The 144,179-nt window shown below is 38.5% G+C and overlaps 2 protein-coding genes across 10 annotated transcripts; one reads left to right on the top strand and one right to left on the bottom strand.

Moving 5' to 3' along the window:
* The first annotated feature begins 38,594 nt into the window (after positions 1–38,594).
* On the top strand, positions 38,595–50,906 carry LOC131956485 (uncharacterized). Its single transcript, XM_059320956.1, has 12 exons — positions 38,595–38,888; positions 40,316–40,434; positions 41,957–42,076; positions 42,477–42,563; positions 45,457–45,520; positions 46,902–46,964; positions 47,092–47,132; positions 47,258–47,344; positions 49,316–49,398; positions 50,023–50,092; positions 50,189–50,228; positions 50,581–50,906. The coding sequence occupies exons 1-12, from the start codon at positions 38,714–38,716 to the stop codon at positions 50,619–50,621; spliced, it is 990 nt and encodes a 329-aa protein (XP_059176939.1). The 5' UTR covers positions 38,595–38,713; the 3' UTR covers positions 50,622–50,906.
* On the bottom strand, positions 50,759–141,651 carry LOC131956484 (protein pangolin, isoforms A/H/I/S). 9 transcript variants are annotated; one of them, XM_059320954.1, is made up of 11 exons: positions 140,838–141,650; positions 140,615–140,684; positions 102,454–102,548; positions 74,456–74,573; positions 68,745–68,838; positions 61,535–61,735; positions 58,644–58,851; positions 57,393–57,675; positions 57,019–57,109; positions 55,456–55,522; positions 53,811–53,952 (listed from the first exon to the last, which is right to left on the bottom strand). In XM_059320954.1, exons 1-11 carry the CDS (start codon positions 140,991–140,993, stop codon positions 53,926–53,928), a joined length of 1,410 nt encoding a protein of 469 aa, XP_059176937.1. In that variant the 5' UTR covers positions 140,994–141,650; the 3' UTR covers positions 53,811–53,925. The 9 variants fall into 9 exon arrangements, with proteins under 9 accessions (XP_059176929.1, XP_059176932.1, XP_059176930.1 ...); XM_059320955.1 differs by having other exon boundaries at positions 57,019–57,094; XM_059320946.1 differs by lacking the exon at positions 55,456–55,522 and having other exon boundaries at positions 50,759–53,952; positions 140,838–141,651.
* Between the last annotated feature and the right edge of the window lie 2,528 nt (positions 141,652–144,179).

The raw sequence follows: 144,179 nt of genomic DNA, 5'->3' as shown, positions 1-144,179 counted from the left end.
TCTATTTTTAAACTATACTTTGAGTCTCCTTATGCAACTTGATTTACGCGCATAGATCTAGATCTAAGTCTAGGAGTAGGAACTTTCAAATTAAATTTTATCTTAAATTAGCCAAACAAAGATTTTTATATAAAATAAAGAAGGTCTGAAATTATCTAGATCTAGATAGAATTATCTAGATCTAGATTCTACGACTCGTTTGCTTAAGTCTTAAGTTTAGTTTTTCTTGCTAGATCTAGAATCTAGATTTTCTAGATCTAATCATTAGCTAATAGCTACGCTAATAGGCCCGGGAGCGAGCATTTCAAAATTACCATATTCCAAACAAAGATTTATATAAAATAATAAAGGTCTAAAATAGTTGAGTATATAGAAAATCATTATTAACTAAATCTAGATAGAATTATCTATATTTTAGATCTACGACTGCGCTATATTTAGAATTTACGTTTATAATTTAGCAAAATTAGCGGTATCGAAGCCGCGTATGAATCTTAAGCTACGCAAATAGGCCCGGATCCAGCATTTCAAAATTTGCATAGTCTAAACAAAGATTTATACAAAATAATAAAGGTCTAAAATATTTTAGTATATAGAAACTCATTATTATCTAAATCTAGATAGAATTATCTATATTCTAGATCTACGACTGATTTGCTTAAGTCTCGTTTTTTTGGATTGTATTTATAACTAATAAATCTTTGATTTGACCTAGATTCTAGATCTAGATCTATAGAGTCCTTTCATATGACGTCACGTCCGTTCGTGATACCTACGCCCGCCGCCACAGTGGTGTACACAAGACGTAAACACAATCAGCTGTTCGCCAGCGCTGGACGTGTTCACCAGCGCTGGACGCGTTCACTGTATGTAAAGAACCGCACCCGCGGAAAAGGAAAAATACGTTAAAAAACTTGAACTCTTAGGAATTGAAGATCCTTATACTGTTATTGACAGTTTCGTATAAATAAATATGTGGACAAAATTTCTAAATAAAAATACTGTTAGTAATACTGTTTGCGTTTAGAGTTAAAGTAGCCGAATATGATAAAATGCAGTTCTCGATACTTTGTTTCATGTAAGGACAGTAAAATAATAAACTTCATTTTAGTTATAAAAGATAACTATTAATAAAACAAATATGCTCGACCTTCACAAATACTAATAGTAAAAGACAAAGTCAAAAGTAATAGGCTAATAAGAATAATAAGATCTAATAGTAGGCCTAATACCTGGCTCCGCTGGGTAGACATAGAATCTAGAATCTACTTCTTTACTTAAATTTAATTACTTTAGATCTACATTCGATTCAAAATACACCCATAATAAATCAAAAGTAGTCATAATTGGCCTAATAAAGCATTTAATTGTCTCTAAGATCTAAAATCTCGCTCTATTATCTAATCATTTTTTTTTAGCAAACGAAATTTTCTGAAATTGAAATAGATTATATAACTAGACTTAGATCTAGAATCTGCTACTTAAATTAAATTGTAAAACTTTATACAAGCATGTAGTTGATATTATTGTAGTAGAAGGCTTTAATAAATTACTAAGGCCTACCTACTTTGTTGTCTTTTTACAGCAATATGGATTGTATCTGATACTGGACTGAGTTTAATTAAATTCAAATTCATATCTAGTAATTGGTCTACTAAGTTTTTGTAGCCTAGTAGTACAATCTAGATCATACCAGCCAACAACAAATAACCACATTATTATTATTTGGTTAATGATTAGGCTAATTTTTTTTTAAATCCACTGTTTATAAAAGAAACAAATCAAGCTAGAAACATTATAAGTGAGATGGTTTAGAATAATAACAATGGACCCAGTCTACAATTGATACAATTGCAGGTCTACATAGGGCCTACAGTCTAGTAGTTTACAGTAGGCACCTAGTGTGTAGCTAGTATACTAGTGTGTAGCTGTCCAGAGTTAAGATTCTTAATGCCTTAATGCTTTCCCCTGATAAGCCGTGTGCTATAAATGACATGACATGACACCGAGGTGAGAAGTGTTGAGGGGAGAGCAGTGGGACTTTCCCCTTTGTTCTCCCTGCTGGGCCCTGAGGGTCAAAATTATATAAGAAATACTATCTCTGTGGGGCTGGGTATCACGGAGGTGAGACATTTTCAGGGGAGGGCAGGGCAGACTCCTCTTTGGTTTTATTGTGGGCTAGATACAGGTGGGGGCAGCCATTATGAGGGTTGAACGTCAGTATTAATGTGGATTTTAAGGGTCTTAAATTGTATAACATGCTACCCAGATTGGTTATTACCCATGGATTATATTAGCCGTTGTAGTGTGGGTTTTGTAGGAGTTAAGTGGTCTCACGTTTGCTACAGTAGATAACCTCTAATATATTACTGCATTTGATCAGCTTCGTCTACTTAAACTCTAAACGCAAACGGTATTACTAACAGTATTTTTATTTAGAAATTTCGGCCACATATTTATATTATCCACGAAACTGTCAATAACTGTATAAGGATCTTCAATTCCTAAGAGTTCAAGTTTTTAAACATATTTTTCCTTTTCCGCGGGCGCGATTCTTTACCTACGGTGAACACGTCCAGCGCTGGCGAACAGCTGATTGTGTTTACGTCTGATGTACACCACTGTGGCGGCGGGCGTAGGTATCACGTGATTTAGGTCACGTGTTTGCAAGGACTCTATAAATAACTTTCTTTGACAGATTGTAGATCTAGAGAAATTTATTGTAAAACTAAATGAAAAAGACAGTTGAAAATTGATATAAGTGTTGGAACGTAATAAATACAGCAAACGGAAGTATTGTTAAAGTTAAAGCCGACAGAAAATTAGCTTTAGAACGCGTTAAACATTGGAATGTGAACACAATCTTCTTCGATATGCCGCCATTATGGATGTAAAAAAATAAACACATCATGTGACGTCACTGTTTCCGTCGAGTCTAGTGGTTTTTGTAATATTTTTTTTAAAAACGTGGTTAATCTACCTATGAATAAATCAATAAATTAATTAACGTCTTTAAATAAATGTGTGATTAACAGTCTGTCTTCAAACAAAATTTTTTCTCTACCTACATACTATTTTACAGCTGTCCACGATGAATAGAAGTATTCACAATACTCGATCAGCCAAACAAAAAAACAAACAAACAAAAAAATAAATATTCAAACATGTAAACAAACTTGAGTTTTAGTATATATATATATATATATATATATATATATATATATATATATATATATATATATATATATATATATATATATATATATATATGTATATATATATATATATATATATATATATATATATATATTCATTGTAAATTTTAGTTATGTCTTGCTATTAAATTTATTTACTCGACTGATCTAAACTCACTTTATTTAAACATAATATAGTGGATAAGTATAGTGATTTTATTATTCAGCAATAAATAGCAGGCCCAAAAAAATTTAAATAGTAACGTTTGCGAATGAACACATTAAATTCTATGTATTTCCATTTCTATGTCTTGATGCATATTACTAACCAAGCACTAAACTGTAGTCCTAAACCTGACTCAAATTACCATTTATTGGACAACCTGAACCTTTGCGATACCATGTTATAATATATTATTTTAAAAAAAGACTTTACCACTAATTACTAAAATCAATTGTTTTTAGTATTAACTGAGCCACATACTATCTGCTGCTATTGTCATCACCAGAAATACCGTATGTTGGCAAAGATTAGTCTTTAAGTTCCCTTCAACCTCTTTCCTCTCGAGTGCGGAAAACACTGAAATCATTAATCATTATGTCTAATAGTTTAAAGGTTGTATTAAAGTAGTACTAAATAGTACGAGTCTTAGTTACTATAGGTCTAATGATAATTATTATTATAGTATATATTATAGTATATAGCCTAAGCTATAGAGTATGTAGGCCTATAAGCCTAAATATAACAGCAGATTGAATAATGCTCATTAGCATGCATTCACTATAAACTATAAAGATAAACAAATATTTCAATTTAATTTAATTACAACTAATAATAGTAAATAGGCTTTTTTCTTGTGGTAACAAATTTAAAGTATAGGGCAGTACAATTATAGTATAGGCCTACTAGATTCTATATTTAAGTATGTGGGCTTTTCATTCCAATGCACCACAATAGATACCACACATGATCAAGCTGGACCTCTGATCTAAAGATTTAATAATTGGGCCTAACAAACCGTGAAACTGCAATAAAAATCATGTAAATTACTAATTTAACCTTCTTACCTCCGCTTCTCTAGATTCCTATTCTATTTCCTTCAAATTTTCTTTTTATGCAGTAGTATGATTAGATTCTAGACTATATTCTAATAAACATGAAATAACTACTAACCAGAACACTAGATCTAAATTTCTATATTCTATGCAATATGTATTAAACCAATAGGCCTATTATTTATTTTAAATTCCTATGCGATGTGTCGTGAACTGTAGGTTTCATGTTATTTTTTAATGGCGGGAATCAGTTTAAAATTTCGTTTCCTTCCTTTTGTTATTCTATTTATAGATTCAAAATGCTTAGAGTCGGAACAATTATCATTGAATCAGTCGGGTGATCCACACAGGAAGTGCTGGTATATCTATTAGTTACTCAGTGATCAGATCATTGACAGAAACAGAGATAGCCATTCGCATGGGTTGCAGCGAGTGAGAGAGAGAGAGAGAGAGAGAGTGAGAGAGAGAGAGAGAGAGAAGTGCGCACATATATTAATGATGCAATAAAAAGAGGAAAAATTATTTATAAATATATAGGGATATATATATATATATATATATATATATATATATATATATATATATATATATATATATATATATATATATATATACGCTAATATTTAAAAACTGTAAAGAAAAGCTTGGGCTACGATATTATGTATTAGGTACCTTATAATATTTAGGTAGCTACCCACGCTTTTCTTTACAGTTATTTAAATAGCAGTGTATTATTATATATTTAAATAAATCATTCTATCTTCCCTTATCAGTGCAACATTACATAAAAGCTTGTCTTTAAAACGTTTTAATGCAATGTTTTTTCTTTAAGTTTGACACATTTTTCAATCATCATTTGAATTTAGACATGGCTATAAATGGCTGGTTAAAATCCTAGCAGATAAAGGCTAGTTATAATATAATAATGCACTACTTTTATGAAAATAATAAAGAAAAGCGTGGGTCAACATCTTTTGCATTGATTAACTTTAATAAAATTTAAGAGGCGACCTTTTCTTTATAGTTATTTAAATAGTGGTGCCTTATTATATATTTAATAAAAATCATTTTTTTTTCTTCTTTTTATTTTTTTTAAAACGATTTAAGAAAAAAATTAACTCTGCAATGCCAACAACATTTTTAATTAAAATTACTATTCTCACTATATTTTTAGTATTTTTTCTTAATGAAATAATAAAACTTTTGTCACTAGGGAATTGTAATGGCTTTCTTAAAGTGAGAGTTATCTCCCCTAAATTTTCTCAAATATCCTTGTGGGGGGATGGTACTTCCATGTGGTGACAGAAAAGATGCACAACGAAAAAATGCGTAACGGAAAACTGCGTACCACAAAAGTGGGCAAGGGTATTTTTGTATTCATATAGCGAGCATTTATAGACATTAACACAGAGTTAGCAAATGTATAGTTATCGAATTTATAGTTTTCTTTTAAGCGATTTCTGGTAATTATGATTAGAATAAGTTATCGCGTTTACAGACACAATAATACACACATACAAACACACACATACACCTAGAAACACAAACGTACTTGATTTTAACACCAAGTATCTCTGGCACAAGAAGGTTATGAATTGTCAAAATTTGTGAAAAAACTCGATTTAGATTATTTTACTACTGCAATAACATGCTTTATATTTTGTATGCGATAAAGTACGGGATGTAAAACGTCAAAACGTGAAACACCTTGTATATATATATATATATATATATATATATATATATATATATATATATATATATATATATATATATATATATATATATATATATATATATATATATATATATATATATATATATATATATATATATATATATATATATATATATATATATATATTTAATATATATATATATATATATATATATATATATATATATATATATATATATATATATATATATATATATATATATATCTTTTGATCTTGAGTCTAGTCATATTTCAGCCATTAACAATGCTGCTGTGTTTATTCTCTAAATACGTTATTTTTTTTTCACAAACGCAAGTGCAGACCTATATACAAGAAAGTAAAAAGTAAAAATAACAACCAAATTTTAATAGACACTGCTCTAATGACCAGATTTCAATGTAATTAATTATCATATTAAGGATATTGACATTTAGAATATCACAAAAGCATAAAATCACATTAAAAAAGTTATATTTAAATGAAAACAACCGATTTTAATTGTTTATCTGTAGTATGTCAAAGACAGTAATTTCATTTCGTATTTTAAGCTGGAAATATATCCAAATAGTGATATTATTTGCCATCCAGCTGGAATAGTTTTAAGTAAAATATGATAAATATTATACTGCCCTGTAAGATGAGTTATGGGCAAGTTAAGTTTGCATTAATAGCATACAAGTATACTTTGTAGATCATCATGCTCCGATAACTAAGTGTTAATCGAATGCACCTTGGTCTAATGAAAGGCATTTAATGGGTTAATATTTTAGATGTCAAAGCTATCTGCAAGACCTAACATTGGAATTTATTATTCTTACTTAGCTGTTTATTCTGTTATACTTGAGCTAAAATGGTGAGAGTTAAAATGGTGAGAGAAAGTAGAAAATAAAATACTTAAAAAAACTTTTTAAAAAACCACGTTTTTCTTGTGGACTAAAAAGTAGAAAATAAATTTTTCTTCCGACCCTAGGGGATCTACCAATGACTGCTCGTAGATTTTGTGCTTCCTCGAGCTGTGCAGGTTCTTGTGATGACTGTTCATACATTTGATGACAAAAAACGTGGGTACGTTCACCATCAAATTTCCAAAATTCGTGTGTTGTGTGCTTTTCGCTTTAATCATAAATCTGCCCGACCCACGTTTTTTGTCATCAAATGTATGAACAGTCATCACAAGAACCTGCACAGCTCGAGGAAGCACAAAATCTACGAGCAGTCATTGGTAGATCCCCTAGGGTCGGAAGAAAAAATTATTTTCTACTTTTTAGTCCACAAGAAAAACGTGTTTTTTTTAAAAGTTTTTTTTTTACGTATTTTATTTTCTCCTTTTTAGTCCGTTGCTACACATGAAACACGTGGTTTGTAAAAAGATTTTTTATATAGTTTATTTTCTACTTTATCTAATGACTTGATTAAGTATGACTTGACTTAGTGTTTTTAAATACATAAAAATCTAGAGGATTTTTTATCAAAATAAAAAGGATCAAAAGGTTTTTGAATGCTTTTAGGTAGTTGGCCCACCGTCCATCCCTCCTCGAACAGATTAACTGTCGATTCTCCACTGTAAAACATTTTTAAAAAACGTGGTAATAAAAAAAATAATTGCACACCAAGTGAAAAGTTTCTCTTTCAAACCTGACGGTCTATGGGGGAAGTGAAGTAGAGTTCACTTTTTTCTGTGACCTCGGCATATGAAGAGATAGTGTGGTCAGCACTATGCCCAGCCGCCTTTACTTTCCCTAACAGGAGTTAGGTACCCATCACAGTTGGGTGGACTCAGGGACGGTCTACTGACTTGAACTCGGATTCGAACTCGAGACTAACGGGTTAACAGTCCAGCTCTCTACCGCTAAACCACTCCGTCCCACACCAAATGAACGCCTAATAAAATGTGTATAAAAGTGCGGGATATTATTAGTACTTTATAAATTTACATGCGTTTTTGAGAAATCATGTCCTCAATTTTAGGGTCCTAGGGGTGTAATTTAATTAAGCTAATGTAGGTCTCTAATTGCTAGTTTTTATGATTGCATCTGAAATTGTTAGGCGAAAATAGCCTGCATGCCGAATTTCAGATCTCTAGAGCAATCAGAAGTGGGCTAATTTTTGTTGTCAATTTTAACAACAAACAAACGCGAAGCTGAGTTAATAAAAACGTGTTAATAATAAAATACTTAAAAAAAACTTTTTAAAAAACCACGTTTTTCTTGTGGACTAAAAAGTAGAAAATAAATTTTTCTTTTGTGCTTCCTCGAGCTGTGCAGATTCTTGTGATGACTGACAAAAAACGTGGGTACGTTCACCATCAAATTTCCCGACCCATCTGCCCGACCCACGTTTTTTGTCAGTCATCACAAGAATCTGCACAGCTCGAGGAAGCACAAAAGAAAAATTTATTTTCTACTTTTTAGTCCACAAGAAAAACGTGGTTTTTTAAAAAGTTTTTTTTAAGTATTTTATTTTCTCCTTTTTAGTCCGTTGCTACACATGAAAAACGTGGTTTTTAAAAAGTTTTTTATATAGTTTATTTTCTACTTTATCTAATCACTTGATTAAGTATGACTTGACTAAGTGTTTTTAAATACACGGACTAAAAAAATCTTGAGCGACCGATACGCTTTAAACAGAGAAAGGGTGTAATTTACGTTGCTGGCGTGGAGATCTACTCACGAATCACGTGATCAAATCTCCCATAAACAAACAAATAAACGCGAAGCTGAGTTAAGGAAAAACGTGTTTATGTGTATTTTAGCATGCCCAGCGTACCAACCGTGTCACCGTTAACAATGTGTTACCGTGTCCGTTCTCCTTTTTAGTCCGTTGCTACACATAAAAAACGTGGTTTTTTAAAAAGTTTTTTTTAAGTATTTTATTTTCTCCTTTTTAGTCCGTTGCTACACATGAAAAACGTGGTTTTTAAAAAAGTGTTTATAAATACACGGACTAAAAATCTTGAGCGACCAGGATTCGAACCTGGGTTGTCGCGGCCACAACGCGAAGTACCAACCACTATATGATCACGGCCAGCGCGCTCACATCGATTGGGGCCGAAGTAACTGTGTCAATAGGCCTCAAGTCTTGTCGGTATCTTTAGAAATCATGTCCTCAATTTTATGGTCCTTGGGGCGTAATTAAATTAAGCTAATTACGGTCACTAATTGCTAGTTTTTATGATTGCATCTGAAATTGTTAGGCGAAAGTAGCATGCATGCCAAATTTCAGGTCTCTAGAGCAATCAGAAGTGGGCTAATTTTCGATGTCAATTTTAACAACAAACAAACAAACAAACGCGAAGCTGAGTTAAGAAAAACGTGTTAAAAAAATACACTAGTTAGAAATAACTCAAGCAGAGAACGTTCGAGTTGGGGACTCAGACAGCAAAGAAGCGGTAGGTAAGGGGTGAGAGGTGAGAGGTGAGAGGTAAGGAACGAGAGATAATGGGTGAGAGGTTAGAGGTTCCCTAAATTAAGGTATCATTAAAAATAATAGGGTTAAATTTTTTATTAAACAATACATTTACTTTTCAAAATTATACAAGATTACATTTACAAAAAATTATACCTGTAACAAAAATTTTCTAGCCTTAGATGGGGAGTATCCATTGAGTACGTCATTCTTCTAATGAAAAAGGGTTTGGAATTCTGATGTGTGACGACGGAACAAGGGATGTCTAAGATAGTGTGATGATACAATTATTTTTTTTAGCGCAATTTCCATTCTGGAGAATTGCGTTTATTAACCCGTCATTTCTGGATGTATGAATGTATGAATGAATGGATGGATGGATGGATGGATGGATGGATGGATGGATGGATGTGTGTCCGCAGCTTTAAGTCGTATCTCCTCCTCAACGAAGCAATATCGATGACTAGTTCCAAAAGCAATTATGTTAAGCAAGTTACGAGGATGAACATAGGCCATAAAAATTACGGATTTCTTTCATGGATTTCCCGGAAAAGCCAAAAAACCTCGGAAAAATGCAGTTTTTGGCCCATATCTCGGCAACCAGACCACTTAGCGACTTGAAACATGTACCAATCGATTTCTGTCATAATTTAGAACAATATTGCCGAAGACAGTTTTCAAAAATATCCTTTGTTCGGTCACAAAAATTTTTTTTAAATTAATTAAAATTTGGACCGAATTAGTAAGCATATTTATCCAACTACACCACACGCGTCATCACGTTCAATAGCTGCGCCATCACGTTCAATGGCTGCGTCATCACATTCAGTAGGCGCGCAATGGTTTTTAGTCATGTGACTCTATTATAAATAAAACATGTAAAATACTGAAAAAATTTAATAAAAAGCGTTTTAATAACTAACCAATGGTTTTACTAACCCTGCTCTTGATTTACGCTACGACAGAGCTATTTTTAGATAACATAAGGACATTGCGCTTAAATGTCACTAGACTTTTTAACTAACTTGTTTTAAATGTTAGCAACTGAATTTTTGCCGTTAATTCGTGTTTTAAAGGGATGTTTATAAATATTTTAATAAAAATTAATAAAAGTCCTTAATGTTGATCGGGCCCAGAAAATATTTTCAAAAGGACTTGAGGTTTATATAAAAAAGCAACTTTCAGGGGGATTATAGGCTGAGATGTAATGTTACTGTTTGGTTGGATTTTTGTGATGAAGTGTGACGCAAATTAAGAGGTGTGTATAATATTATGTATGGTCATTTATTGGTGACCATAATTCATTCTCTGTCTGGATGTCTAGAGTCTTGTTAAAATTATTCTGTCGCAATACCATCTCGTTTTCTGAAATCAGTCCACCTCTGTCGTAGAGCAGGTAGCGTGTATAGAATGGGGTTGAGGGCTGAGTTGAGGGGGATGACAAGAACGACCAGCCAGCCCAAAGTGTCCGGACTAAACATGTGTCCGGCCGCGGACATCAGACCCATGACACACACAGGGAACCAGCAGAGGACACTGGACATGACAATCAAGGACAAATTTTGGGCCACTGTAATCTCACGTTTACGCTGTAGTGAAGAGTTGATGATGGAGATTGTCGGGAAGGAAATAGATCTAAAGATCATGACCTGTCCAGCTGTGATGAACAAAACCAGAATAAAACTCAGCACAACAAAAACAGAAAACGAAAAGACCCAAGCGTTGTCTTGTTTCATGTTGATTGGCAGGCCTAAACACATTCCATTTGACGAGTAAATCTGCCAGTCGTGTTTTATGACTGGAGTCAAGGCTAACACAAGACCAACCACCCAGACTACAACAACCAGTGCCATTAAACCTTTAAATGGTATTTTCACAGGATGAAGCGGCTTTCTGAAGAGAAGGTACCGATCTAATGTGATGAGCAAAACAAACAAGGTGGAGGTCTCGTACGAGAGTGTAGCGAGAAACCCCGAGAACATACACAGGGGACTAGCCCGCCATTGCTCCTCATGTAATACGTAGTTGTCACGGTAGTATACGTCACTTCCGGCAAGGATCGCCAGATAAACACTCATCAGAAAATCTGAGATACTCAGATTTGTTATAAATAAAATGTTACTTTGTTTTAACTTATCCTTTTCAAATATAAATCTAAATATTATGGCGACAATATTTCCCAGAAAGCCACATAAAGCAACGCTGGACAACAACCCTCGTTTGACAATGTCACCCAGCAGGTCGCTACAAGAAGCAACAGCGTCGTTCGGAGCATGACAATTATCGGATGGAATACCAGGCCCGCTGAACAAATCGCAACACAGTTTAAAGTTATCAGCGAAAATTGCTATGTCGATGGTTAAATGTCTTAGAGCTAGAAATGTTTTGTAATCAAAATTTATTTGTGTGTGTCGTATGTCTAGAGTACCAATGGTCAGTTTGTTGTCCAGCCATGCCATAGTGTCGATGTCAGTTGAACTTAAGTTTACGTGGATAAAGGGGGCGTAACGTGAACCTGACATTCGGAGAGATTTAAGTTTAGTGGACGAGAGATCAAGAGAAACTACATTAGGAAATAACTTCTTCGGGATGTGGAAGAAATAAATGTCAGTGAACGACATGTTTAGAAAGTGTAAATTTTTTAACATCTGAAAAAACGCAGGGCTATTAAGAATGCTAATGGGATTAAAACTAAGATCAAGAAAATAAACAGTGTTAAGACTGATACCCAGACTTAAAATCATTTTGTGTAATATTTCATTACTTAGACTACACTGAGACAAATGAAGCTCTAACAGCTGACTAAAAGTCATGTGATGGGGTAGGTACACCTGTGATATGTTTATACCTGAAAGGTGCAAAACTTTGGTGTTATGGTCGAGTGTTTGAAACAGGTTAGTCAAATTAACGTATCGGTGGTCGGTAGCTGCTGAAACTCCATGTTTACATGTAAAACCAGATGGGCAAGATTCAAAACAACTCCTTTCATCATCGTCATTAGGGCACTGCGCATGGCCATCACAGATGTTCGACAGATGGATGAAGATTGTAATTAAACAGTCACATTTCCTCAGTTGTTCTACATTTAGTAGAGTCTTCGATGCTGAGTGTTTCTCGTCCTCTCCATAGAGACAGTCAGAGTATCCATCATCTACCAAAACAATCGGTATACAATAAGACGACGGACATTTGTACAGTCCTTCCATGCAAACAAAATCCAAACAACCCTCTAAATGAGATAAATCTGTGCATCCCAAAGTTATAATAAGGTAACGACTTTTTAAATAAATGCATCGAGGGGCCCATTTGTTTGATAGTATATCAGAGCCTACACCATTGTCGTTATTGTTCAATTTTTTTCTTTCTTGACATTTTTGAATCGCCTTCCTCCTGTCATTCACTGAAAAACAAACATCGTCCTTACAGTCTGTGAACTCTTGTTCCAACAGTAGATGAATATTACACTGGAACATTTTCTCCTGTCTCGAATATAAATTTGTGTAGTTCGTGTGGTTGTAGAACCACAAGTTAGGCAGACAAGTTCCATCAGTGCAAGTTGTCTCCAAACAGCCGCTACAGTTCTCCTCGTCGCTGTTGTCTGGACAATCCGAGATACCGTCACACCTTTTGCTCTTTAGAACACACTTTCCGCTATTCCCGCAAGGAAACCCAGTTTTACAAATGTCTTTCATTGTTGGTGAGCACGTGCGCTCATCTCTGTTGTTCGGACACTGGGCGATGTTATCACACACATACGAGTAGGGTATCAGATAGCTTATTTCGTTTTCAGCTTGACTACATCTAAACAAACCAAAAGTATCTTCAATTTGTGAGGACAAACTGATAGGATTAAAACGAAGCACTTTGCTTGTATCCACATGGTCAGTGATAGTTACATCGTGATTGTTTTCTAGCTCACAAAGATAAACATTAGTTACTTTTGAAATTTTCTTTACGAGAACCCAAGAAACGGCTTGATTTTGTTGTTCAACTGCAGATGATTTATTTAGTTCAAACTTCCATGCAGCACATAAACTGTGTATAGCGTCAACTTCAGCTATTAAAATTTGTTTAAGTAGATTTTTGTAGTTTTCTTGTTTTCTATACACTTCTTCACATAGCCCGATGTGAATCAGAACAGATGTTAGATTCCACACTTCTGGGTATTCTAAAATAAGTTTAGGTACATTTTCTTGAAGAAATTCCAACTCTTCTGTTGTTTCAGAAGCAACGAGTTTAGTCTTTATATATTCACATGCAAAGTTAGCTTCGTCATAGTTCAAAAGCGACTGGGATACGTGTAACCTATAGCAGGAATGGATGCCTGAATACGCTTTACTTTTAAAGTGAGACCATCCTGGACTGCACTGACCACAAATGGACATAGATATTATATTATAATTTACAATTGCATCATCCTCTGAAATAAAAATGTTCCTGTCTATCCAGTGCATATAAAGAAAGTTGCATAAATGAAAATAAAAGTACAAGATTTCTTTATTTTCTGTAAAACTGTTTGCACTCACTAGTGACCAATCAAATGAGAATGAGATAATTGCTCTATTGTTTGTCTTGTGTTCTGATTGATGTTTGTCTAAATATTCAATCAAAGACGTGTGAACCAAGTGTAAATTAGACCCATCCGTTTCACTAAAGCCCTGGACCTGGATATTGTCAATCTTACTCACTAGGTCTGATGGGTTCTTATAGCTGTGAAAGCCAACAAGTTCTACAGGAGACTTGTCGTCTGGCTGGTGTGTAAATACAGCGACTCTTGTGTTCATTTTGCCATCTGGTGAAGCAGGAAAAAAATTGGACACAACCCATTTAGTTCTTATCTTGAACATTTGGTCCATGTATGGAACATAAATAATGAGGTCGATGTGACTTGTGCGGCAGTCTTGCAGAATATAGTTGTCAACAGCTACAATAAAAAGGAAATTAATAAAAACAAAACAAAACAAAAGTTGAGGTGGTAATTTAGTTTTGGTTTCTGCTTAGAAAAAAATTCAACATGATCAACCTAGTGCTACATTTATCTCGTAATCTTTCTTCTTCTTCTTCTTCGTTCTTAATTTTTAGTGTTGAAGGGGATCGAGATTTATCTGCCAGTAGGTTTGAACTCGAGACTTTGTTCGAATTTATCAAATGACCTTTTTTGCCGACTCGACCACGCCTCCAACACAATTAAGCGTTACGTGTCAACTGGTTATGCGCCATTGAGGCCATTGACTCCGATTTCAGCCTGCTTTTCTTTTTGGATTTGCTTCCATAGCCTTTGTCCAACCAAGAACAGACTACAAGGCAGCAGTTGTTTAGTTTTGGAGTTGTCTCTCCTAGAAGAGTGGCTGTCCCCAGCTAACGAGCCTCATCTGCCCGAGGGTTCGAACTCTAGACTTTTCGGTTTAGCAACTAACGTACCTTCTACAACGGCTGCTAGTAGCGAAACGTACATGATAAACATATTGCACATTGTCCACATTTCGTTCATCCTAGTCCAAGATATGGAAGATTCATTCAAATAAAATCACTTGGAAAAGTAAAGTATTGCCATTCAACTTTGTTTTAGTATGAGGTAAATTTAACAGTTACTGTTCAACACTATTTAAAGCTAAGCTCACTAAACGATAGCTACCAAGACATCAATAATTACACTTTTGGTAAGTGAAGGCGACCTAGTTAACTATTATTACTCGTATACTAGAGCGGTTCTAAAAAAATGAAAAAAAATCTTTCTGCGCATTCTTATCTCATTCAAAGAAACTGAAAATATTTTATTCTAAGCAAAATTATAACCCACGAAAATATTCATGTCAATGTATTATAGAATAGCGTTTACTTTGAACATTTACAATCCGTTTTACTTTCTCGCTTTACAAAGTATAGAGAAAGTATTGTAATTGTGTAAAAAAAATCTTTTTTTTTTTTTTTTTTTGCAAATCTCGACGTTTTACACTTCCTTGAGTCGGAAAAACATAATTGTGCAATCTTGTCCGTATGTCTGTGTGTGTGTATGTGTGTGTTTCTGTATGTGTTTTTCTGTAAACACTAACTTAAGTACTTTACAGGTTGATGAAATTTCATATATAAGTATAATATCAAATGTGTAGATCCGTATCAACTAGTCAGAGATTTCCGATAACAGGAAGAGGAACTTTTTCTACTTTCAATTTTTCAAACGCCTATAACTTGAGTTCTGTTTAAGATAGATAAATGAAATAATTTCACATATAAGTAAACAATATAATTATCTACATTCTATCAATTATAATATCACGCACTATTATGCACATTTTGTTTGGCGTTCACTTGGTGTGCAAGTCTTTTTTCTACGAGATTATATTCTATTATAAAATGTTTAAGTAATTAAAATGGATTTAAAATATTGTCTATATCCCGAGTTGCCATCCCCCGAAGTGTTATATAAGAATATTCGAGAAATTTAAGGGGAGAATACTCAAAGTTTAATTCATTTAGTTTTACAACAAAAAATTCTAAAGGCAAATATGTTATTCCACTGTTCAGTAACGTTTACATGGGACACATAATAAAATGTTTACAACATAATCAATACGCGCTACAACTGTAGCTCTCGGACTAGATTCATTTTTATTTTCTCGTATAGAGAAAGTCTTGTAATCGTGCAAAAAAATGGAGATTTTTACAAATCTCGACGTTTTACACCTCACTGATACGGAAAAACACAATTTTGCAATCTTGTCCGTATGTCTGTGTGTCTGTGTGTAAACACGATAACTTGAGTACCGTTACAGCTAGGTTGATGAAATTTCATATATAAGTATTTTATCAAAATCGTAGATCCTGATCAACTTTAGAGCAATTTCCGATAACCGGAAGTGGTACTTTTTCTACTTTGAATTTTTCAAAAGCCTATAACTTGAGTACTATTTCAGATAGATAAATGAAATTTCACATGTAAGTAAAAGATCTAATTCTCTATCTTCTGTCAAATTTTGAGTAATTTCTGTAGACCTGAAGTACTAAATTACGTTATTTTCGATTTCTCAAAAAACGCATGTAAATTTATAAAGTACTAATAATATTGAGCACTATTATGCACATTTTGTTTTGGCGTTCGCTTGGTGCGCAATTCTTTTTTCTATAAGATTCTATTCTTCTTCTTCTTCGTTCTTAATTGAGAATATGGTGGAGGATTCAGACAACAAGTCCAACTTCGTGAACAAACCGGACTGTGGTCTCCAGTTTGGCAGGTGCCCCATATAATTTTTCCCTGAGTGGGGTGGGTAGGGGCCAGTGTCTGACTCGTGCCTGGCTATACAAAGAACATTCCTGAAGGACATACTCCGTATTTTCCGGGGCCTTGCCACAAGGGCACATTTCGCCACACCCAACCTTTAGTTTTTTATGCATGTGTTATTTAGTCTGTTATGGCCTGTTCTAAGTCGAAAGATTATGTATTGTTGTTTTCGTGTCAAATTAAGAATCTATTCTATATTTAAAAGTTTAAGTAATTAAAAATCATGTCTATATTTCAAGTTATATATGAATATTCGAGAAAGTTTAGGGGAGATCACTCCCGGTTTATTGGTAATGTTATACACAGTCGATTCTCTCTTTGTTTGGAGTGGACAATGTGTCTCTACCCGTGAGCGGAGGACTGAAGGAATGATACCCCATCAAGGGATTTACATTGCAGATTGGTATCTATTTTGAGCCATATTAGTGTTTGATTTTGGGTTGTTCTGGAACATACTATATTTTCATTTCCTTCATTGCTCTGCAGTAGCGTAGCGAGGGGAGGGGGCGGGCGGGGGGGGGGGACATATGTCCCCGGGCGCCGACCTTAGGGGGGCGCCAAATTGAAAGTTTGAGGGGGGGGTGCAAATGAAAAGTTCGAGGGGGGGTGCAAATCGAAAATTTGCTCTCGAGGGGGCGCCAAATTTGAAGTATGTCCCCGGGCGCCGGGAAGGGTCGCTACGCCTCTGATTGCTCTTGCTCATCACCTACAGTTTAAAAAACCCACAGCATCCCCCACCCAACCCCCCAAAAACCCTTTTTCAAGTAGTTCTCGTTTTATCTCAACGGAAATAAGAGTGGATGAAACGTTATAACGAAGAATATCGTTTAAAACGTTCCGTTCTTGCATAGAAAATCGTAATATGCACAGCAGAAGATTCGAAATGATTGGAACCGTTTTTAATAACACTTTAATAACATTGCTTTAAAAGGTCGCTGTGAAGAAAGCAATATCGCCATCAAGATTTAATGTAGTAATTCCGTTTTACCAGTCTCCCAAATGTCGACAGAATTATGCATTATAGCGCAACCATTAGGATTAGTGAATGTGTGAAATACAGTAAGGGCACATCATTCAGCAACGGATATTTGTAGCATAAGAATAAAAATAGCTATTTTAAAAGGCTATTCGTGGTTGTTAATATTTCAGTTAAATTTAAGTCCGAACAGTAGGTTATATTTGATGTTAATTCCGTACCGGGATGGACTGGCTGTATCCAGTGACGGATAAAGGTGGGGGCTGAGTGGGCGGCAGCCAGAGGCCCCCATGTTTTAGAGGCCAACACATTTTCTAGGTAAACACATAGTAAACTTCACTTTACACGATATTGTTGCTTTCCTAGTAGAAAATCAATGTTTTAATGTATAAATCAGAAGCTTATTTCGTTTTTTTATAAATATGAAACACATGCAAACCCTCTAGTATAAATATAAGCCGTCATCAGCCCATGGCCAGACATTGTTTGCATAAAGCCGACGCTTCTTAAAATAAAATAGTCCGGCCCAGTATCGTTTAAAACAATAATAATAATCATTTAAAAAGTTTAAAAAAACCCACGTTTTCTGATTGAACTAAAAAGTAGAAAATAATTGCTATACATCACAATAATGCAAGCGATCACTCTACTATAAGCGATGAAAAACGTGGGGCGCCGAAGTAAAAGCTATATTACTATTGATTAGATAATACTATTGACTTTTATTAGGGAGCTTGTAGGGAGTCGACAGTATTAGAAACTGTAAGAAAATCACGGCGCCCCACGTTTTTGATCGCTTATAGTAGAGTGATCGCTTGCATTATTGTGATGTATAGCAATTATTTTCTACTTTTTAGTTCAATCAGAAAACGTGGGTTTTTTTAAACTTTTTTTAATGATTATTATTTTCTACTTTTTAGTCTTTGTCTGTTTGTTTGCATTAAAATCTTGCTATCGATTTTATCTTTTCACTTTTTTTTGGGTAAACGAAGACAACTCGTAAAAAGACAACTCGTAAAAAACACGTTGTGTGAATACGTTACTGACTAGAACACATAGATTTGAACCCGTGTCGAGTGGGATAGCAATCGTGTGCCCAACCACTCGACCATATCGTCTCCCCCATTCTGGCCACCATTTGTTACGGTTGTTTGTACACAAACACCGCGTGAACACTACTCAGTAAGCAAAGAGGGAGAGTACCGAACCTTGTTTTCATCAAATTACAGTTACTGGGTTATGTCCCCTTTTCCCCACGTTTTTACTACAATTATATAGCGGTCTAAAATGCTCAATAAAATGTTTCCATGGATCAATTTAGTAATAATAACAATTGAATATTCTATGGTCATCGGAAACAAAGCTTCCCTGAAAATTTCAGCGCGCTAGCTAACTGGGAAAAGCCCGAAATATCGATCGCAAGATTTGATTGGAGAACCAAACAGACGCGAAAGCAAGTTAAAGAAAACGTGGGAAAATAGAATGATTTTAGAGTTTATAAAAACACACAGGAACCGAATTCTGACAAATAACTTAACGATTGATCTAGCTTTTAAAAAAAAGCAATTTAAAAAAAAAATATTAAAAATAATTTGTTGGTATTTCTTAATTTTACAGGTGCCTTTCCTTCATGCCAAGGCGTAAAATCTAATTTTACTTAAGCCTATTTGCGTGAACAAGGTGAGAAAATGTTTACAAAACTAAGTATATGACCATTACTACGCCGAAGTACTGAAATGTTTATTTATAACAGAAAAGGCAATCCTACTTTAATTTTTTTTAAATTTTGTAACTTACTGATGATGCAGCGAAAGATTTTGATACATTTTTTAAAGTAAAATCGTAAGTTTAACTTGATTTAGAAATCTAGAAGAGCCTGATGTTTGTTCGGAGAACAGGTCCGCCTTCGCGTTTCTTTCAGCCTTTTTTTCCGGGGGTAGGCGTTGGATATTTACGGGGATCGGACACTGGTACAAGTATATATATGTAACCAAGGAGTAGTAGTGGCCAGCAGCACGTGTGTCGTTCTTTGTTAAGTCTTGTGCTACCCCTTCCTCACGGCACCCAAATGCGACAGAGGCGTGTACAACCTCCTGTCTGTAGGTATTCGTCAACGGCTTAGGAAATCGCACCTCTAAGCCGAGGACACCTCATTTGGTACCGATCCACCCACCTGATATAAAGAAGCATACTCTGTCCGCAGGTTCAATATTACTTCACTTTATTTATTCCTTCTTGAATAATTACAGTTCAGATAATTAGGTGAATCTCAACAGACCTCCACTGTCACAGGCTCACACACTGTATCACTCCGTAACTCAATCTACTAACACTTCTGTCTCTCAGCTCACATCTTCGATCTCTACGTTTCTGCATACATCTGTCTCGCTCTACATCTTCTGCATGGCTCTGGCTCATACCCAAAAGTCTCGCTCTTATATACACACACAGTCACACGCAGATGTAAATCCGGTGTTGTCAACAATGTCTATCAAGGTCAAACTAATCTACTTCGATACCAACTAGAATCTAAGAATGTTCCAGAAGGTCATACCCTAGCTGTAAAAGTGTCAGTCCGTCTTCCCCGTAGGCTACCTGTTGCTATTCTTCCCGGCCCCGCATCCTATTGTCACGCCCCGGTCAGTTTCAGAAAGTTTATAGTGTCGTAAATTGTAAGCCTGTAGTCCGCGAGCATGCCTTTGTGTTCAATTTAATAGCTTGTCCAGTACAATGCTGTCAGCGGTCCGTCTTCAAGTTTACCCGTTAAATTCTATATTAGTCCCATCATCTACGTCACACAGTTTTATCATGACTATAAATAACTCTAACTCAGTTCAGTCTTGGCCTTGACCTCTATGACAACCACAAACCAAATAAGTTGTTTTTGTAACTACAATAGTTGCATATATAATATATAAATTCCATTTCGTTCGGAGATGCCTGGCTAGATGCCTGCCTAGATTAAACACAAAAGAAAACACAAACACATCACAAATACAAAAGAAAACGCAAACATAAACACAAACACAATCCAAATACAAACAAAAATGCAAATAAAAACGCCAAAAAACACAAACAAAAACGCACACACAAACGCAACACGCAGACTCAAACACAACAGATAACAAAAATGCAAACACAATGTAAAGGCAAACACAAACACAAGCACAAAAGAAAGCACAAACACAATGCAAACACAAACGCAAACGCAAACGCAAACACAAATGAAATCGCAAACGCAAAAAAAACACAAACGAAAACGCAAACGCAAACACAAACGCTAACGCAAACGCAACATGCAAATCAAAACGCAAACAATAACGCAAAATAAACACAAACTTAATTTTCAACATAAACGCATAGCGCTCACAGTCTGGCCTCAAGTGCCAAATAGCACACTGCCTGTGGTGCCGGAGGAACCGCCTGTTTCAACTTTGTAAACAACTATAATACCCTAATTTGTTCATACTCTATTGCACTCATTTAAACAAACGTAGGCGCCATAGCGCTCACGGGAAGTCCAGGTTTGCCAAATAGCACTCTGTTGGGGTGCCGGAGGATGTCCTAGATTCGACTTAGTGAAGGACTATATTAACTCTTTTTACTCACAGCTTATCGCACTCTTTAAAACGAAAGTATGCACCATATCGCTCACAAGATACCCCAGGGCATCAAATCGCACCCTGCCGGGGTGCCGGCTGACGCGCCTGATTCAAGTTAGTAAACTACTATAATACCCCCAGCTTGTCCGCAAGCGGGAAGTTAGAAGTAAACATAGAGGACATTTATGAGCGGCTTCTAAACTGCTACTGATTAAAAATAATAATTAGTAAACAGTACGTTCAGTGTATAAAATACATACAATGCAGTATTTCAAACATTCGTGTTATACCTACCACACTGCACTTTACCAATCCATGTTAATTAAACAATTGTTTCCATCATTAAAACAAACCTATAAAAAAATTCATAAAAAACGTTTTACTAACAAGCTTTTATGTAATAATGCACTAAAAAGTAGAAAATAAATTATAGACTACTATTTAAATAACTATAAAGAAAAGCGTGGGTCACTTTAGTATCTATTGGATACCTTTACTAATGTTAAGGAAGACACCCACGCTTTTCTTTATAGTTATTTAAATAGTAATATATAATTTATTTTCTATTTTTTTAGTGCATTATTACATAAAAGCTTGTTATTAAAACGTTTTTTATGAAATTTTTTTCAGTATTTTTACATGTTTTATTTACAATAGAGTTACATGACTAAAAACCATTGCGCGCCTAGCTACTGAACGTGAGGGCGCAGCCATTGAACGTGATGGCGCAGCTATTGAAAGTGATGACGCGTGTGGTGTGGTTGGATAAACATGCCTACTAATTCGGTCCACATTTTAATTAATTCATAGAAAATTAATTAGGCATCCAATTAAGTCAAATTTAATTTCAGATTGCATTGTCTTCATGTCTTGACCCACGTGCCAAGTGTGAATCGTATCGGTCAAGTAGAAGTTTCCGAATTTTCACTCCGGTGTTTCGGTCTAGACTGACGACTGACGACAGAGGAAGCAAGTTAAATAAAAGCTTGTAATAAAAAGTATTTTTTTTTTCCCGATGTAATATTTTTTTTAATAAGGGAAGTAAATAATTTTTGGCGATCTATCAAGGAAAGTAATTTGTACTAATTTTTTGTGAAGGGTAATACATTTTTTAAATTTTATTTTTATTTCACATGACGTCAATTAATTGATAACTTTGGAAAATGAAATTTGTTGTACAAAAATCATCAACTTTTTTTTTAAATCATTAATTTAGATAATAAACACTTTAACAATATTCTACTATGGCGACCAAGTCGACTTATTTTTTACTAAGTGATTCATTGCTTAGTTTGCTAAGATTAGTTCCTCAGTACATATCTTAGCGGCGCTTTTCACCTGGATAGAATAAGGATAGAACCACATTATCATCCATTAGCACAATACTACATTGGGTTAAACATAAAGAGCATTTTAAAATTAAACATCATAACACCACACTATGGGGGAAATGACATAGGCAGCTTTTATAAAGAAACGCTAGCAACATTCCAAGGAAACAAAAGCATTATTGGGGAAGACACAAAAAAAATATACGACATCCTAATCAATCAACAAGCGACACCCTTATACACGAGAATTAGTTGGGCCAGGGAACACAATATAATAGACATTAAAGATACATTTAGAAACCTACATAATAAACGCATTACACCAAAAGGGAAGTAGCAAACAGACTGATTTTTAATACAACTCCAGTTTCACGAAACACAAAGTCAAATCAGAATGTTAAAATAACATGTCAAACATGTAAACAAAATATACAAGAAACTGAGAAACACATTTATTTAGATTGTATATTAGTACAGAAAGCAAAGCAAACACTTGCGAAAATATTAAACACCACCAATCAAACAGCCACAACAAATAAAGCAATCACACTTAATTAACACGACTAGACAAAGAACAGAAGACGAAAACAGACTAGTAGCAACGGCTATTTATAGATCGACTATATGGCAAATTAGGAATAAAGTCAGATATTTTTTCACAAAATACACGGACATCGAGTTAAAAAAAATACTTCAAGCAAAGCTAAGACATAGACTGTGAACTCTCACTTAACTGAGAAAAAAAGAAATATACAGGAAAGAAATAAATAAAGTATTAATTTCAATTTAGACAGTCTCAAGCCAAACATCACTCGATCAGCCCCCAAGTAAATTAACATTAGAACAGTCTTCTGTTTCCCGGGTTTTAAAATGCACAACCTGAATGGTAGAAAGAGATACCCACCTCAACCCCCCCCCCCCCAACACACACACACACACACTTTCCCCCCCCCCCCCCACTCAACCGGACTGGCGGACATTTCAAGGTAGCGTGCCCTCATTGCCAAGGGTCAATTTTATGTCATGGAAAGTTTTGGAATGATAGAATAGTATGTGATTACAGAGACACTTCTCCCACGGTCGTTTCTATTTCTGTCCATGGGTTGCTACAGTGTGAACTTTTGACTCCGCAGCACACTAAACTAAGCAGTGAAGAGAAACCTATTTTGCACACCTTATTTTAATCTAGTTCTTATGCCATTTTATTTTTTCCCTTTGATTATTATATATGCAATTGATGTTCATTGTTCATGTCTTTGATGCTGTGTAAAATCTATCAAATATATTATTATTACTGATTAAAATGTTTAAAACAATTGAATTAATAAAAATAAAAATAAAAAAATCTACCCCCTCCTCTCTCCCCCTCTATCCACTTTACCCTCAGACATGATAACCCCACAATCCCTTTAACTGTTCCAACGACCCCACCACCCACCGCAACATCAATATCCAGAACTTATTTAAAGTTCTAAATCTTGTCTCTTTCCCCTCATCTTTCACACTGCAGCCTTTTGAAAACTCAATGCGACCACTACAACACCCTTTCAACTAGTCAACTTAAGTTGTTTCCCTACATAGAAAATGCTTCACTGTCCCATTGACCCTCTCTGAAAAATTTCCTTTCCTCTCCCCACCCAGACTTCTGACACTTTCATTTGACCTTCACCCCTTTTACTGTCATCCTTTGCAATTTTTTATAATCAAATACATGACATCATGTAAATATTCATTATGTACATTTGCAAAACCTTTCGTTTTCATTTGGTGTTCAAAATTATGTTAAAAAATTTGATGTTGATGTACTTGTTTTAATTGCAAATAAAAGTATTTAAAAAAAAAAAAAAAAAAAACCGCGCTTTTCAATAATTTTCATAATGTTAAAGTATCGTCCAATTTCTTCTAACAACTGATTACTTGAGACTCTTTGGGGAATAGCTTAGTCCCTGGAGTCCACGGGCGGCACGATACTAATTAATAGCCAATGATCCCAAAGGTTTGGTCTCCAGTTTATATTTACAGTTAATTCTATATATTGCTTTTTAAATGTCGCTATACTACCTCTAAAGTTTACTGAAGCAATCAACTTTAGCTGGTCTTCAAAATGTCGGCTGTTTTATTAATAAGGACTGATCTTTAAAAGGCGATCAGTGAATTTTCGTAACACATGACGCACATTTCACCATGACTGACATTTATTAATAATTTTCATATATTCTATTAGCAAACTCATAACCTAAGTGACGTATTCATTTTCTACAAACAATATAATCGTCGTTTTTATTAATCCGTTGTTAAATCAGTTTTTCACAAAATACATATTCCACCAAATTCAAAAATTATGTTTAAGATAAAAGAAATAATTACTTCATCAAAACATGAATGCACTGGGTAGAATAAAATTAATTCATTTTATTTTATTTTATTTCGTACAAATATTAAAGTAATTAATCCTTTAGTCATAACGTAATATTTCTTTAAACCACCATCCCTCCTAATATATAAAAACCCATGCTCGCACTTCTCTCCGTCCGCAATATTTTTGGCAATGTCGTCAGCATGTTCAGCGATATATGGAGAATTAAAGATACGGACTTATGTTGAAAATAATACGGTGGACGGTATAAATGTATAAACTAAATTTTCTTTAAAGAAAGAGAAATAAAAATAAAAGCATATTCGATTATAAAAACAGATTTCTAACTGAAGCGTTTATTGTCGTGACAAGAACGCATTAAATAATGACGTCACATGTCATATGTTTACACTAAGGAAAGAACACAAAACTAATGGCGTCATCTTCCAATTTTAGAATATAAAGATATGAAATATTTCATTCAAATTTAATTTAGATCTACGTACGCTATGAAATGTATACAATCCTAAATTATTTTATATAAATCTTTGTTGGCTTAGCTATGGAATTGGCTAATTTGGGATAAAATTTAATTTGAAATAACAGGGTCTATTCGCGTAACTTAAGTTTCTAACGCGGACTCTCTATGTAAACTACACCAATATTTTTATAACTATTCGGAACTTTCCAGGTAGTTAATTTGATAGTGTAATAGTTACCATGCGGGTGGTACGGGTTAGAGACACATCATGCAAATGTTAATTTCTTTTTTCAATTTAGATGTGAATAATAAAGTTGCCTATTAGGACTTGGCGGGACATGGAGCAGGGGAAGTAGAGTTCACCCGTATCTGTTTTCTCAGCATATGAAGTGATAGTGTGGTCAGACCCATGCTCAGCCGAAATGGGTGTTTTTAAAAGGCAAGAGCAACAGCCGAGTTTTTAACACAATCATTTAAGTCTCTTAATTTTAAGCCTCTTAATCAGCGTGTGCATTTAATATGGTGTTGACTAATAATGTATATAATTTTGTTTTAATTTTGCTAATAGGTATTAGTAGTCTATGTTATTTTAAACAAGTATAAACATAGATCGTACATAAAACAAAACCCCTTCATTTCGTTTTTTTTTAATAAAAACCAGTATCCGCTACCCCCAATTCCCTCCCCCCTACACACACACACACGCACACACACACACGCTCCCCGGACAGTTTTAAATGCCCTACCCTATCCAAAAGAAAAACCGGGTAGCCTGTAGAGAAGAGAGCAAACAGTCACCAGAATTGCCCGTGTAACGGGTACCGATGGCTAGTTATCTTATACAGCGAAACCACCACGGTGACAACATTTAAAGTTAAATGTTATTGTGTTATTTATTTTTCACTTCTTTGGCTGAAATCACGGGCTTCATTATCTTTTTATTTTATTTTGATGTTGTCACCAGAGGCGTAGCTAGTGGGTGGGGAGGGGTGCGGTTCGCACCCGGTGACACTATTTAGGGGGGTGACACCAATTGCAAAATATATACACAAAAAAAATATCTGTCATCGTAATGTCAACCTGTACCTGTCCTGTGAGATGCTGTACAGTTCCTGTCGACGAGAAGCTGCCCCGTAATTGTCGGAGAGATGTTGTCGATGTACATATCGGCGAGATGTTGACCTGTTCTGTCCTAGGAAATGTTGTCGCTGTACTTGTCGTTGTGATGTCGACATGTCCTGTGAGATGCTGTACCGTTGGGGTCTAGAGGATGCAGAAGCTGTCCCCTAACTGTCGGAGAGATGCTGCCCAGTACCTATCGTGATGTCAACTTGAGGCTGTCATCGAGAAGCTGTCCTGTTGACAGTCCCTGTCATGTTGCTGTATGTTTGGCTGGGTAGTTTGTGAGTACCGGTACTGAAAGTGAGTAGAATGACGATAGAAAATCGTTATACGCTCTGATATTGTAACCCTGTAAACTATTGTATTGTCTGGTATAGGTAAATAAATATATTGAATTGTGGGTTAACACGTTTCATTTTTAGTTTAATAGTGGTGTTGTGTAGATGTGTGATTTAGTTTTGCTCAGGTTTGGTAAACCACCTTGTATCAACGAGGATGCACGGATGAGTAAATAAGATCACCACTTGGGTCTTCCCCATATATATATATATATATATATATATATATATATATATATATATATATATATATATATATATATATATATATATATATATATATATATATAAAGCTCAATTATGTATGTTTGTATGTTTGTAATCGAGGATTACAAAGGAATTTAAGAAAAAAGAAAAAAAAGAAACCTCGATGGATTCAAGTGTTAGAATTAAAGTACTCGTGGTCTAAATTTATGAGTTGAAAAATTACTATTGAAAGTCTTTCAAAACAATTTTCATTTTATATACTTAGAATAATAATTTTCAATTACGAACATAACATAAAATTTAAACAAAAAGTGTATCAACGTTTATAAAAATTTCTAAAATTGTGTCTGAAATGTTTTTGCATTTTGTCCTTTAGTTCGCATAACGTCCCTTGATTTGGAAAACACAGTTACTTCCCTTTAGAAAAACATCAAATTGGGGGAAGAAAGAATTTACTTTTTATTACTTTGTTTTGGTGTTAGGAAAAACAAAATTACATAATTAGCGGGGATTGATTAAGTGCAATGTCGTTGAATTTTAACACTGCCTTTTATTTATTCTATACACTGAACACACTGTTTACTAATTATTTTTTAAATCAATAACATTTAATAAGCCAGGTCCTACAAATCCTATATGTTTATTTCTTTCCATTTACGGATAAGCGTGGAGTATTATAATTTTGTTAACTAAATTGAAACAGGCGCGTCCGCCGGCGCACCTGCATGGTTCGATTTGGTGCCCTGGGCTATCATGTGAGCGCTATGCTGCATAATTTCGTTTTAAACAGTGCGATAGACTATGGATAAGAAAGGTTGCTATGGTACCTACGTTCGCGTAAGTGAGTTAAAAAGACTGAATAAGTTGGGTACTATAGTCGTTTACTAAGTTCAATCAGGCGGTTACGCCGCACGTCGTCATGGTGCGATTTGGCGCCCCGGGCTAGACTGTGGACACTTTGAGTTTATCTTTGCGTTTGTGTTTTCTTTGTGTTTGAGTTTGAGTTTGGGTTTGCGTTTGCGTTTGTGGTTGTGTTTGCGTTTGGATTTGGGTTTGTTTTCGTTTGCTTTTTTCTTTGCGTTTGTGTTTTTGTTTGCTTTTTTGCGTTTGTGTTTTCTTTGTGTTTGTGGTTGTGTTTGTGTTTGCGTTTGTATTTGTGTTATGTTTGCGATGTTGTTGTTTTTGTGTGTTTTCGTTTGCTTTTTTGCGTTTATGTTTTCTTTGTGTTTGTAGTTGTGTTTGTGTTTGCGTTTGTATTTGTGTTATGTTTGTGATGTTGTTTTTTTTGTGTGTTTTGGTTTTATTTTTGGTTGTGGTTGCGTTTGTGTTTGCGTTTCGATTTGTTTTCGTTTGCTTTTTTGTTTGCGTTAGTGTTTGTGTTTTCTTTGTGTTTGTGGTTGGGTTTGTCTTTGCGTTTGTTTTTGTGTTTTCGTTTGTTTTTGTTTTGTGTTAGTGTTATGTTTGCGTTTTTTGTGTGTTTTGGTTAGTTGTGGTTAGGGTGGGCAATGCCGGGTAAATGCTGATTACTAAACACACAAGTTATGGTCCTTGACAGATACGTTTTTCAGAGTTGCCAGTGCAGGGCCTGGCCGGGACGGCTAGTATATATATATATATATATATATATATATATATATATATATATATATATATATATATATATATATATATATATATGCAATTTTTTTCGACCGGGGGGGGTGGTTGACACCATTAAGTGTCACTGGTTGTCACTGCCAACTTTGAGAATTGCATTAAGGATGAACGTGAAGCCTCTAATGATCTATTTATATGGCGGATTTCATAACACATGATGTAATAATTTTAAAATTAACAATAGTAATAGAATTTCTTTCAGGTACATGCCCCCTCCCCGAACCTTTCCCCAAACTTCTGCCCTATCCAGAACGAAATTTTAAAAAATATATAATTTTCAAAGGAAATATCTATTTATATATATATAAAATTCACTTCATGGAGACCATAGAAAACACCAAGCCGTAAGCGCGCCTAGCAGCCCCCTCTCTTCCTCTCTAGGCATATCCCTACCACCCCTACCCCCACATGGTCTGGTGAGCTGTGGTTCACGCTAAATGTTTACAATCGTAGAGTCGGGTCTAGTGACTGCTATTAGGGGTAGATAATTTAGTTTGAAACTATTTTAAAATTATGGGAGGTAACTAAGAGGAGGCTAAGAGGGGGGGGGGCGTGTAGATGATAGTGTTTTAAAGCAAATATTTTCAGTGGCTGCATTGGTACTGTCGAATTCACAAATTATGAATTACTGAAAAGTAGAAAATAAAACAACTAAATAGCGGCATATGATACGCGGGTCGACTCGTATACTATAATTATAGTACTATATTATAATATATAATATATATAGATAATATATTATAATTGAATTCAGCCTTCGTAAATAAGTACAAAATATATAATTATATTAATAAATATCGAACAAGACAAACGTAACAAATTATCCAATTGAAACAAATTTAACATGTTTCGACATGATATCGCTGGTTTTTGGTGCTTTGACCGAGTGTGGTTTGACCACAGCGGAGGTTTGACCACAGCAGAGGCATAGCGACCCTTCCCGGCGCCCGGGGACAAACTTTCAATTTGGCGCCCCTCTAGGGAGCAACCTTTCAATTTTCAATTTGCACCCCCCCCCCCTCCCTCAAACTTTCGATTAGCACCCCACCTCCTCAAACTTTCCATTTGCAACCACCCCCCACCCCCCCCCCCATATATTTTTTTATATTTACAATGCAAAAATGCAGCTAAAATGAGATTTTAATTTGTTTTTCCAACCCATTTTGGCGCCCTATGGTCGGCGCCCGGGGACATATGTACACCCCCCACTCTCCCCCCTTCGCTTCGCCTCTGGATCACAGTGGAGGTTTGACCACACCGGTCATATAGTTGTTGATGTCAGGCAGCTAATACATTTTGCACCTCCCAGCCTTTTGTAAAGGTGACTATACATACATACATATTATTTACAGGCGATGGAACGACTTTAACATCGGTGCCGAACTGTACTCTCGTGGCTAGCATATTTCTACTTCTTCGTAAACTCATTACATGGCTTTGCACTGAAAGGGAGATAACAGCATAACATTTGTCTTTTTAAAAAAAAGTCTTTATTAATTCCCCTCATAATAATATATTTCTAAACAATCTCAACTTCTGTACATCTCGAAATGTTTTCAATCCATATGTCTCATAGTAATAGTGTTATCTAATAACTTTAACTCCATCATTATCTCCCCTCAATGCTGCTACATTGTAGCGTTCTGGCCTAGACCACTCTCGTCAGCTGGATCCACGAGTTACCCATCTTGTTGACGTCTAGATCCACGAGTTACCCATCTTGTTGACGTCTAGATCCACGAGTTACCCATCTTATTGACGTCTAGATCCACGAGTTACCCATCTTATTGACGTCTAGATCCACGAGTTACCCATCTTGTTGACGTCTAGATCCACGAGTTACCCATCTTGTTGACGTCTAGATCCACGAGTTACCCATCTTGTTGACGTCTAGATCCACGAGTTACCGTATTGTTTTGGTTCGTTTTTAACCGCCTTTATCTCGAATCGGGGTTTTCAGCGTATATGTGTGTTTACTCGCAGACTGTTTTCTAACTCTTTTCCTTATGAAGTTCGGATACCGAGACCTACGCCTGCTCCTTTTTTTTTTCCATTTCATTCGCGTACCAAGCACCATAAATGTTGTTTTTTATTATTTTTATAGTACTTCCCCAACCCCCCCCCCCCCCCTCCGGTTACAGTCAAAACACTAACCCCCCCCCCCCCCTTCCCCCACAAAACGAAAAATAATTTATATAAAATTTATGATTTTGCATGACTAAAAACATTGCGCACCTAATGAAAGTGATGACGCGTATATAATAGTGCGGAATAGTTTAATGAGACCGCCTAATTTGGACAAAATTTTAATTAATTCATAAAAAAATTAATTAGGCAACCAATCAAGTCAAATTTTATTTCATGTTGCATTGTCTTCATGTCTTGATCCACGTACCAACTACGAGCCATATCTGTCAGTTAGAAGTGCCTGCAATATCGCTCGGGCGTTTCGATCTAGACTGACTAACGACAGACTGACGATTGACGAAAGACTGACGAGGAAGTGAGTTAAATAAAAGCTTGTAATAAAAGCTTGTAAAATTATATCTATTGTATACCTTTACTAATATTTAGGAAGAGACCGACGCTTTTCTTTATAGTTATTTAGATAGTAGTGTATAATTTATTTTCTACTTTTTAGTGCATTATTACATAAAAGCTTGTTATTAAAACGGTTTTTATTTTAAATTTTTTTAGTACTTTACATGTTTTTATTTACATTAGAGTTACATGACTAAAAACCATTGCGCACCTATTGAACGTGATGACGCGCTATTGAACGTGATGACGTGGTTGGAGTAGTTGGATAAGACTGCCTACTAATTTGGTCTAAATTTTAATTAATTCATAAAAAATTAATCAGACAACCAATTAAGTCAAATTTAAGGTCATGTTGCATTGTCTTCATGCCTTAACCCACGTTCCAACTGTGAACCGTAACTGTCAGTTAGAAGTGCCTGCAATTTCGCTCGGGCGTTTCAATCTAGACCGACCGACGACAGACTGACGACTGACGAGAAAGTGAGTTAAATAAAAGCGTGTAATAAAAGGGGAGATGCCACGTTGATATCTAAATATTTTACTAAATTATTCGCAATGCATTAATCTATATCAATCAAATACAAGAAATAGAGGTGTACTTTAAAATTTAAATATTTAATATATTTTTATAAGTACTAAGTATTTTATTTGACTTATGCGGAAAGCGCAAAAACGCCTTATAAAAAGTTATTTTTAATTAAATCAAGTATCAGTTTGCAAAGAATAAAAATTTAAATTTAAAAACGTGTACCATCCTGATGAGAGCCCTAAGTTAAAGCATTCTTGTATCATTGTCTCCTATTGCGTCTGTTTCTTTTGGCTCACCTAGCCAACGGACTCTGATGGTGGGTGGTATCTTAATCACCGGACGTGTCAGTCCAGACTCCCCGGTCTCCCTCCCAAAGACTCCAAGAGATTGATGGCACATGCACCTTACACTGTGGATTATAGTTCCTTGTGTGCTACGTGAATTGTTTTCCAGGATAATATGTCCCCAGCGCCCTAAAGCAAATCAAATGGACATTACCGAGCTGAAGAGAATCCTTCCCATCACAACTGTTGACATGGGTTTTAAAAAGTGTTTTTACTTTTTCGTATACAGAGTGTACAGAAGCATTGTAATCGTGTAAAAAATCAAAATTTGAATTTTCACAAATCTCGAGGTTTTACACCTCCCAAACTCGGTAAAACTTAGTTTTGCACAAATTTTGAGTAATTTCCGGTGATCGGAAGTAGTACTTAAACCCTTTTTCCGGTAAGTCCTTTGGTGGGTTTTGGCGAGTCTTTGTGGGCTTTAGAACAAGAATTATGGGCGGTACCATTTGTCATTCTGGGATTAGGGGTAGCAAAAAAAAGAAGGTTGCCACAAAATAAGCTACGAAATGCTTCTCCTGAATCTGGTGTGTTTGTCTTTGTTACCAACACGCCTAAAATAAATGGCCACACATATTCTATCAGGTGTCTGAAGTCTACGAGAAAAAAATGCCGTTCCTCTTTATAACTTTCTTTTTCGGTTTTGTCAATCAAAACTGTTTTGTTTTCCAAGAAATCGTAGAAACTGGAAAAACCCGTTTTATTAATAGTTCTAGGTAAGGTACGTTCCGTGAAAATGTACACTCCTTGCTTCAACCATTTTCTTGAAATATAGTCGCTGTTATTTAGAAATCTTTTACATACTGTTGAAGAATTTTTTTTCTAGAGAGTGCAGAGCGGTGAGCTATTAATAGTTCACACGTCAGATCAGCACAGGTCGAGTTGACCTAGCGCGTGGTATTCTTTGAAGAATGTTTAGTGGGTCTTTAAGTCAAATTATTTTCAACCAATCTCAGTCTACAAGTAACACTATAATTAGCTGCAGTTGTGTGAGTTTAGCTCACGTTAGCTGCAGCTAGGGTCATAGTTTAGCTCACGTTAGCTGCAGGTATGTTCTTAGTTTAGCTCACATAAGCTGCAGGTATGTTCTTAGTTTAGCTCACATAAGCTGCAGGTATGTTCTTAGTTTAGCTCACATTCGCTACAAATCAGGTTAGCTGCAAATACGTTTTGGTGCTCTGTTTTCTACATATTAGCAGTAACCCAGCTTAAATAGTTTACACTTTAATATATCAGGACATGGCGTATTCGAGGCTGATTTTTAATTTTAAAATGAGATTAGTTTATCTGGCAAAATATTAACACAATGCAGCTCATGACACTAATCCAAACTTAGATGTGAGTCCAATTACTCAGTACAGCCTCACCATCGATCTAGTCTAACGTGCAAGCATTAGCTGACAGGTGTTAGGTCAGGTGGACGAAGCTTGCATCATACAAGGTGGGTGTGTGGTGGTGGTTAAGCCGGGACACCTTTAACAACAGGTGGACCTAATGGGACCTGGCAGGCAGAAGGGGAGACATATGCTGCCGGTACGTGTTAATGAATTGAGAGGTGGTAGATGTGGTGTGTCTGCATACGTGTATGTGAACTTGCTTTATGTTAAGGGCGTCGATGTTGTAGCATAGGTTCGATCTTTTGTTGTGACGTTTTGTGGTCAGGCTATTGTGTGGTCAGGCTATTTGTGTGGTTAAGTTATTTGTGTGGTCAGGCTATGTGTGTGGTCAGGCTATTGTGTGATCAGACTATTTGTGTGGTCAAGCTATTTGTGTGATCAGACTATTTGTGTGCTCAAGTTATTTGTGTGGTCAGGCTATTTGTGTTGTCAAGTTATTTGTGTGGTCAGGCTATTGTGTGGTCAGGCTATTGTGTGGTCAGGCTATTTGTGTGGTCAAGCTATTTGTGTGGTCAGGCTATTTGTGTAGTCAAGTTATTTGTGACGTCAAACTATTTGCGTGGTCAAGCTATTTGTGTGGTCAGGCTAAGTGTGTGGTTAAGCTATTTTTGCTGTCAAGCAATTTGTTTGGCTAAGTTATCTTTGTGGCCAAGATGTCTGTGTGGTCAAGCTATTCTGTGGCTAATCTATTCGTCTGGTCTAGCGATGTGTGTGTTGAAGCTATTAGCGCGATGAAGCTATTGGTGTGTCTACGTCAATCACGTGACACACCTTGGTGTGTCCAGCTCTTTCAACCAAACACAAAACCGTGTAGTCTTTAAAAACGTTCTAGTATTATTACACTCTCACACGCATACACCGACATACTTAAATACTTACACATACACGCACACATACACACCTATACCGACATACACACCGACACACAGAAACCTCGATATACCTATATGACCATATGCATATGACACGTCCCATAAAATTGACCCACTCAAACACATGTGTAAAAATCAATACACACTATTTTATGGCCGTTGAACAAAAACCGATACGTTACGTCATTCAAACAGTGAGAAAAGGTAAAAAAATATAAAAGGTTGTTAGGTAACAATGGGTTACGGGCGGGGAGGGTTGAACATCTTACCTAATGTTTGTAGCTTCTCTGTCAACTTTACTTACAAAGGTTTCTCATTTACTAACACCGCTTGTTTCTTTTTTAGAGCTAGTTTAAGTAAGGTAGATTGAGACAGATGCACTGTGTGTCGCTATGAAAGAGATGAACAATGAATCACGTTAATGCAGACCGACACAATAGGAGTTTCTTTCAGGTAACTCTTTGGCGAGGGGGGGGGGCATAAGAGCTACCCCCCTCCCCTCCACCAAACAACACACGCCAGGAGCAAACCCCCTCCCCTCTCCTCCCTCCCCAGACGAACATACCTGTTGCCACCAATTGGCTTATTACTATTGTACGTAGATAATCCTAATCGGCTTAAGCGATTAAATGATTAAATAGAGGAAGAGCTGAAGAGTTGCCTAAAATATCTTCCTGGATTAGTGCAAATAGTTTTGAAGTTTAACATTTCAATAAATCAACTTTCATAAATTTATGCTGATTAGGCTCCCCCCCCCCTCCCCATCCCAACATTCAATGTCCTCATCTCCAACCTTGTTCAATAAAGTCTACACTGGTATAATAATTGCTCATTATTCAGCTAAACACACGTGTTTCTCATTAATGTCATTAACACACGTCACTCACACATCAGTGTATACATCACTCACGCACAGATAGTGAGTCCCACACCACACATCTCTCAATTCACTCACACGACCCCCAACTGTGTCTATTGTTTTTTGTTGTTTTTTTTACAAAATAGACAATTCATATACGTGCAGCGTATGTACACACCACCGTGTGTGTCACTGTTGTGTGTGTGCTGGTTCACATCAGTGTTTGTATGTGTACAAAGTTGAGCCAATATTTAGATAGTGCATGTAGGCATTTTTTTAAACACGTTTCCAGTCACTTTAAAAAAAAATGCGAGTTGTTGAATAAATATCGAGTTGTAAATAAAACACGTTTATATATTGACATTAGAAAGCTTGAGCTTTATTTATTGATTTGAAAAGAGTAGATAACCCTCTTACACCCCCTCCACTCACTTTTTTGAGATAAGCTCACGCCGCCCCCCCCCCCTCCCCTCCTCCCGCACAAGGCAATATTGGTGCGTGTTTTTTTTTTTAAATAAAGTAAAGGGGTCTTCACATATTTTTCGATCGAAACTCTAGGTTAAATTAACAATTAATGGTTGAAATATGAACGAACAGACAGTGTTTAATCTAAACCGTTGTTGCTGGTTTGCTATGTATTGTGAACAAGCATTGCAACTGGAAAATTCAAAGAATGATGAGAATCTGGCGTACATACATTACAACAACAAAAAACACTTACTAAATACCTAATGAATTTACCCTCGTACACTTTTTAAAAATATAAAATGTTAATTAAGTTAATAATTTACAAAGACAAATTTAGCTTGCTTAAGATAAGAATTTCGAAATATTCCCGATATTCTAACAACATCCCAGCACTGTTCAGGAATACAACGGGAATTTTAAAAAAGCGATGATTTTGTTTCCATCGGAGAGTGGTCTAGGGACTGGCCATCTGGACACCAGGATGGCTGCCAATATTATTAAAAATAAAATAATTGACTGTAAGGTTTGAGTGATATACATTACAAGAGTAAATATAAAGGTTTTGCTACGAAACTATGGTTGGCGATATTTGCCATCCAATACCCTAGCTATATTACCTAACTGTTAAATTTAATGAACGATACACATATACAACATTCTTCTCCATTCTTAATTGTAATGCTGGATGGGATTTTATCCAATATAATTAAGTATTATGTGTAAATTTGTTATGCGGCATATACTTTGTTGCCTTTGATTTCAGCCTGCTTTTTTTCTGGATTTGCTTCAAGAGCATGTTCAAGAACAACCTATATGGAGGCATTTATTTGATTTTCGATTTTTCTCTCCTAGATGGGTGCCTGGGAATTCGAACTCGTGACTTTTCGGTTAATCAACTATGGGCATACCGACCCGACTGCGCCGACCCCTTTACCAATCTGAGAGTGTAGCAGCAGGTTGACATTGGATAAAATTAAACATATTTCCTTGACGATCACCTACTGCATATGTTAGATGATTCGGTTGTGGACAGCTTGAGTCAGAGGCGTAGCGACCCTTCCCGGCGCCCGGGGACATACTTTCAATTTGGCGCCCCCCTCGGAGCAAATGTTCGATTTGCACCCCCCCCTCAAACTTTTCATTTGCACCCCCCCCCTCAAACTTTCGATTTGCACCCCCCCCTCGACCTTTTCATTTGCACCCCCCCCCTCAAACTTTCAATTTGGCGCCCCCCCCCCTAAGGTCGGCGCCCGGTGACATATGTCCCCCCGCCCCCCCCCCCCCTCGCTACGCCTCTGGCTTGAGTAAAGGTTCACCAGATGAATTATGGGACAGCTCGAGTGAAAGTTCACCAGGTGAATAATGGGACAGCTTGAGTAAAGCTTCACTAGATGAACTACGGGACAGCTTGAGTAAAAGTTCACCAGATGAACTATGGGACAGCTTGAGTGAAGCTTCACCAGATGAACTATGGGATAGCTTGAGTGAAGGCTCGCCAAATGCACACTTGAACGACCAAACTTTAGACTGTAGATTATAGTGAGTGAGGAACTTACAAAATGCAATCTTGCTAAAATTGCGTGTTTGCTGCCATTTTTTATTATATAAATATTTTTTTTGGCCCAAATACAGAGATCTGTTAAACGCTTTAAAACTCGAATTGATTATATCACCTACCAAAGTACCTATTAAGAGATCACCCTCGAAAATCGATACTACAATAACCGCCCCTACACATTATAGCTTTTATGCTTATGTCAAAAGAAACCAACGTTTTGGTGAAATAATAATTAACTACTAAAGACAGCTATTTCTGTTCGCAATATTCTGGCTTAAAATGTGCATTTCTTCAATTCAAAATAGGCCTACTAGTCCATCTTCATCTACAGGGGGCTTAACTAATTCGTTTAGTGATTTCCTTATTTTGGCTTTTAAAAGTCGTACCTGCAGTTGTTAGATTTTGTTCTTCAGATCAGAGGCGTAGAGACCCCTCCCGGCGCCCGGGGACAAACTTTCAATTTGGCGTCCCTCCCCATATATTTTTTGTTTATAATTCAAAACTGCAGCTAGAATGAGCTTTTAATTTTTTTTTCAAACCCATTTTGGCGCCTCAATGGTCGGCGCCCGGGGATATATGTACTCCCCCCCCCCCCTTTCGCTACGCTTCAGATCTTTAGCATGGTATATAGCCAGAGAATTGGCAAGCAGAAAACTAGAGATGATATTTGCAGCAGCCTGCTGAAAACGTTGTGAAATCCAGTCACATCTGGGCAAGTGCTTCAACAATGATAGTAGTCATGTGATACTGATGTACTGATCTAACAGGAGTCTTACTGGCAGTAGATCTGTGTCAAAGTAATGATAAATTATATTGTCATGTAGGTCTACTTGTAAGAAAGAAGAAAGCAATAAAACTTTCAATTCAACGATACTATTTCAGCAGGGTTTCTTTCATACATATGTCTCAATGGGTAGAGGCGTTTTAACTTCAAGGGGGGGGGGGGGTTAAAGTAAATATTTTCTAATTACATTTAATATTGTTTCTATTTTGTACTGCCCCCCCCCCCCCCTTCCCCATGAGAAGACTGAAAAAATAACACTGCTAATAGAGTTATCTGGTATATATAAGTCCATATGTTCCTTTGAATTCAAATATTCATTTTTTTTTTTACCCCATAATAATTATTTTTTACCTTGCTTTATTTATTTTGTAAAAAAAAATATTAAAATACATTAATCCGAAGTTAATTCCTCACTCCCAAACATGAACTCTTTTTTATGTGAGATGAGCTAGTGATAACTATTCTTCGTTCAGTGCATCAGAATGGGATGGATATCATTCATTATCAACTCAAGGCATAACTAAACAGGACTGATCATTGATCATGGTCTAACATTTAAAGTGTTCAGTGTGAACATAGCTTCATCCTGAGCATGCGCAACAACGGGCGAAGCTCCGAACAACCATTTCCGCGTCTATGAATGGGTTCGAGATTTATTTTGCCGTGTGCGAGAGTGTGTACTACAGTGACTCGTCGGCTATCGACGACAGTTCAGCACTTGAAGTCGAAGAATAGCGCATTAAAAATAAAAACAATGGAATTTTTCACAGAAGAAAGGGGGACACCCAACACGGGGAATTATCGTGTGTTTTTTAGTAAGTGATTTTCATGTTTAATTCAACTAGATCTAGATTCTAGTATCGAAAATTTGAAAATAACTTCGGTACCGGCTGGCTTATCTTCTCGTCGGTAGTCAACGTAACACTCACTACGTAACTTGCCATTCACTAACAGTAGCGAAACTCTAGCCTAAGCTATAAGTTAAATCTTAATCTACATGTCAGTGATTGATTTAACTAGTCATTCCATCTTTCATTTTGCTGCCCTTTGAGAGTCCTAAGGTTAAACTTTTAAACATGTTTAAACTTTCAACGAATCTCAAAGCCGCATTTGTCATGTTAAAATAAATAGCAGCACGGCCTATTTCTCGGATGACTGACACTAGGGTCACTAGGCCTGTACTCGACTCTAGTTTAGTCACAGTGAAAAGAATCTCTGTATCTGCAATGTATAGATATCTAGATTAAGTACACAAGATATTAGTATTATCAAATGTTTAATGCAAAATGTAGAAATTCTAGACAAAAACCTAGCAAAAAATGAATCTAAAATACGCGAATAGGCCTAAGAGGTCTTATGCATAGATTATTTATTTAGATTTTAGATGTTCATTAAGTGTAATAGTGTATTTTTAGTGTAACATAACTGACCACTGTTTTTATATTAGCCTATAGGCCTAGTAACTTGTTACAGAAATATGACTACATTACAGTCTAGAATCTAGATCTGGTGAAGATCTGAATAGGTATCATTCACTTAAAGGGCAATAAAGGCAGTTCAATACAATATCTAGATCTATCAAGGCCTATTCAGTGTTTCTTCCAGGTATCTCTTTTCTGGATTGGGGGGGGGGGGGGGGGGAACAGTCTACCACCCCTACAGAACAAAATGGAATTTATATAGAAAGTATGTACTTTAAATAATGTCCGCCACCCCCCAGAGAAAAAAGTCTGGAAGAAACACTGGGCCTATTCTATAGTAGGCCTATGGCCTATATGATGTATGACATAGGTAGGCCAAATTGGTAAGTATTAGGCCAATGTCCTACATCTATGAAGTCTTGCATGTTATGAATGTTATAGAGCAGTTGTGCTTAACCTGAGGGACGACGGAACTATTAAGGGTTTGGTGAATGCATACATAAAGCTACTGGAGTTTGGTACCTCCAAAAAGGTTAAGAACCACTGTTAGACTATAGTCTATAACAATAATAGTAATTATTCAATATAGGCCTACTACATGAATGTCATGTAAACAGTTTAAAATAACTATAGTTGGCATTCTTTAGACTGTAGTTTTTAAGTTAAGTCTCGTTTCGCTGTTACTTGTTTTCAGTTTTAAAGCAGAATGACTAGACATGATGCTACAAACATGCTTGTTGATTGATGAAGAGATACATACCCTAAGATTAGCTAAATTATATCTTTAAGTTCCTTGCCTAAAATTTAATTTTCTAAAACAGAAAATGCAGATGGGATTCCAATCTCTCCATTTCATGACATTCCTCTGTATGCAGATGCAAATAATAAGCATTTCAATATGGTTGTTGAGATTCCACGATGGACAAATGCCAAAATGGAGGTAATGATCAATGAGGTTTTAACAAAATACCATTAGTTAGGCTATTATTTCAGAAAATATAATTTTATGCTCTGAATACTAAGCAGAATTCCTGAATATTGTTTACAGCTGTAAGGTAAAAGAAAAGATGTGGTTTGAAAAATGTACTTGTTTTTCTGGTTGAAAATGGTTTGTCTCAATTGCATACTTAATACTTTAGTTCTGTCAGTATCTATCCTTTTATGACTTTTTTTTAGTAGAACTGGGGGGTAGAACTAAAGTAAATCTAGTAAGTCAATTAGATCTACCACCTTTTATAAAAAGGCATAGTAATAATGAAATCAGTTTGTAGGATTCTTTACTACCTACTTCATTGTAGATATATTAGGCTTAATATATCCACTATCAGACTTAAAATTTGTTCCGTTTATTATTGATCTGGTTCGGTTCAGATTTACTGTTAGGTGTGATAGGCCCTTAACTTTGGTGCTTTTTTTTATCCGGTACTGTTAGCCTACCTATGTTCCAACTTGTTGAAAACTGGTTTCCTTTACGTGACTATTTTAACAATACTTTTTTAAAAGATCGTCAATAAAGTTTTTGATTTGGATCTAGTTTGTCACATTAAGTGTATTACAAGGTTTTTTTTTAATAAGCCTATAGCCCAAATTAGATTTAGTTGCTCCTAGTTTCCATTCTGCGTATCAGCCTTGAGATACCTATTTACTGCCGTCATGGTCGCATTATCGTTTGGTTTTAATTATCAACCATGTACCGGGCCATAGTTTGCTGAATGTGTAGATCTAATTGCCGATAAGGTTTTTTTTTTTTTTACCTAAAAACGTGTTAGGCTGTTGAATTTTTAAAAAATAAACTTGTTTATTTTAAGCGAATCGCCGATAAGGATTTAGCCTTTATGCAAACAGTTGCTAGGCTATGTGAGGACGGTGTCAGGGTCAGTGTTGACCTCGATGACCCTGTCGTCCCTCTCGACGCGTATGGTACAGACTACAGGGGGGGGGGCGGTAGGTTAGGCCGACACATCAAGCCACGTGTGCTGTTGGTTTACCGTTTACTTTTTTCTTGTTTTGTAGACCCCGGGTTGGGGCATTTACAAATGTGGTTATAAGTTGGCTAAATTGTTTGTTTTTTTTTAAATAAGGGTTTCGTTAGAAAGATTGCTGGGGTTTCGTTGGGAAGATTTAAGTTAGAACACTCTGGGGATGATTGATACTGATGTCCGATAATAGACTCTTCCTAAAATAGGTGTGTAAGGTAGTTGGTACTATTTTAATCTGGACTAGTTTTATGGTTACAAATTATTAGGGTTAGGTGTATGTTGGGACTAGGGTTATGGATATGGTTATTGACATTAACAAGCCATGTGCGTATTCATTTAACTACCAGTTACCTAACACCCATTTTTTAAAAAGATTCTATTATCGGACAATGATATTTTTTTTAACACCCTCCCCCTCCCCATCTTTGTGAAGTGTATCCTAGCATTACTAATAGAAAAATTATTTTTAAAATTTCTCAACAGATCTGTAAAGAAGAGCTACTGAACCCTATAAAACAGGATGTAAAGAATAACAATTTAAGGTTCGTGAAGAATATCTTTCCTCACCATGGCTATATCTGGAACTATGGAGCTTTACCTCAGGTGCATTTCTTTTTAGTACCTTTAAAATTTTAAACTAACTATATATAGAGAGCAGAATAGTTTGACATTGCCTGCAGTTTATCTAACATTGGAGTTTAATATAAATAACTTTTATAAGTTCATAGTAATTTTTCTTAAATGATTGGGCTGAACAGTAATGACTTAGTGAAAATCAATGCTCTACTAAATGAGGTAACTGAATGCCAAAGCAACCAGCAGATGGAAGAAATCAATAACACAACAAACAAGGGTATGCCGCAAATCAGGCTATTGATCACAGATTTCCAGATCCTGATTTTGTAGTTAAAAGCTTTAATTTGCTGCTGTTGTGTTGAAGCACTTGAACTTTGATTCCTCGTTTCTAGCTTAACCAAAAATATCTGAACTTTTTTTTCCCCAGACTTATGAAGACCCTAATCATATCACACCAGACACTGGAGCTAAGGGGGACAGTGATCCCATTGATGTTTGTGAGATAGGTCACAAGGTACTGGATTCTTAAAAATGGCTGTAGTTTGTCTGTAGATTGATGGCACCAAATCTTTTAACTTGAAGGTAGAGTGTAAAAGAAACTGAGGCTGTTACAGCACATCCAACAAATTGACCTTATGCTGTTTTAACCCATATTATCCCAAGGTCTCAAATTTTTATAATTTTTTGATATGGTTTAGCTTTTGGGCACTGAATGAAGGAATGACTATGGATTTTTTTTTTTAATCAATACTTTTTTAAATATCGATTTTTTAAAAAACGTCCCATTAATGGGACGCTAGCAACGAACGGCCCCATGTACATTTATTGAAAAATAAAATCATTTATCACGAAATATGGCTAATCACGCAAAAATTAAGCTGTATTCTGATTTTGTATTGTTAGACCAATGATTAAATTGTTTAGGACAGCAAAAAATACTGATAATGATCAATTGGGTTAGCCATACCATGGTCTAAAATGCAGAAATTATGTTCAAAAGTCTAGTTTTCTTTCAATCTAGCATCCATCAAAGTGAACAACACTTGGAAATAAGTAAAGCTGTGACTAGTACATCTAATTATACACACATGATCACAAGTATTGTTATTATTCATCGAAACTGTAATATAATTAAATATAAATAATTGATTTTTTGGGGGCGTACTTGAAATTTTCAGGTGGGGGGTACTTAAATTTCAGGGGAAGGGTGGACATTGGTAAAAGTATGTTTTGTATATAAATTCCTATTTGTTCTGGGGGCAGAGCCCCCCCCCCCCCCCCTCCTCCGAAATGATGCCTGAAAGAAACTCTGCCCTCAGTGAATTTGCAAAAGACGATACGGTCCAGTCCCAGATGTCATCCAGCCATCTTCTTTTTTGTTACCCTCGCTATCCCCCCCGCCCCTCACAGGCGTACATTAGGACATCAGATATCTTATTTCTAGGGCAAGGATCCGTCTATGGGGGCTTGTGTTGAGTGTTCATGGCTCTCATCCATGTATGCAACTCACTATGCGAACAGCTCCCAATCTAACACCAGGAATCTCCTTTAAAAGTTAACAAAGTAAAACTGGTATAAGGAACCTTTGGGGGGGGGGGGGGGGGGGGGGGGGAATTACTGGGGCATGACAACTGTACACAGCTAATTCACATTTCTGCTATATGTAGCTTGAGCTCTCTTACTTATATGAAGAGAGTTAGCCAACCCCCATGACTCAATCGTTTCACCAGAATCGTGACCATTGTTATTATACTGGTTTGTTATAATTTTAATATCGTGCGCTAGTACATTTACAGCAGTACTAAATTAGTTTGTATTCAATGGTAGTAAATACTTCAGTAAGTGTAATTCTGAAAAATTACAAATAAAATGTAAGTTTTTCAATATTTGCAATTTTTTATACAATAATATATAAGTATATATAAGTCAAGGTCATAATTAAATATCTATAAATACTACTTAACACCCCAAAGTCAACAATTAACAAAGTCAACAATTGTTTCACCATAAATAACCATTTAACATAAATATTTGCATCTGTGTTTCTCACTAGTGTCCAATAAATGTGACGTTTGTGTAACAATCTGCATACATATAGGTCAAGGTCATAATTAAATATCTATAAATACTACTTAACACCCCAAAGTCAGCAGTTATCAAAGTCAACAATTGTTTTACCATAAATAACCCTTTAACATAAACATTTGCATCTGTGTGTCTCGCTAGTGTCCAATAAATGGGACGTTTGTTTAACAATCTACATGGGGCCATTCGTTGCTAGCGTCCCACTTATGGGACGCTTGCTGTACACTTGATATAACGAAGTAGTAAAAAAAAAATTTTATTCTTAAATTTTTATCAGATAGAAATATGGTACTGCTACAAGTTTCAAATGTATTTTGCACTTAAAATGTTAATATTTTAGAAGATATGCAATTTTCTGTGCGCATGTTTTCTTTTTTCCGCCATTTTGACAAGTCCTGCAAATCCGGCACTATAACATTTTTCTAAATTAATTTTTTTCATAAAACACACACACATTCAATAGTCTAACCATTTTCAAATACAATGAAACATAATTTGTGTTTTAACTAGTTTTTAGTAAATTTTGGCAATTTTTTTTACAAGCGTCCCATAAGTGGGACGCTAGCAGAATATGGGTTAATATAATGTCTTGGGTTTGAATTTATTTGAACAAGATGCTACCATTATAGAGTAATTGAATGAATGGCGAACATTGCAGGTTACCTTGTTCTTAAGCCTGCGTTAATTTTTTTTTCTGAGAGATTCGTGTAAATAATTGTTGCCATTGCTAAATTAGTTGAGATAATGAAATGAACTTTTCCTATCTTTGGTTCACAAAACAACACCAGATGTCAGCAGCTTCAGAAGGGTCATCTTTATAAGTTGTTTACACTTTGTTTAAGAAAAGATCTGTCTGGAATTTTTTTTACAGTTACATATGAAAGTCTGGAATCTAAGTTTCAACAGACTAGTATGAACCTTGTATAGCCCTGACTTAAAGCCCAAGTTATCACTTTAGGTTTTAGTTAGACTATAATTATTCTTCAATTTTTATCACTCTCAATGGACTGTAAAAAGTTTGGGTGCTAACCTTAGTTAGCTCTCTTTACTAATGATACTTACATACCATCTTTTTTGGGTATTTGTGAACGAGCTAAAGTGTACAGAGTTACCCATCAATAATACACTGTATTATTAAAGCAATTTTTAAAATGGCTATTCATCTGTAGCCCTACAAGCCATCTGATTTGTATGTTCACCAAACAATATACCTTTTTTATATAAAATATAAAAACTGTCACTAGTAACTATGGGTACAGACTTAGTACTTAATTTAAAGCATTTTATAAAACTGTTAATGTATTGCTTTTTTTTTTGTACAGATTCACCCAAGAGGATCTGTTGTAAAGGTCAAAGTATTGGGGGTTATGTGTCTTATTGATGAAGGTGTGTATTAGCTATTAGCATTAATTGTAGAGGGACTGGGACATCCACAGAAATGTATGCTACAACCCTCTCCCCCACCAGTCTGTTCCATATGTAGAGGGACTGGGACATCCACAGAAATGTATTCTACAACCCTCTCCCCCACCAGTCTGTTCCATATGTAGAGGGACTGGGACTTCCACAGAAATGTATTCTACAACCCTCTCCCCCACCAGTCTGTTCCATATGTAGAGGGACTGGGACTTCCACAGAAATGTATTCTACAACCCTCTCCCCCACCAGTCTGTTCCATATGTAGAGGGACTGGGACATCCACAGAAATGTATTCTACAACCCTCTCCCCCACCAGTCTGTTCCATATGTAGAGGGACTGGGACATCCACAGAAATGTATTCTACAACCCTCTCCCCCACCAGTCTGTTCCATATGTAGAGGGACTGGGACATCCACAGAAATGTATTCTACAACCCTCTCCCCCACCAGTCTGTTCCATATGTAGAGGGACTGGGACATCCACAGAAATGTATTCTACAACCCTCTCCCCCACCAGTCTGTTCCAAAAGTGATCCCCTCATGAAGATGTCCACTAAAAATTTGTATGCAAGTTTATAATATACATTGAGCATGTGAGGTATTGCTCATTTACGTCAATTGTAGATGCAACATATGGGCTTCAAGAATGTAAAGCTTCTTTCCGCCAATGGGCTATAGAGTGAATAAAAACTGCTTATATATCCTCTTTCGGTAGATTTTTAAAATATGCTTATTTCATTAATCCAGATAAAATTCTTAATATATACATTGATATAAAATTTCTTTTCTTATCGCTAACCATAATTAGACTGAATGCGTCAAAAATTTATATTTTTGTCATTTGCATAAAACCGCTGTACTCAGTTTTGAAGCCTTCTTGATAGCTGCTGTGCACTCCTTTCTGCCACACAGACACCCAAACTAACCAAAAATATAGCGTTATATAAAATCAGTTGAACTTTTGCATTAAAAAATTCTAATAATGTTTGTCTATTAATAGAAGCTAAGTATAGATTGCCATTGACCCAAATAAACACTCAGTGCACAATCTACTTATTTTATCACTATACAGTGACTCAATGACAGGGTTGCTTAAATAAATATTCTGTTTGCAGGGTAGTTTTGTATTGTAATCTACAAGTACTTGGATGTTAAATTTGTTTTTGTCAGTGTTGACCAGAGCTAGTAGCCTTCTTCCAGTCCACAAAAGTTGACTCTTGTTAGACATCCTGGGCTGCTGTCCTGAGCTCCTTGGGCACTACTGTGGTGCCTGTCACTGCAATTTTATTTTTTATATAAAACTTTTTTTCATCTTAAAATGTCTAATAAATGCCTGTTTTTATTAAAGGTGAAACTGATTGGAAGATTTTGGCCATTGATGTTACAGACCCTCTTGCTTCATCATTAAATGGTAGGCTTTAAACTAGTTGGTATACAGTTATTCAGTCATACTTAACTTCAGTTAGGAATTTTAGCTCAAGCTTAACTAGTACATTGTTTTTGTGTCCCTTGCAATTGAAAGTTAAATGTTGTTTCAGATGTACCAGATATTGAGGCTAATTTTCCAGGTCTTCTGAGGGTATGTAGCTAAAACCAGTTAGCTCTCATTTGACTTAAGAGTTTAGCAAAACGTAAATTAATAAATGTATGTATGGCTTCTCTTCTGTGTGCTGATTTTTCTAATTAATATATTTATCTTTTTAGGCAACATATGAATGGTTTAAGTATTACAAGGTGCCTGATGGGAAACCTGAGAATCAGTTTGCTTTTAATGGAGAGGCTAAAAATAAAGTATGTAATATGAAGGTTTTATGAACATTAGTTTAAACATTGTTGGAGCTGGACTTTATTGAGTTATAGTTTTTGACTTTTAAAAAGTATGTCAGGGCAATTAAATTGAGATTGATGACAGAGTTCTGTCATAAGGGTGTTAACTGTGATTTTAAACATAATTAAAATCCTACATTTTGAACCTTTAATGTGATATGAAGTTCGGCAGCCTTGAGAAAACTCATATAACTTGTTTGTTGTTAAATGTACTGAGCTTTATGCCTTTTTAATACTGTGTTAGCTTTTTTTTTCACTTGTTTCCCATTTCACATTACTTAATAAACAAAAATTGTCTGCTAGTTTTTCCCATTCAAATGCATGCAGACATGCCTACCATCCTACCTCAAAATTGTAATTGTTCCGCATTTATGCAAAAAATTGTATCCTGTTCCGCTTTCAACAAAGTTTATTTCCACTTTTTCAAAAAAATAATGAAAATGTAGTATTATAACTGGGTTCTATGGTCCCACAGCTATGCAATGAGAGGATTGAACTACTTAATCCAATAGTATATTCAAATACCACTACCATTTTATTATATCTTGCCATTCAGTAGTTCATCTTGAAACTCGACATCAACACATACAAATGATTTGACAGGATGACATTATTTACTGTTTCTATATATTGCACTATAAGAAATAGACATCGGATGACTTGAACAAACGATACTAAGACTGGACAACCTCACCCTAACATAACACGAACGGGACTACTACTTGAAGTTTCTTTCCTGGCAACAACGCACTCACACTAAAACGTCACTTTCTTGCGTACCGCGTCACTCTTGCAATATTATAGCTTCGCACCAGCATTCATGCGCACCAATTTGCCTAGTGAAACATACATCATAACATGTAGAATAAATTAAAAAATGAATGAATTGAATTGAAAAAAAAAAAGCAGGGAAAGGTGATTATTTCCCTTTGCCATGATTCTGTTTGCTTGTTATTTATGTGGAAGTTAGCTGCTGAGCTCAGATTAGGCGTCTTTTAAAAATGAACACAATATTTTTGAAGTACTCAGAAATGTATGTTCTTTTTTGTTTGGCCGTTGTAGATTTAAATTATGCTTTAAATATAAAGTATAGAGGAAAGTATCATAAAATCCTGACTAACGCTCTAATTTGTAGATCTAGAATCTATCTAGATTATCTACTTACTAGGCCTATCTTATCATTAATCTATCTAATAAGCTTGGCCTTAAGTCTTGAAATTAAATAAAAAATGTCATGTACAAGTGTTGCATTTATGGTTTTACTGTGGGGTGGGGGTGTCTCGGGGTACCCTAGGTTTTTAAATTTTTTTTAAATGCTTATCTAAACTACGCAGTATTTAGATGATTTTACAGACCAGCTGTATAAAACTATAGGCCTATGTTTGTCATAAGAATTAATTTATTTTTGCTTAGCAAAGTAGCATTCGTTTGTTCTTCTCTTGGCTTCAAATTCCTCTTTTTTGGTAAGACGTTCTTACCCTTGGTAGCCAGGGGTATACATGTCTATGGAAGTGGCTTAGACAGCTGTTTTATATTGGAATTGTTTTCTGGATTTTTTTGTATTTAGTGTTTTGTGGTTGGTGGTAATTGTATTGCTACAAAATACAATGTTATATAATACTCAACACATAATCTTACCTTGTGCTGAAGTTTACCTAGCGTGTTGGATAAACTACACATTGCAAGTGTACAGCATTCATTGTGTAAATTATTTAAGCATCTAGGCAGATTTTGCAGAACAAAAAACTAAGTATACATTTTAAGAAATCGGTCCAATGACCCCCCCCCCCCCCCCCCCCCTACTGTCAGGATAAAGGCTTCTTTGACCATGCAATTCAACTAACTACACGTTTTTTCTAACTAATTTGAATTGTTTATGGACATTGATGTAATTGAATATAGGATCTATATTAAACTATTTCTATTAAATTTTAGGATTATGCTTTACGTGTGATTGAAGAAACACATGAGCAGTGGTCCACCTTGTTGAAATCATTAGATGATTCCAAAATTTGTAGGTAAGGAAAAAATTGTTTATAAACAAATGAAAAGGACAGTTAAGTTGTAGCACTATAATCTCCTTCAATACATTCAAGATGCAATGATTTGCAAATTCTATATTCCTGGTAGGTAAAACCTGGGCTGCCACTTTTATGTTATTTAGGATTTTTTTACTTTCTTGTATATACGAAGTATAGAGAGTCTTGTAATCTTGAAAAAAAAAAATCAAGATTTTTACAAATCTTGACATTTTACACCTCACTTATACGGGAAAAACATAATTTTGCAATCTTGTCCGTGTGTGTGTAAACACGATAACTTGATGGTACAACATAAACTGCAGCACTAGCTAAGGGTTTATCAACATTACCATGATGTCGTTAATTTCACAATTTTTTTTTTTTTTTGCAATAAACTTTGTTAATAAACACAAAATAGAAATAGAGATTTTTTTCGCTTCTTTTCTTAGTAAACTATTTATGATTTATATTGAATGACTACTCAATATTGGCAGTGCTAAAAAAAAGCTGGCGTACATCACTGTACAATTACATTAGTTCAGGCGTACTTAAAATGTATTTTTATTTAGATGTAACAAACTAGTAGTTCACTTTTATATTCCCATGCATATTTCTTCACAGACAAAATGTTACTGTTGAAAAATGTACACATTTAATTGATGCAGAAGATGCTAAAAGAACACTAAACAATGTAAGTATTCTATTTATAGATTTCAGTACTGACATTTTAATGAAATAACTGACTGTATTTGTGATTAGTTAACTTAAAATAACTTTCCCTTTTCAGGCCCCTGAATTAGTGGCAGGAACTGAAATGAAACAGGAACGTAAGTTTAACTATTTCATAAATCAACTGAAATGCTTTGCGCATTATTGTGAACAATACAGAATATCTCGGATGTCTCCCTCCCACAAAGCAACATTTTATTTATAAAGTACACACAAAATAGAAATTGCTGGCATCATCTACCATGTGAAAGGAAATAATAGGAATATCAAGGGGTTCAGTAACTTTGTTCCCAGTGCAAATTCAGATTTTGAGCTTATTTTTGTTTTTATCCGAATGAGTTTTTGATAGTAATATATTTATTAAATTTTATTGTTGGGGTAATAAATTAAACATTCCCTTTAAATTTAATGTCCTTTTCACCTTTTTAAAAGTTGTTACTTTACTTTCAGACAACAAATGGTACTATGTTATACCAGTTCATGCCAAGTAAGGTGCCCATCACTGGATGTCCATTATTTGGTTTTGTTGAAATTTAGTTAACATCAATTGAACATTTGTACTTTAATTTTCAAGATTTGAAAAATCTGTTTATTCTCACCTGATTTAATTAGATCAATGGCCCAAAGCTTTTTTTTTTTTTTTGGAACATTTACTTCTTTCATTTTCAACTTGGTGCTTTTCAATTGTTTGGCTAATGTATTTGATAAATATTTATGATTAAGAATCTACTTGTGCAGTCACATACATTCATCAATAAAAAAGAATAACAATTTAATCTTTTATAGATCTGATTTTTTTTCTTTGTATTTATTATGTTGATATAGACATTTTATTTTCAAATACACATACACTAAACTGATTGCATGGAAAAAATGCAAGAAAATAAAATTATACAAAAGTCAATGACAGGAGGATTTTCTTAAAAATAAAATACCCGCTTACAATTTCTGTTGTAGAGGAGTTACAATATAAAGAACAGACCAATTTTTAAATGCAAAGTTTTATTAGGGAAATAAAATTATACAAAGATAATTGTATCAAAGCAGAACTTTCTATACCTGTCAAGCCTTTGGAGGGAGGGGGTGACTAAATCACAGGACATTCTTCATGGGTTATATTTTTAAGTGTAAGTTTTCCTCAAATCAAAGTACACATTTCTGAACAAGATGAATGTACAAAATAAAAACTATAAATGCATATAGCAATCTGTAAGAGAAGTATGGCAACAGGAAACGATTAAAGCTCCTCCGATGTCAGGAAACAGGTTTCTCACATTCACCAATTCCACCCACTCACTCCTAGCATTAAAATGTACAGATAAAACATCTCAAAATAAAGTTGTTGCATTCACCCAAATGTATAGATTATATTTTATATATGTATATATTATTTTTTAATTTCAAAATCTTTTCATAAACTACAAGCACACCAACAAAACATGCAAATACACAGAAAGAAAAAATGCAAGCACTAACAGTAATTGCTTAATACTTTGGTTAATTTGCTTCTCTTACCTAATTACTAGTTTTAAAAATTTCTTTTGAATTACAAAATGTAACTTATTGCGAACTACTTTTTAAGAGCCTCTACAAGAACAAATTGTACACACTTAAGAAATCTGCCATTTTTGTTACTTCCTGCATTATTTAATGAAGATACAATTGCTGGTCTGTAATGCACAAAATCCCCAGATTTAAAAAAAAAGTGAATGCAAAGAGTGGGTTTTAAACCTTTCTTGGCATATTCTTTTTTAAACAATATAAAGAGATTTTGCCTAAACCTAGCAGATTATACAAGTAGTGTAGAAATTAGAATCATAAAAAAAAAACTAACACCCCATAATACAAAAAAAAAAGAGTGCAAAGAAAAAAGCCAACATAGTTATACATGTTATATGTGATCTGCTTAATGCACACACAAGATTTGAAATTTACCTATACACAGAGATGATTTAAAAATGTATTATAAATATGTTTTAAATAAAACTAAAAATTTGATATAATTATTATAATAAATCACATTGCCCTAAAATCATTTTTCTTACTTCTAGTATACAATACACTCACATTTTCATTTATCAGGTTACATAACTGATGAATGAGACGCTAAAGATTAAGAAATATTTTACCGACATGCGGTCAAAATAGATATAGCTTTTTTTTTTCAAACAACCAATGTAACTTAAAGAGCAATCGACCAACCATTTTAAAGTTAACTTAAAGTTAACCATATGCTATTTTTCATTTGGTAAATTTTGTAGTTTTACCTACATGGAGCCTACCATCAATTACAATAAATTCAAATACTAGTACATCAAATTCACTGCATTACCAGTAATAAGACAGTTGCAACTATACAATGAAAATTAATTTTACACTTTAAATGGAGCTGAGATTATACAACCAATTTTTATTGGTAAATTCATCAAGACAATTTTTTCAAGCCAAACACAACTACCAAAAATGTCCATATCCCAATAAAATGTCCTTAGGCCATACACTTTTCTCCAGAGAAATTTATTCAAGAATAAAGACTGAATCTCTCAATGTATTCAATTGTAGCTTGAAAGACAGTCCTCTTCAGGGAGCATCATTAATCATCCATTTATTCCAGAAGTTACAAAAATTTTAAAATGAAGTAAATTGTGTTCAGTGATGAAAGGCTATCATGTGATTGATACTGGTTGATCCTTCTGGACATTCTGAGACTAGCTTGTGCAAGACTACTGGAACTTTGCAAAAAATGTACACAATCACTATTGCTTCTAAAGTATATTCTTCAAAGCTAGTTTACTTTAAAAATTTTATTTTGAAAATAAAATAATTTGCATTGAATAAACTTATTCCCAGAACTCTACTTGGCCCAGTAGATCAACAATAATACGACATTCTTATATATGCACACACACATATATGTATATACAAATGCCCCCAACCCCTGGTCATAAGATCAAACATTATGCTTGTTTGAAGCTGATTGAGTATATCATTGAACGTGACTTCAATCTTACAAACAAGAGCTAACATCAGCTGGTGATTATGTATTTAAACTACTTGCTTTAGACCTCATCTCTTGGTAGCTGGTAGTTTTTGGTGGAACTCATAGTTCCACAAACATGAAAGTCTACACTCATGTGTTCCTGATTCCACTAAATTTCACCCAACACTCAATGTTTGCCTCCATTATTTACAGAACATTCTCCCAAAATACTGTACATAATTGTAGTCCTTTACCAATGTTGAAATCAGTTCCATCCAAAGCAGCTCAACTGGTGAGCTGCTTGTACACCAGTAAGGTGACTCATGGCACCAAGGCTCCCCTGTATCAGTTAACTGGTTGGTGAATATGGCGATTCACTTTTTATTCTGGGAGCGTGTGGGGAGATGGGATATGGGTAGTGGTGGAAGGGAGGGAAGCCGATGTACGGCAGGCTCAGTGGAGACTGGGGGAAGGGAAACTGTAAACGAAGAGGGGGAGGGGAGGATAGAAATGAGTCCACTGTGTGCGGTGTTGGTCGCTTCACTAGATGTGGCTGTGGGGATGATGAGGTCACCAGACACAGAGGCTGCGTCTGCTGTCCAGCTTCGACTTTATCGTCAACAAGTGGTGATAAAGGGGAGCTAAAATCGTTGCTGTCACTCTTGTGTAGGAAGTCTCTGCTGGCCAGAGGACTGTCCTGCGCGTTGGTCGAGTCGGACTCGCACCCAGAATGGACAGATGAGTCCAGTGTTCGGTTCCTCAGCAATGTGTCATCATCATCATCGTACTCTCCTGCACCTTCCCCTTCCCCCTGCTTATAACGGATGCACTTCTTCTTTCGCCTGAAAAAAATATCAACCCACAAATATTAGTGTCCAGCATACAAAAAACATCTAAATTGATATTTTATTATTAATTATTCCAGTTGTCCGTAAAGCAAATATATTTTTAAAAAAGCATCTATAATTAACACATTTAGAAAATAGCAGCATAAGTTCGTATATTAATCATATATTAATAAATGCAACAATAATTTTTTTTTTCAGTTAAAATAAAAGAAGCAATGGTGAATTTCATGTTATTGCTTCTTGATTTACGTCTACTTAAATGTTGCTATTTTAGGCAAGGCAACTATATTTCATGTGCAAAAGTAATTGGCTGATAAAAAGTATTTTATAGAACATAGATAAGCCTTTATAAAAAAAAACATTTATAAAAAAAAACAGAAAATACAAAAGCAAGCATTGGATTTTTAAGGTCGGTAAAGTAAAACAAATATTTGTAACTACTTGTATCACATCAATATCCAACTAAGCATGAAATATTCTTAAGTTTAAATGTACCAATTTTCTACTTTTAAATCATCTGAAATGCTTATTTATATCTCTCATGTAACTGGTTTTTTTTTAATTATCACATATCAATTATCATTGATGAACAAAACTATAACAGTCGATGTACAATAATTAAGATTTCTTTTACTCCTGCTGCAAGAAAAAGTATATTTAAATTTGAAATTAGCATCTACTGGTAATAACCCCAAGCCATAAAGTGCTGTTAGTTGAGGAGAATGTGAAAGGAAATATTAGTGGAGAGTTCAAGCACTACAGACTTGCTACAAGCAGGATGGAGAAACATCAACCAAAGCTAAAAGAGAAAAATAAAACCAACAAAAAGGAAAAAAAAAATGTTATGTGCGCACTACTAGAGGAAGTATAATGAGAAAGTTTGATAAGACTATTCACGTCATAAACTTGTGGAAATTGTAGTGGGTTACTGCCCTTTAGTTGGAAGTTATCATTCGAGCAGAATGTTTCAATTATTAGTCTTAATTATAGACAGTGAATAGTCTTACACAGAAATGTCTAGTTATAGAACAAGTACTGGTTGAAATATGTCTAGTCACTGAAAGAAAAACCAAAACCATTAGAAAAAGAAAGATAAATAAAGCCTTTACAAACAACACAAATGTAAAATCAATGTGCCAGAGATTTTAAGGGGGCTGGGACAGAGTACAATATTTTTACTTCAAATCTAAATGGTCTTTTCTAGAAAAAAATTGTGGCCAGAATTTTCATCATTTATCATTAGAAGGATGAAATGTAAGGGCAGGCAAGTAAATTTAGTCTGGATTGTTTACCTAACATATGTCAGTGTAAACAACCACATATTTCTATTCTGGTTGAACTTGTCAACAATTGGGAGCTTTAATTAATGAGTGTATCATGCAATGAATCATAATTGGTGCACAATGACAAGGTGATGATGCAGGGCTACAAGTGCAGTACACACAAGCTCTACACACACTGGCTAGACAGGGAGGGCAGGCAGCATGCTGGAGGTACCTTAACTAGCAGAAAGTTTTTCTGATCTGTCTCTACCAAAGACTGCTCCGACTTTTCATGTAAAGATCTGCAAAAACATAGGTCTGGGTTAAACATAAAATCACCGAGTAACATAAGACTCCCATTGACTTGGTCGGGCTGGTATCCATGTGGTCAGGTGTTTTAGCTGCCTTCATTAATTTGGTACGGTGTCTTAGCTGCCTTCACTAATTTGGTCAGGTGTCTTAGCTGCTTTCACTAATTAACAGTGGGATGGCTTAATCAGCAATTTTACAGAACAATAATAACCAGATGTTTTAATTTCTTACAATACATACAGGGTGAAAAAAAATTTAAATATTAATCAGCACAAGTTTAATATGTTGCTCTCAAGTTTAAAGCAAATAACTATTCTATAAGTCAGAGCTGGCACTAATCCCATTAATAGTTCATGTGAATACATTTTTTATTCATTTTATTTTTTTCAGGCTTAAAAGATACTCAGTGGTGGTTGAAACAGCTGCACTTGACTGTCACATTCATGCAGCAGCTGTTTCCCTAAATAAACATCTAATTAATTCATAAATTTGACTGTAGATTTTAGGATGTCTAATTGATCCAGTAAACTAAACTGTAAATTTAGTTAGAGTAGGCTGTATTTAATAAATGGCACAGGTAAATAACTGACATGAATAAATCAGTGAACTCAGGATGCTCTGAGCTTCTAGACTATCTGAACATATTATCAAACATGGCTTCAAGCCAAGCTTTAATCTTAATCAAACGTGCACTGAGGGAAGAGGTGCATTTTATTATAAGCTGTTAAGCAATTACTAAAAAGCTAGTAGAAAACTGCACTTTTTCTTAAAATATACAAAGATTGCGTAAATTTTTTTATCAGAGAAACTTGAAAAAAAAAGATGATTACAGGCGAAGAAAAAACATGGCCGGTGACAAATATCTCCTCTCAGACAACAAAGATCAAAAGCTGTATTGATTAGGCCACAAGTTTGGCCACATCTGACATAAAAAATCTGGCCACAAATCCATCATTCCCCCAGAGACTGACCAGTGTTCTCCATCAGTGGCTGCACTCTTAAATCATGGAATTAAGGAAATCCTTCATGAGCGCAGCCCAGATGGAATGAGATTTTTTTTTTTTTTTTAAATGCCTTTCCCCTATTTAAACTGAACAAAATCTAAGACAGCTGTGATATAATGTTTAGCGCTATCAAGATGATATTCCAGAAAGTCAACAGTGATGGCATGTGTACCAGCAGCTGTCAGCAGCCAACAAACATGATCTAGCCACCTGAGAGGGCCCCTGTTGACACACAGCGTCACCTGATCCTGTACCTACAGCCTGGCTGGGAAGGTGACCAGATGAACTATCTTGTCACCTGCAGCTGCGTGCGCTACAGTCAACAGCAGCATCACCGCTACAGCAGCATCACCGCTACAGCCAAACACATAGGGTAAACAACCATTCTGTTGACATTTGCACAGCAAACAAAACTACACTCAACTAATCGCATCTGAAAAATAAGAGCAACAACTAAATCTTCTAATCTGATCTAATCTTACCTGCATGGTTTACACCATCTAGACTGCTGCTCCATGCCATATCTAGCACGACATTTCTTCTCATTTGGACATTCTCCTAAAAAAGAAAAGTCTACTTCTGTATAAAAAATGTTCGTTTTTCTCTTTACATTTATTTCATAACTACCACGCTACTACAAAAGAAAATATAAAACAAACCAACTACTCTTAAAATTAAACAACGCTAAATAATCAAAACAAATCTATTTACAATACAATAACATAGTACTTTAAAAGCATACTACTTAAATAGAAAGAAATTTAATTAAAACAACAAGTAAATAAAAACAAGACTAACATCTTGCTAAAAACAACAAACGTTGAAAAAACTACACTGCCGTCAAGTAGAAAAATACCTGGTTTATTTTCAGATTCCATACACATTCCTCCAAGAGGGCCCCCAGCCCCCATGCTACTGGACCCGCCCATGGGGCTCATGCCAGGGCCTCCAGATCCCATAGGACCAATACTGTTGCCACCACCACCACCTGGCCCATCCTTTTTCCGCTTCTTCTTCTTCTGGTGTGCTGCGTAGTTGTCCCTGGCGCTCCAGCCTGGGTAGAGCTGTAGATGGAGCTCCTTCTCCTTCCTGGCCATCTCGTAGTACTTGGCCTGCTCGGAGCGGTCCAACGCGTGCCACTGGATACAAACACAATGGTTTTAAACTCATTGTACCAACATATGGGAGGTAACTTATCTTTTTACACATTACTTGATTAAAAATTCTGGTTCTTTAATTTAAAGAATTATTTAAAGTTTAAATTAACTTTTATACATTTTCTAAAGATAGAATTTTATTTGATGAAATCTTTCTTGCAGTTTAAAAAAAAATATATCCAATAAATTAGTAATACATAGTTAATTAATCAAGAATTTAAATGCAAAAATAATAAAAATAAAGCTAAGTGGATTGAATATTATGTAATGAAATCTTTCAGTTTTAAAAAAAATTGAAGATTCAATAAATTAGTAATACATAACTCAGGAATTAAAGTGATTATAAAACTAAAATATTAAAGTCTTGAGACAAACCTGATGTGGTTAAGTAAAGGGAATTTTTTTTTAAAAGTAGAAGGTTTGTGGGACCTACAATCTAAAGCTTTGACCAAATTAAAGTCTTGGCATCAAGTTAGCTGGGGGGATTTTTGATTATCCTTGAGCATGATGTGAGAGAACAAATGTTGGCTGGCTACAGCCAAATAGCTGGCTGGCTACAGCCAAATAGCTGGGTAGCTACAGCAGAATGGCTAGCTACAGCCAAGTAGCTTGCTAGCTACAGCCAAAAAGCTGGCTGGCTACAGCCAAATAGCTGGATGGCTACAGCCAAATAGCTGGATGGCTACAGCCAAATAGCTGGCTAGCTACAGCCAAATAGCTGGCTAGCTACAGCCAAATAGCTGGCTCGCTACAGCCAAAAAGCTGGCTAGCTACAGCCAAAAAGCTAGCTAGCTAGTTACAGCCAAAAAGCTAGCTAGCTAGTTACAGCCAAAAAGCTGGCTAGCTACAACTATTGTTACCTTTTCTTCAGGAACTCTCCCCAAACGGCGTCAAAGAAAATAAGCAAGATGTAACCTGAAACTGTGACCCAAGCTAGATAGTCTACTCACCCTCCGGCCTAGGATCTGGTTAATGGCTGCTGACTCCTTCAAAGTGCACTCTGAGATCACTTTGGGTCTCATTTCTTTCATAAATAACATAAAGGCGTTTAAGGGTTTCTTTACATAAGGCTTTTTTCTGCTCTCCTCGCCGGAGCTGCTGCCATGGTGCGAGGACTTACAACTAGAGTTTTCGTCACCATGAGACGAGTTTAGCTGCCTGTAGAGAGGACCAAACAAAGGGGAACGATCACCACATACTCAAAGATAATCATTAGAACAACGGAACCGAGCTCCTGCCATCCTAGTCCTGAGGGTGGGGGGCCTGAGGGAGGGGGAGGGCCTGACCTTGGGTGGGGCTTGTAACTTAACAGGCCGAAGCACGCAGACTTACCCTCCGGCCCAAGATTTGGTTGATTGCCGAGGACTCCCTCAGTGTACACTCGGCAATGACTTTAGGACGCTGCTCTTTCATAAATAACATAAATGCATTTAAGGGTTTCTTTATATGATTTTTTTTCTTCTGTGGGGGCTCAGCTGAGTGGCCGGAGGTATTACTGGAAAGAAAAATGGGACACAGATGGTACACACAAACAACACATGTGTCATCCTCTAGGTGCTACATGGGACACGGTACACACAAAACAACACATGTGTCATCCTCTAGGTGCTACATGGGACACGGTACACACTACAAAACAACACAAGTGTCATCCTCTGCTAAATGGAACACAGATGGTACACACGAAACAACACATGTGTCATCCTCTAGGTGCTACATGGGACACAGATGGGACACACAAAACAACACATGTGTCATCCTCTGCTACATGGGACACAGATGGTACACACAAAACAACACATGTGTCATCCTCTAGGTGCTACATGGGACACAGATGGGACACACAAAACAACACATGTGTCATCCTCTAGGTGCTACATGGGACACAGATGGGACACACAAAACAACACATGTGTCATCCTCTGCTACATGGGACACAGATGGTACACACAAAACAACACATGTGTCATCCTCTAGGTGCTACATGGGACACAGATGGGACACACAAAACAACACATGTGTCATCCTCTAGGTGCTACATGGGACACAGATGGGACACACAAAACAACACATGTGTCATCCTCTGCTACATGGGACACAGATGGTACACACAAAACAACACATGTGTCATCCTCTAGGTGCTACATGGGACACAGATGGGACACACAAAACAACACATGTGTCATCCTCTAGGTGCTACATGGGACACAGATGGTACACATAAAACAACACATGTGTCATCCTCTAGGTGCTACATGGGACACGGTACACACTACAAAACAACACAAGTGTCATCCTCTGCTAAATGGGACACAGATGGTACACACGAAACAACACATGTGTCATCCTCTAGGTGCTACTGTTTCTTAAGACATTCCCTCCAACTAGACCGTCAAGTAGGAAATTATTTTGTTTTGCAGGGAAATACAATCATTGTGGATACTCTGTACACATTGGTGACACACATTAAACTTATATAGACTTGAAGCAAAACACTGCATTAAAAACATACATTTCTATTGAGCAACAAGGCATCTGGAATTAATTCAAATTTTAAACTCAGGTTTTCAAAAATGGGAAATCACAGCAGTTGTTAGTTGAAGTACTAGCTGTTTCCTAGATTATCCACTGAGGCAGTCAAGTCTATACAGGGAGATCTTAACTCCATAACATATGTATACAGCTTTTAGGTAGCTTTAACTTTGGATCAAATGTAAACATATACTCTATTTGAACATGATTTATGTTAGAGAATGAGAAAGATCATTGTCATAAAAACATAAATAGTACTCTCTAAGTACCAATATTTTCACTATCTAAAAGTCATTTTGACTATCTATAAAAAATGTAAAATTTAAAAAAAAAACCACCCACCCCCACCAGCTAGCTAGTGCAACATCTAATCCTTACACCATAAGACCCATCTAGCTAGTGCTACTATGAGACCCATCTAGCTAGTGCTACCATAAGACCCATCTAGCTAGTGTTACCATAAGACCAGCCTAGACCCACCTAGCAAGTGCTCCCATAAGACACATCTAGCTAGTGCTACCATGAGACCCACCAAGCTAATGCTACCATGAGACCCATCTAGCTAATGCTACCATGAGACCCATCTAGCTTGTGCTACCATGAGACCCATCTAGCTAGTGCTACCATGAGACCCACCAAGCTAATTCAACCATGAGACCCATCTAGCTAGTGCTACCATGAGACCCATCTAGCTAGTGCTACCATGAGACCCATCTAGCTAGTGCTACCATGAGACCCACCTAGCTAGTGCTACCATAAGACCCACCTAGCTAATGCTACCATGAGACCCACCTAGCTAGTGCTACCATGAGACCCATCTAGCTAGTGCTACCATAAGACCCACCTAGCTAATGCTACCATAAGACCCACCTAGCTAATGCTACCATGAGACCCACCTAGCTAGTGCTACCATGAGACCCACCTAGCTAATTCAACCATGAGACCCATCTAGCTTGTGCTACCATGAGACCCACCGAGCTAGTGCTACCATGAGACCCATCTAGCTAGTGCTACCATGAGACCCATCTAGCTAGTGCTACCATGAGACCCACCTAGCTAGTGCTACCATGAGACCCACCTAGCTAATTCAACCATGAGACCCATCTAGCTTGTGCTACCATGAGACCCATCTAGCTAGTGCTACCATAAGACCCACCGAGCTAATGCTACCATGAGACCCACCAAGCTAATGCTACCATGAGACCCATCTATCTGGTGCTACCATGAGACCCATCTAGCTAGTGCTACCATGAGACCAACCTAGCCTATGCTACCATGAGACCCACCTAGCTAGTGCTACATGTCTTACCTGTGACTGTCTTGTAGTAGCTGGGGAGACATGAGCTCTGACTTGGGCCCCGCCCCCAGGGAGGCAGGGTGTGGAATGCCGGGATGGCCCAGGCCAGGGTGTGACAAGAGCCCTGGGGGGCCATAACGTGATAACGATGACAATGAGGGCGGGAATGAGCCCGCAAAGGCACCTGAGGTGAGAGGGTAGCCTGGCCTGTGCCTGAAAGTAGAATTAAAAACATTTAAAGAACATGCCTTAAAACATTCCATTGATCTAGTAATCTAGTCAAATTAGCTGAGGGGGTGTTTGTAATGTAATTAAAAGACATTTTGTGCTATAAATAGCAACCAAAGACGACAACAAGAGATAATTTAAACAAAGCTTACAAAAACAGACAGCCTGTCGTGAAATTTAAATGATGATTAAACATTAAAGTGCAAGCAAACACGCACATAAATTAACACACAAAAACTAAACTGGAAGCTGTGAAACTGCTAAAATATGGCGGCAGTTTTAACGAGAGGTCATTCGTTTTTTTTGTTGTTTTTTTTTTTGTTTTTTTTTTATGTTTTGGACCGTATTGGTTTTTGTCCACAAAGTTTTTGTCTTTTTTTTTTTCATCAAAACTTTACATAAACAACAGAATCCAAATCGATCATCGATGTAAAACAATAATAAACAACTTTTTGTAACTCATGCAATATCTGGCGCTGGTGGTAGAATAAATGGTAGATAATGGAGGCAATGTCAAACTTTTATAACATTATGAAACAATGTATAAAATGTTTATAAGATAATGTTTGTGTACTAATCTTGTATTAAAGCAATAATATTCATCATAGCAAATATAGACATCTTCCCCGTCCACCAGTGTAAAACAATGCTAGGTTAAAACTTGGCCATAATTTTAACTTGAAGAACAGACTGGACTATATTTAGAACGGCATCATCCAATGGCGGCTGTTGGTGGGCCGTGGGTTGGCAGGAAGGTGGGCCCTGTCATGCGCGTGTTATTTATGGAGACAGGAGGGGCGGTATAGAGTGTGACGGACCAATGGGAGCCGGGCAGCTGGCTCCGCCTGGTGCTGTAGAACGTGGCATGCCTATTTCTCCCACACCGGATTAACGATCTTCTTGAGAGCAATTAAACAAAGCAGATGAAGGGATAAACGCGGTCTAGGAAGGGGGCCCATAAACGTGTCATCTACGACAGATTCCATGCCATTATTACAGACAAAGCCCCGCCATAAAACACAGGTACCTTTAACTTGGGGGAAAAAATATTTGGAAGACTTCCCGTTTTTTTCTGGGGTTGGTAGTGGGGGTTGTCAGTCTAGGGTTGGTAGTGGGGGTTGTCAGTCTAGGGTTGGTAGTGTGGGTTGTCTGTGGTTGTCAGTGTGGGCTGTCTATGGGTTGTCAGTGTGGGCTATGCCAGTGTAGGCTACTACACATCAGAACCATCGCATTCAGTGCTTACTACATAGGAATCATCTTCAGTCAATGCTTTCCTTACAAAGTTTCCACAGATCTGTAAAATCAACTTGAAGAGAAAACGCTTGAGCCATATAGATCTAGCAAGTATTTTTTAGAGTGAAATAGAGACGGATGGACGGTATATCAATGATTCCTCTCTTAAATGCTAAGAGAAAAACATCCAATTAAAATTTAGCCAACTTTTGGGAAATGGGAGAAAAAAATATAATAAATTAACGTTTCCACGTAGTTGTTCCAAAAATAAAAGAACTCAAGTTAACGCGGGGATCGTTGTGTGTGTGCGACCAGTGATGCCCCCCCCCCTCGTCACATATGTAGCAAGATGTGACGTCATGTGTGGGGAGAGGATTCATGTAGAAATTCATCAGCCCCACCTGCTGATAAATGATCAAAGTGACGACGCAGCTCTACTATCTGCAGTTTTTTAAATACCCCACTGTCGAATATATCGAAATCCCCCCCCCCTCCCACTGATACCCAGCGCAGATTTCTCACTGCCACCATCTATCAGAAGACCGGCGGATGTCTCGTCTGGCTCCGTGTCAGGTTGTTATCCCAGACATATCTCTCCCCCCCCCCCCCTTCCACCAGTGACCACCCAATTCATGAGAGTCAAGTCATTGACAGCTCACTGGCCGTGTGACAGGTGCTCAAATCATTTCACCTGTTTAATGAGTTGAGTGTCTAATGAACCCAGCGTCAACTCCACCAATCAAGGTAGACAACAGATGTGACTGCGGGAATTAGAGACTATTTATTGTCAACTGAGATAGCGATCATCTGGGATTAGGATAGAGGAGGGTGACGGTAGCGCAGGTGAGCCGCCCCCCCCCCCCCCCCCCCCTGAAAAGGTAGGCCAAACATATTTAAATATATGCAGGATATTAGAAATGTCGCCAGGTAGGAAAAACTGTCAGACGGTCTGTGCTGGACAGCCGCCATCTTGTGTACAGACCACCAGGTAGCCGGTGGGTGACAGGCAGTCCAGAACACTGGGCGGGAGATATACAACACGGACATCAGCTGACAGACGAACAACTTCCGGTCAGCCACGACCAAGGTGCCGACCCAGCGGGGACAGTCTGGGGCAGGGGAGGGCGTCACGTGCTGGAAATAACGACGGCTCCTGTAAGCGGGGCCGTGTAACCAGCTCGAGTGCCTGTGGGACGGGCCAGCCATGCCTGCAGCCATAAACGTCACCCCCAGTCATAGTTACCCGGGCTGACACCACTCAACCAGCGCTCACAGTGACACACAATACATTGCCGGCATTTTTCATCGCACGTCCTGCTCGTGATCTTATCTCACACGTCCTGCTCGTGATCTTATCTCACACGTCCTGCTCGTGATCTTATCTCACACGTCCTGCTCGTGATCTTATCTCACACATCCTGCTCGTGATCTTATCTCACACGTCCTGCTCGTGATCTTATTTCACACGTCCTGCTCGTGATCTTCTTAACTCGCACGTCCTGCTCATGATCTTCTTAACTCGCACGTCCTGCTCATGATCTTCTTAACTCGCACGTCCTGCTCATGATCTTCTTAACTCGCACGTCCTGCTCATAATCTTCTTAACTCGCACGTCCTGCTCATGATCTTCTTAACTCGCACGTCCTGCTCATGATCTTAACTCGCACGTCCTGCTCATGATCTTAACTCGCACGTCCTGCTCATGATCTTCTTAACTCGCACGTCCTGCTCATGATCTTAACTCGCGCGTCCTGCTCATGATCTTCTTAACTCGCACGTCCTGCTCATGATCTTAACTCGCACGCCCTGCTCGTGATCTTCTTAACTCGCACGCCCTGCTCATGATCTTAACTCGCACGCCCTGCTCATGATCTTAACTCGCACGCCCTGCTCATGATCTACTTAACTCGCGCGTCCTGCTCATGATCTTCTTAACTCGCACGTCCTGCTCATGATCTTAACTCGCACGCCCTGCTCATGATCTTCTTAACTCGCGCGTCCTGCTCATGATCTTAACTCGCACGTCCTGCTCATGATCTTAACTCGCACGTCCTGCTCATGATCTTAACTCGCACGTCCTGCTCATGATCTTAACTCGCACGTCCTGCTCGTGATCTTGTCTTGGCCAGCTCCTGTTGATAACGCGCCACTGGCGATTTCTTGAGGATTATGCACCACTGGTGAGCATTTGATGCACATTAAAGCGCCACAAACTGTATCTGGTTGATTCAACAATTTTATACCAACGTTTCTAATCTTCATTATTCACGTACCTCGACCAAATCTCCCCTCTGATACCCCCACAATAAAAGTTGGGAACTCAACACAGGGCTGAACTCACCATCCCAGAAGTGCTAACCCTCCCTTATAACGATACGTAACACAACAGAAAGTTCTTGCAGATGATGCGCCATTGGTGAGTGCTTGCAGCAGATGCACGAGTAGACACCTCACGACCCCCCCCCCCCTCCACTGACATGCGCCATTACCAACCATTCATGCAACCCATCAGATATCTGGCACCGTGTAATATAACAGTGCCACCCCTAAGAATAAGAAAAACACTTATGTGTCATACCATTATTATAATTCCTTTTTTTTTTTTGGCAATTACCATTGAAGACATAATATCAAAACGTCAAGTCCTGATTTCTCGTAGTTGATAGGCCATGCTTTTACAACTCACTTCGGTATGCCCCCGGCTATTAGTTCTAAATAATTGTAATCATAAGGTTAAAGTCGTGGCTATGGGAAGATATAGACCACACCTCTTTGGTGGGACTGGACGAGTCTATTATGTAGCTAATCTATTTAACTGAGCACACAAGTAATAGACAGGACTAGGTGTCAGTGTTAGACAATGTGGAAGCTGCTCCCTTTGCTCGTGTTTTATGCTATGTGTTACATGGTATCTATAATATTACACACTAGCATTTATTTAACACGGCAATCATATTACGTCAGCATTAACGCGGCATCCATAATGCTACACATGCGCGTTTAACGCGGCATCCATAACGCTACACATGCGCGTTAAAGACGGCACACAGAATATTACACACCCGCGTTTAACACGGCATCCATAATGCTACACACCCGCGTTTAACACAGCATCCATAATGCTACACACCCGCGTTTAACACAGCATCCATTATGCTACACACCCGCGTTTAACACAGCATCCATAATGCTACACACCCGCGTTTAACACGGCATCCATAATGCTACACACCCGCGTTTAACGCGGCCCCCAGAATTTTACACACCCGCGTTTAACACGGCATCCATAATGCTACACACCCGCGTTTAACGCGGCCCCCAGAATTTTACACACCCGCGTTTAACATGGCACCCAGAATATTACACACCCGCGTTTAACACGGCATCCATAATGCTACACACCCGCGTTTAACGCGGCCCCCAGAATTTTACACACCCGCGTTTAACACGGCATCCATAATGCTACACACCCGCGTTTAACGCGGCCCCCAGAATTTTACATACCCGCGTTTAACACGGCACCCATTGGTGCAATAAAACAGATCTGTTCCAGTCAGCCATGATGATATCATCGCCGTTGTCTTGATTAGATGGCCAACCAAGTCAGTCCAGTACGAAAACTGACCGTCCAGCCAACCTTACGACAACTGACAGTCCAGTCAACCAGTCCAGTCAACCTTACGACAACTGACAGTCCAGTCAACCAGTCCAGTCAACCTTACGACAACTGACAGTCCAGTCAACCTTACGACAACTGACAGTCCAGTCAACCTTACGACAACTGACAGTCCAGTCAACCTTACGACAACTGACAGTCCAGTCAACCAGTCCAGTCAACCTTACGACAACTGACAGTCCAGTCAACCCGTCCAGTCAACCTTACGACAACTGACACTCCAGTCAACCTTACGACCAACAATTAAATGTATTAGCGTGAGTTTCCGTCCAGTCTGTCTTCCTTTAGTTCATGTAGTCTTGTGGAATGTTACATAGCCTAACTAAACATCCAACAACTTATACGGTTGTAAATTGGTACATGCGGTAGCGAACATAAACTTGCTAAGGCTACATCGCAAATAGATCACATTAGGGTCGTTCGCATCGTCCAAAGTTAAATCTCGGTAGAAACGCATACAAAATGTATCTAGCACTGAGCCATTTATTGTTCAAACATTTGGTTTATCTGTAATAGGGCAGTCGATATCCATTACTGGGCCAATATTAATATTGTTTTTATTGTCAAACCTAAAGTTTGATACTTGTGCAATAGTTGTTAGTAGCACCACGTGTAACAAGTCATTAGTTGGATACTACTGTCCTACACCTATTAAAACAACCCGTTGATTTCGAGGGCTTTGTGAACTTCATAACACAGTGTTAAGTTCGCTCAGTAGATCTTAACACAAGTAAATGAATGACTTTTACCACACATGAAAGTAGTCGTTGTGCTTAGAGTTTTCAACACTACCTCCATGGAGCTGCGATAAATATGACGTTTCGCAATATCATACACATTGCTAGCAATCCAGATTTACAAATACATTTTTCGCGCATACTGGTTTCGCGCTCTTATGAGTGACAATTAAAACCAAAATGGCTTCACTGAAAAAGCAAATATTGGCCACATATAGAAGTTTATTACAAACATAGAACAACTATTTTCTGAATGTATTTGTTGTTAACTAAAGTGGTTTCTGTCTAGTCCCACTCAAATGTGTAAGTAATTTAACTACATGGTACATTTACTATTTGGCGATGCTTCCAGATTATAAATTACAAAAAGATTTTTTTTGTTATATTTAATCAATCAGGCCTATATTTTAAAAATGACTGCGATGTGAGAAGTCTGCACGACTGCAGTATGAGATGTGTGATGTGAGATGTCTACATGACTGTGATGTGAGATGTCTACATGACTGATGTGAGATGTCTACATGACTGTGATGTGAGATGTCTACATGACTGTGATATGAGATGTCTACATGACTGTGATGTGAGATGTCTACATGACTGTGATGTGAGATGTCTACATGACTGTGATGTGAGATGTCTACATGACTGTGATGTGAGATGTCTACATGACTGATGTGAGATGTCTACACGACTGTGATGTGAGATGTCTACATGACTGTGATGTGAGATGTCTACATGACTGTGATGTGAGATGTCTACATGACTGTGATGTGAGATGTCTACATGACTGTGATGAGAGATGTCTACATGACTGTGATGTGTGATGTGTGGCGTGAGATGTCTACACGACTGTGATGTGAGATGTGTGATGTGAGATGTCTACATGACTGATGTGAGATGTCTACATGACTGTGATGTGAGATATCTACATGACTGTGATGTGAGATGTCTACATGACTGATGTGAGATGTCTACATGACTGTGATGTGAGATGTCTACATGACTGTGATGTGAGATGTCTACATGACTGATGTGAGATGTCTACATGACTGTGATGTGAGATGTCTACATGACTGTGATGTGAGATGTCTACGTGACTGTGATGTGAGATGTCTACACGACTGTGATGTCAGATGTCTACACGACTGTGATGTGAGATGTGTAGATGACTGTGATATGAGATGTCTACATGACTGATGTGTGGCGTGAGTCTACATGACTGAGACAAGGATTTTATAATACCAGGTACAACAGATCATTAGCCCGAACCGTGACGGCTGCAGGCGATGCCTAACTGGTGCACACCTGACATTATCGAACACAACATGACGTCACGTGCAGTACTCACCAAGACGCACTGGTAAACTCTGGAGAATACAACGGGTGGGGGAACTGACCGGGCGGGGCGGGGTATGCTGCATACATAGGCGGCCGAGGCAAACCTGAAACAGACAGGGACATGGGTCAGTCAAAAACATGGGTCAGTCAAAAAAACGGGTCAGTCAAAAACATGGGTCAGTCAAAAACATGGTCAAGTCATGCTACAGTCACATGGGTCAGTCAAACACATGGTCAAGTCATGCTACAGTCACATGGGTCAGTCAAACACATGATCAAGTCATGCTACAGTCACATGGGTCAGTTAAAAACATGGTCAAGTCATGCTACAGTCACATGGGTCAGTCAGACACATGGTCAAGTCATGTTACAGTCACATGGGTCAGTCAAAAACGTGGTTTAAGTCATGCTACAGTCACATGGCTCAGTCAAAAACATGGTCAAGTCATGCGACAGTCACATGGGTCAGTCAAAAACATGGTCGAGTCATGTTACAGTCACATGGGTCAGTCAAAAACATGGTCGAGTCATGTTACAGTCACATGGGTCAGTTAAAAACATGGTCAAGTCATGCTACAGTCACATGGGTCAGTCAAAAACATGGTCAAGTCATGCGACAGTCACATGGGTCAGTCAAAAACATGGTCGAGTCATGTTACAGTCACATGGGTCAGTCAAAAACATGGTCGAGTCATGTTACAGTCACATGGGTCAGTTAAAAACATGGTCAAGTCATGCTACAGTCACATGGGTCAGTCAAACACATGATCAAGTCATGCTACAGTCACATGGGTCAGTCAAAAACATGGTCAAGTCATGCGACAGTCACATGGGTCAGTCAAAAACATGGTCGAGTCATGTTACAGTCACATGGGTCAGTCAAAAACATGGTCGAGTCATGTTACAGTCACATGGGTCAGTTAAAAACATGGTCAAGTCATGCTACAGTCACATGGGTCAGTCAAACACATGATCAAGTCATGCTACAGTCACATGGGTCAGTCAAAAACATGGTCAAGTCATGTTACAGTCACATGGGTCAGTCAAACACATGATCAAGTCATGCTACAGTCACATGGGTCAGTTAAAAACATGGTCAAGTCATGCTACAGTCACATGGGTCAGTTAAAAACATGGTCAAGTCATGCTACAGTCACATGGGTCAGTCAGACACATGGTCAAGTCTGGCTAGAATTACATGAATCTAAATTCAAATATTTTTAAAGTGTCGGATATAATGATTAAATGATCTGATGCTGATTTAGTTCTAAATATCGAATTATCAAAATATCTACTGGGTAGTGGCTTTATGTGGACAGGAGACTAGAAGAAAAATGATTTTAAATTATTACATAAAATAAATTATACTAATTTAAAAAAATTATAAGCCAGTACCGGTAGTGAATATTCCAATGTGATGTTTTAATCTGGATATGATTTTTTTTCCAGTTGTTTGTAAGATAAATACAAACAACGAGTCAAATGAAAATTTTAAATGAAAGATTTTCAAATAAAAAAAAAAAAACTGAACGAAACAATTTAAAATTCAACGTTTGCGAATACAAACCAAATAAAATTTCAGCCAGCGCGGCAGATAAGTTATAGAAATCTGCTGGGAATAAAGTATGAAATGTAGGCAAGTGTTAGAGGATAAGTTAAAGAAATCTGCTGGGAATAAAGCATGAAGTGTAGGCAAGTGTTAGAGGATTAAGTTAAAGAAATCTGCTGGGAATAAAGTATGAAGTGTAGGCAAGTGTTAGAGGATAAGTTAAAGAAATCTGCTGGGAATAAAGCATGAAGTGTAGGCAAGTGTTAGAGGATAAGTTAAAGAAATCTGCTGGGAATAAAGCATGAAGTGTAGGCAAGTGTTAGAGGATAAGTTAAAGAAATCTGCTGGGAATAAAGCATGAAGTGTAGGCAAGTGTTAGAGGATAAGTTAAAGAAATCTGCTGGGAATAAAGCATGAAGTGTAGGCAAGTGTTAGAGGATAAGTTAAAGAAATCTGCTGGGAATAAAGCATGAAGTGTAGGCAAGTGTTAGAGGATAAGTTAAAGAAATCTGCTGGGAATAAAGCATGAAGTGTAGGCAAGTGTTAAAGAATTCTGTCGGAGGAAATTGTAATAACAGTCGGGGAAATAAAAAAATGTCGGAAATAATAATTATCAAACAAATAACGTCGGAAACAGTTATAAATTATAAAATGTCGGAGATGCAATTCTTTAAGAGTGATAAAGTTGAATTGCCTGTAAAAGGAAAAAATACGCAAATACAAGTTGAAACGTTATGTGTAAATTGTTTTTATGCTCTAAGTAATGTATAGGAGGTCATTCTTTGATCATGTCTGTAATTAACCAATTTAAAAAATCATGGCGCAGATTTTAATTGCGCAGTTTTCTGATCACCACGAAGAAGCTGATAGGGTGTGTGTGGGGGGGGGGGGGGGTAGTAAATAAATTGTGTGAATAGTGAGTTCTATTTTAAATCTATTTGATCAACCGGCCTCTGTGAGCCGATATCATTAGGACATCAACACACAAATAATATCCAAACACAAAATCCATAGCCTGTGTCCACGTGTGTGTCCACGTGTGTGATCTGTGTATTGCAAGACACAAATATTGTGCAGCGCTGACCTAATCTCCCACCCACTAACGGCCTAGGGACCACCACAAATGTGTAACGCTGACCTAATCACCACCCACTAACGGCCTAGGGACCACCACAAATGTGTAACGCTGACCTAATCACCACCCACTAACGGCCTAGAGACTACCACAAATGAGTAACGCTGACCTAATCACCACCCACTAACGGCCTAAAGAACACCACAAATGTGTAACGCTGACCTAATCACCACCCACTAACGGCCTAGGGACCACCACAAATGTGTAACGCTGACCTAATCACCACCCACTAACGGCCTAGGGACCACCACAAATGAGTAACGCTGACCTAATCACCACCCACTAACGGCCTAGGGACCACCACAAATGTGTAACGCTGACCTAATCACCACCCACTAACGGCCTAGGGACCACCACAAATGTGTAACGCTGACCTAATCACCACCCACTAACGGCCTAGGGACCACCACAAATGTGTAACGCTGACCTAATCACCACCCACTAACGGCCTAGGGACCACCACAAATGTGTAACGCTGACCTAATCACCACCCACTAACGGCCTAGGGACCACCACAAATGTGTAACGCTGACCTAATCACCACCCACTAACGGCCTAGGGACCACCACAAATGTGTAACGCTGACCTAATCACCACCCACTAACGGCCTAGGGACCACCACAAATGTGTAACGCTGACCTAATCACCACCCACTAACGGCCTAAAGACCACCACAAATGTGTAACGCTGACCTAATCCCCACCCACTAACGGCCTAAAGACCACCACAAATGTGTAACGCTGACCTAATCACCACCCACTAACGGCCCAAAGACCACATTGACCTAATTCCCCACTTACGACCTAAGGAGGACAACTAGCCCCGGGGTAACACTGATCACCAAATACATGACGTTTTCTTGCATTAGATGGGATGCTTCATACCTTCTGACTGTGTACGTTTTGACACAATCTAGTGGTGACAAAAACTAATGACTAGTGGTGACACAAGACTGACTAGTGGGTATAAAAGTTGCTGACAATCGACTAAAGATGACCAACAATTAACTAACAAACATGGAAAAAGAAGCGCCAACTTAATTGCTGCAGTTCTCACACAAAGTGCGTCGTGGTGTAAGCGCTAACGACCACTCTATCTACTAGTGCAATATGGCGAGGGAGGGGGGGGGGGAGGGGGAGTGTCCAGCACAGGCCACGGATAACTTATTTCCTTACAATTATTTCAGCCCGCCTACACGCAAGTGTATTAAGTTTTGTAAAAAATACAATTGGTCGGCGTTGATTGGAACAAGTGGTTGTTGCGGATGTGCGCGGTGGTGCTAGGATGTGCTAGTAAATCAATGTTTACGCTAAGTTGGAGCCGGCAGATTTGGCTTGAATTGCCAAGTCGAGTGTCTGAGCGTGACCACGATAAAAAAAACAAAACAATAGAAAATCGCCATTAGTTCGGCCAGTAACACATGTCTACGAATGCTTAATGAGCTGGTGCCTTCATTATTTCACTGGACACGTCATAGCTCTAAGATGTCAAATTTAAACCGTGAGCGTTCTATGGTTCGGACACGAATCTTTTTAATTTATCTTATTCTACTCCAACGGCGGCGTTACTGTCAGATGACAAGATGCAGTGTATCCACGACAAGACTGCAGTACTGGTCAAACTATCCGCCACAAGACTGGCCGTACTGGTCAAACTATCCGCCACAAGACTGACCGTACTGGTCAAACTATCTACGACAAGACTGACCGTACTGGTCAAACTATCCGCCACAAGACTGGCCGTAATGGTCAAACTACGACAAGACTGGCCGTACTGGTCAAACTATCCGCCACAAGACTGACCGTACTGGTCAAACTATCTACGACAAGACTGACCGTACTGGTCAAACTATCCGCCACAAGACTGGCCGTAATGGTCAAACTACGACAAGACTGGCCGTACTGGTCAAACTATCCGCCACAAGACTGGCCGTACTGGTCAAACTATCTACGACAAGACTGGCCGTAATGGTCAAACTATCTACGACAAGACTGACCGTACTGGTCAAACTATCTACGACAAGACTGACCGTACTAGTCAAACTATCCGCCACAAGACTGACCGTACTGGTCAAACTATCTACGACAAGACTGACCGTACTAGTCAAACTATCCGCCACAAGACTGACCGTACTGGTCAAACTATCTACGACAAGACTGCAGTAATGGTCAAACTATCTACGACAAGTTGACCGTACTGGTCAAACTACGACAAGACTGACCGTACTGGTCAAACTATCCGCCACAAGACTGGCCGTAATGGTCAAACTATCTACGACAAGACTGACCGTACTGGTCAAACTATGACAAGACTGACCGCACTGGTCAAACTATCCATTATAAGACTGACCGAACTTGTCAAATTATCCGCCACAAGAATGACCGTACTGATCAAGTATGAGCGATGCCAATTGATGTTAGTAAACAACAGATTAGCTTTACAGAGAAATAGTAAGGAGTTTGGTAGTTTGTTACAGGCAACTAATTATCTTAAGCTACGCTGACAAAATAGGACTAGGATAGAGAAAACGTTTTTAAGAATCGACATTGTCTTGTTACTCTAACGTTCTTTCGCAGTTTGCTGTTTGGAGAGGGGGTGGAGTGGCTGGAGCGAACGTAGAGGATAAAATACCCGATACATTAGTAAAATAATTAGATATAATTACACCATTCTCCCCACACCTGCCTATATTAAACCCAACCCCCCATGTACCAATTAACACCTGCGAAAAACAGAATGTAAACCCAACCTGCCTACTAAACACCTGAAGACAAACCCCACCTGCCCACTAAACACCTGCGACTGAAGACAGAATGTACCCACACCTGCCCACTAAACACCTGCGACTGAATGTACCCACACCTGCCCACTAAACACCTGCGAATGAAGACAGAATGTAAACCCAACCTGCCCACTAAACACCTGCGACTGAAGACAGAATGTAAACCCAACCTGCCCACTAAACACCTGCGACTGAAGACAGAATGTAAACCCAACCTGCCCACTAAACACCTGTGAATGAAGCCATGTAACGTACCTGTTTTGGGGTCTGTGTACACCGGTGAGTAGCCTTTATGTGCTGGAGGGGGTTGAGCAAAATCATTGTACATCACAAGCCCTGGGTAGGGTGGCTGGACCATGCCAAACTTGCCGGCCTGTGGATGGAAGGGGATACGTGAGAATCATCAAGACATTGGCACCCACACAACGTTTGCTGACACGCCATCCAATACATGTACAACACACAACAACCGATATACACGCCATCCAACACATGTACAATACACAACAACCGTAGCTGACACGCCATCCAACACATGTACAACACACAACAACCGTAGCTGACACGCCATCCAACACATATGTACAACACACAACAACCGTAGCTGACACGCCATCTAACACATATGTACAACACACACCAACCGAAGCTGACACGCCATTCAACACACGTTCAACACACAACAACCGATATACACGCCATACAACACATGTACAACACACATCCAACATACCTAAACTAAACTAATATTGACACATGATCCACCACAGACACACAACGAACGACACAACTACAAGAGAAACAGATGGCGTCACACAGCAGTCTAAGGCGATGTCCGTCTGAAAGTACCAGCATTGACATACCATCAAACAATGCATATCTGCAAGATGTGCAGCAATAGGGACAGGCTACATGTTTATCAAAGAACAGACGTAGACCAGAAAGACAAGCCACGCCCCTAGATCAAACAAACGGGTTCTAGAGAGAGCCGCTTGTACCGGAACGAATGTTTCCTATTTAATCTCACATCTCTCGATTAGTCCTATTGTTTTCATGCTGTCGTCACGTTCCGCGATGTTGCTTGCATACAAATATGGCCGGCGTCTTCAAAGAATTAACTCACATGCCAAAAGTCAAACCATTTTTTTTATCAATGTTATTTTTATTTCGCGTGTTTTGTTTAATTTGCTAACATCGCATCCTCGTACAAGATGTAACTCACATGCCAAAAGTCAATTTTTATTAATAATTTTATTTCGCGTGTTTTGTTTAATTCGCCAACAACGCAGGCACGCACAAGACATAGTTTACGTGCCAAATGTTAATTTTTTTCAAATTTTTATTTCACTTGTTTTAATTTGCTCACACCGCAGACAGCGTACAAGACATCAAACACAAATAGATGCTTTCATCCCTTTCATTAAGCCACTAGTGGTTGAGTCTCGTTACGTTGATAAAAAGCTAGACTTGCTCAAGCCGTGTCGGGTGGGTTGCAGCATATGTATTTCATTGGGGCATAGTTTTCAATACATGGGGACACGTAATACCCTTGATAGAGCCAGGATAAAAAGGCTGGGGGCGGCACCAGGCTTGATGGGATAATTCACCACTCGCTGTGGGCTTTGACTGGCCCTTTGATTCCATCAAGTTTTGTTCTAACAGGAGCTGGGCCGACATCGAAACAAAAACAATTGAAATACTTGAACAAGCGTTAATTTATCCAAGTTACGACGGAGTAAGGGCGGGGGGGGGGGGGGGGGGGGGTCAAAATATCTCTGTTATGTATGAACCAGGTAGTATCAGTTGGGTAACTCTGGCTCTACAACCCTAACCTGGCTACAACCCAACAACCCTAATGTGGTTACAACCCAACAACAACCCTAGGCTGGTTACAACCCAACAACCATAACCTGGTTAAAACCCAACAACAACCCTAGCCTGGTTACAACCCCACAACCCACCTCCCCCCCCCCCCCCCAACAGTTGTATCAGCTGATCAGCTGCAGCCCATTGTTGACGTATTAAGACGGCACCCCACCGACCCACCAGACGGTTGTAGCTCTAACTCAAACATCTCACTCAATGGTTTAGTTTCTCCCACCAGTTATCGCCAACAAACTTGTGCGGGTTCATTACGACTTGAGCATCTTAAATACAACAGTAAGATTAACTCAAAGATTGGCTGATTCATTAGGACGTGAGCATCTTAAATACAACAGTAAGATTAACTTAAAGATTGGCTGATTCATTAGGACGTGAGCATCTTAAATACAACAGTAAGATTAACTCAAAGATTGGCTGATTCATTAGGACGTGAGCATCTTAAATACAACAGTAAGATTAACTCAAAGATTGGCTGATTCATTAGGACGTGAGCATCTTAAATACAACAGTAAGATTAACTTAAAGATTGGCTGATTCATTAGGACGTGAGCATCTTAAATACAACAGTAAGATTAACTCAAAGATTGGCTGATTCATTAGGACGTGAGCATCTTAAATACAACAGTAAGATTAACTCAAAGATTGGCTGATTCATTAGGACGTGAGCATCTTAAATACAACAGTAAGATTAACTTAAAGATTGGCTGATTCATTAGGACGTGAGCATCTTAAATACAACAGTAAGATTAACTCAAAGATTGGCTGATTCATTAGGACGTGAGCATCTTAAATACAACAGTAAGATTAACTCAAAGATTGGCTGATTCATTAGGACGTGAGCATCTTAAATACAACAGTAAGATTAACTTAAAGATTGGCTGATTCATTAGGACGTGAGCATCTTAAATATAACAGTAAGATTAACTCAAAGATTGGCTGATTCATTAGGACGTGAGCATCTTAAATACAACAGTAAGATTAACTCAAAGATTGGCTGATTCATTAGGACGTGAGCATCTTAAATACAACAGTAAGATTAACTCAAAGATTGGCTGATTCATTAGGACATGAGCATCTTAAATACAACAGTAAGATTAACTCAAAGATTGGGCAAATACCAACTCCATTCGAAACTTTGTAAACCGCCAAATGTGTACCGCCTAGATGTTAATCTTGCTGCAGTAAAACAGTGAATGCGTACAGTCTAAATGTGTCTTACTACAGTAAACCATTGAATGTGTACAGTCTAAATGTGTCTTACTACAGTAAACCATTGAATGTGTACAGTCTAAATGTGTCTTACTACAGTAAACCATTGAATGTGTACAGTCTAAATGTGTCTTACTACAGTAAACCATTGAATGTGTACAGTCTAGATGTGTCTTACGCAGTAAACCATTGAATGTGTACCGTCTAGATGTGTCTTACTTCAGTAAACCAGCGACATCAATTAAAACCAGATTTAAAAACTTAACACACAAAAACGTAACCATGTATTCCAGATAATTTCTTTTACAATTTCTTAAAATCTCATTCAATATAGGATTTGTAAATAGTTTGTTTAGGCACACTTTAAATAGAATATGTTATTGTATTATGTTCTGCTATGAAACAAAGTATTACTGGGTATATTATATACTGCGAATGTATCACATACAGGGCGTAAGTATCAGATACGCGCCGATTATACTAAACTGCGATTATATAACACAGGTCGATTATATCACACGCGTGCCTAATATCACACACACGGTGATATAATACGTCGATTTTATTACTCACACACACGGTGATTGTATCACAAACAAGGTTATCATATCACACATCTAATTATAACTTACGGTGATTATATTACACGCAAACGTCAATTGTATTACACACATGGCGGTTATATAACGTGAATGTGAGTGTATCACATAAAGAATTGTAGTTGCTATACTGGTTATATTACAATATCACAGCCGCCTCCACCAGTACCAGACGGGCTACCTTATATCTAGATGTCCACCAGACTGGCTACCTTATATCTAGATGTCCAGACATTGAACACTGATCGGGCGTATAGTTACCAGAAGGTGGTTGTATCGTGAGAATGGGGGCGGGGATGTTAGGGTGTGCATTTACAATTACAGTATTTAAATCCAGAATGTCACCTATATGGTCAGTATTTAAATCCAGAATGTCACCTATATGGTCAGTATTTAAATCCAGAATGTCACCTATATGGTCAGTATTTAAATCCAGAATGTCACCTATATGGTCAGTATTTAAATCCAGAATGTCACTTATATGGACAGTATTTAAAGCCAGAATGTCACTTATATGGTCAGTATTTAAAGCCAGAATGTCACTTATATGGTCAGTATTTAAATCCAGAATGTCACTCATATGGACAGTATTTAAAGCCAGAATGTCACTTATATGGTCAGTATTTTAATCCAGAATGTCACCTATATGGTCAGTATTTAAATTTAGAATGTCACTAACGTAGTCAGTAGAGAACATTACGGAAGGAAGAAATTTGACATCTTCTAAAAGTAAATTAAAAACATACAACCACTAATATATAACCTCGGTGTACATGTATCATACTTAAAACAGAACTGAAGTTAACGAGCGTACATGTAATATTTTTTTTAATTACTGTAAAAGAAATTATAAAACAAAACATGTTTTGATTGGAATAAAAAAAAGATTAACTTTGACGAATCTATAAACATCAGATATTGTAAAGGTAATAGAAAGGGTGGGAGGTGGGACTAGTACAATAGGTGACACGGTGTTTGAAATTAGCCTTTTGTTCATGGACAAAGCTGAGATGAAAACTTCATGCGATAGAACTTTTAAATTAACCAGGGTTCAATCTAAGGGTTTGTTTAATCTAAGGCTTACATTAACTAGGGTTTATTTAATCTAATGCTTACATTAACTAGGGTTTAGTTAATCTAAGCCGTACATTAACTGGGGTTTATTTAATCTAAGGCTTACATTAACTAGGGTTTATTTAATATAATGCTTACATTAACTAGGATTTATTTAATCTAGGGCTTACATTAAGCAGGGTTTATTTAATCTAATGCTTACATTAAGCAGGGTTAAATCTAAGGATCAATCTATGACAGAGTAATTAAACGTCACACAATAAAACACCCTGTGTATACACATTCATATCAATACAGAGTTGCATGAGGATGATATGCATGACAGATTTAGCATTGATTTTTGTTTTAACATTAGTGAGATATCCACATATTCATTCCAATGTTAGATGTTATAAACTTATATCAGATGTCTGGTGCTAATCATCAAGGATTGTGCACATATTTCATAACGCCAAGAGCAGGGGGGGTAGTTTGTTATTGTTACACATTATGTTTGGTAGGGGGTATTTGTAGAAGCGTGTTAAATAACACTATATTGGGCTCCTGCTGTTCGGAAGGTTAGCTGAATAACACCTTATTCAATGGTGTCTGGGTGTTGGGGGGGGGGGGTCAGCTGAATAACTAGACAACTTGCTGTACACCTTATTCAATGGTGTCTGGGTGTTGGGGGGGGGGTCAGCTGAATAACTAGACAACTTGCTGTACACATTCAATGGCGTCTGGGTGTTGGGGGGGGGGGGGAGGGGGGGCAGCTGAATAACTAGACAACTTGCTGTACAACTTATTCAATGGCGTCTGGGTGTAACAAGATATTTCCTCTCCAATAATGATATTATCACATGTATTTTTTTAATCACTTGTCAAACAAAATTCGAACTATTAAAACTTGAAATCGTAATGATCTACAAAAGTTACAATAATGTACGCAATACCATGTTTCTACTTCCAAACGTTTAAATGTATAATTAAAACATTTGTGTACACTTATAAATTCCACGCACTACTAATTACGAACATTAATGAGTAAAGAACAGTGACTGTTGAGTGAGAATGTGCTCATCGCTGTTTGTAGTACCAAATATCATAGTTCATGGGTGAGGGGTGGGAGAGGTTTGTAATAGGGCTATAGAGTAATGTCGTGTTCTTAATGAACGGTGTTGGGTAAGGGGGAGGGGGAGGTTTGTAATAGGGCTATAGAGTAAGATCGTGTTCTTAAGAAATTGTGTTTGGACAGCACTAATACTGTGTTGAGTTTGCTGTGAGTGTGGTTAGTAGGTGAGTAGAGACCAGCAGGTCAGCTACAGGTAAAGTATAGGTCAGCTACAGGTTAAGTATAGGTCAGCTACAGGTAAAGTATAGGTCAGCTACAGGTAAAGTATAGGTCAGCTACAGGTACCTACACTTCAGCTACAGGTAAAGTATAGGTCAGCTACAGGTAAACTATAGGTCAGCTACATGTAACTACATTTCAGCTACAGGTAAAGTATAGGTCAGCTACAGGTAACTACATTTCAGCTACAGGTGAAGTATAGGTCAGCTACAGGTAAAGTATAGGTCAGCAACAGGTAAAGTATAGGTCAGCTACAGGTAACTACATTTCAGCTACAGGTAAAGTATAGGTCAGCTACATGTAACTACATTTCAGCTACAGGTAAAGTATAGGTCAGCTACAGGTAACTACATTTCAGCTACAGGTAAAGTATAGGTCAGCTACAGGTAACTACACTTCAGCTACAGGTAAAGTATAGGTCAGCTACATGTAACTACATTTCAGCTACAGGTAAACTATAGGTCAGCTACAGGTAACTACATTTCAGCTACAGGTAAAGTATAGGTCAGCTACAGGTAAACTATAGGTCAGCTACAGGTAACTACATTTCAGTTACAGGTAAAGTATAGGTCAGCTACATGTAACTACATTTCAGCTACAGGTAAACTATAGGTCAGCTACAGGTAACTACATTTCAGCTACAGGTAAAGTATAGGTCAGCTACAGGTAACTACATTTCAGCTACAGGTAAACTATAGGTCAGCTACAGGTAACTACATTTCAGCTACAGGTAAAGTATAGGTCAGCTACATGTAACTACATTTCAGCTACAGGTAAAGTATAGGTCAGCTACAGGTAAAGCATAGGTCAGCCAAGGTAACTACATTTCAGCTACAGGTGAAGTAATGGTCAGCCACAGGTAACTACATTTCAGCGACTTAAATACAGGTCAACTACGGGTAAATACAGGTCAGCAGCAGGTCAGTAACATGTCAAAACAGGTCACTACCTGTAAACTACAGGTTAAGTACATATACCTACTTTTGTTAGAACAGCGCTAACATAAGTTATTTTTGCATAGCAAAAAATTTTAGAAACAATGCGATAAACAGGTCCCTTGTTGACTTGTTATAGACCAGTACAAAACAAATGATAAATACAAAAGTCGGAATGTGATTTTTATGTCGACGGTCCTTCCAACTAAACAATGCAAATCGAAATCGCCATTAGGTATCATAACACTGACACAATCAATACCCACGCTGTTAAACTCGGGGATTGTTTATTTCATTCTATCAGGTTAACTTATTCACAGCTTTTTAAATTTTGGTCTCATTTTCTTCTCTCCCTCAGGCAGTTGCAGTTTTTAAAAGTGAGAATCTCTCCTCTTCCCTCTCTCTCTCCTCTTTCCCTCCCTCCCTCTCCCTCTCTTACTTCTAAAAACAGCAAGTGCCTATCTCTCTCTCTTTCCCTCTCTCTCTCCCTCTCTCACTTCCACAAACAGCAACTGCCAATCTCTCTCTCTCCTCTTTGACTCACACATCTAAAAAAAGTGTGAGGTTGAGTTCACACATCCTCTAGGCCTATTAAACAAGGGGTACAATAGTGGTCTCTCAGTGCCGGCAACAATCCCACAAAGATTTAGCCAAAACAGCCGCCCTTGTGTGTCGCGGGGTTTTTTGTTTGGTTACATAGCCATTAATCACAACAGCAATGGATATTGATGTTTCTAGTCAAGTTTACAGAGCATGACAAAAATGAAAATTCGCTTGGCACTTAGGATCGTCCGCCGCCGAGGGAGGGCGGGTTGAGATAACGTTCAGGTAATTCACGGGCTGGTTTAAAAAAACGGGGTTAAACTAGCGAATAACCGGCACACAGACCAACCACAGCTAAAACAACAATTAATTTATACATTAATGACCTAATCTTGGCCTTTTTGCTTCGAATTGTACAGTCCCCGCTGGTATAAATAATCGGATATTGATATACTGACTCCCCTTTTAAAATGGACTGGCCCATTGTGACACCCGTCCATCAAAGCTCATGACTGCAGGGGTACAAGAGGCCTGCTCGCGAAAATATGGACTGCACCGAGCTAGGGGGGCCAATCCTCTTGTGTTGGAAGCCCCTCTTGTACGGCTGCTATCTGATAACGGGAAGGGCTTCTGTGTGAGAATGCGAGCTTTTCAGTTAGAAAACAAGAACTCGAGTGGGAGAAACGCTTGGCGGAAAGTGAATTATTTATATGTATTTATATCCTATGATTGGTGTGTTTTCCTAGATGTAAATAGCCGAGCTAGCATCTTCTACCGGCGATTTAATGCCTAAAACAACGATTTTAGAGCTAGTGGGAATATGAAACTATAACCTACAGGTGATAATTTGTGCATGCAGTACTTTAACTGGTATTGTGTAAAAATGGTGACGCATCTCCCCCCCCCCCCCCCCCCCCCCCCCACCCATTTCACAAACCCTACCACCAAATAAGAGAGGTTGCCGGGTCTAAATAAAGGTGAGTCTATACCAAATTAAAGAGGTTGTCGGTCTAACTAAAGGTGAGCCTATACCAAATTAAAGAGGTTGTTGGGTCTAAATAAAGGTGAGCCTATACCAAATTAAAGAGGTTGTCGGTCTAAATAAAGGTGAGCCTATACCAAATTAAAGAGGTTGCCGGGTCTAAATAAAGGTGAGCCTATACCAAATTAGAGAGGTTGTCGTCGGTCTAAATAAAGGTGAGCCTATACCAAATTAGAGAGGTTGTCGGTCTAAATAAAGTTTAGCCTATACCAAATTAAAGAGGTTGCCGGGTCTAAATAAAGGTGAGTCTATACCAAATGAAAGAGGTTGTCGGTCTAAATAAAGGTGAGCCTATACCAAATTAAAGAGGTTGCCGGGTCTAAATAAAGGTGAGCCTATACCAAATTAAAGAGGTTGTCGGTCTAAATAAAGGTGAGTCTATACCAAATTAAAGAGGTTGTCGGGTCTAACTAAAGGTGAGCCTATACCAAATTAAAGAGGTTGCCGGTCTAAATAAAGGTGAGCCTATACCAAATTAAAGAGGTTGTCGGTCTAAATAAAAATGAGCCTATACCAAATTAAAGAGGTTGTCGGTCTAAATAAAGGTGAGTCTATACTAAATTAAAGAGGCTGTCGGTCTAAATAAAGGTGAGTCTATACCAAATTAAAGAGGTTGTCGGGTCTAAATAAAGGTGAGCCTATACCAAATTAGAGAGGTTGTCGGTCTAAATAAAGGTGAGCCTATACCAAATTAAAGAGGTTGTCGGTCTAACTAAAGGTGAGCCTATACCAAATTAAAGAGGTTGTCGGTCTAAATAAAGGTGAGCCTATACACAATAAGTTGACAGCGTCTCAGATAGCATCAGTGTACACGTATGATAATTTTACTTTGACACGATCATGCCTGGGTTCAGGTTTGTGTGCTTTGGATACAGTTTTCACCGATAAATCTCACAGATAAGCACAAAACCGCATCCCTTCAAGATTAACACTAAATATTCGGGGCTTCTTTTTTTTTAAGTTTCTACTTAAGGGTGGGGTAATAAGGAGGGGGGGGGAGGCCTTAGTGTTGTGTCTCTCCGGTTAGGTAGATTTACAAATTGAAAACTAATCCTCGGGCTTAAAACCTGACCCAAAATGTAATAGGTTTATTTAGACGGGCGTAGAAGCCTTTAATTTTAACGACATCGGGTTTAGTAGAACTAGGCATGGCTTTAGTTAGAGCACCTGATAGAAATGTAAGTGCCGTGCGTCATTTGCACATGCGAGATGTCTCATTATAAAGGCGGAAACCTGTGCTTTCAAACACTCGCCAATTATGTGCCGCTCGCTCGGCGCTCGGTTTGTGAGCTCGGCGAATAAACAAAGAAGGTTCGCCGCCAGAACATGGCCTTATGGAGGGGACCGTAGGAGCGGGAGACATCACGTGATAGTCCTACCCTTGCCGCTAATCTCGGCTGAAAACACTAGTTGACACTTGTGAGTGACGGGTCGACCAGTGGTCAACAAGGCTTCAACTAGTGGAATGCAGGGGCTGGTCAAGCCTTAAATCGACACATTCCGATCCTTAAGTATGCCATTTGATAACCTCATCAAACTTGTGTATTGTATTAAGGAATGCCGCACCCAACTATGGGGTTGGTGTTCACTCCTAGACTGGTTTAGTTGGGTGCCTCGAGCTACGGTCAGCGGTGAGGTCACTACTGGATCACGTGAGGTCAGTCAAGTCGGGATCTAGAATCGCAGACGACAGACCCTTCAGAGACCACGCGACTACAGGCTACAATGTTTAGCTTGGTTTGGGGTGAAGTTTGTGAAAAAAAGATTTCAAACTGTCAATGTATGATTTCCACTATTGTATTCAAAATATTTAAAGTGGCAGTTGCAAGATTGTGTTCATATAAAACTGTTCATATCGAGTTCTGTTGTGTTCAAATAAAACTGTTTGTCGAATTCTGCTGTTGTGTTCATGTCGAATTCTGCTGTTGTGTTCATGTCGAATTCTGCTGTTGTGTTCATGTCGAATTCTGCTGTTGTGTTCATGTCGAATTCTGCTGTTGTGTTCATTCGAATTCTGCTGTTGTGTTCATGTCGAATTCTGCTGTTGTGTTCATGTAAAACGTTTGAAGGTGTGACTTCTGTTTTTTTTTTTTAGATTGGCCTCTAGTAGTTGATTAACATTTTTCACCTAAGATATCACAAAAAACACTTCACAACCACAATCCACAAACCCTACCCAGCAGAGTACAGACCACCACCCCCCAAATGTAGAGCTGTGGACAGACATTGTACAACCCACACCCAATGGGTTAGGATCCATCAATACTAGTGGCGGTTTTTTTTCTTTCACGGCAAAGAAACCAGCGAGGCATAAACGTGTCAAAAAATCATAAAGCATAAAACCGTTGCCCCGGGCTGGGGCTGTTAGCCTCATGTTTCCACCATCCCGGCTGCTTGCAAATCTACCTTTCTAATTGAATCGTCCCTCCCCCGGCTTCACAGATGCAAGGGCCCAGAATAAAGATAAATAAATCAGAGTTCACTCCCGTGTTTCGGCTAAATAGTCGGCTTGCAGTTTTTAATCATCTTAGCAAAAATCAACAATGTAGTAATAAAGTAGATACAACATACAGGATGCAGCCCTTTCAAGATATACGTGATTACAAAAAACACTTGCTATTGAACAAATTACATAAATATGTTAGTTGCAGTACAAATCTTTGAGAAAATCTTCCAACGAATGACAACCTGAAATTAAACTTGTATTCGTAAATATATTTCTTTTCGACCCCAAGTGTGACAATGGTACCATTGTTTATATGTCAGTTCTCTTTAAAATAGCACACAACCCGTCGTGTATGTAAATACAGGAGAAAACAATAGAGGGCATGCCGTGTCACATGAACGTTGTGTAGGGGTGGGGTACGTGTGGGGGGTGGGGGTGGTGTCGTGTTTCGAGGTCGTGGCTACCTGATACGTATCAAAAATTATCTATCAAGTATTTTTAGTGTTAGAGACGAGTAGAGTAGGAGACATGAAGAGATAGAATCTAGTAGTGGGGGGGGGGGGGGGAGGGGAGTGATCTAGTACTGGGGAATGGAACGGGTGAAAAATTTAGTAGAGTAGCAGAAAGAATATGAGCGGGAGTAGGAATTAGTATAATCTAGGGTAGCGGGGAGGGGGATTCGTCTAGTTAATTAACAAGCAGAATTGATTGGGGGGGGGGGGGATAATCTAAACAGACTGTTACTAGCGAGATATTTCAGAAGAGGGAACATTACAATCAGAGCTCTGATTTAACCCTAACACAACGTGCATTTCTTGATTCATACAAACACAAACTGGATTTACACAATCCTAACTCATACCTTAGCTAGATGTACACAATCCTAACTCAAACCTCAGCTAGATGTACACAATCCTAACTCAAAACTCAGCTAGATGTACACAATCCTAACCAACCTCAGCTAGACATACACAATCCTAACCAACCTCAGCTAGACGTACACAATCCTAACCAACCTCAGCTATATGTACACAATCCTAACTCAAACCTCAGCTAGACGTACACAATCCTAACCAACCTCAGCAAGATATACACAATCCTAACCAACATCAACTAGACGTACACAATCCTAACCCAAACCTCAGCTAGACGTACACAATCCTAACCCAAACCTCAGCTAGACGTACACAATCCTAACCCAAACCTCAGCTAGATATACACAATCAGTCAATCCTAACCCAAACCTCAGCTAGATGTACACAATCCTAACTCAAACCTCAGTTAGACGTACACAATCCTAACCAACCTCAGCTAGATGTACACAATCCTAACAAACCTCAGCTAGATGTACACAATCCTAACAAACCTCAGCTAGATGTACACAATCCTAACTCAAACCTCAGTTAGACATACACAATCCTAACCCAAACCTCAGCTAGATGTACACAATCCTTCAAAACAATTTTTTCGACCAGAATAACAGTTGATATTACTACTTAACGGCATAAGCAGACAACGTGAAAACAGGTTAAATCAACTATAAGATCACAGGTGTAGCATTGTATAGCTAACTATTGAGACCTGGTCTATTGAGCCACTCATGTAATGAACCCCTGATGTAATGAACCCCTGATGTAATGAACCCCTGATGTAATGAGTCCATGATGTAATGAGCCCTTTTAGTAACAAACCCCTAATGTATTGAGAACCTCAAAATAATGTTGAAATGATGACCATAGCTTCTAATGTTTAAAATCACTGATTTATTGAAACCATGAGTCGACGGCAATGTCATAGCGGCACATTTACTATCAGGGGAATTTTTGGACATTAGTTTTTGTCGGGGACATTTAGGACATGAGTTTTCGTCGGGGATATTTTTAGAATTGCCTTATATGATTGCATGCAAATACAGTTGTTTTTGGGACGAGGTTATGTTCATTTTAAACATCGACGTGACATTGATATACTCACGACTCTTGTGTGTCGCATTATTTCTAATCATAGTAGCTGTATGTCGATATATTTCTAATCACAGTTGTATGTCGATATATTTCTAATCACAGTTGTATGTCGACATACTTCTAATCATAGTAGCTGTATGTCGATGTATTTCTAATCACAGTTGTATGTCGATATATTTCTAATCACAGTTGTATGTCGATATATTTCTAATCACAGTTGTATGTCGACATACTTCTAATCATAGTAGCTGTATGTCGATATATTTCTAATCACAGTTGTATGTCGATATATTTCTAATCACAGTTGTATGTCGATATATTTCTAATCACAGTTGTATGTCGACATACTTCTAATCATAGTAGCTGTATGTCGATGTATTTCTAATCACAGTTGTATGTCGATATATTTCTAATCACAGTTGTATGTCGATATATTTCTAATCACAGTTGTATGTCGATATATTTCTAATCACAGTTGTATGTCGATATATTTATATTAACATTTATTGTAAGGCATTTAATCTATGATTAAAAATCGATATACTTCAGATTTTTGTAGTATTATGTCGTTTTATGTATACTGATAGTAGTTGTATGCCATTTTATTTTTAATTGTTGTATGTCGTTGTATATCAATATCAGCATGGTTATAATTGTATGTGGCTCTATTATGTTAGTATATTTGTTGCTATAGTTGTATATCGCTCAATGTATAGTCGCTATGTTTTGTTTGTCTCTATGTTTATGTTGATAGTTAAATAAATATGTCGCTGTATTTTAATAAATGACTCTATAATCTATAATTATAGTTATAAGTGTTTAAATAAATATGTCGCTATAGTTTAATATGATTAGTCTTATGACTATATATCTGTGTGTCTATACTTATGGTTTGTGCGTGAGTTTTTATGACGTTAACCTAAGATGTCATAACACTATCGATAATCGCCTGATGACTTTTTACCTAATTATAGCATGTCACTACAGATAATTGCCATTATATACAGAACTAATAATAATTATTAGATAATTGTATAATCATATCAAAGGACGTACTTGATCACAGTAGCTTGTAAATGTTTTGAGTAAAGTTATACAAAGGCAGGATGAGACTAGTTATCCTACTTACACATACAATCTTTAGCCAAAGGAATATGTCGTTCTGTTTCTTATGTAAGCAGCTGTTTGTGTAGATGGTATCACATTTACTGGTTTATGGTTACATGCGATAACTAGCTAGTGTAAGCCACACGTTAACTAGCTAGTGTAGACCACACGTTAACTAGCTAGTGTAAACCACACGTTAACGAGCTAGTGTAAACCACACGTTAACTAGCGAGTGTAAACCACACGTTAACTAGCGAATGTAAACCCCACGTTAACTGACCAACGTGTGACCAACGCTTGACCAGTGTATTAGAGTCACGAGTTGAGTGAGTCCTACATGTTTCACGTCTGACGTTCACCACGAGTCAAGTGTCAATCATGTATTTTCCAATAATTTTTCTGCTTGCTACATCATGTACGGAAACACTCAACAAAGCATGCGAGACAGTAATAAGTTGTTAATTACTGGACAATTTGTTTTGAAACACATGGTCAAGTTAGCACGGGCCAACATGTGACGGTCGGTGTAGTCAACAAACCGAGATCTGATACAGACTAAATATAGACTAGCGAGTAACACGGCGGGTCATTTTTTTGGTAATGTCCAACAAGCATAATGTCATTAAGTTGGTAATGACCACCACCTGAATTCACCACTTAAAAGACGTCCACCCAACAGAACACCCCACCACAGAACGCCCCCCCCCCCCAACAGCCGCTACTTACCGGCAGAAGGTCCACCCACAGCCCCTCACCCCCCCCCCCCCTCAACAGCCGGTACTTACTGGCAGAAGTCTCCCCCCCCCCAACAGCCGATACTTACAGGCAGAAGGTCCACCACCCCACCACCTCTCAACAGCCGGTACTTACTGGCAGAAGGTCCAGCACACAGCCGATGGTGCAGGGCTCTGGGAACAGACACGGACATATGGACAGGGCTGGGGCCATCTTGTCCAGCAGCAGGGTGCTGCAGGTGGAGCACATACTGCTGGGCAACACCATGTGATCGGCTGGACACTGGCGAGTAATGCCCTCCCACCTGACAGTGGGGGCGAGCTCCAGGTGAGGAAATCCAAATCTTCCTGGACACACGGTTACCACAGCACTGGCTACTTCAGCTTCTCACTGCACACATTATCCAACCATTTCCTTCAGTACAACAACACCAAGTATTCAATTTCTTCTCATTAGTGAACCTCTCATGAAGGTATCCACGAGCTCTATAATTAGAGTGGTCTAACAACACCACGGTCACTTAACGGTTTAACACGTTGGAAATAGATGGACAATTAATTAACCTTTTCATTCTGATAGTTTATTTCTGATAATCTAGAAAGGCAAAACTAATATTTAAAATGTGTATTCGTGAAGTCGAATGAAACGAAAGTCTGCTCTAACATAAAGAATATCGCTATAGTTGTCTGAGTTATACACTACACACGATTGTTTTGAACTGGGTTAAAATGTTTACTGTATTTGCAAACACATGTATACATTATTTTTTAATGGAGTAATTAATTTTTTAAATTATAATTAGCCATGAACGACATAATTAAAACCGTATTATGAATTTTTAAGTTATTTAGTTTTCATCTCAGAGCACAGCTACTTATTACCAATATACCATTTGCTAAAACAAACCGAAATAAACAATCTTGATAAGTAACGATTTAATTTAACAGTGGATTAAGTTCTTTAGTCGAAACTAAATCTACATAAAGAAACTTCGCAGTAGACTAGATCTAGCTCTAGGTGATGCAGTGGATAGATCTAGATCTAGATCTAGATCTAGTTAGATCTAGCAAATCTATAGGTGTGTTTTTGTTTTACATTAAAACTTGGGGTAGTCTATAAACTATAATTTATTTATGTTCATTAAATAATTACACTAATTTTATAAAATGTAAATAATAGTAAATAAATATGTTGTTTAGGTACGAGTTTTAAAAATACCCACTACGTTACTGAAATAACTTCGGTAAACACACTAACACGTAGAATTCTGGAACACGGAAACTGTTGTCCTATAGTACTGAAACGCCTGCACCGAATGCACACAAGAAAAAAAAACACCAGATCCAAGCGAATCATGAATGGACACCGGCGTGACCTGAGTGACTGGCCACCACCTTCCAACTGCCAGCGGTTAACCGAATCAAGCGCGAGCCGTAATCCAATCAAACGTCATAACACGTGTAACAGGATAACATCCAAACTGGAGCGACCTGTGGCCCGGAGTGAACGCCGCACAGCAGCGGCACCAGGCAGCAGACCGCCATTGTGGGAGACGGGGGGTGGGGGGAGGCTCATTGTTTTGACTGCTGCCGCCAAATGGAGGCCCACTTTTACTTTCATATTAGCAGCGCCGGCGATACAGGGGAGACTACCTCTGGTCATCGCATGGGATTAGGGCAGTTGTCGGTTACATGCCGAATATTATTTGTTTTAGCCCTAATGTTTATTTTATGCTTACAAAGATATATAGAAATAATACGATGACAAATTTTAAGTTTTAAAAACCTAATAAAAACTTTATGAAATAACAGTTGCGTGGGAATAGAACAACAGTTTGAAAACACGTTTATTTTAACACATAGTTTAAATAAACTAATTAATATCAAAGTTACTCCCCATGTTGGATGTGTATGGCAGTGTTGTATGCTTATTTTATGCATAGATATATAAAAATGTACATCATATAGAGTAAATACACGTATGTATAAACGTGTATATTCATATATATATATATATATATATATATATATATATATATATATATATATATATATATATATATATATATGAATGTGTATATGTGAATAAAATGCTAAGCTAGAAGTGTGAACCCTCCTGGCCGCGATTTGACTTGAGGGGCAATCTATCATGTCAGTTGCTAAGCCATGACACTTGACAGCCTGCCAGTCGGAGAGGGAAATCCCACACCGTGTATACACGAGACGGGCAGGGGGCGAGGTGGCGGGGTGGTATGCAGGGGGTGGAGCCAGGCGATGCCAAGTCTACCGGCGAGTGATCTGTCTCTCGAGATAGAGAGAAAATAATAGTCCACTACTTCTTGTACAGGAATAACAGGGAGGGGGGTGTTACTAAAAAAGATTAGATATAATTATACCAAAAGTTGTACCGTACTGGGGTGAGGGGGTTGTGGGGGTGAGGGGAGGGAGGGGGAGGAGGAGCATGGTCCGGTGCCAGGTGAAGCAGTAGCAGGTCGAAGCTACGAATCAGGTTGCATCTATCGCCGCACGACGGCTCGTTCTTGCCGTGTGCTGACGCCACCACTACCAATACAGTTCGATGATCTCAAGACAAAGGCCTTTGTGGATGGGCGATCGAGCAGGGCCCTGGGAATCGATGCTCCTACGTAATCAGAGGGGTTCCTGTAATGTACACTGTGGTAGGTTGGTTGGTTGTGGGGAGATGTGTGGGGAAGGTTGGTTGGTTGTGTGATGTGTGGGGTAGGTTGGTTGGTTGTGTGGAGTTGTGTGTGGTAGGTTGGTTGGTTGTGTGGAGTTGTGTGTGGTAGGTTGGTTGGTTGTGTGGGATTTTGTGTGGTAGGTTGGTTGGTTGTGGGGAGATGTGTGGGGAAGGTTGGTTGGTTGTGTGGAGATGTTTGGGGTAGGTTGGTTGGTTGTGTGGAGTTGTGTGTGGTAGGTTGGTTGTGTGATGTGTGGGGTAAGTTGGTTGGTTATGTGGAGATGTGTGTGGTAGGTTGTGTGGAGTTTAGTGGGGTAGGTTGGTTGGTTGTGGGGTTTTGTGTGGTTGGTTGGTTGGTTGTGGGGTATTGTGTGGTTGGTTGGTTGGTTGTGTGGAGATGTGTGGTACGTTGTGTGAGGGTGTGTGGGTAGGTTGGTTGGTTGTGTTAAGTTGTGTATGGTAGGTTGATTGATTGTGGAGTTGTGTGTGGTTGGTTGGTTTGTTGTGTGGAGTTGGTTGGTTGTGTGGGGTTTTGTGTGGTAGGTTGGTTGGGTGGAGTAGTGTGTGATAGATTATGTGAATTATGATATGTGGTGTGTCGGCAGATTGTGTGTGAATGTGTGTGGGTAGGTTGTGCGTGTGGGTAGGTTGTGCGTGTGGGTAGGTTGTGCGTGTGGGTAGGTTGGGCGTGTGGGTAGGTTGGGTGTGTGGGTAGGTTGGGTGTGTGGGTAGGTTGGGTGTGTGGGTAGGTTGGGTGTGTGGGTAGGTTGGGTGTGTGGATAGGATGGGTGTGTGGGTAGGTTGGGTGTGTGGGTAGGTTGGGTGTGTGGGTAGGCTGGGTGTGTGGGTAGGTTGGGTGTGTGGGTAGGCTGGGTGTGTGGGTAGGCTGGGTGTGTGGGTAGGTTGGGTGTGTGGTTAGGGTGTGGGTAGGTTGGGTGTGTGGGTAGGTTGGGTGTGTGGGTAGGTTGGGTGTGTGGGTAGGTTGGGTGTGTGGGTAGGCTGGGTGTGTGGGTAGGTTGGGTGTGTGGGTAGGGTGTGGGTAGGTTGGGTGTGTGGGTAGGTTGGGTGTGAGCTAAGAAAGGCTGCCCGTGCTAATGTGGTTGGTGCTGTTGATGTTAAAACTAGAACAACTTTGTTTAAAATGTATCGATACCCAACGTAACAAGAGTAAGACCGTGGTCATATCATGACCAAACGTTAAGAAAGTGTCACAGTAAAAGGTGTGCCCGGGTAAAAGTAAGTGTACAGGTAAAAGTAAGTGTACAGGTAAAATTATGTGTACAGGTAAAATTATGTGTACAGGCAAAACTATGTGTACAGGCAAAACTATGTGTACAGGTAAAATTATAAGTTGAAGTAAAATTATAAGTTGAAGTAAAATTATAAGTTGAAGTAAAATTATAAGTTGAAGTAAAAATATAAGGTAATAGTCTATTGTGTATAAAGGTAATGTGTCCATGTAATATTGTATGTCCAGGTAAAATAAGTTCAGGTAAAAATATAAGGTAAAAGTCTATTATGTATAAAGGTGTGTGTCCAGGTAAAATTGTATGTTAAGGTAAAAATGTGTTCAGGTAAAAATGTGTTCAGGTAAAAATGTGTTCAGGTAAAATGTGTTCAGGTAAAATGTGTCAAGATTAACCGCCCAGATAAACTGCGCGGGTAAAACAATTGTTTACATGCTAATTAATTAATTAATACAGTGTCATAATTTGACGTGTTCTAGAGCGGTGTGGAAAGATGAAATCTTTCAATTAGTCAAATCAGCGGTAACATAGCCTAACGTAGCGTAGGATCATCCAAACATCCTTAGTCAAACATCATAGCAACAAGATTGTAATACAATGGACTAGTAGGCTCCTCCAAACATCATGAGTAGAACATCATAGCAACAAGACTGTAATACATGGGACTAGTAGGCTCATCCAAACATACTGTCCAATTTAATCAGATCACAAGAGGTAAGGGAATTAACATAGGGCTAGCATGTCTGGATCAACATAAGGGTAGCATGTCTGGATCAACATAGGGGTAGCATGTCTGGATCAACATAAGGGTAGCATGTCTGGATCAACATAGGGGTAGCATGTCTGGATCAACATAAGGGTAGCATGTCTGGATCAACATAGGGGTAGCATGTCTGGATCAACATAAGGGTAGCATGTCTGGATCAACATAGGGGTAGCATGCCTGGATCAACATAGGCTAACATGTCTGGATCAACATAAGGGTAGCATGTCTGGATCAACATAGGCTAACATGTCTGGATCAACATAAGGGTAGCATGTCTGGATCAACATAAGGCTAGCATGTCTGGATCAACATAGGCTAACATGTCTGGATCAACATAAGGGTAGCATGTCTGGATCAACATAGGGGTAGCATGCCTGGATCAACATAGGGGTAGCATGCCTGGATCAACATAGGCTAACATGTCTGGATCAACATAAGGGTAGCATGTCTGGATCAACATAAGGGTAGCATGTCTGGATCAACATAGGCTAACATGTCTGGATCAACATAAGGGTAGCATGTCTGGATCAACATAAGGGTAGCATGTCTGGATCAACATAGGGGTAGCATGCCTGGATCAACATAGGGGTAGCATGCCTGGATCAACATAGGCTAACATGTCTGGATCAACATAGGCTAACATGTCTGGATCAACATAAGGGTAGCATGTCTGGATCAACATAAGGGTAGCATGTCTGGATCAACATAGGCTAGCATGCCTGGATCAACATAGGGGTAGCATGTCTGGATCAACATAAGGGTAGCATCCCTGGATCAACATATGGGTAGCATGTCTGGATCAACATAGGGCTAGCTTATCTGGATCAACATAAGGGTAGCATGTCTGGAGCAACATAGGTCTAGCATGTCTGGATCAACATAGGGGTAGCATGTCTGGATCAACATAAGGGTAGCATGTCTGGATCAACATAGGGCTAGCATGTCTGGATCAACATAGGGGTAGCATGTCTGGATCAACATAGGGGTAGCATGTCTGGATCAACATAAGGGTAGCATGTCTGGATCAACATAGGCTAGCATGCCTGGATCAACATAGGGGTAGCATGTCTGGATCAACATAAGGGTAGCATCCCTGGATCAACATATGGGTAGCATGTCTGGATCAACATAGGGCTAGCTTATCTGGATCAACATAAGGGTAGCATATCTGGATCAACATAGGCTAACATGTCTGGATCAACATAGGTGTAGCATGTCTGGATCAACATAAGGGTAGCATGTCTGGATCAACATAGGGGTAGCATGCCTGGATCAACATAAGGGTAGCATATCTGGATCAACATAGGCTAACATGTCTGGATCAACATAGGGGTAGCATGCCTGGATCAACATAGGGCTAGCATGTCTGGATCAACATAGGGGTAGCATGCCTGGATCAACATAGGGCTAGCATGTCTGGATCAACATAAGGGTAGCATGCCTGGATCAACATAGGGGTAGCATGTCTGGATCAACATAAGGGTAGCATGCCTGGATCAACATAGGGCTAGCATGTCTGGATCAACATAGGCTAGCATGTCTGGATCAACATAGGGCTAGCATGTCTGGATCAACATAGGGGTAGCATGTCTGGATCAACATAAGGCTAGCATGCCTGGATCAACATAAGGCTAGCATGTCTGGATCAACATACTAAAAACATTAAATAAAAAGCCCACCGCCGTAATTTCCGACATTTCTACTTGAGCGTTCCCGCCACACGCCTAATGGAATTTTTTTTTACCGGGGAATTAGAATAAGCACGGACACAAAAGAAACTATTTTTAAATGTCGAGAGAGCTACGTCTAGACAAACACAGTGACGGAACAAAGGGGCAAATGAGAGCTTTTAAATGTGGCTGTGGGTGTCCACACTTTAACTGAAGCCGAAGGACAGATTTTAATATCCCGAGATTCGTCATGTTAGTATCAGACTTTAATATCCTAAGATTCAATATATTAGTATCAGGATTTTAATATCCCAAGATTCACCATGTTTGTATCAGACTTTAATATCCCAAGATTCAACATATTAGTATCAGACTTTAATATCCCAAGATTCAACATATTAGTATCAGACTTTAATATCCCAAGATTCACCATGTTAGTATCAGACTTTAATATCCCAAGATTCACCATGTTTGTATCAGACTTTAATATCCCAAGATTCAACATATTAGTATCACGAGATTCAACAACTTGAATGTGTATACACCCCTACCTCCACTCACACATAACTTATTTACACCTCTAGCTATACTCTCAAGTATAACGTGTGTACACTCATAGCCCCACTCTCACATTACGTGTGTACACCCCTAGTTCCACTCTCACATTACGTGTGTACACCCCTACCTCCAATCTCACATAACGTGTGTACACCCCTACCTCCACTCTCACATAACGTGTGGTCACCCCTACCTCCACTCTCACATAACGTGTGTACACCCCTAGCTCCACTCTCACATAACGTGTGTGCACCCCTAGCTCCACTCTCACATGTGTGGCATATGTACACCCCCTACCTCCACTCTCACATAACGTGTGTGCACCCCTACCTCCACTCTCTCATGTGTGGCATACCCGTACTTCCATTCTCCTATCTCTACTCTCTCCCCATGTACAGTACAAATAGGTTTGTCATAGATATTTTTCTCCCCATGTACAGTACAAATAGGTTTGTCATAGATATTTTGTAAATGTCGTTTGCTAGCTACTACCTTGACAGTTCGATAGCGTTAATTATAATGATTGAATAAAACAAGTCATTAAATGAAAAGTTGCGAGATGTTCTTTCACAATCACATTTGGGGTGGCAACTCGTCGAAAAACAGAATATAATTACACATGGGTAAGTGACTATAATTACACATGTGAAATGTTAGGGTGGTGTTTTTAAACTTGCTTGAACTGTTGAAATAATGGCGTTTGTATAAAAACCGCTAAATCATGAAGAAAAAAACGAAATGAAACGTTTTTTTTTTTAATGTTGAAGGTCTTTTATTTGTATAAGATTAACACTTTATACATATTTTTGTGTACTGCTGTTTAATTGATTAAAATAAATCAAGTTTTAAAATAAAGAACGGCAAATTTCAATTCAAAGGTTTTTAAAAATTAGACCTTTGCTTTAGATCAGCTTGGTTTTAAAAAAAAAAACCGGGAGTGACCTCCCCTAAACTTTCTCGAATATTCTTATATGTAACAAAAAGGGAAGGCAACTCGGGATATCATCTAGACATGATTTTTAATCCATTTTAAATACTTAAACTTTTTAAATAGAATAAAATCTCGTAGAAAAAAAGAATTGCACATCAAGTGAACGCCAAATAAAATGGGCATAATTGTCCGGAATATTATTAGTACTTTATAAATTCACATGCGTTTTTTAGAAATCGGAAATAACGTAAATTACTACTTCCGGTCAACGGAAATTACTCAAAATTTAAAAGAAGGCAGAGAATTAGATCTTTTACTTACATGAGAAATCTTATTTATCAATCTAAAATAGTTCTCAAGTAATGGGCTTTTGAAAAATTGAAAGTAGAAAAAGTTCCACTTCCGGTCATCGGAATCGCTCAAAAGTTGATACGGATCTACGATTTTGATAAAATACTTATTTATGAAATGTCATCAACCTAGCTGTAACGGTACTCAAGTTATCGTGTTTACACACACACACACACACAGAGAGAGAGAGAGAGACATACGGACAAGATTGCTAAACTATGTTTTTCCGACTCAGGGAGCCCTAATACGTCGAGATTTGAAAAAATCTCGATTTGTTTTGCACGATTACAAGACTTTCTCTATCCTTCGTATATACGAGAAAGTAAAAAAGACGTACAGACTGCATACGTTTCGAATTCGCCTCTAATTTAGACCGCAAAATGTCTTTAAAACTGAGTTTGGACTTAAGACTGGACACTGGCTATCTAACTTGCAGCAACTAATATATACAGAACAAGTGATTGTCTGGGGAGCGGAGAGCTATCAAATATGTAACGTTTTAAAATCAAATTAACGTTAGTAGATATGTGACTAATTAAACATACTAAATTACAGGGGTCGGTTTTAAAAGCAATTTGTAAATATGTCGAAATATAAGAATCAACCAATTTAATCGTAAAATATAAGAATCTTATTCTAGGAAAAATGCAATACAAACTACTTATGGGGATTGTAATTTGAATCAGAAATTTACTAATAACTTGGTTTAGAAGAAAATGTTAACAAAGAATTAATACTAATCAGGTGTAATATAAGTAAACTGGTAGGTAAAGTTGTTGTTGAAACGTTATGTGAGTCTCAGTGGCTAGTAACTTGAGTTAACTTGTGGGGGGGGGGGGAGGAGGGGGGGGGGCTGTACGATACGCCTACAGAGGTGTGTGGGCAACTTGAGTTAACTTGAGGATGGGTGGGGGGACGCTGTATGATACACCCACGTAAGATACAAGTAAGTTGTGGGGGAGGCTGTATGAAGCGCCTACGTGAGAGATGAGTAAACTTGTGGGGGAGGTTGTGTGAAGCGCCTACGTGAGAGATGAGTAAACTTGTGGGGGAGGTTGTGTGTAGCGCCTACGTGAGAGATGAGTAAGTTGTGGGGGAGGTTGTGTGTAGCGCCTACGTGAGATATGAGTAAACTTGTGGGGGAGGTTGTGTGAAACGCCCACATCAGCTCCAGCCGCCGATGGTTTACATATGGTGGCACTTTTTGTTTATGACAGGATGGACCATGGCATGACGTCTTCAAGCTGCCAGACTACTAGTGACCCGTCCCCGGCCATGTTATCTCCAGCATAAATACCAGTACACTGTAACATAACTACTAGTACACATCTTCCAGTAATATTGCTACCAGTACAAATATTTTAGCCATGCTCATCTGCTTTTAATAGGAGGTGCATAGTAATGTTTCATATTTGGCTCCACTTCAAAACGGCAAGTTAAATGTATAGTAGTAGGGACCAATGAGAACATCGTGTGCGAATCCCCCCCCCCTCCCGAAAAAATTCTACCGCCTCCCCCGAACGAAATGAAATTTATATAATTTATATACAAAATATATACTTTTAACAGTGTCCGCCCCCCCCCCCCTCCGGAGAAGAAAGTCTGGAAGAAACACTGTCTATTTCGTCACGACTGTGTGTCAAACATTTTATAGTAATGCAAATTTATGTTTATACATACATACATATATGCACACACAATGTTATTTCAGTGCAAGTTTTTTCAGTGTGCTCTTAATAAGCACAGGTCACGTGGTAAGTAATTTAAATAGCTATAAACAAGGATCATTCACTCGATTGATTTTTCGATTCCTAATCAGTGCCAATGTATGAAGCATGAACGTGATGATTCCAAACAATTTGCCAAGTGTCATCAATATTGGATGATGTATTCCCTGACATACTCTCCGTCCACTGAAGGCTTACACCAAGCATCATTTCAACAGCCTTGCTTACACTGGCCTGTTTGCCCGTCAATATTGACAGTCTTCATTGATTGGTGCTCACCGTCACGTGATCTTACAGTCATGCGTATCTACCCCGCCCCAGAACAAAGGAAACGTTACAAAGCAGTGAATGGGTTAACCACAGGGCACACACGGTTACCCAATGGTACGGGGGGAGGAAGATCTTCAAAGGCCAGATACAGGCCAGTAATTATCTTTAAAAGAGCTACTGAATAGATCTTTGTCTTTTATTGATACTTTACATGTAAGCTTTCATTGTTCCGTAGCTGGATCTATCTCCGACGATGTATCAACCACCGTAAACCCCCCCCCCCCCCCCCTCGGTGTATCAACCACACATCGCTGTATGAACCCCCCCCCCCTTAGGTGTATCAACAACCCACCTATGTATCTAACACCCCCAGTATATCAACCACCCTCGCCTGTATCAACCACACACACACACACCCTCTCGTTGTATCAACGCATGTGTCGCTCATCTATTTCTAACAGTTTCTAACAGAAAGACGGCAGCTACTTCACCAAACAAGGAGTCCGCTGATTGGCCCCAGTACAAGTTTTCCTTCAGTTCCCCATACACAAAATATCAATCACTAGTTTTATGAGACGTTTGGAGAGTTAAAAGTAAAAATTATTTTATGTTTTTCATTGAGTAAGGACAATCCTGTCCAGTACAGCTGTCTTGGCCTTGTGTTGATGTGGCTGAGGGTGATGGTGGTTGTACGTGTCGTTTTGTGACGCCTTGTTGGGATAAAATTGTGTGACATTTTTAATGCTGACTCCAGAAACCCGAGTCATGTGTGTACATAAATGTTAGGATCAGACTTTTCTTAAGGGTATTTATTTGTCAAGGTACACTGAGGAAAACTTTCAGGGACAAAAGGACTATGACGGCAATAACCTGTAGTGATTTGATTAATTAGATTCGATAATTAATATGTCCTTGTTAATTAGGAAGCAGTAATCATTTTACATATTAAACGCTATACCATATATTAATAACTAAAATGACAGTTCGACTCCCCTAATATTTGAGCAAAAAATATTACCAACAAAATTTCCAGTGCTATTTTGATGACTTTAACTACTGAATGTACAATATTAGCTGGATGATTGTTTTCTATGTGTGTTACGTGAGTTTTAGCAACTAAGGTCATCGCCACAACCATGACCATTACAACAACATGGAGGTTAAGCTACCACAGCTACAAGGGCCTTGGCTATCACTACCACAGCCACAAGGGCCTTGGGCTATCACTACCACAGGCACAAGGGCCTTGGGCTATCACTACCACAAGGGCCTTGGGCTATCACTACCACAGCCACAAGGGCCTTGGGCTATCACTACCACAGCCACAAGGGCCTTGGGCTATCACTACCACAGCCACAAGGGCCTTGGGCTATCACTACCACAGCCACAAGGGCCTTGGGCTATCACTACCACAGCCACAAGGGCCTTGGGCTATCACTACCACAGCCACAAGGGCCTTGGGCTATCACTACCACAGCCACAAGGGCCTTGGGCTATCACTACCACAGCCACAAGGGCCTTGGGCTATCACTACCACAGCCACAAGGGCCTTGGGCTATCACTACCACAGCCACAAGGGCCTTGGGCTATCACTACCACAGCCACAAGGGCCTTGGGCTATCACTACCACAGCCACAAGGGCCTTGGGCTATCACTACCACAGCCACAAGGGCCTTGGGCTATCACTACCACAGCCACAAGGGCCTTGGGCTATCACTACCACAGCCACAAGGGCCTTGGGCTATCACTACCACAGCCACAAGGGCCTTGGGCTATCACTACCACAGCCACAAGTGCCTTGGGCTATCACTACCACAGCCACAAGGGCCTTGGGCTATCACTACCACAGCCACAAGGGCCTTGGGCTCTCACTACCACAGCCATAATGATAAGGGCCTTGGGATATCACTACCACAGCCACAAGGGCCTTGGGCTATCACTACCACAGCCACAAGGGCCTTGGGCTATCACTACCACAGCCACAAGGGCCTTGGGCTCTCACTACCACAACCACAAGGGCCTTAGGCTATCACTACCACAGCCATAATGATAAGGGCCTTGGGATAGCACTACCACAGCCATAATGATAAGGGCCTTGGGCTATCACTACCACAGCCATAATGATAAGGGCCTTGGGCTATCACTACCACAGCCACAAGGGCCTTGGGCTATCACTACCACAGCCACAAGTGCCTTGGGCTATCACTACCACGGCCATAATGATAAGGGCCTTGGGGTTCCGCCGCCACATTCACCATCCACAAGGGCCTGAGGTATCTCCACCACAAAGACTACCATTGAGTAAGTCCTTAATGTACCCCACCCCCAACATTGTGTAAGTCAAATGACAGTCATCGCAACAATCCGCGGTCGATTGACTAACAGTACAGACCGTCTTTCTTCTCCCGCGGATCAATGCACAAAAAATCCCCCCCCCCCCACGTTCTCATCTCATAGTAAACAGTGATCTACCATCGTATCACAACAACCCAGTCCATAATAAAAAAACCTGCCGGCTCAATGAGCAACAATTACACGTCACGCATCAGCGATCTGTAGTTCCAACAAGCTCCCATCACTGGCTTAATTACTACTCAAAAACATAGAAAAAATCGTTTTGACTTTTCTATACAAAGACGGCACTTGACTGACGAGGTAAATGGATGAAATTGGAAACTACGTCACGCTTGATTGCACGCACACACACGCATACACACACACGGATGGTACGACAAGATATTGAGCAATCCGGTGGGGCAATTATCATCGTTCAGTTACAGACAACATGCGCTCAGCCAACCAGAACGGAGAAGATGGCGTGTGTTGACAATCCTCTCGGACTTGGGCGAGAGGCTGCTCTGGGAGATAAGGGGACGTAAGAAAATGTCGCGGATGGCAAAAACACCTAGTTGTGAATAGTTGGTCAAGTGCTGGTCAAGTCAAGAATACAACATCCAACAGAAATATTCGAGAATTCAACAAACCGAAGAAACAACAAATAGCACCCAACAAACAACATACAAGAAACAACGCTCAAGAATTAAAATCAAACATCCAACATCCATCCAAGTGACACCATCCAAGTATGGGTACACCAACCACTCACATAAGTGTCCACTCTACCAGAACATGAAGTGGGTGAAGACTAAAAACAACAAGTGTACTCACCCCATTCGGGTACGCCGATGCATATGGAGGGATAAAAAAACCAAGTGAGCCAGTTGGGCCATGGCCTGGGGCAACTGGGCCTGCAGCTGCTTTATCTGGGGAAAAAAAACAACTCTATTACCACAATAGTCACTTCAATCCGTGCAGTTTTTCTTGACAGATATCTATAACATTTTTTTTTTCAAACTTCAACAGTTTTTTACTGCTTGCCTCCTCTTAATCTTGTCTAATTTAACTCAGCACAAGCGTATCGAGTTTAACATTAGACAAACATCAATTTTTCTTATGGCTTCTTGTCCGCTGGAGAGAGTAAAAATACAGCGCAGTTCCCGTAACTCGGGAAATATTTTAGTATAACCTCGGTTGTTTCCCTTTAATAATCCATACTAGTTGGCGTGTTTGCGAGTTGAGGCAAATTTTCGCTGGTTTTTAATTTTTTGGCAAGTTAGTCAACTACATGAGCATTCATATAATTAAATTAGTATTAAATAAAACTAACATTAATGTTTAGAACCATCCAAAAGCATGACGAACTGCTTGAATTATTTTCTTAATTATTTATATTAACGACATTCGGGATCTTCTAAAATAAAAATTCTCAAAAAAATTTTTTTTTTCTAAATTAATTTTAAGATCAACAGGAAAATTACATTCAATTTAAAAACAATAAAAAGGCTATCAGTAACAACACCGCCCCTTGAATGTGCAGGGTTATGTCTTCCAGCATCAACTTCTTATGGGGAGAGCACGGGGGGGGGGGGGGCGCCACAAACGGGGACTTAAAAATCTAAAAATTCTAGCGATATTTCTATCTTTCCTTTTGCCGATGTTAAAATCTGTTTGATCTCGCGGGGGCCCAAGTCGCAGGTTTAATTGCACCTGATGAAGCAATTAAGAAAGGAACCGGCAAATAAAAACAATGTAAGTAGTTGCACCTGTCGGCGGGCCTTTCATCTGAGCGGAGAAAGGCGTGTAACCTACCGCTGTCGTCAGGACGGGGGGAGGGGAGGGGGCTACACTGGAACCTTCACTCACAGCTAGGGTATCAACACACAGTAGCCCAGGTCGGTACCAAAGCAACAACAGGCAGCCCAATGACGGATAGAAACTAGTCTATCAACCTAGTCTACCCATCAAGTATCATATACTATCAACACTTAAGTCAATTACCCTTCGAAATCTGGGTATCAACAGTCAATCTACTGCAACCTTTAGCCGATCAATCGTACCAGGGTTATCGACACAAAATCAAGCAGACGGCGAGATATTGCATCTTTTAAAATGCACACCGCTTTTACTGTATTGTTATTTTAAAGCTTTTTGTTTGTTTATTTTAACAAGAAGATCTGAAACTGCTGTCTCGTTGATTTCTGTTGCTTTTTGTTTCCGTGAAGTACAATCTAAACTTCTTTGTTTGCTTAAACCTACATGTAAAATAATTTAACCAAGTTTTAACGATTTTTGTTACTAAAAAATTGAAAATAAGTTGTTTTTATTTTCTTTTTTAATTGATAAATATTTATTTTTTCAAGTTTCGAGTTGAGAAAATGAGGGAAAAAATTAGTATAGAATTGGTACTTTAAAATACAAACGATAAATATAGACAAACTTTCGAACAATTTTTGAAAACTGTAGAACCATTCCACACCCTCTGACAATCGTAAATGTAACAACTTAATGTATTTTAAAGAAGATCCCACGAGAAATAGTTGTTGAAAAACGTGGAGTTAACAACAGGTCTAGAATCTACGTGGTACAATAACAAAAATTGGTGTAGCTAGCACACACATGCACACGTACCCTTAGAAAAACTTCCATAACATCAACAAAAGTAAATGTTTTCATTAATAGCTCGGCATGTGGCTCTCATTATCTTAGTATCAATAACAGTTATATGGCTCTTATGAGCCACCTAGCAGGGTCTGACATAACCCCCCTCCCCCACCGACCTCTCGTGCCCCGCATACAAAACAAACGCTGGCCCTATATCAATCACTGATCTTGTAGATTTATACATTCTATAGACCCGATACACTTAATAGGCCAGCACATTTGAAATTCTTTAATGTAAGCTAGTTTCGTGGAATAGTAACATTAAATCTTAGCAGCTGCGGGGGTGGGGAAGCGCTGCATTAGCGCGTACTTTAACCAACAATTAAAACAATACACCATTGTTCGCTTAGAGTTAAAGACCGCTTAAGAAACTGAAAACAACAATAGGGATTTTTTTAAATGTGTACGTCACAGTGCAAATAATGTTAAAAATACTGTCTGGTCAAATGACTGACGCTGAAGGGGTAAAAAAATTTTTTGGAAATACTGGATTTGAAAGTGATTAGAGCAGTGGTTCCCAACCTTTTTCGAGTGGCGACCCCCTTTTATAAAAATTAAGTGACCCGCGACCCCCATATAATTAAAAAGCCGAAATTAGTATGGAAATCAATAAGCTCTAAAATAACATTTTCTAGTAGACTTTCAATATCAACTACTCTTGATAAGTGTTTTAATACCATGAGTAAAATTGCATACTATTCACTAAACATTCGTGGTTAATTTTTTTAAAGCATTTTTTTTTGTTAACGCCAACCTATGTCATTATCATTATCTTAATTTTGTTTTTAATCGAAAAATAATGTTGAAAATCTATTCTCGAAAAGTCAGTCAATTTTACGTTTGGGTATGAATGGTGAATACTACACCAAAATGGAGTGTGCAGTTTTTTATCGTACGCGGAATCATTCTGCAAATCAAAGAATTCATCTTGTAATTAACCGTGAATGCTGGCAACATCGAGGGAAGAAGAGAATGGATAATGCGTCAATGCAGATTCTTTTTTTTTCAGCTCAAAGAAATAGCGCTGCAGTTCGTTTTCACTTGATTCAAGATGCCCAGAAATTTCTTCTTTCAAAATTTTATTATCTCACAATTAGATTCATCTACCACACTACAGAGTTTCTCAAATTTACAATATTTCCAAGATTTTTTTTTTCGCCGATTTTGCAGCTTTGATAAAAATGCCCCGAGATAATCATGGAAAGTGATAATATTCGTTCATTTTCCCTGAAGCTTCAGGTTATGCTTATGTTGATGTTCGAACACATCTGCTAGGTATGATATTCTCTCCAACCACTCTATGTCGTTTTCAGTATACCAAAAGGTCTTGTTTCCTTTGCATTTCCAAGAACAATTTTATTTCAGATTTCAATTCAAAAACACGATTCACAACAATTCGTTTGACAGCCAGCGCACTGTAGTGTAGAAGAGCAGAACCTCGTGATATATATTAATGTTTTTGCTCAGTTCTTTGAAGGCTCCAGATTTTATGTAATTTACCACTTATACTAGCAATGGAGTCTTGATGGCGATTGGTGAGGGCAGTGGTTAGGGAGCTAAATCTTTTCTGCTTTCTGAAAGCTCGATTTTGACCTAAACATAGATGGTGCACCATCCGTACAAACCCTCACAGCCGTTTTAACCCATTTTAATCATCCAATTTAAAAAAAACGTATTTATTTTCACCATGCTATCTTCACAAAAGTGCAACTCTTCTTTGCTATCATCTGAAGGAATATAGACAAAGACCAGCAAATGCGAACACGAACTGACGTCTGTTGATTTATCAACTTGAAAAGCAAACAATGGTGAAAGCTTAATTTCAATAAAAATGTGTTATTTAACATCTACGGACATGTAAGACTTAACTTCACCATCTTCAACATGCAGCGTTTGATGAGACTTTCTCCTATTGTGTTTTTTTTTTTGCTTGGCATTTTCTATCGTGACTTCACATGACGCTTGCCGTGTTTACTTGGTGAAAACTTCCTGTTCGATCAAGTCTCTGACGTATGCAACTAGCTTCATACCGACGAAAGAACTCCATATCTTTTTTGGTGTGTTTCAAATGACTCGTCTCAAATGACGTTTTAGTTTTGAAGATTTCATAGATACGTGACTGAGAACAACTTTGTGCTGTGCGCTTTGTTTCTTCTCTATTACATTTCCAGCGATGTTAGTAAAGCCGAATTTCAAAAATTCTTCTAAATATTTATGTTTTGTTTCAAATTAATAAGGTTTAGTATACCAGTTGGCGACCCCCCAGAAAGACCTTCGCGACCCCCAGGGGGGTCGCGACCCCCAGGTTGGGAACCCGTGGATTAGAGTAAACGTAGTAGAAATATTAGTTCACCGGATGATTAAAAAGTTTAGAATAGACAATATTAAAATAGAACGTTGGTTAGTAAAAGTGCTTAAAATACACAGGACACAATGATTTCGCAACAAATAAATCATTGACGTGATAGTGAGTAGTGATAAGGAAAGAACGCCCCCCCCCCCCCCCCCCCAGTTTTTTCAGTCCATGTCATCACTAGTTGCGTGCATGAACGCTCGGTCGCATGTCAAAGCTTATTTACTCATTAATATCATTATGTACGGTGGGGACATGCAGACTTAGTTTTCTTGTTATAGTGATGGAAATAGTTACAACTCTAAAACAACACTTGTTATACTGATGGGAATAGTTACAACTCTAGAACAACACGTGTATAGTAATGGGAATAGTTACAACTCTAAAACAACACTTGTTATAGTGATGGAAATAGTTACAACTCTAAAACAGGGGTCTCCAAACTTTTCAGTCCGAGGGCCGCATTAACTAACAAATTTCGTTCGGGGGCCAGTTTCTTACAGGCATGTCTTTGATTTTTTCTGGGCAAAGTTCCTCAGCCAGCACCAACAAACGTTTTTTCCGTGGACAAAAAGATCTCCGCGGGCCGGATGAGAGAACCTCGCGGGCCGCATACGGCCCGCGGGTCGTAGTTTGGAGACCCCTGCTCTAAAACAACACTTGTTATAGTGATGGAAATAGTTACAACTCTAAAACAACACTTGTTATACTGATGGGAATAGTTACAACTCTAGAACAACACGTGTATAGTAATGGGAATAGTTACAACTCTAGAACAACACTTGTTATACTGATGGGAATAGTTACAACTCTAAAACAACAATCTTGATTCACTGAATTTTTTTTCTCATACACATGTTTGAAAAACGACTTGAGTGGACGGTACAGACATGCATGTCACTAAGTTGGTGGAAGGTATAGACATGCATGTAGGTGAGCAGTGCGGACATGTCAATGTTCACCAGGCTTTGTCAAATCTAGTGACGTGTTACGACGCATCGATTTGTGCAGCATCTTTGGTATCACAGCAACAGTTCATTAAACAACACCAGAACAGCGGACCTGAGGTGATGTCACGCGAAATTATGTGCGATAATTGACACATACTAAATGTATGTCCGCTTCTATGGAAGTAGTAGCATCTTTACATATATATATATATATATATATATATATATATATATATATATATATATATATATATATATATATATTAATATAGAATTAATGATAGAAGTTAAATTATGAATTTTATAATGAATGCAAGTGTGTCTCCCGACGCACAAAACGGAAAGTTTAGCTATAACATATAATGACCCCCTCCCTCCCCAATATATCAGTTGTTTCAGCCCAGGTGTCCCCGTCTCCCCACTTCATTAGCTGTAATAACCAAAGACGTGTCCCGCCATGTAATCAACCGCGAGTGGGTTGAAGTTTTTATTTAACTTAATTAAGCTCCAACTACCAGCCAGGCACGGAGCAAATCTATTTGATATTCATTTGAGATCAATACATTCATTAGAGGCCTATACCCGCAGATACATGGAAGGTCAAAGGTTAGCCGTGTAGGTAAGCAAGTGTTGGATACATAAGCGCCAATCTTCCATGGCTAATAAACCATCTATTGAGTATATGAGCTACGTGTTTATTCCTTAAGGAGCATGCAAATATATCGCGAAAAAAATGTATTGCGAAAACTGTTTTTAAATCAAGTGAATGCATCATTGCCATCTCTTATTTGAAAATTTCTTACATGTTTGCAAACAAAATGTAAATATTGCATTGGACATGCTTTAGCGTGAGCATTCGGTTTGCGCATCAATATTTTATAAAACAAATATGTGGGGGGAAAAAGTGGGGCCATCAAAAATGATTGTGCAAGAAATGTGATATCCGAATAGGGCAAATGAACAAACCTAGATTTAGTATTTAATAGGCAATAGTGTGCATTCACATGTTATTAGTGGCGTCGAATGAATGCCTATGGTAGTGGCCTCGTGTTAATGGCGACGTTAGAACATGTATGGTATTAAGATGTGCATGTATATTTGTGGCGTCCTATGTAAGGTATTGGTGAACTCTACTTCACTTGCCCCAACGACCGTTAAGTTCAAAAAGAGAATTTACTTATGTACGGTATTAAGGCTGTACAGTATGTTTGTAGCGTCGTATGTACGGTAAGAGCGTCGTATGTACGGTATGAGCGTCGTATGTACGGTATGAGCGTCGTATGTACGGTATGAGCGTCGTATGTACGGTATGAGCGTCGTATGTACGGTATGTTTGTAGCGTCGTATGTAAGGCATGTTTGTAGCGTCGTATGTAAGGCATGTTTGTAGTGTCGTATGTACGGTATGTTTGTAGCGTCGTATGTAAGGTATGTTTGTAGCGTCAATGTACGGTATATTTGTAGCGTCGTATGTACGGTATGTTTGTAGCGTCGTATGTAAGGCATGTTTGTAGCGTCGTACGTACGGTATGAGCGTCGTATGTACGGTATGTTTGTAGCGTCGTATGTAAGGTATGAGCGTCGTATGTACGGTATGTTTGTAGCGTCGTATGTACGGTATGAGCGTCGTATGTACGGTATGTTTGTAGCGTCGTATGTAAGGTATGTTTGTAGCGTCGTATGTAAGGCATGTTTGTAGCGTCGTATGTAAGGCATGTTTGTAGTGTCGTATGTACGGTATGTTTGAAGCGTCGTATGTACGGTATGTTTGTAGCGTCGTATGTAAGGCATGTTTGTAGCGTCGTATGTAAGGTATGAGCGTCGTATGTACGGTATGTTTGTAGCGTCGTATGTAAGGCATGTTTGTAGCGTCGTATGTAAGGCATGTTTGTAGCGTCGTATGTACGGTATGTTTGTATCGTCGTATGTACGGCATGTTTGTAGCGACGGGTTATCTATCAAGGAACATGATCAGTGTGTGTAAATGAATCAGGTTTGTTGATTTAGTGTGTCAACAGAGTGGTCACGTCGATAAGCTGTTCCTATTGTGGGATAAGAAACTGGACATTGCACTAGGTATTCAAAATGAGCCGAAAAATTGGCGTTGGTTTTTTAAAATATTTAACCGTGATAACAGTCATGTAAAACTTGCGTAGGGTTAAAAACTGGACAAGACATTAATTAAAGTAAAAACCGAAACACGGACCTCGCGATTTACTAGTCGACCCGGTGTTCCGTTTAGCGTAAAAAAACGGTATTTCTGCTGTACGGCGCAAACTCGACTCTTCCCCCCCCCCTCCTCACAAAGTGTGTCAACCCACCACAAGTACCATATACACCTCAGGGTGTGGATGGTTGTCATGTTGAGGGGTGTCAGGGTTGATCTATTGAAATTTTTGAAGAAAACTTTCTCAAAATAATGTAGAAATAAAATAATTTAACGCAGTTTTTCTATTTTATGTTAAAAAAGAAATTAACATTTAATGTTAAACAAAAATGAAACGACCCGTACTAGAAAGTAGATATTTCACTAACTAAAAAGATTGTGAATAAAAAAAATATTTCTTTACTAGAACCAAAGCTATAGAGGGACTCTTTAATTTTTTTTAATTAATGAATTACTAATTAACATTTGTGCTAATTATTAGCCTGGGGCACATGTACGCGTATATTTTTCACTTATGAAATCCACCTCGGTGAGTGTTAGAAGTATCCAGATTTTAGCATCAAGATCCATAATAAAATTTAAATTAAAAAGTATTGAAATATTAACATATTTAATGCGTGATTTAAAACAACGGATTGCGATAAAAGTTGAACGCATCCAGGAGTTGATCTTTCTTAAAACAGCGAGCGTGGCTTTCTAACGAGGGATGAGTAGGGTACACTCTTTAGACTAAGTGTGTATCAATTTAGACGTTAAATCAACAGTAGATGGGGGTGGGTACACACTAGCTCTCGCCCGGGGAGAGATCTGAGCCCCTGAGCAAACAGGCAGCAGCTAAAGAGGCGTGTGTACAAATTGGAGGCATGTTTTATCTACCGCTTTGATACAGGCGGAGGGACGAGCAGTCAAAGCCTGGTTAGGTTGGTCCAGTTTGTGGTGGGGTGAGGTTTGTCGCCAGATGGTCGTGTACCATCATGGTAGGTGTACGGGGATGGTAGGTGTACGGGGATGGTAGGTGTACGGGGATGGTAGGTGTACGGGGATGGTAGGTGTACGGGGATGGTAGGTGTACGGGGATGGTAGGTGTACGGGGATGGTAGGTGTACGGGGATGGTAGGTCATGGTAGGTCATGGTGGGTGATGGTAGGTTACGGTGATGGTAGGTATACTACAGAGGCAGGTTACTGTGATGATGAAAGGTATACTATGTTAAGTTAATGTGGAGTTAGGTTACTACTAGGGTAGATATACTTGTGATGGTGATCTATAGAGATTATAAGCCACTGTAATGCTAAAAAAGCTATAAAAAAAAACTAAAATCTGAAAATCTACAGACTACCGTAGTGAATCAATTCAAACTTTCCAACATGGTCTAAAGTTTAACCGCATTTTCTTGAATACCCGGTGCATATCCTTAAGCGTAGAATGGCTATAGCTACGCTAAGTTAATAGTCATTGCCTTGTGTTTACCTCAAGATTGCCGTAAAAAGTTGAAAATTTTGAACCAGTTTTTGTATTGATGTCCAGGGCCGGTTAGATTAAACAAAGCAAGACAGTGTATAAATAACATAGGTTATGCTGAGGTCATCTATGGCAAATAAACCTAACCATTCTTGGTTTCTACTTTTTTTAAAAAACTCTTTGAAGTTGTGTGTTGTTTATTAAAAAGTACAAAACTATTAATAAATATAATTTCTTCATAGAACCCGACGTAAAACGCCAATTTGTAAGAAACTAAACTAGCAATAAAAGTGTTGAATCACTTCTTGAAAAGCAAAGTCCTCTCCCCCTACCCCTCCCCGCCAGACTAGCCCGTGCCTATGCTGATGATTTAACCCTCCACATCAATCCACTTAATTCCGAACACGCTTCCCCCTACAATCTCTTTCATGTTCCAGGTTCCCCCCACGACATCAAAGGCTGTAGATAAAACCAAAGATTTCAAAGTGTAAAACGAACGTTTCAAACACGGCCCTGGCTCCACCCCTTTCTCTACCATCCAGTCGGGTCTCGTGCAGTTGGTCACCATTTTGTTTTAGCACCCTCGAACACTCGGCACATTAATCATGCGTGAAATTTTAGGCTCGGGACAATCCTTCTTTCAACTACAACAATCATACACAATCATTGACAACAGTCATACACAATCATTGAGAAAATACATACACAATTGTTGACAACAGTCATACTGAATTATTGACAACATTCATACACAATCATTGACAACAGTCATACACAACCATTGACAACATTCATACAAAAGAGCCCGATTTAAAGGCGATATATTTCGAAAAGTGAGATTAGCTATCTTTGTTTCTTTTAACTACAAGATTGATACACAATCATTAAATTCACACATATATTTCCAAACGTAATATCAGCTATTGTTGTTTCTTTTAACATCCATACACAATCAACAAAACACAATCATAACAAAAAGCCTAACAAAAAGCCCAGATAGATTTCCAAAAGTAAGGATAAGCTAACGTTGTTTCTTTCAACTACAAGATTTATAAACGATTCTTTAAGTTACTTAAAATTAGCACCGATATATTTCCAGGAGTAAGTTCAGCTAACATAAGCGCAACTACAACCATATTCTGTACAGCGGTCATCAAAATAAACTTTTTTTAAAAAAAACCAAACCTCCGCTAACCTGTTTGCTGAAAGTGTACACGGAGTTTATAGTTTTTAGTTTTGTATTTTGGAAATATTTTCTAAAAATATTTATTTATCATGTCAATAGTTTTTAAAAAATGTGTTCTTACTTGATTTAAATTGTCAACCGTAGGCTAGAAAGAGGCAGCTAAATGAAACGAAATATTCAAAGCAATCGTTCACGGTTAATAGTAGTCTAAGTATGATCAGTACAATGTATTTCACAACCATGATAGTGTACACGGAAAGCTAAAGGCAAGACAAAATATTGTTAAGGTTTCTGTGCATATAACATGTTCTTGATTCCATTATACCATAGACTTGATGGCATTATATAACATAATTAACATATAACAAATACTAGATGTTATACAACAGATACTAACTGACAGATACAACTAGATGGCATACAACAAATACTAGATGGCATAGAACTAATACTAGATGGCATACAACAAATACTAGAAGGGCATATTATACTAGCTAGTAAAGTTATGTAGTCGATGGCATACAACATACTAGCTAGAAGAGAGCACAGGTTGCCCAAGTTAAGATCTTTAACTATTTACAAAATCAACCACTCGAACTACTGACAGCAATGTAGCACACATGTGACCACAGCCAGCATACTGGAGCAGTGACAGCTGTTTGTCTGTACGCGGCTAGTTAGGACCACCCTACTCTCACTCAACACTCTCTCATTAACTAATCCCCCATGCAATTATGTATTAATATTGATGTCACTAATGAATGCAAACCAGCGTGAGTTATCTGGTCATATCTTGGATGATAGTTAACCGTGTTTCCATTGTCTTTATGCGCTAGCACAAACCGGGATAATGTAAACATGTGTAATCACCTCAAATAAAGCATGTTTTGTAATACCATCAAGTTATATTGGAGTGGACATAGATGCTAGTGAGTAACATATAGGCATATAGCAGTGTGCGGTCATTAACGAATAACTGCTTGTCGTGTAAGTCTTCAAGTGCATGGTCCAGTTAACGGTTGGTTAAACTTATTGATTGATTTCCTTTCAAAAAACTATCTTCCAGATCTCTATATGGACCGAAGGTTACTAGTCTGATAAAAAATATCTTCCAGATCTCTCAGATATAAGGACTGAAGGCTACTAGTCCAATCGATGCCCGGGGTGCGGCTCTCTGACATTCTGTGTCAGTGCGAGCCATGGTGTGGGTAGAGAAAGTGGGCGTGGCACATACCAACTACTTAGTGACTGCCAGCAGACGAGCGTGACGTCTGCCGGCGACACGGTTCAGTTCTCGCTGACACGCACGTGTGCTAGCACGTCAAGCAGAAGTGTGTGCATGTGACACAGAACAAACGTATTCAACACAACACATAAGTATGATAAAAACAAACGTATTAAACATAGCACATAGGTATGATAAAGAATAAGTTATAAACCTATTAAACAAAAAGCACATGTAACAAAGAGGACTAGACGCATTAAACAAAAGCGTGCAAGTATGACAAAGACCCGACATATCGTTCCATTTGGTTTTTTAGCCAGTGGCATTGACTCTCTGATCAGCCATAGAGTCGGGAGGTAATCTAAAAATTAAAGACTTGTGAGTGGAGGAAGGGGGTAAGGGAGAGGGGGGTGGGTGGGTTTGAAGACGTAATTGATAAAAAGTAATTGGATTTAATGAAATAGTTATCTGGCGAAATGGTTGCAAGAAGTCTACTGATCTATCCTGGGACATTTATTATTTACACACGTACAACATTTAAGTCATGTGGCAGGTTTTTAAAACTATTTGAGGACGGTCCTTCAATTGGTTTCATCCGATGGCCGCGCCAATCGCCACGTAAATAATCCATGAGACCCCGGTACGATCCGGGAACTAATACACGACTTGAGAGATTAAAAATTCACACGTCTCTATATCAAATACATTTCAGTCTACTTTTCCCCATTACCTCTTCACGAACGCGATGTTAAATGCCTCTGGGTGAACTCACTCTAGCCCCGGGCTAGCGGCCACCATGTCTTTTCAGAGTTTAATATACACTCATTCTTTTCTCGGTCTCTACATTTTTTGCATCAACTTGTATGAATATTAAAGCAGTATTTCTGGTAATTAATATAGCAGATTATTAATCCAATTACAGCAATACTCATGCTAGTATTATAAATATTATAACTAAAGTAATAACGAATAAGGCTAGTATAGAGGTCCAATAATTGAAAGACAACTGTAATAAAACAAGCAATTAGGTTGTTATTAGACACAACAATGAATGCACTAAGTATACGATGCATGTTTCTTATAAAAGTAATACATTATGTAAGAACACATGAACATAACATTCGGCCTGATATGTTAGTCTGGATGGATCCTTTTAACGAAGATCAATCAGTTGGGTCGACTATTTTTACTGTACGTGCAGATCATCAATTATTCTAAAATGGGGAAATGGTTTAAATTTATTTCAACTTATTATTACACGGAGACTCACGATGCTACATTCCGTTATAGATGGGGTGAAATTGGGCACATTTATATCACAACACGTAGCCGCACGTCACCCTTCTCTTGACGAGGTACGAACTTTTGAAATCTACCTGGGAGAAAACATTTGACTCACCAGCCGGACATAAGCTGGACAATGCATGTGAAATTCAAGTCCATCGCGAGTTGGTTCAGTAGCTAACACTGACACAATAGGCAACTACCGCGTCAACTTACGACCAGCACAATGTACAAGAAATACTACTTATAAACAGGAGAAAGTTATTTAACATTGCAGCAATAATCCACATCTAACAACGTTGTTTATTTAAATGACATGGAGCAGGGAGGGGGTGGGGGGAGGCGACACAATGAAAAAAAAAACAACTGAAGGGTGTAAATGTCCACAAAATGTATCTCCCCTTTATCATACATCCCGCACTTAATGAAAGAAAGCTCAAAAAGAAAGGGAAACGGCATGTGGGTTGGTTATTTGCAAAATCGAAACATCAAAGGGTGGAACATTCGACATCAAAGAGAAATTTTTTGGAGGAGAGGGGGGCGGTAGGGGAGGGGGAGGGGCGATAGAGGGATGGCAGCTTTTCGTATCAAAGCCCGCCTTGATATCCACTACAACACATTCGTTTGGTCTACTCGGATAGCCGCATAAACTATTGCACGGTATGAGAACATTAGAGCTTGTGGTATACAAAGTTTCATGATACAGCGGGGTTGGTATAAATGTGCTTTAAACAATGAGTTATAATTGGAGGGGGGAATGTGTTATTGTTTGGTGTCTTTCACCAAAGGTTACTGTTAGTCATGCTACACACGTGTGTACACGTGGAACATAAGTGTGTCAATATGAAAAAGAACAAACCTATTAATCAAAAGCACATAGGTATGACATCAGCGATGTAGTACAATTAATTTTTTTCAGCCATAGTCCAATTAACTGTATTCTACTTATATCACTTCAGAGTCAAATTAATTACTTTAGGCTATAGTACACGAAATTACATAATCCATAGTAGAACTAATTATATTTAGCCGTAGTACAATTAGTTTTAGCCTCTTTATTAATTAAACTAAATTACGCCATTTTCGACTTAATTAGCATATTCCAATTAATGTACCACCCACCCCCTCCCCCATCACACCCAACGGTGCTAACATCCCCTGTAAAAGAATCCAGAGCCTTATACCCCGCCGATTACCCGCCGTGACTTTCCCGAGGTAAAACCTAAAAGAATAAAAGCCTCGAGTCGGGAGCGTGCAGATGAGCAGATAGGGACGGTGTCGAGGGCGGGCCCCAGATCACATTGATCTTGCGTCTTGTACCGACGCGGGCCTATTGTCTACACTTTAATTGCATTGGTCAATTGATCCATGTTCCCCGTATTGACAGCCGGCCCAGACACCAGCCTTTCGACTTGACGTGTTCACTGGCTTTGTGTTCTCTTGTGTTTACCCCAAGTCAAACTCCCCCACTTCCTAGACGTGGAACTGAATTCTTTGCAATGAGTTCTGTACCGACTTCTCCCGACCGCCTTTGATATTCCGCTTTGAAGTTTTCGCCTTTGCTTATATTAGAGGAATCGGGTGGAGAGGGGAGGGGGGAGACGAGAAGGCTTCGCTAGGTGGCGCTTTCTTTAAATTACGAAACTACGGAAATGCAAATAATAAAAACGGACCAATAGGAGACGTCGTAGCATGACTACATTATGCGCAATGAAACCAGTCTAAATACAACCATTTCCTTTGATCTCGCTAGGCCTCGGGCCTGAAAATAGATGGCTGCACCTCCTTCGTGGGTGCCGGGCCGAGGAGAAAAAAGGTAGCGCCTGAGCAAAGAGAGTCTGGGGAGCGTGTGTGCGATTAGAGGAGACAGGGAATCATAAAACCTTACACAGTGATGGCTCAGGCCGGTTTTTCTAACCGATACTTTTCATCTTTTTTTTTCAACTTGAATTTTGATTGATATGGATATTGATTGCTTCAAGAAGTGTGAAAAAAAAATCAACATGGGAGCCGATAAAAAAAATATAAAAGAAAGAAAATAGAATGTTTGTAAGGAGGGGGAAGGGTGGAGCATCCAGACATAACTGTTTCCTCTCAATCTGTCAGTGGTACATTTATTTCTTGAGTAGAGATCAAAGCTCGTGGTGGGGTGACACACATACCTACGTGGTCCGTTTGTCAGACTCTAGATGGACCATGTATGTGCTTTATGTACATATCTGGGCAGTATATCAGCTCAATGTACATATATGGGCAGTGTATGTGCTTTATGTGCATATCTGGGCAGTGTATCTGCTTTATGTGCATATCTGGGCAGTGTATCTGCACCATGTACATATCTGGGCAGTGTATCTGCACCTTGTACATGTCTGGGCAGTGTATCTGCTTTATGTACATATATGGTCAGTGTATCAGCTCAATGTACATATCTGGGCAGTGTATCAGCTCAATGTACATATCTGGGCAGTGTATCTGCTTTATGTGCATATCTGGGCAGTGTATCATCTCAATGTACATATCTGGGCAGTGTATGTGCTTTATGTGCATATCTGGGCAGTGTATCTGCTTTATGTGCATATCTGGGCAGTATATCTGCCTACTGTACATACTTGGGCAGTATCTGCTCACTGCTACATGTCTGTACGATCATTTTCTCGCTAATACGTCTCTGTACGATGCATTTGCCCAACGCTACATCTCTAGACAATGCTCAATGCTACAAGCTATGTAATCAGCGCCTAAATAAGAGCCACAAAGGTGCCCATTTCACCGTTCTAATGATAGTACTATCACAGCGAGATATTCCCCAAACTGCGGTAGAGCAGTGCAATCTATTGGGGACATGTCCACAAAAATATGACGATAAAAAACACCCTGTCAATGCGTGTACGCTAGGCCGGCTAATTCTAATAACCTATCAAGAAATAATTACAAACAAACGAATACGATGATTGATTACTATTTGTTAAACGTGAAATACAGGTGTTCCCATCCGATCAGTCATTGCATTACCTAACTCAACTATTAAATGAATAATTAACAACCATATTGCTTACAAACAACCATTAAATCTCAACTATTAAATGAATCATTAACAATCTTATTGTAATCAACCATAAATCAGATATTGCAGAATCTAATACACTATTTAAAAACGAAGCCGTATAACAACCATTACGTAGCCTAAGTTCACCATTCCATACTTTAAACTGGACACTAATTAATTTAAGTCCAACAGACGAATGACAACAAAAAACAAGGTGAACAAATGTAGCCGATGCAGTGCTGGTGTTAAAAACGCAAACAGCAACGTCACCTAACATCTGGATGTTGTGACTTACTATAATGACACATCATCAACACATCAACTGATTAATTTCGGTGCACCAAAAATCAAGCCCCACGGTACAAATGTCGCCTTTGGTAAATGAGGCTTGGTGTGTTACGGGCTTGTGGGCTTCATGCCATACAAAACACGAAACGGCCGCAATAGCTCTCAAGTATTGTATAATACTTTTTTTTCCCTTTTCTTGTCACTAAAAAGATAATAAATATTCTAACGACATTTTTAACTAACTATTCTCTTTTTACTTAATGACTTAAAAGAGAGAAAAAAACTGATGAAAGGACAAGTGGAATGGAAGGTGTATCGTGGAGTAATGTACTGCGCCGGTTCACAATGCGCTCTAATTAAGACGGCTAATGCAATTTAAAAACCATTCAATCGCAGACCAACTCTACAGGGACCTGCGCCTATTGGGGGGCGGGGACAAAAAGGGGGATGTCGATAAATGAAGGCTAAACTAAACACCGAAATCGCCTAGTTCTGATGGTAAGATCCTGAAGATTTTCAAACCAGTAAAAAATTAGTTTCTTCCTTTTATTGTGCCGTTAAAATTAAAATATTTGTGCTAGTTGGAACGCAACTTTTTTCGTGTGTTAATCTAGACTGAGTTTTAGGACTTATGTATATCTGGAGGGTAGATAAGTCTCGCTCAAGATCCGCCTGTGGCTTAACAATTATACATTAATTAACATTGTTTAGCAGCTTAAACAAATTAAAATTTTACAAAGAAGCAATACATTTTTAACTATTAATAAGCCATTATTTTTCCCAGAACAAACAAGTGTTTGATAGCTTGATATATGACAGCGTACATTGAACATAAGCTACATAAGGTTAATGACGTCTCAATTTCAGTTTCATTTCTCAACAGTGGTTTAATGATAGACGTCTTACAATTTTTTTTATAAAAAAACGTCTGAATATTAAATTAATGATAGACGTCCCAACAGTAATTTAATGACAGACGTCTGAAAATTAGTTTAATGATAGACAACGTCTCAACACTAATAATGGACGTCCAAACATTAGCTGGATGACAGACGTCCCAACATTAGCTGGATGACAGACGTCCCAACATTGGCTGGATGACAGACGTCCCAACATTAGCTGGATGACAGACGTCCCAACATTAGCTGGATGACAGACGTCCCAACATTAGCTGGATGACAGACGTCCCAACATTAGCTGGATGACAGACGTCCCAACATTTGCTGGATGACAGACGTCCCAACATTAGCTGGATGACAGACGTCCCAACATTAGCCGGATGACAGACGTCCCAACATTAGCTGGATGACAGACGTCCCAACATTAGCTGGATGGCAGACGTCCCAACATTAGCTGGATGACAGACGTCCCAACATTAGCTGGATGACTGACGTCCCAACATTAGCTGGATGACAGACGACCCAACATTAGCTGGATGACAGACGTCCCAACATTAGCTGGATGACAGACACTGTGAGAGCCAATCAGATTACCACCGCGGTTGACTAGCAGCACGTGCCCGTACGGTGACGACGCTGCCGATCCAGGTCAATCCCTGAAACATCTTCTGCTTGACGTGTCACGGGCGACAGGTCACGTGAGATGTGGAAGGGTGAGGCGCTAAAACCCTAACAAGACAGGACTGTTTGCAGGATACAGCAGGATACAGCTTGGTGTCAAGTCAAACATGTATCTATTGATCGGTTAGATTTGACAGAACAATGTCGTGGACTACAACAAAATACGCAAAGGTTGATGAAAAGAACAGACATCAGTGTGTGAGTTGAAAAGTATACATGAAGTATTGCCTATTTTTCTTTATAACAAAGAAGAAACGTCATGTTGCATCTAGATTTAAGTTAATTAAGACAAAGTATTATACGTCTTATGTAGACGTCACAATGCATTAGCAATTTGAAGAAACGCGACGCACCGAAACACATTTACAACAACATCTCCCAACAGTGAGCCTACGCCAATATCTCACTGCACACTTCAGTACAGCTCCGTCTAGATCCATTCGAGTGTGTTGACACTTGTTGGCTCAAGTGTTTTAATTACAACCATTCAAACAATACACAACTTACAACCATTCAAACAATACACAACTTTCAACCATTCAAACAATACACAACTTTCAACCATTCAAACAATACACAACTTTCAACCATTCAAACAATACACAACTTTCAACCATTCAAACAATACACAACTTTCAACCATTCAAACAATACACAACTTTCAACCATTCAAACAATACACAACTTTCAACCATTCAAACAATGCACAACTTTATAACTTTCAACCATTCAAACAATACACAACTTTATAACTTTCAACCATTCAAACAATACACAACTTTATAACTTTCAACCATTTAAACAATACACAACTTTCAACCATTCAAATACACAACTTTATAACTTTCAACCATTCAAACAATACACAACTTTCAACCATTCAAACAATAAACAACTTTATAACTTTCAACCATTCAAACAATACACAACTTTATTCTACAACTTTCAACCATTCAAACAATACACAACTTTATTCTACAACTTTCAACCATTTAAACAATACACAACTTTATTCTACAAATTTCAACCATTCAAACAATACACAACTTTATTTCTACAACTTTAATTCAATTTTATTCTACAACATTACTTAAAGTCATTCTAACCATACACCATTCAATTCTATAACTGTTTTTTCAATTTTATTCTACAACATTACTTTCAACCATTATACAACTTTCAACCATTCAAACAATACACAACATTATTCTACAACATTACTTTCAACCATTCAAACAATACACAACTTTATTCTACAACTTTAATTCGATTTTGTACTAAAACTTTACTTAAAACCATTCAAACAATACACCATTTTATTCTACAACATTACTACAACATAGCCGGCAAACCATACTAAAAAGAAATTAACGGGCTAGCGGTAGGATCAAACTCTGTTGTCTGAAATCAAATAAATTCCAGCCACTAGATGACTGGCCTGATGCAGAGGACAATGGGCTTGTTTGCACTGATTTCATCACAGATTCCCATCGACTCGGGGCTGCTTTTAAATAAGACACGGCAGTGGGGGGATGCATTGACTCAAAAAATATGTGGGACGTTCGAATCAGGCGTGGGACGTCCGAATGAGGCGTGGGACGTCCGAATGAGGAGTGGGGCGTCCGAATAAAATATTGGACTTTCACATAAAATGCGGGACGTTCGAATATAATGCGGGACTTTCGAATGTGAAGTGTTATTTTCGAATAAGAGTAACATCCGCTTTGATCAGGTGTTAGTTATAGATAACAGCGTATGATGCACGACTGGTGTAGTTTATGCTTATAGCGTTTAATCACGCATTTACATCTCTTTCATAGATTTCCCTCACCATCAATACAAATACATGCTACGGTAGGCTGAATCTCTTTTTACAACTAGCAGAATTATTTTTTGTGATCGTTTAATTGTGAATAATGGTTTGAACTGGCACTAGAAATCTACACACAAAAAAGTCTGTACTGAAAGCAAAGTGATGCAAATGATGAGGTGAGCAGTGTAGCTACGGTGTATGGCGGAAACCTTCAGGCGATACACAACAGGCACTAGAGTAGAGCTCTCACTCTCGGGCTGAGAGGGTCACAGTGATACAAGGTGGGCACGGAGAGGGTAACTATGACAACATGGTGGGCAGAGAGAGGGTAACTATGACAACATGGTGGGCAGGGAGAGGGTAACTATGATACAAGGTGGGCAGAGAGGGTAACTATGCTAACATGGTGGGGGGGGGAGAGGGTAACTATGACAACATGGTGGGCAGGGAGAGGGTCACTATGATACAAGGTGGGCAGAGAGGGTAACTATGCTAACATGGTGGGGGGGGGGAGAGGGTAACTATGACAACATGGTGGGCAGAGAGAGGGTAACTATGACAATATGGTGGGCAGAGAGTGGGTGACTATGACAACATGGTGGGCAGGGAGAGGGTCACTATGATACAAGGTGGGCAAAGAGAGGGTAACTATGACAACATGGTGGGCAGGGAGAGGGTAAGTATGACAACGTGGTGGGCAGAGAGAGGCTCACGGTGATACAAGGTGGGCAGAGAGAGGGTAACTATGACAACATGGTGGGCAGAGAGAGGGTCACTATGACAACATGGTGGGCAGAGAGTGGGTGACTATGACAACATGGTGGGCAGGGAGAGCATCTTAAGTTTTTGTATAGCTTTTTGAAAGAAACAGGTTGAAAACTAATGCTTAAATTCAGCTTCTGAAGGGAAGGGGGGGGGAAAATAAAAGTTAAAACTAAAACTACGACAGCTGCATAGAATAATTCCGGTCAAACACAATAATGTAAATTACTGAAAAGAAACTGCAAAATATTTTCTGTGATTTGTGTGCTGGCAATAATTCTAGACAACTGCCTGATCTCTGTTGATAGAACATTTGAATTTATTTACTGAAAACGTATCGATTGATCATACTTTAGTTCAAGCAACCTTAGTTTTTTTCCTACACCATCATCTTCTGAACGCGAGTACTTTTTCCAAATCACAAGCACGGCGACCTTATTATCGAAGAGACTGATGTGCAGCACATGAACAATCTAATATGCTTAATCCCCGCTAGATTTTCCCCAAACAATTACGTCAAGCCAATCAATAGGACTGCGTGCGAGGGCCGATTGTCCTGGGAGCCAGTGGGATGTCACCGTGTGTAAACTTGGCTCGGGGCCACGGCACCACAAGTGTCCGGGGCTCCGCGGCCGGGGGGACGGGCCCCATTCACAGACGAGGTGCACCACCCCATGCAGTGATGCTTGACTGAATTCTCGACTTGAAAGTTAAGTTTTCGTGCCCTCGGGCTCTGAACGTCACTCTCGTACTGGGATGTTTTGTTTTTTTTAAACTTGAATTAATGCAAGTGACGAGTTAAAACAAGGAGAGACTGTAATGTAAAACAAGATTGCCGGAGTTACACAATGTATCGTAACAAACTGGGCTGGAGCTTGTATAATTGTAACGAGGACAACGATAAAAACGTTAACAAGATATTGTGGATGCAGACGATGTGTAGCGTGGTACACATTTAGTGCAATCACCGACCGATGCAGAAGCTAATGTCCAATCAATGCACGCCACGGTTCTCTCCCCGCCCCGACTGTAAATAGCATTAATTAAAGCAATCCGTCATTACTAGCGGTCTGATGACGCTATCCTCGCCGCTTCCACGGCCGGAACAAGGCTGGCACGTTCGCTTCTTACACAGGCACGTACGCTTACATTCTTACACACACAATCGCTTACATCTTTAGACACGTTCATCTTACACACTCAGACATAAGCTTATGTGACATTCACTGACAGCCTTACACAAGATGTTATAAGCTTACATCCGTGACTGAGATACGCTTACATGTGAATACATGTAACGGCAAGAGCATGCGGCGAGAAAACAATAACGAGACCACAACACGTTGGAAATGAGATTTCCGCCGCACCGTGTGTCGTAGGGGAGTATTGATGATTTATTGGGACCCTGCAATCAGTCATATCGATGGTTTATCATTGCATCCACACTGCACAATTCTCAATTCAGGAAATTTGAGATTCTCCCCAGTAAATTATCCATGGGGATAAAAAATATAACAAGAAAATGTATTTAGATATATAGCAGATATGGACGAGACAGTGTTGAAGATATGGTCCGCATAACGGCAAGAACATGGTTGGCATAATGGCGAGAACATGGTTGGCATAATGGCGAGAACATGGTTGGCTTAATGGCGAGAACATGGTTGGCATAATGGCGAGAACATGGTTGGCATTATGGCGAGAATATGGTTGGCATAATGGCGAGAATATGGTTGGCATTATGGCGAGAACATGGTTGGCATAATGGCGAGAACATGGTTGGCTTAATGGCGAGAACATGGTTGGCATAATGGCAAGAACATGGTTGGCATTATGGCGAGAATATGGTTGGCATAATGGCGAGAATATGGTTGGCATTATGGCGAGAACATGGTTGGCATAATGGCGAGAACATGGTTGGTATAATGGCGAGAACATGGTTGGCATAATGGCAAGAACATGGTGGGCATGATGGCGAGAATATGGTTGGCATAATGGCGAGAACATGGTTGGCATAATGGCGAGAACATGGTTGGCATAATGGCAAGAACATGGTTGGCATAATGGCAAGAACATGGTGGGCATAATGGCAAGAACATGGTGGGCATGATGGCGAGAATATGGTTGGCATAATGGCAAGAACATGGTTGGCATAATGGCAAGAACATGGTTGGCATAATGGCAAGAACATGGTTGGCATAATGGCAAGAACATGGTGGGCATGATGGCGAGAATACTGTAGCATAATGGCGGAGAGATTATTATAGTGAATGTTATATCGTTGAAATATTGGTGTAATGGCGAATGTTGTATTGGCGAAGATATGGTATAAACGTAAACGCGTGTCCCAAAACGAGAACATGCTTTCAATACCACTGCCCCTACACTCTTTTACTGTCTCTATCTCAACATCCGAGGTTAGCCGTCAGAACTAAAAGCACGGCGTACGTGTGAATAGCCTTAAATGTCGCTAGTTTTATGTCTGTATTCCCTTCTCTCTCTCTCTCACCAACATGCCACTCATTATGCAGACATTCCCAGTGTGTATGCGCGTCTTGTAATCTTGGTGAAACGTTAAAAAAAAACCAACGGAGTTAAGAATTTCAATTAATCCATAAAATAGACTGTGATTTTCAATCAAGCCAATATTGTCAGACCGCCGGCATCAGGCATAATGTTCTGACGATTGCCATAAGGCCAATGATACGATCTTCGATTATTTTATTTCTCTCTAAAGATGTTTTAAAGAGGCGGACTGGGAGGGATGATTGAATGGAGCGGAGGTTATGGAAAAATCCTGAATCGCCAGACTCGAGGCTTGGGTCAATATCCCCATGTTTCAGACGCGCGCCATGCACAATCTTTCAACCACTGTTTGAACAGCCAGTAATGGTCGAGTTTTTCCCTTTTTTTCTGATCAACAATCATTAGCGTGCATTTATTATCATTTGTGGTGATTAAATTTCTCATCATTAAGTGATAAGAGTTGGTTCAGCTGGGCTGATTCTTAAGTGCTACGTTACTTTCATGCGTGCCATGGATGCTATGTGAGACTTTTTCCCCGGCCACATACTCACCGGAATACACACATACAAACACATGCGAACACTCATTTACACATACAAACACATTCACAAATACAATCACACATTCAAATTCAATCACACATTCACACAAATTCAAACACATATTCACGCATACAAACACATAAAAACACAATTACAAACACACATTTACACATACGAACATACATACACAGAGACAAACAAACTTACTGACGAGCACACACACAGACGAACACATACGCGTGCGCATTACATAACGCAATCAACGGGTCGATTCAGTGGGGTGGGGGGGGGGAGTGGAAAATCTAAAGTAGATGTTGATTACTGATAACAGTGGTCAAACAGTACTTGTTCCTGGATCAAATAAATAGCCCACGTGACCAAGTACAGCAGAGATCTGCCGTATCTATCTGTTCTCAGTCTTTGTTGTTGGGTCTGGGAGGTGAAAGGTTGCAGCAACATTTAAGGCGGTATATCGGAGAGTGCAGTAATGGTTAAATACGGAGTAGCTTGATGACAAAATCACGAGTAAAAATAATGGACTAAGACTGAGTTAGAAGAGATAAAATTTAAAAAAAAATATATATAGTCAAATGTAAGGCGGTGAAAGCAAGCTTAGAAATATCAGCTGACAAGCACACAGCGTGTGTACCCCCCGTGTTTGTGTAAGCTCGATAAGCACCCGAATGTTTGGTGACAAGAGCTGACATCAACGTCAAGCACTCGCCTGTCTATCGGGCGTACATCGAGATAAGCACCCGAATGTTTGGTGACAAGAACTGACATCAACGTCAAGCACTCGCCTGTCTATCGGGCGTACATCGAGATAAGCACCCGAATGTTTGGTGACAAGAACTGACATCAACGTCAAGCACTCGCCTGTCTATCGGGCGTACATCGAGATAAGCACCCGAATGTTTGGTGACAAGAACTGACATCAACGTCAAGCACTCGCCTGTCTATCGGGCGTACATCGAGATAAGCACCCGAATGTTTGGTGACAAGAACTGACATCAACGTCAAGCACTCGCCTGTCTATCGGGCGTACATCGAGATAAGCACCCGAATGTTTGGTGATAAGAACTGACATCAACGTCAAGCACTCGCCTGTCTATCGGGCGTACATCGAGATAAGCACCCGAATGTTTGGTGACAAGAACTGACATCAACGTCAAGCACTCGCCTGTCTATCGGGCGTACATCGAGATAAGCACCCGAATGTTTGGTGACAAGAACTGACATCAACGTCAAGCACTCGCCTGTCTATCGGGCGTACATCGAGATAAGCACCCGAATGTTTGGTGACAAGAACTGACATCAACGTCAAGCACTCGCCTGTCTATCGGGCGTACATCGAGATAAGCACCCGAATGTTTGGTGACAAGAACTGACATCAACGTCAAGCACTCGCCTGTCTATCGGGCGTACATCGAGATAAGCACCCGAATGTTTGGTGACAAGAACTGACATCAACGTCAAGCACTCGCCTGTCTATCGGGCGTACATCGAGATAAGCACCCGAATGTTTGGTGACAAGAACTGACATCAACGTCAAGCACTCGCCTGTCTATCGGGCGTACATCGAGATAAGCACCCGAATGTTTGGTGACAAGAACTGACATCAACGTCAAGCACTCGCCTGTCTATCGGGCGTACATCGAGATAAGCACCCGAATGTTTGGTGACAAGAACTGACATCAACGTCAAGCACTCGCCTGTCTATCGGGCGTACATCGAGATAAGCACCCGAATGTTTGGTGACAAGAACTGACATCAACGTCAAGCACTCGCCTGTCTATCGGGCGTACATCGAGATAAGCACCCGAATGTTTGGTGACAAGAACTGACATCAACGTCAAGCACTCGCCTGTCTATCGGGCGTACATCGAGATAAGCACCCGAATGTTTGGTGACAAGAACTGACATCAACGTCAAGCACTCGCCTGTCTATCGGGCGTACATCGAGATAAGCACCCGAATGTTTGGTGACAAGAACTGACATCAACGTCAAGCACTCGCCTGTCTATCGGGCGTACATCGAGATAAGCACCCGAATGTTTGGTGACAAGAACTGACATCAACGTCAAGCACTCGCCTGTCTATCGGGCGTACATCGAGATAAGCACCCGAATGTTTGGTGACAAGAACTGACATCAACGTCAAGCACTCGCCTGTCTATCGGGCGTACATCGAGATAAGCACCCGAATGTTTGGTGACAAGAACTGACATCAACGTCAAGCACTCGCCTGTCTATCGGGCGTACATCGAGATAAGCACCCGAATGTTTGGTGACAAGAACTGACATCAACGTCAAGCACTCGCCTGTCTATCGGGCGTACATCGAGATAAGCACCCGAATGTTTGGTGACAAGAACTGACATCAACGTCAAGCACTCGCCTGTCTATCGGGCGTACATCGAGATAAGCACCCGAATGTTTGGTGACAAGAACTGACATCAACGTCAAGCACTCGCCTGTCTATCGGGCGTACATCGAGATAAGCACCCGAATGTTTGGTGACAAGAACTGACATCAACGTCAAGCACTCGCCTGTCTATCGGGCGTACATCGAGATAAGCACCCGAATGTTTGGTGACAAGAACTGACATCAACGTCAAGCACTCGCCTGTCTATCGGGCGTACATCGAGATAAGCACCCGAATGTTTGGTGACAAGAACTGACATCAACGTCAAGCACTCGCCTGTCTATCGGGCGTACATCGAGATAAGCACCCGAATGTTTGGTGACAAGAACTGACATCAACGTCAAGCACTCGCCTGTCTATCGGGCGTACATCGAGCCCTACTTGTGCCGTTATTGCTGTTTGCGCCCCCCTCGAGACGAGGCGTGAACGGCGAGCCTGCCGCTACATGCAGTCATTAAGTAATTGTGGTCAATCATAAAACGGATAATGTCCCCCTTGCTTATCACAGCTAGCCTCAACACGGACACAGGTACTATTCAACATTGATTTTAAAAAATAAAATTATTTTCTTTAAAAAAATTAAACAAAAAAAAACCCGCACAAAATATAATGCATTATTAATCAAGGAGATTGCTTTTATAAAGCTTAGTAGACCAGCGAGTATTAAAAGAGAAACTGTGAACGCCATCTTTGTTTCCCCTGAAGTTGTCACGCCGTAAATCAGTGTTATCATTTATGGTCCGCTGTTAGAGCTCAACGATGGTGACATAAGGCTGCCAGTGCGAGCCCGGATTTTGACTTGTGTTTGCGGGGCAGACAGGAAAAAATATGACACCTTTATACGCCCCATAAACAGGCACCACTCTAATTGGTGGCAACTATCATTCACAATACCACCGTGTGTATCGACATAGGTTCTCAACGGATGGTACCACAATGTGTATCAACACAATGTGTATCAACACAGCTTATCAACGGACGATACCACAATGTGTATCAACACAGCTTATTAACGGACGATACCACAATGTATATCAACATAGGTTCTCAACCTAAAATACCACAATGTGTATCATCAACATAGCTTCTCAACGGATGGTACCACAATGTGTATCAACACAGCTTATCAAAGGACGATACCACCATGTGTATCAACATAAGTTCTAAACCTACGATACCACCATGTGTATCAACATAAGTTCTAAACCTACGATACCACCATGTGTATCAACATAAGTTCTAAACCTACGATACCACCATGTGTATCAACATAAGTTCTAAACCTACGATACCACCATGTGTATCAACATAAGTTCTAAACCTACGATACCACCATGTGTATCAACATAAGTTCTAAACCTACGATACCACCATGTGTTGCTGCTTGACGGCAGGACACTAAGACTTTACACCAAAGCTGCTATGTAAACTAATTAAAGAAATGTTTCAATGGCAAAAGAAAATATTTTTAATTTATTAAAACCGCCACAAAAGAATGGAATACGAGTTGGGAAAAAAATTCTTTCCCTAATACCAAACAAGGATATGTTTAACAAAAAAATGTGGATGAAAAATAAAATAATTTTTTATCGCATTTTAAATTTGTCGGTTTCCATACAATTCTAACACATAAACAAAAAAAACAATATTCAGTACGTAATGATTATCCGTGTTGTTAAAAGTACTTAGGAAAAGCATGTTTGCTAAAAATATCTCGTGGTTGGTGTAACGTTTTCAGAGAAAAACGTTTACCCTTATTGGTTGGTCAAAAGCTAGTATGTTTTCTATACAAGTAAGGTAAAAAAGAGAATGTAATGTAATGGGTTGGTCAAATGATAGTATGTTTTCTATACAAGTAAGAAAAACAGTAATTCAATGGGTTGGTCAAAAGATAGTATGTTTTCTCTACGAGTAAAGTAAGAAAGAGAGTGTAATTCGGTTGGTCAAAAGATGGTATGTTTTCTCTACGAGTAAAGTAAGAAAGAGAGTGTAATTCAATGGGTTGGTCAAAAGCTAGTATGTTTTCTCTACAAGTAAAGTAAGAAAGAGAGTGTAATTCAATGGGTTGGTCAAAAGCTAGTATGTTTTCTCTACAAGTAAAGTAAGAAAGAGAGTGTAATTGAATGAACAGAGCGAGACACAGCATCAAAAGGTGATCAACAGTTCCCCGTGTGATGGAAGTCGATGCCGACTGGATGTGGCCGGCCTTTGAAATCTGATAACATCTTCCCCGACATGCGCTGGCGTTCATTGGAAATGACGCGATACAGGCTCTGCTGATTATTTAAAAGGCTTTTCTAGTTCAGTTACAAACTTTAGGCGGTTAGATCTCCAAGTCTATGCCATTTTCGACTTTTTTTAAAATAATAATGTAAGCCGTAGAGATATTCTAATTTGTAAATGGCGAAGTAACTACACAAACAGAAAAAAACTGATAATGTATCTACCATGAAAAAGCTTGTTTCACATCAAGAATATCTACTTATTTTAGTTACTTTGATACAACGACTTTTTATTGTGTAAAACATGCAATGTGTTCAAGACTTTAACATTAGATCTAGCATACAGACAATCAGCGAAGAAATTAGAAACACTCTGGGTAAACTACGTATAAATGTCTCAACTTTTTAAGCTTACTTTAAACCATGTAATATGATACCCCCATACACTCGGGATACACAGGGCGGGGGAAGTGGTGGTAATACCCACGGTCAGGTGACTTCAGTGTGAAATAGTGTATTGTGTAGGCGTGTACCAACTACACAGATGACAAAAAGGTACAGATAATGGGCGCTGTTAACTGTTAACAGAACAAGGAAATTGTCTTTTTGAACTCTAGTGGTAAGCAATAGTGGTGTAGCAGGATGGAGGGCATTACTGAACATTTGAGACCATCGGAATACACTAGTGATGCTGAAGCCGTGTGTCTACTAACAAGATGAGAATCAATGATGACAATAATGTAGCTGTGTATCGAGTAGAAAGTGATGTTGTAGCTGTGTGTAGAGTAGAGAGGGATGTTGCAGCTGTGTGTCATGACAGTGATGTTGTAGCTGTGTGTCGAGTAGTGAATGATGTTGTAGCTGTGTGTCGAGTAGAGAGGAAGGAGCGAGTCATGTAAACAGGCGTGACCGTGTCTAATACGATCACAAGCTATTACCGCGCATTAGTCTTGTCTTCTTATCGCTTCAATTGAAAAGGGCAAATATGATTATACATGATATTTTCCCTGCCGCCTTATCGTGGCTACTTTCTTGGTCTCCCTGATGAGATGGGAACTAAGTCTTGTGTCAGACGTCACGCGCCTGTGTACTCATGCACAACAACTTAGTGTGTTGTCAATATTTACATTGGTTAAATACACGCGGGGGCTCTGTCCGTTACATTTAGACGCTGCTTTTTTGTTGTTATTTGTATTGATAAGGAGGCGAAGATCAATTTAGCTTGACCAGCCCCTAGCCCCTTCTATGTCTATAACCTCTCCACAATATAACCAGGTGTATATCTAAAACAACGCCCCTGTCATACTATACCCACCCGACAATATTTTTTGGGAATGGATCCGACAATATGTCACATGACTACAAAAATATCACATGACTACAAAAAAATCACAAGACTAGAAAAATAACACATAGACAAATTTCAGATGACCAAATGCCAGATGACCAAATGCCAGATGACCAGACAATGCCACATTGCCAGACAAATGTCATACGACCAGATCCCTATCCTGTATCTAACAGATGTCACCCGACACACACACACCCACACACACACCAAGACAGCGATACCCGTATAGATCTCAACAAGTTTACATTTCACGTATCACTGCACTCACAAGCATGCAGCGCTTAACTTAAGTAAATAGCTTGGCTTTCAACCCAGAAAACAATTACCAAACGCGTTCTGCATGTTGAGAATTCACCAGCGGAAAATGAATGAAAGCATTAAGAAAACAGCCAAACAGTGGTCAACTTTAAAACGATATATCGCTTTCGTCTTTTTCTATCAAATCATTTTTACTGGGATGGGACACACAACCGAGATAAATTTTAGTTCCAATGCTAATTATTTGGTGTTCTCATTTTCACTTTTATTTTTGTTACACGACATTGTATTCTAATTAATGACTTAATTCAATGGACAACAAGTTGACTAGCATTCAAGTTAGCCGTACCCACGTGATCAATTACTGGAGTCCTAAGCTCAAGACGTTGTTTGTGCTTCACGTCTGATACAGGGGTACGTCTAGCAGGTGAGACTACTCAAGTCATTAGGGATTCAGGTAATGTCCGAATGGACGTGTAGAATTCCTGTGGGGTCAGGACGACTGGGCGACGGCCCGGGCCTGACAGGCAGCACAGGTGTCAGATAGGCCAACACCTGTGACACATGACAGCCGACGGGTGAACATGACAATGGGAGACTGCTAGTCCGCAGCAGAATTACAACTACCTCGGCTTTGGATGGTCTGTGGGTAGCATCAGAATTACAACTAACTTATCACAATAAGCGTCCGATAGTCCGGAGGATTAAGACAGCGAATCTGCCCGGCGATGGGAGTAAAAAAAAACCAGAATGGCGAGAACCGCGAACGTAATTAAAATGTCAGCGACACAGCCAGATATTAAAAGGGATAAAAATGGTCAGACGATGGGGCCTGGTGGTGGAGGCGGTGTGATGTCATGTTCAGGGGCTCAGCCAGTTACAGACTACAACTGGCGTCTTACAGGTACAGGTAACACTTTGGTTTCGTTCATTAGGCATGGGGGAATTATAATGATCCAGGATAAAAATTATATACATCCATAATTTTTAGACATGGGACAAAAATTATATCCATCCATAATTTTATGGACGGAGAACAAAAATTATATCCATTATTTTATGGACAAGGAACAAAAATTATATCCACTCCGTCTTAAGACATGACTGATCCACAAATGACTGATCCACAATTAAAGACATGACTGATCCACAATTATAGACATGACTGATCCACAATTATAGACATGACTGATCCACAATTATAGACATGACTGATCCACAATTATAGACATGACTGATCCACAATTATAGACATGACTGATCCACAATTATAGACATGACTGATCCACAATTAGACATGGGACAAAAAAAATTATATTCATCCACATTTTTAGTCGCGACAAAAAAAAATTATATCCACTCAGTATTAGACATGCGACAAAAATTATACCCACCCACAATTTTAGACATGGAACAAGACTTAAATTAATCCACAATTTCTACACCAAAAACAAATGTTTTTTGATCATTTGAAATAGTTGAAAAGAAATAAGGCAAAATTTAAACTTCAGTGTGACAAATTGAGCATGAAAAAAACAAACACATTAATTGTTGTATTGTCGGGTTAGACAAAATAAACCCTCAGACATCCATTTAAGTGTGGTATATTCGGGTTGGCCATTATAAAAACCATTAAAGAAACCCATCACTAAATGTTTACCAACTCAAGTTTCGGTTGTTTTTTTCGTGAAACCGACACTTCCTAAATCTAAAGTACGTTTCACATACACAGTAGGTATAAACAGTGTGTCAGTCTACACTGAAGCATAACTCGGGACCCCACCTCAAACTGGGGGAAACCTCACAGGGGGGAGGTGTGTATCAGCTGCACACAATAACCCTTTGTACTTTGTCAGCGGCTTGCGTCGGCGTAGGTTTGCGGACTTGACCCGTGTGTCCACAGTGACACACAAACACACGCCTCAACACTGGGGCGAGTAGACTACCCCAGTGTAGGAGGGGGACAAAACACAGACCTGATCAGGCAGAGAAACACGATCGGTTTTTCTATATAAACAAGTGACCATAAATCAAACTACAGACATTTGCGCAATTTAAAAGCCGATATTACGTTGCGAAATCATTTTTAAAGGGTTTTAATGCATGTTTTTTTTCTTTAAATAAACTTAATGTTTATTTCACCCAGTAAAATAGAATAAGATCACATTTAAGTTGTTCAGCAATGTATAAGTATGAGCAAAACTGGCATCAACATTTCTATTGTATTATATAAGTGGCCCTTGAAGTGATGATGAAACCTAATTTTCTTACACTTTCGTATCTGAATCACTTCTCAAGTGCCGGGTCTATTGTCTGCGCTAGTTATGGAGGTGTGGGATTCGGCTTTAATAAGCGGCATTTACTTTTTGTTTGAAAAAAAAATCTCATTGGCAAAAAAAAAAATCACCAAGTAGCTACTTCCTCCGCAAGCCGAACAAAGCGACCAGTGTGATGAGGGTGTCCACTTAAGTTTCGTCAACTTCACTCATTTCATCCAGACTTTCGACCAACCAGCTTCACTTAATTGTGATAATTCAAACCAGATTTCCCACAAACCAACTCCAGCTAAATTAAAATAAGATTTCCGACTACCACAAATTTAAGCCAGATTTCCGACCGACCAACTGTATTAAAATAACATTTCCGACTACTACAAATTTCCTGATTTCGGACCAACCAACTATATTAAAATAACATTTCCGACTACTACAGCTAAAGATAAACACGTTAAAGCCAGAACTCCGACCAAACAGCTTCAAATTAATTTTTTTAATGTTAAAGTCAGATTTCCTACCAAACTGCACCAGCTAAATTAAAATAATTAAAGACATATTTCCGACTACCACAGCCACGGCAAAATGAACAAATTAAAGCCAGACGTCTAACTAAACGGACAAAACTTTAAAAAAAACAATGAAAAGCCAGATTTTCGCCAAAGCCAGTTCAACGAGAGAAATTCATAAGAGCTGACCCAACCAGAAATATTCATTCATTTCTTATAAGAGAAAAATCTTACACAAAAACCAGTTTAGAAAAATATCACAGTATAATCAAGAAAAATTAAAAATACCACAGAATAATCAAGAAAAATAAAAAATACCACAGTATAATCAAGAAAAATAAATAAACTTTGATTTTAAATAAATCTACAGAAAAAAAACCCGGGTAGCTGTAAATGTGTAGAACTAATCTATCGCGCAGACCACATGAGCACACGTAACCCAATAATCAACTCATCCAGAACACGCCATAAAACCACAGTAAATCCCCGCCCGCACCCAATGAACCGGAGCCAGTCCAGCGCACACATACGACCCACCAATATTGAACATAAAACGACAACTACAAAATTATTACAGCAGTAATTCCGCCGTGCGAGAATTACTAGAAACTTATTGGTAAAGAAAATCGACAGACGGGCCAAACCCAGTTCCGGAAATTAGCTCCAATTACTTACTATCATAATTTAGGAGAAAAATACATTCAAAATGTTTCTTTTTCTTAAACGAAGCAAACTAATTATAATGGGAAAAAAATTGCATTCGATTGTGAATAAAGTTAAGATATGAATAAGACTAAAAATATCTCTGCTTGTAATTACTAGAAAACTGCGTGCATTTTTTAAAGTGACGGTGATTATTTTTTTTCTGTTTTCTTCGGTAAGTAACAGGTTCTTGTGATTGGGTCATAAAGAGAGGGATCGATGACCCCAGTCGGGGCGACCCCAACCTGCCGGGCGCCATTAAAGTTTATGGGGAGGACTTCAAAAAGATGTTTACAGGGCTCAACGTGAAAGACACGGGCTGAGGTGACTGCGATGACAGGGTTTGGGACGTTTCATCTCTTAGTGGTGAGTCGAATTTACAGGGCACGTGAGTAATAAAACAACAGGATGGGGAAACATGAGTTATAGTGGCTTATAACTAGCTTACACTTCACATTAGAACATAGTGGCGTATAACTAGCTTACACTTCACATTAGAACATGGGTAAACATGAACATAGTGGCTTATAACTAGCTTACACTTCACATTAGAACATGGGTAAACATGAACATAGTGGCTTATAACTAGCTTACACTTCACATTACAACATAGTGGCGTAAAACTAGCTTACACTTCACATTACAACATGAACATATTGGCTTATAACTAGCTTACACTTCACATTATAACATGAATATAACTAGCTTACACTTCACATTATAACATGAATATAACTAGCTTACAAATCACATTACAACATAGTGGCGTATAACTAGCTTACACTTCACATTACAACATAGTGGCGTATAACTAGCTTACACTTCACATTGGAACATAGTGGCGTATAACTAGCTTACACTTCACATTGGAACATAGTGGCGTATAACTAGCTTACACTTCACATTACAACATAGTGGCGTATAACTAGCTTACACTTCACATTGGAACATAGTGGCGTATAACTAGCTTACACTTCACATTACAACATAGTGGTGTATAACTAGCTTACACTTCACATTAGACCATGGGTAAACATGAACATAGTGGCTTATAACTAGCTTACACTTCACATTACAACATAGTGGCGTATAACTAGCTTACACTTCAAATTACAACATAGTGGCGTATAACTAGCTTACACTTCACATTAGACCATGGGTAAACATGAACATAGTGGCTTATAACTAGCTTACACTTCACATTAGAACATAGTGGCGCATAACTAGCTTACTCTTCACATTACAACATGAATACAACTAGCTTACACTTCACATTACAACATAGTGGTGTTAACTAGCTTACACTTCACATTACAACATGAATATAACTAGCTTACACTTCACATTACAACACAGTTGCGTATAACTAGCTTACACTTCACATTTGAACATGGATATAATGGCATGTAACTAGCTTACACTTCACATTAGAACATGAACATCATGGTGTATAACTAGCTTACACTTCACATTACAACATGAATATAACTAGCTTACACTTCACATTACAACATAGTGGTGTATAACTAGCTTACACTTCAAATTAGAACATGAACATAGTGGTGTATAACTAGCTTACACTTCACATTAGAACATGAATATAGTGACTTATAACTAGCTTACACTTCACATTACAACATGAATTATAGTGGCTTATAACTAGCTTACACTTCACATTAGAACATGGGGAAACATGGATATAAGTGCTTATAACTTGCTTACACTTAATATTAGAACATGAATATAGCGGCTTATAGCTAGCTTACACTTCATATTAGAACATGAACATAGTGGCTTATAACCAGCTTACACTTTATATTAGAACATGGTAAAACACGAATATAATGGCTTATAACTAGCTTACACTTCACAAACATGAACATAGTGACTTATAAAATGAACCTATTCAAAAATTTACCTAGCTTACATTAATTCCCCTTACCATGAACATGGATTATAACTAGCATGAAGATCACATAAAAATGTGAACATAAACTTATAACTGGCATTTAATAATGAACAATACTGGCTTACACCTCCAAATAAAACATGAACATGACTTAGAACGGACATGGACCTTACATTAATTGTCATTCAATATGAACAAGTTATCCCACCACATATGAATATGTATTACTACCACTGCTACAATATTTACACAATAATTATCAATTGTGCTTCATTCTAGCAAACAACACAATATGTTCAACAAACACAATTTGTCTATCCGCCACAACTATTCGGTAAAGACCACTATAAGGTTACACTACCACTAAATGGTTAACATTGCCATTGAACGCAAACTGTAGCAATATCAGCAACATTGGAGGTGAAATTTTAAAACTACATCCAAAACCAGGACAATTTTAAATCATAGTATGGCCCCATTTAAAAACTGATTCTATTTACTTAAATCAAAAAGGTAGTCTATTTGAACCGAATAATATGCCCAACATAAACCAATACCTGCATAATTATTACATAGGATCTAATTAATCGTAACGGAACTAAAAATATTTTTTTTAGATAGGTCTGTTGGCCTACAAAATAATTTATTTAAGATTTATTTAAGTGAACCAAAAAGTAAAGGCTGGCATGAAAGGGGACAGACAGCTATCCCTCAATGATTATGTGTGCCTGTATTTTACTGTTCCCACTATTTTATTACACCTAACCTTCCTTTTTTTCACTCCAACTCCTACGCATCTGTGCTGTACTAAATATACATCTCGCATCCATATCAAGAAAAAATATTTAAATAACGGTCAAATAATAGTACAAAGGAAAATTGTATGGCAATATATTAAATCAAATTTAAAATATTTTAATTGGTCTTTACACATATTAACTTCACCAGTTTCATAGAATTTTAGAAATATCTTATCTTGGGATTTAGAATAAAAAAAAAAATGCGTGGGTGGTTTTCGTGCAATGTAACAAGTTAGCCTTGGACAATATCAAACTGCTGCAGCCATTAAGTATGTTCAGGCTGCTTCTATGAGCACCAGATGGAAAGTGAGTAACACGAATGAATTATAATTAAAACAACTTGTATAGGGGAAGAATACATGCAGTTTTAGCTTAGACCTTTTAGTTACTTTTAATAATTAGCAATTATAATGTTCTATTTTAAAGGAGTCAGCACGCTAACAGTAATAACTATAATTTAGACTAAGCTATTCAAGACCCATAATTACATTTTTTCACTGGTCATATTATTATTAACATAACATTTTTTTTGGGTAATTATAATTCAAAGAAGAGTAGCCCATGTTCTCAAAATGAAGCCTTTACAGTAATTAACATGAAATGTGTGTAACCCCTAATTAGCACTTTTAGTATACATCAATTTTAATTCCATTTTCTTTACCAGCAAGAATGTGAACATTAACTTCTTTTGAAATGTAATAATTTTATTTCTCTGTTGGTTACTATGGGAATATAAAATGTAGGTTTGCTTGGTAATCTAAGAAATTGTAAATATGCTCATATCAGGTGACTTAATTGGTTTATAAATATGCTAAGGACTTCTGAATCAAAGTAGATCCACAAGGGAAAAACTACAAGACACCATTCTTTCAGCAGCCTTATCTTGTTACAAATTCTACTTGCATTTTATTTCTAATTATTTCATTTAGAGTTATGTGACAGATTTAAAGCCGCTATTGTTAAATTTTAAAAACAGAGCGGTCTTTATTTTTTTAATTTGCTATTTAATTTAACAATATTACTTATAATACCTAGTATTATATTTATTTTGGGAATACAAAAATTGATTATTTCGGCTGAGGTGTTTATAATGTATATCAATATATTTTTTTGTTTTTATTTGTTTGTTATATATTAAATATATATAGTGTATCCTATTTTTAATTTGTGTAGGCCTACTACAGTTCTCATCTAATACAATCGTAATTAAATTGTAATAACTATTTCATTAATATTAATGTCTGAGACCTGTTTTATTTATTATTTTACCTTGAAATGTGTGATATATTTTTTTACTCAGTCGAATAATAAATTTGACAATTATCAATGTAGAGATTAGTAAATATTTGAATTTTTTATTAAAATAATAAAAATTCATAAAACTGATGTAGAACTCTTTATAATTATAAAAAAAAAATATTTAATTACAACTAATTGATAGTATTGATTAATTAAACATTATTCCACTTAGATCTAGAATTAATTTAACACTGTCAGATGTAAACCCGATGATCAAAGATCGTAACTAAATACCAATTTAAGCTAAGTCATAACCAATAGGTGCAGTATGTAACTAAATATTCACTAATTTTATTTAAATAGGTCTAGCGGCCTAGATCCATATGGGAATCTCCAAAATATAACAAAATTTACAGTACTAACTTTTTTTTTTTAATTTTTTTTCTTTCACATAAACAATTTGAGACATATAATTTTAAACTATAAAGTAGGCCTATTTTCTTTTTTTTTCTCTTTATAAAATATAGCTGACATAAATTTTTGTAAAAAAAACAATACCGCTCTTTAATCAGCTACATTATAACCTAGACCTATGATAATTTTATTTTTGTATTTAAAAAAAAATAAGTTAAAACTAGAATCTAGTTTCTAGATAGATCTAGAATCTAGATCTAGACTAGTCCTAGTTGGGGTCTTTAATTGTAGCTACTAGGGTCTAGATCTAGATCTAGATGAAAGATTCCTGTCAATACTAGAAGATTTCTTAAAAGTCTAACCCCTCCACCTAGCCTACATACTACATACTAAAGGCAGGATCTTTCTTTTAACTACAGTAGGCTACACAGTGTGTATGAATGGCCAACACCACTACACAGGCAGAGAACAATGGTAGCTTTATTCAGTGCAATCATTGAATCAGACTACACACACAGTAGGCAGGGAAGTGTGTGTATGCTTGCAACAGCAAGGCCAAATCATAGCCAAACTAGACCCAGGCTTCAAGGTTTTTTTAATTTGCTGCTCAACAAAGGAGATTTAGCACTGTGTTGCTCAGTCTAAAAGAACAAAGGCTAATTCTAACAAGTATGGAGGAAAGAAAGTAAGAGTGCGGATAAAAGAAAAATACTTCGGGGCGCCTAGAATCTATTTGATTGGGTCCAATAATTAGCACTACTACAATAAAACATATTTTATATCATAGGCCTACCATATGTAAATTCACAAATTGTAAATAAATGTAGAATCTAGATTTTAGGCTAACTTTTCCGAAAGTTAAAGTTTTTTTTTAAAAACGAAGTGCCTTTTGTTGTAGGCACTCTCATACCACGGAATTTTTTTTAACAAAGCACACACATTTTCCTAGCCTACGTAGACCCGTTTTCCTTCCCCTCCCGAACCCAACAATCCGTCTCCCACTCCTTTTCCTTTGATCTTTCGTTCCCTTAAAAACCCGACCTACCGTCATCTGAAACCGTGTTGCTCGACTTCGCCGATCCTTCGAAATTTCCCTGTATCGACGTATTCTTCCCCTGAAAATTTAAATAACGTACAGTTTAGTAAAATACGCCTACTAAAATGTGTAAAATTAATATTAATTTTTAAAAATAAGGCTAAAATCATCGTGACCTCAATAAAAAAAGATCAAAGGCTAGGCATTTGTTTGTGGAGAGTCGTGCACTCACCTCTTCCGATTCAGTGACAAGGCCCAACTTTTCCTCCGTTAAATTCTCTGAAGACCGCTTCTCCTCGTCCTTATTCCCTTCATCTTTGTACACCTTCACCTCATCAGTAGAATAAAAATCCTCTGATCCTCCCGAACTCATGTGCGGCATAGTCATAAGTCCAACACAAAATTAATTTGTACACAGTAGAAATACAGCCCTCAACACACGTTTTGAATCCGCCATGAATTCTATGCAAAAGCAATCTAATAACACCCAATTACTAGCGAGCATCAAACCAGTAGGCCAATGAAATCGTTCCTTACAACTTAGTCATGCGCCGTGGTCCAATTTTAGCAACTGTTTTTCTCTCACGGTTCGGGGGGGTTGTTGTGTGTTATGTTATCGCTTTAAAGTCCTTAACAATATCGTCTATTTTTATTTTAAATGTATTAAAATATTACTAGCGGTATAAAAAAAAAGTGAAGTTTTATTTTAATTTGTTTATTTTATGTAACTTAGAAGCAAACGTTACCGTCGCAATACACGGACGAAAATAAACACACTAGACTAGCGAGAGGCGAGAAGTCAACACGCGACACTACACGCCACACGCTTCACTTAGCATCAAAGTAATCCGCGGGAAAAGAAATGAACACACAGCACACTATTACAAAGCGGTAAATATTCGTCATAATAGCATCAGCACGTTGTGGAATTTTTACAGAATTTAGATCTAAGTGTTATACAAAAAATTAAAAAATCACTACAATTTACAATACTGCGTGCGATCTTTCCCTGACTACAGTGAAAGCAGAACTGCACGTCTCCGACTAGAGTCCTGTAGTGGCGCGCATTCTTGTTATGCGATTGAATTGGATGTTTTCAAGGGGGGTTTCTTTGATCTCGGCGCGCGGCACAATCTTCCACACCGCGGTCTGGACGAATGCTCGCTAGCCTAAAGGTCAAGAGGCGTGGGGTTGAAAACTCGTTGCTGCTGCGCGATTGCACCAGAAGTGACCGCCCAAATTGATTACAACCAAATTCTATATTTAAAATGGCAAGGTAGAAGAGAGTAAAAAATGTATATGTTGTAGGGATTAGCAAACTACAATCTATTCCTTTGAAGTTTTTACTTATCTTTTTTTTTCTGAAACTTTTTTTTTTTAGATTTAAACAAAGCTATATAGAAAAGTTTTAGACTAAGATCGTTACAAACCTTCAGACATCTTTATCTTTATTTTATCACTGTAGAAAATATAGGTCTATAAAATCGCATAAACATCGGATGAACATTTAGTTGAAGGTTAACATTACTGTTTGTTATGTCATTGTTTGTGTATTTAATGACTGTTTCTCAAACAGGAATAACGATTTTAAAATGTACACAGTTGATGCTAAATTACCGATGGTGGTTAAAAAAGAAAACTGAAAAGGCAAGAGGCAAGCTTTCTGACAACAATTAAAACGAATAGATAACATCATATAAGATTTATTCTTATTGGTGTGTAACTGGGGTGGACACACTAAGCAATACTAAATTATAATATAGGCTGTAGCCTGTATTGGGGAGTAAGGGGGGCGCAAGTTGTTAGGCTACGCCACTATTAAAAATATGTTTAGCATGATCTGATTTTAAGTTGGTTTTTGTGTAGCATTGTCACATTTTGTTTTATTATTTTTTATTTTTCAAGACAAGCAAATTAAAGTCTTTGACAAACTGCATAATAACACATTATATAACGTACAATGTGTACGATGGAGATTTTTTTTTAACTGCCTTAGTTTTGAGATTAACATTTTGAGAACGCTTATTTTAAGGCCGCCGCTTCAACACAGATGACCTAATATTATACACACTGTGTAGTTTCAAAAATGACGTCACGATTCTTGGGAGAGCTATCGGCTACGTCAGTGTTCAGAAAAGACACGACCCAACACACATTTCGTATTATTTTGTAGATGAAATGACTAAAATAGATGATAGATCTAGTTGTTAGATTTAAGATGAGGATGCATGTGGGAAGATTACGGTCATTGTATTTGTGACAACGGGATGGGGGAGGTAAACTTGGCTATATACATCATTACCAAATAATATTTTGCTTATCATGTCAAATTTACATTGAAGAAATACAGCATATATTCTAATCAACATCATCTTATGGCAATAATAAAACATATCAAAATAAGGACTAGTTTTTAAACAGTGAAGATTCAATTTGAAATATTACTGCGGCAAATTGAATGAGTTGTAAGCTTGGTCGAATGGGGCGGTTTGATCTGGCTGACGCCATACATTATCACCTGGTTGGACGGATGGCCTCGGGCCAGCGGTCAGACAATGAAACACATCATCCCATGTACATACTGGGCGCGAGTGTCCGGCCGGCCTGACCGCATCAATGGCCGTCTTGTGGCTGGAGTGACGTCACACGGGCAAAAGCATTACACCTGGTCGACGTTTAATCCCCCGACTCAAGGTGGTGGAGGAGGGGGTTGATGGGTTGTGGTTGGTGTTGGTGTTTGAACCACGCCACTGGGGGGGGGGAGGTTGATGGTTGATGGTTGGTGTTTGAACCACGACACTGGGGGGGGGGGAGGTTTGATGGTTGGTGTCTGTGGTTTGATGGTTGGTGTCTGTGGTTTGATGGTTGGTGTCTGTGGTTTGATGGTTGGTGTCTGTGGTTTGATGGTTGGTGTCTTGTGTAGGTTTGATGGTTGGTATCTGTGTAGGTTTGATGGTTGGTGTCTGTGGTTTGATGGTTGGTGTCTGTGGTTTGATGGTTGGTGTCTTGTGTAGGTTTGATGGTTGGTGTCTGTGTAGGTTTGATGGTTGGTATCTGTGTAGGTTTGATGGTTGGTGTCTGTGGTTTGATGGTTGGTATCTGTGTAGGTTTGATGGTTGGTGTCTGTGGTTTGATGGTTGGTGTCTGTGGTTTGATGGTTGGTGTCTGTGGTTTGATGGTTGGTGTATGTGGAGGTTAGATGGGTTCAGGTTGGTGTCTGAACCTCGTCAGTGAATGCTTTTTTCTCAAATAAAAAAAATTTGGCACTTGACAAAATGTTATTATCCTGTACCTTTTGACAAACTGGCACAGTCGAGTTTATCTTGTTTGATTTAACTTTTACCAAGCTTAATTAGTATATTTAGTTTAGAGGACTATCGGTTTGGGGAGCAAACTTTCTAGAGTCTGGACGAAGTTTGTAAAGTCTGGGAATGTTTTCTGGTGTTGGCGAACTTTCTAGTGTCGGGACAAACTTTCTTGTTTATGGGCGAACCTTCTTATGTCAGCGCAGCTCTGATTTCTATGCGAACTCACGACGTTTTGACGCGCCTCTACTGTGTGCTTGTTCGTGAGG

The sequence above is a fragment of the Physella acuta genome, unplaced genomic scaffold (genome assembly GCF_028476545.2).
Source record: "Physella acuta isolate Inbredline_101_S28 unplaced genomic scaffold, ASM2847654v3 ptg001155l, whole genome shotgun sequence".
In the NCBI taxonomy this organism is placed as follows: Eukaryota; Metazoa; Mollusca; class Gastropoda; family Physidae; genus Physella; species Physella acuta.
This window is presented reverse-complemented; position numbering and strand designations above follow the sequence as displayed.

Excerpts from the sequence above, each read along its gene's own strand:
- LOC131956485 (XM_059320956.1), top strand. The coding sequence starts at position 38,714 with ATGGGTTCGAGATTTATTTTGCCGTGTGCGAGAGTGTGTACTACAGTG. Across the intron at positions 46,965-47,091 it reads TCTTGCTTCATCATTAAATG|ATGTACCAGATATTGAGGCT; the intron begins GTAGGCTTTAAA and ends ATGTTGTTTCAG. Across the intron at positions 47,133-47,257 it reads ATTTTCCAGGTCTTCTGAGG|GCAACATATGAATGGTTTAA; the intron begins GTATGTAGCTAA and ends TTATCTTTTTAG.
- LOC131956484 (XM_059320946.1), bottom strand. The coding sequence starts at position 140,993 with ATGACTATGCCGCACATGAGTTCGGGAGGATCAGAGGATTTTTATTCT. Across the intron at positions 61,736-68,744 it reads GAGTTTACCAGTGCGTCTTG|GCACAGGCCAGGCTACCCTC; the intron begins GTGAGTACTGCA and ends TTCTACTTTCAG. Across the intron at positions 57,110-57,392 it reads GGAATCTGAAAATAAACCAG|ACTTTTCTTTTTTAGGAGAA; the intron begins GTATTTTTCTAC and ends ATACAGAAGTAG.